This window comes from Semicossyphus pulcher, unplaced genomic scaffold, assembly GCF_022749685.1.
Source record: "Semicossyphus pulcher isolate SPU_LCO1_2020_fin unplaced genomic scaffold, fSemPul1.0.p SCAF_24, whole genome shotgun sequence".
In the NCBI taxonomy this organism is placed as follows: domain Eukaryota; kingdom Metazoa; phylum Chordata; class Actinopteri; order Labriformes; family Labridae; genus Semicossyphus; species Semicossyphus pulcher.
Window position 1 is genome coordinate 9,929,795 of NW_027211698.1, and position 123,918 is coordinate 10,053,712.

At 43.6% G+C, this 123,918-nt stretch overlaps 5 protein-coding genes across 5 annotated transcripts; 1 reads left to right on the forward strand and 4 right to left on the reverse strand.

Annotated features, from left to right (window-relative positions):
- Positions 1-1,232: 1,232 nt before the first annotated feature.
- On the reverse strand, positions 1,233-2,792 carry LOC138603701 (transcription elongation factor A N-terminal and central domain-containing protein). Its single transcript, XM_069675591.1, has 2 exons — positions 2,692-2,792; positions 1,233-2,493 (listed from the first exon to the last, which is right to left on the reverse strand). The coding sequence occupies exon 2, from the start codon at positions 2,486-2,488 to the stop codon at positions 1,571-1,573; it is 918 nt and encodes a 305-aa protein (XP_069531692.1). The 5' UTR covers positions 2,489-2,493; positions 2,692-2,792; the 3' UTR covers positions 1,233-1,570.
- Positions 2,793-37,551: 34,759 nt separating this feature from the next.
- LOC138603525 (thymosin beta-12) lies at positions 37,552-39,104 on the reverse strand. Its single transcript, XM_069675354.1, has 3 exons — positions 39,004-39,104; positions 37,769-37,881; positions 37,552-37,665 (listed from the first exon to the last, which is right to left on the reverse strand). Exons 2-3 carry the CDS (start codon positions 37,866-37,868, stop codon positions 37,637-37,639), a joined length of 129 nt encoding a protein of 42 aa, XP_069531455.1. The 5' UTR covers positions 37,869-37,881; positions 39,004-39,104; the 3' UTR covers positions 37,552-37,636.
- A 902-nt stretch (positions 39,105-40,006) lies between these two features.
- On the reverse strand, positions 40,007-48,194 carry LOC138603571 (ribose-phosphate pyrophosphokinase 2). The gene is made up of 7 exons (XM_069675422.1): positions 47,914-48,194; positions 44,110-44,293; positions 43,241-43,339; positions 42,776-42,900; positions 42,516-42,689; positions 42,172-42,331; positions 40,007-41,022 (listed from the first exon to the last, which is right to left on the reverse strand). The coding sequence occupies exons 1-7, from the start codon at positions 48,033-48,035 to the stop codon at positions 40,930-40,932; spliced, it is 957 nt and encodes a 318-aa protein (XP_069531523.1). The 5' UTR covers positions 48,036-48,194; the 3' UTR covers positions 40,007-40,929.
- Positions 48,195-49,344: 1,150 nt separating this feature from the next.
- Positions 49,345-89,567, reverse strand: LOC138603405 (histone deacetylase 4-like). The gene is made up of 25 exons (XM_069675162.1): positions 89,453-89,567; positions 80,621-80,922; positions 76,167-76,317; positions 73,270-73,393; positions 72,057-72,175; positions 66,126-66,254; positions 65,939-66,048; positions 65,312-65,446; positions 65,032-65,224; positions 63,686-63,909; positions 60,659-60,871; positions 59,400-59,598; positions 57,546-57,679; positions 57,354-57,456; positions 57,230-57,276; positions 57,005-57,112; positions 56,225-56,280; positions 55,919-56,006; positions 55,709-55,828; positions 55,414-55,511; positions 53,997-54,115; positions 53,740-53,873; positions 53,103-53,187; positions 52,844-52,988; positions 49,345-52,422 (listed from the first exon to the last, which is right to left on the reverse strand). The coding sequence occupies exons 1-25, from the start codon at positions 89,565-89,567 to the stop codon at positions 52,380-52,382; spliced, it is 3,294 nt and encodes a 1,097-aa protein (XP_069531263.1). The 3' UTR covers positions 49,345-52,379.
- A 26,196-nt stretch (positions 89,568-115,763) lies between these two features.
- On the forward strand, positions 115,764-119,680 carry aamp (angio-associated, migratory cell protein). Its single transcript, XM_069675412.1, has 11 exons — positions 115,764-116,063; positions 116,294-116,431; positions 116,521-116,640; positions 116,751-116,890; positions 117,177-117,321; positions 117,429-117,512; positions 117,986-118,101; positions 118,190-118,284; positions 118,688-118,778; positions 118,875-119,029; positions 119,106-119,680. The coding sequence occupies exons 1-11, from the start codon at positions 115,973-115,975 to the stop codon at positions 119,179-119,181; spliced, it is 1,251 nt and encodes a 416-aa protein (XP_069531513.1). The 5' UTR covers positions 115,764-115,972; the 3' UTR covers positions 119,182-119,680.
- Positions 119,681-123,918: the final 4,238 nt, after the last annotated feature.

Sequence of the window (123,918 nt, forward strand, 5' to 3'; positions counted from 1 at the left end):
TGGCTACAGAGCACTGATTTGACAGGGCCACCGTGACAGGGTGAAACACAACAGTCAGAAGATAAGGAGCATCTGAGAGGAGACACAACACAGAGGAAAGCCACAGATACCGAGCTGCAGCCACACTCCTGCTGTATCTGACTGACAAGATACTGCAGCTCCATATCTGACAAGCGTGAGAATCACATTAGCTATGGACATCACTGATTCATCCTTTTGGAAACAACTAAGCATGCTGCGAGAAACCATGAAACCTATGCATCGAAATGAAATAACTCCACGTTAAGCAGCTCTGTTAGCATCACAGTGAGTAATTTAAACAGATTTCTGAAACTTTTTGTCCTTCAAAGTCAAAGCCCCTAGATGTGTTGTCATGATGCCATGTAAATGAGTCAAAGTGCCACGTCAGCTGAGTGAAGCACGACGGGAACCCGGCGCCTGTGGCTGCTCAGGAGGCCAGATTACTGACTCACATGCTCGCCGTCTTCTAAAGTCACATGTCTGATGCACTGGAGCCAGATTGCTCAGGATGAATGGGATATTGTAGGAGGAGATGCGGGGGCATACAGTCTTCTTCTTTTGTATTTCTTACAATAAGTGCAACATTACACACCCTCTTCCTTAATAGAATAGAACCTTAGTGAGGTCAAAGGTCAAGGCCAAAGTGGTGTTACACTATTGCTCTAAGCAGAAAAGTAAAAGCAATCAAATGAGCTCCTGTAAGTATAGATGAAGTGGACAGGAAGTGACTCAGCAGGAGGAAGATGATGAGAGCTACTCCGTGAAAGTTGTGGTTTCATTCTCCAGAGATAATGGACAGTGACGCGGCCTTTTCAGCCTGTAGGAAACCACCGTTTGGGCCTTTAATTATGGATTTACGAGAGGTTGCGCTTTCAAATTCTGGGAATCATCCTGAAAATGTTTAAACTGTGCCAAGTGTGGGCACGGTCACTGTGAGAATGCTCCTGTTTCACTGCTGCACTCTGTGATACCTGTGGAGTAGATAAACATCATTTAGAGTTAAAAAAAAACTCACACTGGTGCTCTGTGCAGGCCCTCATACAGCCTCTGCCTGGAACGACTCAGTCAGCTCTGTCCCCTTTAAGAAACCCCGCCCCTACAAGCCCGCTTTCTTCTGATTGGCCAGCTCTCTGTGACATCACAAAGTGCAGTGTGTAGAAAAAACTGTGTGACACCTGGAGATTACTCCAACATACTTTTACCTACAGATTTGAAACTTCACCCACGTTGAGTCTGGACAGCCAACATTGTAACATTATATATATATGTCTTAAAATGTGAAATAGCATAATAAAAGAAGAGAAAACAGCTTCCCAGAATGCAATTTGATGTCTTGAAATATCTTTGTTTGTCCGACCAACAGACAAAAATGCAAAAACATATTCCTTAAATATCATAGAAAACACAACAAAACATCAAAAGTTCTCGTATGAGAAGCCAGAACCAGCAAATTTATGTAATTCATGCTTAATGATTTTACTGTAGAAGCAATATGAGGATGCTAAAACACACACTCAAAAATTGTCCTATTCAAATGGTAAATCTGGATCTAGAGGCAGACCCATCCACTGTGATACCACTGCTGCCCACATCCACTACAGGTCACAAAAGTCATTGCGTCATCATCGGGGCCGCCCTGCCTCACCCACGCAGGCAGGAACAGGGCCCCCCTGGACACCTGCGTCACCCTGCAGTCCGACCCCCCACATCTTTTACACCGTATCTTCTGCGTTGGCGTCCCTTCCACCCCCTGAGGAAGCTGCCTTGCGTTCACACCTTTGGACGAATACTCCTCTCTCAGCTGCCGGAGCTCAGCGCTCGCCATTTCCTCCGCAGACATCCGAGCGAAGGCCTCAGGCGAGAGTGAGCCGTTCAAAAGCCCCTGCGCTAAATGCCCGTTTTTAGGATTCCTCAAATTAGCCACCTTGCTCCTTACGCAGGCTTTGTATTTGATTTCGCTGGATTTGTGGAGCTCGTGGATGTTCTGCTCGATGTTTTCGGCTAATTCTGACGCCATGTTTTGATCAGGAAGTTCTGGAGAAAGGGCGGACAGAAGGAGCTGGACACATTTAGATCTAACAGACGAGGAAGAACATGATTGGGAGTTGAAAAAAGGAGTCAGGCGGCCATCTTTCCCCCCTAAGGATGGTTCTTCTTGCTTTGAAACTTCTCCATCCCCTGCCTCAGGATCCTTTCCTTCCTCTTTGCATTTCACACTTCTTCTATCATTTCCGTACTGTCTCTTCCACTTACCCAATAAACCCTTTGTTGTCTTTTTCACGCCACTATCACAGCAGCTTTTCAGGAGCCTGTAGAGAACTCTGACAATGTCCGTCGTCTCTAGTTGCTCTGCTGTGACGTGCAGTTTATCGAGGTCAGCGAGGAGGGTCAAGATGTTCCCATAACTTCTGTCTGCATTGGATTTCTCTATCTGCAGAGCAATGTGGACGATTTCTTTTGAATCCATGGTATCTAATGAAAAAAATATAATGTTATTAAACAGCAAAATAACACCTAACTACTCAATCTTTTCGAAAAATCGGTAAATTCAAGTAGCCTACAACTGCTTAAAAAACAAGGACGCAGCATCCTTTTCCCGATATGATACTAAACAAAATGCACAATCAACTATATTACAATTCTGATTTTAGTGTTTTTAAGTTGGTTTACCTGATACCCCTCATGTTTTGCAGCTCCAAGCAGCACTTGTCGTAGGCACGTCTACATGGGAGCAGCCATCTTGGATTTACCTTCAAAACAGCAAGTTGCCGGAAGTCACCGCTAGATGGTGCTGTTGCCTCGTAGACTCAAGCTCAATGTGTTGTGAAAGAGTTTTGAAGAGTTTGGCACAAGTTTATCTTAAAGAAACTAAATGTACTTGATGTGAAACACCTGTTTTTATTCGATTTTTCAAGGAATTGGGTTAAAAAACGTCCTGAATCCTATAATTGTCCTTGCAGTACTTTCTGTTACATTAAATCTATTACTGTACCAGAATAACAGGGCCCTACAATTGCGCTTTGATTCTGTGATTCACTGGAGGATTAGTTCTTTATGTAAGGATTTACTGTAGGTGTGTGCGTTTGATTTGCAGGTTTTTCCCAATGCAGAACCTGGTTGGATTTCTGTTTGTTTTATCAACTCTGTTCTGTGCAAACAAAGCCGGATTAACATCCGAGTCAAAGCACTGGAAAAGCCGCAGGCGTAGCCCACTATCCAAGGGATTAAAGTATCCAATAAATTGATGATTTTGGGAATTATCAGGGTTTAATCTGCGCTTTCCTTTTTTTAAAAGGTTGTGATACAGATGGAGGATTTGCATGACCTATTGATGTGTGAGGTTTGGTTTTGGCGTGCAGAAACAATTCAACAGCGGAAGGTATATGACAACAAGATGAGGCAAGCCTTTCAGCTGTTGTGTAATTGTATGTTATGAAGGAGGAAGATGAATGAGTGTTTAGGATGATTCAGGGTTGCGGAGCAAAGACAAGAAAGCTTTTTGTGCGTCAAAACCACTACAGTGGACTGGACTGGTTTTCAGGTACTGTAGTTGTTATTATGTCCTCAAAGCCAATGAGACAGTTTGATATAATAATACACGAGAGAGTGACGTGTGTGAATGAAAATAAAGTTCAACTTTGGGTGGTTGAAAAGTGAAGCATGTGGTCATTCAACATTATTTCAATGGGGTTATGTCACTGAATATGGGAGCAAAAACTGAGGGCAATTTAGGGACTGTATAGAAATGATCTTATCTACTATCTTTGGACTCTCCCTTTTGCTTACTTAACCCCCCAGCGCTGAATGACTCATAACTTCAAGGGAGCATGAAGAATGCTACGATGGTGTAACCTAATTTAAATCGCAATGTAGCCACAAATAAACTCAATAAAAGTGGGAAATGCACTTTTAGTCTAATCGTACGGATGATATATTGAAATTGTGAATATCTAAGAGGGCAAAATTCAAAGCTGAGATTAAATATACAATAAATCTGGTGTAGAGACTAAGATGGTAAAGTGTCGCTAAGAGGCTGAGTGGGCTCGTTACTGTGGTGCATCCGTACACACACAAAAACAATCTTAAATGTCCAGATGAGTTTAACTGTTTATTAAACTAAACTAACAAACCGAGTTTCAATACAAAAGGTAAAATGTGACATGACGGTCAACAGAAAATATCTGAGCCTCTTTGTCTGAATTTCTGCCACCAGGTAAATAAAGGTGAAACCACACCCAGGTGTCAATTACCGGAAGTGATTGAACCATAAAAGGAGTTCCACAAAACAAATAATCAACAGGCGGCTTTTTTGTAGTTGTTTTTCATTTAGAGGGACGCTTTCGCGTGCTGCTTTTGCGTAGCCGAGCGCCTCGCATTGAAAAAACCTCAACTCAAAGCAGAAAAGCGCCCAACGTCATTGCCGTTATTTCTCATGGTCCAATCGGATGAATGGAGAGGCGGGCCTTCTGTCAGTTTACAAAATAACGGTTGGGTTAATGACAGCTATGATTCGGTGGTTGCCTTAGCAACAAAAAAGGCAGAGCAGTGCGTTCTCTCTGATCGGGGGTTAGTGTGTCTCACCTAACCAAAAGATTTATTCATTATCATTTAAGTCAAATAAAAGCCCCAAATATATACTCCCCTGGGAAGCTTAAGCGATTAGTCAGATACAACCGTGATTGTTCACAAACTTACTGTTGATTAAATGTGCTCTCATCCATTTTGCAGACCCCGCCCTCCGGCCTTCACGTTTGCACACAGTCCCTGAGAAGAGATTTTAAAAAACAGGTAAATCATTCAGCCTATATAGGATTCATCACGTTTTTTAAACCATTCGGCCAGAAATCTGTAGAAACAGACAAGAGCTGGAGTCCAGTTTGGAACGGCTCCACTGCCTGTTAACAGCAAGATGGCTGCCTTTGTGCGCATAAATTAAACATAACTTCATTAGAATTTAAGTTCTTACAGGAAAAATACCTTTTAATTCAGTGAAGCGCATCTAAAAGCAGCCCCATAATTTAAAGTACACTCCCCTTCAAATTATATATCCTATTATTCACGCGCCAGTACCTCTGTGCCGTATGAATAGACGATCAGTGTGCCATTACGTAACCTCAGGTATGACATCACCCTCTTAGTCTCATATTAAAGATTTGCTTTTAAGATTCATGCAGCTGGGGCCAAGTCCTGCAGGGAAAATTGATACAGTGTCTCTTCGCGTAATAGCTTCTGGCTCTCACGTCTTCAACCGGCAGCTTTTAAAACCCCAAATGGAGGCCAGAGCTTCCAGGAGGCTTTCAGCAGCGTTAATGTTTAACTTTTCCTTCCAAGAGTGCTGCTTTAAGGAGTTGGATTGAGTTTTAGTTTGTGGGCTTTGATCTTTTTAGGTTGTGGAGTCTTACCAAAAAAGTGTGTGCTGCTTCTATGTGTGTGTATTGAGATGGGTGGGGTCCAGCTGGGCCTTTTGGTGTGTAAGACCAAAACAAAATCCTCTCTCAGAATCGACTCCACATTTTTCCCTGACTCTTCTGTCTCTAACCACACATGACTCGAATTCCAAAAAGCCCGCACAATAAGGCTCCTTAGGGATCTTATCAAGTCATTTCACTGCGGCCTGTCTGCACTTGAACGCTCCTTATCTCCGGGAATGGAATTTTACCAGCACACACCTTGCTGTGACGCCCACTCGTCAGGAGGTGGCGCTCTCTGCGCTGTGCTGACGCCCGCTGGAGCTGAGTGAGGAAGTGGAGTCCTGCTGTATCACATCCTGCTTTTGTTGTCTCCGCCTCTTTGTGCGGACCACGCCACACTTGACGGCGTGTACGCATGATCACACACACACACACACACACACACACACACACAACCCCGCCCTGAGCTTGAGAAATCCAGAGGAGGGAGGGAGTGTCTTGTTAAAGTGATCAGTTTCTTCATGGGCACACATTTATGACAACATGGTAAGTCCCTACAAGCCCCCCCGCCACCACCTGAAAACACCCCCAACACTCCAAGCAGTGTGTGTTGTGATGTGTGAATGTGTGTGTGTGAACATCAAGCAACACAAAGGAACAAAAGGTGTTCACAGAAATGGTGAAGTCATGAGATTTGGCTGATAAAAAAAATCACATTATGAAGGTCTTTGTGTCTCACTCTGGCTCTGTCAGTGAGATATTACTTAGGGACTGTCCACAAATTATTAAGAGGGGAGTAGTGGTTAGAAAAGAGGGAGGGTTATTTATTTCTTCTTCTTAGATGGGTGGGTCATCAGACTTTTTTTTTAGAAGAGGAGAAAGTGATAAAGACACTTTATTTATATTTGATCATTACTTTGAAGTAACATTTGTGCACAGCGAGTTAAAATATGTGGAACTAGTCGTACCCCTGAAATAGTTTTGTATTGTGTTCAAACAGATTAAGCATACTGTAACATATAATGCTACAATAAGTGGGCTAAGGATCCAAATGAAGTTAAGGATTTTGTTAGCCAGGCTAGCAGCCTTGTTTTCAGATGTTATGCTAAGCTAAGCTAATTGGCTTCTAGCTGTAGTTTCTTATTTACCATTTGGACTCATGTTCTTGGGTTCTCATTTATTACTGCAACTATTCCTCCAAACAAAAAAACCCAGACTTAAAAAAACAAACAAAAAACGTACATTATAATTTTACCACACCAGTAAATAGTTAAAACTGTGCTTTATTGTGTTAGTACCGATAAAGTAAACAACATATTCTGAATTCATTAGTAAGCTTAAGTCAAATCTAGACAAAGCAAGGCTAGCAGTTTCCCTTTGTTTTCAATCTAAATGCTAAGCTAAGCTAATTGGCTTCTGGTTGTAGCTTCATTCTTACATAGTTAGGTTCCCCCATTACTTACTACTGCAGAACTATTCCTCCAAACAAAACAAGACAACAACTTTCAAGCGTCACGCAATAAACAAAACCAAACAAAATCTAAAAAAAGAAAAATACACACATTTATAGTTTCACCATACCAGTTAATAGTTCAACATTACTTCTGTGTTAGTGTTAAGCAAACAACACATAATGTGTTCATTAGTGAGCTACAGTTTTAGTTTGTCAAATCTGGACAAAGCAAGGCTAACAGTGTCAGGCTTATGCTAAGCTAGGCTAATTAGCTTCCCCCTCAAGCTTGATATTTATCGCACAGAGGTGAGAGTGGTATCAATCTTCTCGTCTAAATCTCGGCAGAAAAAGCAAATAAGTGATTTTATACATTCCTTTTCTGCATTTCTTTTAACTTAATTGCTGTAAGCTAGTTAGTTTCTCTTTTAACACCCTAGAGATTCAGGATGTCAAAGCTGCTGCAAATACCACACGTGTGAGACTGGCAAAATCAACCTACATTTTGTGTCTAAGCCTAATGCACTTGACAGGGTGTGTGTGCTCGCAAGAGAGTTTGTGTGTGTCGGGGGGGTTGCCTGGCTGCTCCCTACCATCACACCCACCCATCATGACCTTGAGGGAGATCACAGATGACTGGATTGGACATTTTTTTTTCTTTGTGTTTCTTTTCTCATTGTGACTGCCACTGGGGCTCTTTCTGTTTTGACTGACACCCTGAAAGGTCTCTGGGTTTCTTATGTTTCTATTTTAAGTGTTATAAAGTAGACAAAGTGTCACAGTGTTTAGCTTGTACTTATGAACAGTCTCGCACCACCTCAGGGCAGGAAATGACTCCTCAGATATGCAGCCACGAAAAAAACAAGCAGCTGTTATATCTGCTCCGGTGGTTCTAATCATTGTCTTTTACTGATAAAACGCTTGTAAACAGCAGAAAATAAGGAAGCACAACTGATAACAGTTATTTGCTCTTCAGTACAGTGAAGGAATGAGTCAAATGCAGCATCATAAAAAGCTTGAATTCTTGTGGGGAATTTGTGATTTTTAAAACCGCCTCTGGTGATGTGATGCAACACTTCTTTTGGTAATAGCACAAAGGAAACATTATCGTCCAGTTGTAAGCTTGAAGTAATTAAGTTAAGTTCTTTATTTGAAGCCAGTTGAAGCAAAAGCAGTGACTTTAAACACAAAAAGAAAGTATGAGAATTGATTTTAATACACATGACTCCCTGCGGTTCGCAGTAATCCACATTGATTCCCCACATTTGTGTTCCCATGAAACCCCCTCTCCCCCCACGCTTACACACACCAACTGGACTCAAGCTCGGCCTTCCGGGAAATCCACCACCAAGCAGCCCCGCGGGGGTAACAAATAACCACATCCTCCCACGTTTGCGCACAGTTGCGCAGCATCTACAGTAATAGACGAACGTTTGTAATGTGATCACAGCCGAGAGGTGAGTGGAAAGTGTGCCCAAGTGTGAGTTTGGATCAGCTGTGTGAGAGCAACTGCAATAAAGTGGTAAGCAACAAGAGACGGAGTCCTTCCAAGTAAGGATTACTGAAAGGGAGTGCAAAATGGCCTCCCTAATAAAAGCAAGGATTTATGGGTAATTGGGCAATTGGTTTGTAGACTGTTTTAAAGCCTGGAGTTTACATTTAGGCCGTCGCCATCTTTTTTTTTGGATCCAGAAGTGACCATATTTGGACAAAAAGGTGGATACGCTCGTTACGTCTCTATCCTGGCTGACAGGCCGCAAAGGTAGTGACTTGTCAATCACAGGTAGCCATGCCCTCAAGCATATCCTGCTTTATTGTCTCTTTAATGGGACTATAATATACAAAATCCAAGAGACTATGTCGACTACAAATCAGCTGTCTCAATTCGGCGGCTGCATCCTTCGAAGGACGCAGTCTACCGAGGATGAGTCCTTCGTAGCCTGTGTAGACCGCTAAGGGCGAACTGAAATGAGACGATCCGGTCTACGGAGGATTTCCTGTTTGCATCACCACACGCCACTTCTGTCGCCCAGCAACAGATAGCTAGCTAGCTAACTAGCTAACATAACTTAATCTACTTTTATAAGGTTAATTTGATTCAAGGCCCCTTTTGTGTTATTTAACGTTTGCATCGCTCGCTATTCAATTGACTTGAAACACTTAAATGTTTACGATTAAACTGTATTCCTCAGCTGCTTAAAAGTCCGCCATCTTGTTCGCAATGAATCTCGGGATACGTTGGGCTTTGATAAACAAACAAAAGACGATATTGCCAATATGAAAGTCCAAACACAACAAATGACCAAATATGAGGCAAAATACACAATGTTGCTTGAACCAAAGTATAGATGCTAATGAAAACTAAAAGCGAGAAAACACTTGCTAATTCTTGAAAAATACTGCTCAACATAATGTAATTTCATAAAAAGTTAAAGGCTGAAATGTCTAAGAAATGCCAGTCACGATGTTATATACTGTATGTTTGTAACATAAGCTAACATTAGCTTCTGTAAGCTATTGGTTATACCAGAAGAGGAAGACAGTAGCAGTAAAACCGCTTTTAGTTCAGCATTCTGTGTGTTTTAGTTTCTGTCTAAGAGCAGGAATTACAAACTAGCTTAAATTGCTGCGGTGATGGTCCCTGCAACATACTTCTGCCTATAAAAATAAACATGTACAAACAAAACAATAATCAGTATAAAGTATCACAAACAATTATAGTCTTCTACTTTACTGTTCTAAATCAAATGCCTTCACCCGACCTGAGGTGAGATAAATCTTGTGTGCAGCTCATACAAAACCACACATAACTTCCCTCCCACCTCATAAATAGACACAACCCCCACACACACACAGTTAAATATCTACCTATATGGCGGGTTTAAACAGGTGTTATCAAGTACATGAAGATAAGAACTGAATGTGCTTTCGTCTGGGTGGGCGGCGCCCTGTGTGTGCTGATTGTAACAGAGAGCTTTAAACTAATGTGACCTGCTTTGTAATGAGTCATCTCTTCTCCAATTTAGATGAAAAATATCAAGTTTTTTGCATTAACTTTGGTGTAAAGTCCCACAGCCTGAGATAATGATTCATCGCATTTTCGTTTGCAGGTATTACGACAACAAACAGGACTCTTGTGAAAGTATTTTTTCAGAACAGGAAAGGACAGAAGCAGCATGTACCGTCCTTCTTACATTTTTAGCCTGCAATCGCCCCCTTCTCTCCCCCCTACTTCTCTGGTAATTTCCGTTGGGTGATTGAGTCTGAATTCCAGATATCCCACAGTTAAGATTCATGGGCCTGCGGTGTGTGTGAACAGGACACTTCTTAACCCCTTGCAACTTTCATTCTTTCTTTCCCTCGTCATTTTTCCTGCTCTTCACCTTCTTTTTCTCCCTTTCTCCTCCTCACGTCTTCCTCCTTTTAGAAAACACATTCCTCCCCTCCCTCCATTGTCCATTCCTCCTCTGGACTCTACTGGATGCACGGAGCCAAATTCGTTAGCCGAATGACTGAAACGCAGCATGAAAAAAAAGTGAGAAAAGTGTGGGATGAAGTGTGTTTTCAGACTGTGATCGGGCACAAGCCATGGAAATGCACACACACGCGTCTGCTGAATGCATGTGTTCGCTAACGCGCTCACACGCTCCCACAAATTCCTGCTCGGTCATGTGGCAAATATATTAACAGCCAACTGAGAGCAGGAGTGACCACCTCTTTCTCCTCCACTCTTTAGCTAATCAATAACACACATACACAAATGCACACTGTTTAGTTTGAACCATGAGATGAGCAAACGCTGCGAACAGAGTAGGTGTCAAAAAGGATGCATTAACACCTACAGGTGTTTGGTCTGGACAAAAATAAACACACTGAAAAATCTTTGCATTTTTGCATTAGCACGACCATTAGCTTGAAAGAGCTAACATGAGCAAAGGATTTCAAGTGATACTAAAAAAATACTGAAGTACAAATAACACACTCTTCCTCTTACAGATAACAGGTCAAACTCAAAAGCAATAAAACACACCCTTACTCATTTTATTACACTCAGGATTTTTGCTGCTACAGCCTGTCTCGGTCTGGCATGACCAGTAGCTAATGACAGCTTGAGCTAGCAAAGGTCACGGAGATGCTGTAGAAATGACATGTAACAGATAGCTTCAAAGTAGCTAACTCAGTGGCTGCTATTCAGCTAAAGATATATATCCTCCCTTAACGTCTCAAGAGTAGCGTAGTTTTAGCCACATTAGCGGTGTGGCTCTCTGCACAACTACTGGTGGGGTAACCATGACCAGTAGCTAGCAAAAGCTGTTTAGATGCTGCAGAAGTGTGGTTGCTACTGCTACATTAGCAGTGTGGCTGAACTACTACTGGCAGAGTTGCCATTGCCAACATTTAGGATGAAATATAAGGACTTTGAGGAGCCCTTAACACTTCTCGTAAAGCGGCCATCATGCTAAAACTCTATTTTGTAGAATATTTTGAGTCGTGATAAATTCCTGATGCTAATCGTCAAATGTTAGCATGCTAACCTTTTAAACGAAGATAGTAACCCTGGTAAACGTACCTGCTTAACATCAACATATTGACATTGTAATTGTGAGCATGTTAGCATGCAGATGTTTGCATTTAATTCAGAACAAGCTGTGCCTAACAGGCTAGTCACAGAGCTGCTAGCATAGCATGTTTTTGACTCAAGTCTTGTTCAATCAAAGCTAACTTTATCTTCATACCAGTGCCAGAAAATACTGTAGCGGAAAAAGTGCATCATCTTGTTGTATCAAAACAAGTTCAAGGAGTAATGGTTGCAGTGGAGGAGTCAAGCAAACCTCTTCAAACAAACTTGGTAGGAACACAAACCCTAAAATCAGGACTTGTTTAGATCTGGACATCACACACATTTGATGACTGGCTGTCTGCAGGCTGTTGCTCTCCTGCAGTTGTGTGACTTCTGCAAATAGTTAACCTCTGAACCGCCGAACATGTGGAATCTGTGATGTGGTATACAAACGCAGACGTGCTTTCAGCCTTGCTGCTCAGACTCTATTCAAGGATGAAGGCTGCTCCGACAATGAGTTTGGCATGATGAAACACACATGCACACACACTCTCGGTGGGGACATCTGAAGACCGAGAGCAGGTCATGCTCTCTCCATTCCCCTCGGCTTTGAACTGAAGTCCTTTGTTAGTGGGTTGATCTGAGGTAAACCACAACGCCGCGTCTCACTTCCTCGCTTTCAGCCGACTTGCAGCACTTTTTTCATTGAGAAAGGGGAACTTTAAAGTTGAAAACAAACACAATGTGCTTGTTCACAGCTCAGAGGAAGTAACGCATAACAGGAAACAGGGGAGCAGCCGTGGAGTCTGGCATCCAGGCTTGATAGCAGGTTTTGGAAAAGTTGCTCGGAGTACTGAGAGGTGTTGGGAATGTTATATAGACTCTAACTTGAAATGACACCTTTTAAATCTGCAGAAAAGTTTAGTATGAGGCTAAGAAGTTAACATTATCTTCAGTCCCGTCGTTAAAAAGCAGCTTATCAGTTGCCTAATGCATCAAAATATGAAGCCGAAGGTAGCATCATTCTGAACACTGTCCTGTAGCTTATTGTTTTGATTTAGCATTAAAGCTCCTGTGAGGAGTTTTTCGCTGGTCATGAAACAAACTGAAATGAATTCTGATGACTCTTTATGACCTACAAAAGCAAACCAGGCCATCACTGACAAGACTGATTATTTCCATATAGTTATTTTTAATGCCTGAAACTGCTGCTGGGGGGTAGGTGTCAGATGAAGTGGTTAACTGCACGCTGCCTTTGTTTACATTTTCCTTCCCACTTTAACCAGACGTTTACACGTGGCTCTCTTTGTCATGGGTTTAACTGTTGATTTTCATTTAACATTTAATTTAACTTTCATTTGTTTTATCATCTGAGCGTCAAATTTATTTTAGAAGTTGTATCTGTAGCCATCCATCTTTTCTTTGTTTGTTCAGCCATAGTAGATTACTGTTTACTCGCAGCACTTGCAGAGACCGGAAAAGCAGCCGCTTAGCTCCGCCTACCGTCTCTGGCAGACCAACCACTGCTGGGTGATGGAAAACGTGTCACTAACTGGGCTTGTGATTGTTTCTGGGGGCGCCAAAATCAACATAGATCGAAAGTTCCTTACAGGAGCTCGAAGGTCAGTTGACTTTATATGACGAACACTAAAGTCTGCTTAGGCTGGCAGTCGGGGGCGTTAGACAGACAAAGAAACCAACGACTGACAGCCTTTAGAACGGGATTCTCATGTGAAAGAAATATTACTTTTTGAGCACTTTTGGACTTATTTTTAAGTTATGTACGTTCATAGGTACATACATACATTAGTTTGGTACCTAAGTTAGGAAAGAAGCGTACATACTTAAGTTTGAATTTGCAGCCAAACCTGAATTTAAACGAGTATTTCTTGTATCTAAACATAAAGAAAGTTTTTCACAAGAACCAGGTGTGATTGTTTTAAGCCCTAAAATCAAAACTGCGAAACTTTGTCGAGGTCTATTATTTATCTTACTTATTTATTATAGCTAACTCTGCTGCTTTATTTTGAAGGTCTAACCAAACGATACCTGTTATAGCCACCTTAATCACGTGCAAATCTGACACTCTAGCGGTACCTTGATAGTCATATTTTGAAGCTTAGGGACACAGACCAATCTGCTTTATTTGAGTGAGAACTTTCACAATCAATACAAGCAGCAAAAAAATGGATTAAATTATGAATAATAAATCTTTCTGTGAGCATCGTTTTTTCTCATGCTTCCTTCTAAGCCTCAAAGCTACACTAATCTGTCGTTGAACCTCTTTAAAAGCCAACAGTTACATCAGCTGTTGAGCATTAGTAGATTACCATTTCAGGCCGTTTCTGTATCCAAACATACCAAAAGTAGTGCGGAGACTTTTGGGTTAATTGTGCGTTCTTTGATACCGACAGTCAGTGAAACAGAGCAGCTGCGGTGGAGAGGGGGAAATGTTTTCTCCACGCGGTGCAAAGGTTCACAAACTCGCCCTGGCTGCCTCGACGTGGTTACATAACAACGAACATGTGAAGGGAAAAAAAAGCAGAAAAAAAGAGGGGAAAGATAGGAGAGAGAGAGAGAGAGAGAGAGAGAGAGAGAGAGAGAGAAAAGAGGGGGGAGGAGGAGGGAGAGAAAGCAGATGATGTCATGCGTTTCATAGTACGAGAGGGGGATCAAGTCAGCAGGGTAAACACACACACTTCTTTTCTTTCTTCCTCTCGTTCTGTTAGCCAGAGCGAGATGCCGACACGCTGAATGCAGACCTCAGGTTTCAGCAGATGTGGCAGACTGGCCTTATTTGGCATCCAGGGAAAGAAAATGGGAAGGAAGGAGGCGGACAAAATTCCACATCGGGTTTTTATCAAGCCAAGACTGATGTGGAGTCAGCAGCAGCCTTTAAACTTTGGCTCTTACGAAGGCTGAATAACAATATCTGGAGGCTATCATGTCGGCCATTTTGAGGCCTGGAGTCTATCTTTTAAGTAAACAAAGAGTCAAATCACGTCTCTGATAGCTTGGTGCACACCTGAGTGATAACAAGAGGAGTAAGGGTTTCTTTGTCTGTCACTGATCCAGTGTGGCGACCTCAGAGCACAAACAGTTCATTTTGACAGATAAAGACACATTCACTCTGCTCACATCTGACAAAACAACCAACAGGAAGCCGAACAGACACCCCCTTGTCTGCGCTCCGCTCGCCATTTTCAGAAATAGCCGCCCCCGCTGTTATCAAGCCTGGGTCACACTTCCTGTCTTTCTGCTGTTTGAATCGGGGGGCAAGGGATTCTGGGTGGAACTGGGGGGCACCGCAGGCCCCGCCCACCTCTGCATAAAAAGCAGGAAGTCGGCGCATTCCCACTTCCTCCTCGGCCGGAGCGAATGCAGAAGTGGGGACGGTTTAGGTCGGAGAAAGGTCGCTCTCAGTTCTCTTTATGAACTTCTGCGTCGACAATACAAACATAAAAAAACAAACAGAAAACATGAATATAAAATAAATCTTCTGCAGCAGCAGCATCCGGGTTTTGCTGCCCGAGTATGACATCGTACTCGCTTGATTTATTCCCGCCCACCACCAAACGCTCAAAAAAAATGTGCTCTGTAGTTAAAATAGTCACCTACTGCCCTCTGAGCAGAATGCAATATAATAGTACACTTGCTTTAGTTGTACAGTAACAACATTGTGTGTTTGGTCTTGCTGCTTGTCCCTTGAGCTACACTGCAAAACAGCAGCACTGAAAGTGCCTGGATTAGTAATGCGCCTACACATTGTCAACAAACAGGGTGACACATAACTGTGAAAACAAACACACTTGGAGGTGTGCTTTCTCCCTTTTCTTTCTTCTTTTTTTAAGGTAAATAATGGAGCAATGCCTTTTCAAAAACACAAAAGCTTCTGGGCGACTTTTCATGCTTCTGTCCTCGCCTTAATAACCCGCCCCATCCCTCCCACATTCCTGCAACAATGGCTGCTCTCTGTACCAAAAACAGCCGTTCTTCAGCTCAGGGACGTGTGATGGAGTAGGAAAAAAAAAAACCCTCTTGATGTGGTAACATATTGTCCTTGTATTGAGAAGGTTATCTGGCTGGTTTCAGTGTAGCAGAGGAAGGGACGGCCCACATTCTTTTGAGCTGACCGCATGCGCTGAGACCATTTCACCTGCACTGGAAATGAAGCGTGAAACATCAAAAGCGAGCTGAGTTTGACGTGGATTACGTGCTGTAACACATTTTCTTTAATTACAAGCATTCTTAGGACCTAATAACATGAATATATGAAGATAATCTCACCTATAAAGTCATATTTTAAAAATGAGTAAAAAGTAAATGGAGTTCTGAATTGAGTGCATAAAATCTTTCTGCAGAGTTTCTGGTTGCTAGTTATCATTGCTTCGATTAACAGAGATAAGCGGCCACATTGGGGAAATTCCTGCACAAAAAAATGGGAACATTTGTGTCCAAATAAGGCAGCATGCTGGCACTTGGCACGAAGCGAAAAATGAGGTAAGAGCGGCAGATTTGAGCCGACGTGTGGACGTCCCACAAGGAAAAAAAGCTCATTTCTGACGCCCACGCTGTGAAAACAAGAAACAGACCTCTGACCCCAGGTGGAGTCTCAAAGCAGTGACACTTTAAACAGTGAAAAGGCGCTGATGGGTCGACACCTGCTGTGCTCAAACAGACAGCTTGTTTTCAGCTACAAAGATGCCCTCACATATTTCCTGACAGTTCCGCGAGGTCTCATACATATTCATTTTCTTCTTCTTACTTTACCTGCCACAGTCAATTCATCACCCGGCTATGTCTGCACACACACACACACGCACACACAATGAACAACAAAGGCCGCTAATGAGCAGGAATGCCCACAGATCAGTGAAACAGCACGACAGCTGTCGCAGCAGGGGGGTCCTCTTATTGGTCGGCTGTTGTCCGCGGCCAACGGTGCCCCCCAATCAGACAATGGCACGCCTGGCTTTTCCCGCCACGGGTGTGTTAATACTGTACAGTGAGAGACAGGAAAAAAAGAACAACAGGCAGAAAGACTTGTGGGTGGTGGTTTTGTGGCTGCGACAAGATAAAAACTTTCTCTCCCTGTAATTAAGCTAGCCAGAGCGCTAACCTTGCTGTTAAAGGCTGAAATTTGTGAAATGCATCAAGAGACTGTTAGGGAGCATTATCAATGGATGGCAGGAATGACAGTTGACTCCCTATCTCAAGATAAAATGCTGCACATTGTAGTTTTTCAAGGCTACTTCCTGCTGTGGTGCCATAAGGAACGTTTCCAAGAGCTAACATGGAGCTAGCTTGAATTAGCTGATGTCTTACATTAAGGTTTTTTAATTCTGAGGTCCTGCTGTAAATACATTGCAAAAAAAAATCCATCCTATCATCTATTTTTGGTCAAAAGTGAGTCTTAAGGGGGACCACAACCTCTAGTTCTGCTACAGTCCTTCTTGCTAGCATTTTTGCAAAAGAAAAAGAGGGAATATGAAACAGGAGACTAACCTCAGCTTAGGCTAGCATGGATAGCAACTTATATACCCTCCATTTATTTAATTGAAAGACAGGGAATCTGGTGGAACCGCTAAAAGCACAGTTATGGCTATTTGAGAGTCACTGTGTAGCTACCTGTGTTGTAGCTAGCTAGCGTCTCTGCGATGAGTCTCTAAAGTGTCATGCTTCCACCTTTTTATAAAAGCTACTGTTTTTCAGATGCAAATCACATTTAGTATAATCCTTGTGTTGTGTTTTCAGCCACCGAGAAAGATTAAATGTTTATGTAGTCTTTCAACTGGCACTTAACAGGCTTGCTAACGCTACCAGGAGCTACATGTGAGGGCTGCTTTTAGACGCTATTCTGCATTTTATATTTGTTCCAGGGGAAAACGGACAAGACAAGTTAAAGTCTTTCCTTTTTTGTTATGGTTTTGGCTGAAACAGATTTTTATATACAAGCAAACACAAGCATACATGCTCATTTTGAGCCCAAAGGGCAGGTTTGCTCCAGTATACTAGCTAATGCTAGCTAGCTAACATAAGCAAGAAAAGAACGAGCACAGGTACAAACAGATGAAGTGACAGGCTTAGCACAAGTCATTACAAACTCAAACTAATTGTACTTGTCAACAGTATATCATGCTAATTAAAAGAGCCGAATCCCACTTAGCTTTGGCTAACCGCCATGTTATTTCTCAACAGGATGAGACTATTCTTAAAGTCGGTCTAACATTTGAATTGACAGAGTTATGTGTAAACTTGCTACAGTAGGAACAGTGATTATATAACCCTTGAAATGTGCCACAACGGCATCATAGGTGCGCCCTGGTACTTAAACAAATAAGGTAGCACTATGCTACATCTATGACATAATGGAACTCGAGTACAACTTCTATGAAAATATAGGCAAATGGCTTTCAGAGGCAGGAAAATAAGCCACTGTCTCTCCGCCAAAAGCTTGTAAAAATATGCAAAGATGGATGCTGGAAAATTGGCTGCACTTTCATATTAAACCGTTTTACTGCCATAATGCGCTGCTGTATGTTAAATAGAAGTGTTACTTTCCATATAGTGCCCAAGCAACACAATTGTCATTCATAACATCCCAAACATCCAGAGATTTACACGTCACTCTCTAATTCACATGTGTGTGATGACATAAGTGGAGCAGAAGCGGGTACAGTAATTCCCATCTGCTGCAGCGGCTCAATCTAATGTCTGAGGAATGCACAACAGGAGACGTTGGATCGGGGAGGAGGAATGTTGGCAATTACGTCTGGTCTGGGTGGACTGAGAGTGTGTTTCAGAGTGTGGATGAGCAGGCTGAAAGAATGACGGACAAAGGAAGAGAAAATGGGACTCGAGGGACAACGGCGAACAGCATCCAGATCTATTCAGAGATAAATGATGGGAGTGTATGTATACAGTGTGTGTGTGTGTGTGTGTGTGTGTGCTCCTACACACAAACCACTCCTCCACAATTTGTCTGCCTTCACTGTGCCGCTAGATGGATGCAGGGATTACATAAGAGGAGGCCTGATTGGTGGCTGCTAAGCATGACAACTGAGCTGTTTGCACACATGCATCCCAGTGGATTATGGGTAATTTTGGAGAGTTGCATCAAAGGCAGACTGCCAATCTGTCTGTCTGACTGTTATCTCTGATATTAGAACTCATATTAGTACACCGGCGTGGCTGTGAAAGGCAAACAAAGGGAAAAAATAATGAGAGAACTCGTTATTTGTTCAGGAGATTTCAAAATAAAAGTCCCCTTGTGTTTAATGGCAAAATAACAAACAGAACAGTAAAGAAATGCAAGCAAAATAAGCGATGGATAGTTGGGAGCAGATGACATAATATTGCATAAGAGCATGGATGCTACAGTGCAATTATAAAAGACTAGCTTGATTTAAGGGCATATAGCGCTAAAGCTAGCATTAACTGTCTCACTCTCCTGGGTCCAGTTGTTGGACCCAGGAGAGTGCTAAGGCCCCCGTATGTTACTCTGTGATTCAAACATGTCCGTGAGTCGGGGGTACTGGATCACTGGGTGCTGAAATCAGGGCTAAAATCTGCAGGTCACGCCCATTTTTTACATTGCTGTCAATTTCTGACTTGTCAGGACCTGAAGAAGACAGAAGATAACAGAGCCTTGCACTGGATGATAGTGGCAAGCCTGTGCGTGTTTGTCCCCTATCTTACACTGAAAATACTACACACACACAGCCAGTGAAACACAAGCAGAGAGCAAGTCCAAACACTCTCCCCCTGGGTCTGAAGCAAATCAGCGGATCAGCTAGTTTGAGTCTCCGCCATCGATTTCTCGCGCCATCTGCTCTCTTTTGGCCCAGACGATCATTTCCATGACAACTCCGTGTTGATAAATGGAGTTGAGTCTTATTTAAGTCTGCAATCTGTTCATGCGGTGAAGTTGAATCTCAGCCGCTTTTCTCTTTGTATGTTTATTAAAAAGACTGCTGATATGGCCGGACTGAGATGAGCTGTAATCCTGGATCAACATTTTCATAACAGAGGGGAACTCTGGGAGAACATAAACACATATTCTCAACATGTCTTCCAGGAATGAAAAACAACTCATGGATTTGTAGAAGTTATATTAAGGGATTTTAAAGGAGTCAAAGGTATAAAAATAACCAAAATGTGACCTCAAGAAACGCCCCAGTTGTGATTCTGTTAACCAGATCGCGGTATCATTTCAGATTTGGACGAAGTTTACGCAGAGGTTTCGACAATCCAGAGGCCGAGAAAACAAAACACAACATCCCCACCGCTACTCCAGTTCCCATGAAAACAAGTCGCTCCCCCTTTGTCTGCTGGGAGATCCTCTTTCATGTGACCTTTTCTCTCTCGAGTTTTAATCACAAGTTTTCAGTTCCTCCAGGCTGCGTTCACTCCCACTCATGTAAGGCTGCTTTATTTACAAATCACAACCTGTCATCGAATTCAATAGTGCTTAAACCTGCAGAATGACAAGTTGTTAAAATGTCACAATAAAGGAATATGCAAGGTGTACCTCCAACAATGCAGAACACACTTAAACCAATCTGACAGGTTTGTGACGGATGCATCAGAACAACATTGATGAATTGCAGGGTGAAGTTTAAAGCCTGTTTTAAGAGTCAATAAGCAGATCTAATAGTGGGGCTTCAACACTTTAATGTGTCGTTAATTGCAGACTGTAAAGCAGAGGAGGAGATATACATGCTGTTGCTCCGGAAATTAACCTCCTATAAACTTCTTGATCGACTGTTGAGACTTGCAGAGACAGAACAAAAGTAAGGACAGCTTATAGCTACAGTTTAGAAGTTTTGTCTCCTCTACTTGCAGTTTAATGGTTTAACAACAAGGCATTTGCTTATTTAATATATTTCAATTTAAAGCCCAACAGTTGTTGCTGCCAGCTAACTATGTAGCTGTAAGACTGTTAGCTTAGCTAGCATAAGGACAGGAAACAGCAGAACGCACCTAGTCTCACTCTGTCTTAACAATTTCTGTATATTTCTGTATATATTAAAAACAAGAGTTGTAACATAGCTGGCTGTGTTGACTACTTTTGTATGGAGCCAGGTTAGCTGTTCCCCGTTTCCAGTCTTTATGCCAAGCTAACCTTCTCCAAGCTAGCTCAATTTTTAACAGAGAGTTGTTACGCTAAATATGAAGTTACAGCTTGGAGATGTAAGCCAACACTAAACAGAGGTTGGGAAAAAAAGGTAGCTAGCTTAGCTAAAGAAAAAAGTTAAATAAGCTAAATAACTGTTGACTACTTTTGGATGGAGCCAGGTTAGCTGTTCCCCCGTTTCCAGTCTTTATGCCAAGCTAACCTTCTCCAAGCTAGCTTAATTTTTAACAGACAGTTGTTAAATATTTGATGAGATGTTAGCCAGACATAGAATTACTAAACAGAGGATGTGACAAAGGTAGCTAGCTTATCTAAAGAAATAAGTTTAGCTAAATAATTACCATGGTATTGTTTGTGTTTTTGTTCACTTGGAAATATCCATTCTAGCTAGTTTCAGTAGCCTATTTAAGCTAACCTATAGGTAGCCATCTACTGGATAAAGCTTCTAAGCCACAAGGGTACTCAACAAGAAAAGGAATCAAACTTTGTGAAGGCTGAAAATTAAAATATAATGAATTAAGTCAAATCACAAACCTTTTAAACTACATACAAAAAACATTTTTGGCATTTGGGGAAATATGTTGATCCTGTAGAGAGTCTACCACTGATTTAATGTTAAGTCAATTTCAACTACAGTGATGTTGCATCTACTTTAGTAAAATTTCAGAAAAATCCCTGCAGCTCCTTTTAAATTGTACATGTTCTCTATCACTTCTTGTGTCCTTGCTGGGACTCCTGCCTGCCAGCTAAGCATTCATTTTGATGAGTGAGTGTCAGATAAATGCTTGAAATAGAGGTAAGTAATGTCCACTTGAGCTCTGACAACAGCAGGCAGCAGCAAGGTGGGATTGTAGGTCCCCAGGGTAGAGAAAACTCCATCTTTAAGACTGTCTATCTTGCTGTCTGTCGTGAGTTATATAAGATGCAGCCTGAGGACGCTGTGTGAGCCTGACAGGACCTACATGTGTATCTGAAGAATCTGGCAACTCTCTGCTCTGTCTGATCAGCATCTTGTCGGGGCGGATTAGTGTGTGTGAGTGTTTGTGTGTGTTTTCTTTGACAGTCTAGTGAGAGCTGGGGAAAGTCAATGGCAATTAAAACAAGTGCATATTCTTGATGTGTTTCGGTTAGCGGCTAACGTGCGCCAGGTATCACGTGACAGAAGTAAGCACAACAAAACAAAACAGCAATTCTGTACTTCAGTGAGACGTTTTGGTTAGCCTCAAAGCGAGGTTAAGCAGCCAATTGTATGCAAACATTTTCTTCTTAAGCTAACTGTTAAATCTTCTTAGCATCCTAAGCTCTTTCTGCTGTCAGGGACATGCCTAAACATGTCTCTTCTATTGAAAGTAATGAGAAAAAAAGTAAGCCGCTGTCGCGCAGAAAGCTTCCCGACATGCATCCTGACTGTAGCTAGAAGCACCAGTTGTCCTATTTATCGGCACCGAGCCCGGCCCTGCACTCCAACTAAACCGTTTCACCCCTTTGGCAATCACTTGCTTCTGCTGCCGAGCCCTGATATGACATAGATGTGCAAAAGAGAGAATCCATTTAGCAGGGCTGTTCCCGTCACTGTGCAAATTGATTAGCATCTAATGTCTTCAGGCTGTGTAGAGGGCGATATGTCTGGTGGATGAAGGAATGTAAGCGGCTGCCAGCTCCTTACATTAGCCTATTGTTTCCACATCAGATGCTGAGAGGCTGATAGAGACCGCATTGTTGGGAAACTTGTGGTTGACTCGACCACTATCTAATCTCATCACCCTGTTAGCCCGCTGGAATGTAAATGTGATGTTTAAATGGACGTATATCTCTTCTTCTGTTTAAAGACCAGCTGTTTTACCTTTTGGCTTCGCCCACTATAGCTCGAGGCTGTTTAAAACTGCTCATGTATTCGTCTCCAGTCACTGGGACAATGTCAACACACTTACCGAGCTGTTTGTCACTGTTCCGTTAGCAAGACTTCAAAGGCAGTGTACACTCTGGATTCACTTAGTCATTGTTTCCATGCTACGTTGAAATCATAAAACCACTTTGTTTGGTTAAAGTCTGACAATTTTAAGTGAACATAAAGGGTAAGAACTTAAAGTAGCATCTTACGTATGAAGACAAGTAGGACAATGCCTTCCCACACTGGATTACACAGATGGATCAAGATAAAGATTTAAAGTACAAGCGTCTGCACACGTACAGTACTGGAACAATGCAAGCCAAAGTCAGACACCTTTGGATCAGTATCCAAATCCAGAAGCCTTACTGGGCCAGAGCCGACACATCTTTAAGTGCCAGAATGCAGCTGAAATAAGCCTGAAAATGATGTGTGTAAAGCAACACTAGAGGTGCGTGATCTTCCAAGTACAGGTGAGGCGATCAAAAACAATCCAAGAAATCCAGCGTGAGCAGCACAGTAGATCCTGAAGGATTACTAGACAGCAAAACACAGCACAGGGGTTTGTAATAATGAGACTATCAAAGCACCATGAGAGTAACCGGCTAACGCAACACCTCGCTGTATTACATAACATTGCATTACATACTTTGTAATGAACATTTGTGGTGTCTTTGTGGTGTTGAGTTAACAGAGAGCCAAAGAGTCCAAAATGAAGGAAGCTATGTTAGCTTGTTAGCTTTGTTGGGCTTTTCCACTTTAACTTTAAAACTACTCTGTCGGACGGAAATATTTAAAGACAGTTATGACAAAGGACTCAATGTTACAAACGTTTGTGTTTTTTTTACCACACTGTGTAAACTTATGGTTCTGTTAGCGGCCAGGTTTGGCTAAGTGTCATTAGCAAGCACGCAAGCTAGCTTTTTGTCTTCTTCTATATCTATTCATTGATTGAAAATGTGTAAAGAAAAATAAAAACTAAAATGCCAGAGGTAAATAAAACAACTGTAGAAACTAGCTAACTTTAAGTAGCTTTCAAGCTAGTTAAACTAGCTTACAAGCAAGTTTACACTTACTGAGCCACCTAGCGGTTAGCTCCCTAGCAATAATCGTTCAATACAGCTGCAAGTAAGCCCTACATCACACTTCGAGCATTTTATTATGTTTTATAGAGAAGGCTGACTTTAACCTAAAGTAGCATATTACAACAAAAGGACGAGGGGACCACACCAGACTCAGAAACACTACAGGCAGTAGATGACACATATCACTCCTTATCAACTTCTCAACTGTTTGAAGCGGTATGAAACCCATCCAACTCTTTCAGCGACCGTGTTTCATAGCTCCTCCGGCTACGAGTGCGCTTGCGTTTGGGAGGATTTGTTATGGAAAGAGAGAGATCGAGGGTGGGCCTGTTTCTGGGAAGTAGCCCCGCTCTGACCTCTCAGTAAGCAGGGGGAGGGGCGGATGGAGAGGAGAGGAGGATTCTTCGGGATTGTGGCTGCCTCTCTCTTTCTCTCTTCGCCTCCTCCCAAACCATGTTTCTCTCTCAGTTTCTCATCTTAATCCTCGCCTATTTTGTCTCACACTTCTCACCCGCACTGAGGGCCAGACAATGTTCATAACAAGCTGCAGCGTGGAGAAATACTCCTTCTTAATCAAACAAAAACAAGAGGGGGGGTTGAGTTGGGATTCTGGCTTGTGAATATTTTTGGCTGAGGGAATATCGCACGTTTAATTTTACAAATCCTCGCCACGTTGTCCGCTTCATTCATCTTCTTTCTTCTCTTTATCGCAGCTATCACGCAACCATTACCTCTCATGTTCATAGATTTGTTTTTGTGGGATAGCTGACATTCCCTCCTCTCCCACGTCGGTTATTCCCGCCTACATCGGAATGCTAATCTCTTGTGCAACAGATGGGATGAAACCTCAGTTTTCCTCGTGCCAATCCAAACATTTACATTCGGATGAGAGCGATGTCAGAAGACGAGGGTTTCTCTCTTCTTGAACGCACACTGCTTCTATGATGGCTAATATCAGAAGGTGGAACAACGTTGCACAAATTGTTTGTGGTTTTTGCCTGAAGCTTCAATAGGTGTTGTTTTCAGTGGGATTTTTATGTGCATTTTTTTGGATCAAGTAGTTTTGGTTTGGGTTATATTGTCCAATATTTTGAATTCTCAAGTCTCAGACAGCTGGTTTGAAAATTTGCTGAAGGCCTCTGAACAAATTCCCATATTTGCACTGATGAGATACAGAACGTGGGCCAGGTTTTAGCACAAGAGATTAAAGACACGGTGAAGATCTAAATGGCGGCCTTGCTGCTGTCAAAATATTTTACTAACTTCAAAGGATAATCGGTCAGAATTGCGCCATGTTGGAACATTCCAAACAACAACACAAAGTGTGCCCAACGCGGCCCTCCAGTAAACACATGAGCGCTGACGCCATCATTGTTGTCTTGCCCGTCTTGGCGGCCTGCCTACGCTGTGGCGCGGGGACTTTTTTTTTAGGGGGCAAAACGGGGGCAAAGGGAACAATGGGGGCCTGGGTGGCGTTTTGGAGCTCGGCCCATGGTTGCCAGTTGCCAGAACAGGTCATGTGCCAGATCCGCGGACAAAGAGGGTGAGTCGGCGCTCATCTGGGCAGGAGTCCAGTCGAACTTGGATTTGGTCGTTGGAGGTGGGGGGCGAGAGAATGCAGGCACACGTCTGACTAAAGCCTTTATGTAAGGAGGGGGCCTCAACGGACAAAAAGACACAGGGACCGGCTGTTTCTCTTTGCAAAGACGGAGGGGCGCTCCGGCATCTGGGCTCCTATTCACCCAGCAACGGCTCAAATCCTTAGAGCGAGCGTTTTGGGGAGTCCCGGCAGCTTGCGGGAAGTCCTATTTTCTGATTTACAGTAAAAGCAGCACTTCATTAGCATGAAATATCAGCAAGTGTTCGCATCCTCATTAACCTCTCACTGGTTCTTCTTTTCAGTCGTGTGTGACCTCGTTCCTCTGATTTCTCAGGAACTATCAACCGCTATAAACAAACCTCCATAATTCATTAATCCCGACCTCAGAGCAACGCGCTTTCACCTTTGATACTCGGATGGAGGAAACTTGGCAGGAGGGAGAACGACTCGCGCGGGAAAAACAGGAAGAACAATCAGCTCCTTGGCTTCCTTGTGCAGCAGCAGGAGGCAAATGAGTCCGGCGTGTGGTGTTTTGGAGGCATTAAGCGCTGATTTCTTGACACTTCAAAAAATTAGAAAGCTTCTCTGATATCTTCTTGTGCTGCAAACGTTAACCACAACACCATTTATGTGGCGCTTCACGTCCACACAAAAATCTTTAATCTCCAGCGATAACAAGCGTTGATAAAAGTCGCAGACTTTAACATTTACGATTGCGATAACTCTGCACACTGTAAGTAAATGAGGTCTTGTTATCTTTATTGATAGGGTGTTGACCTAAATAGCTCACACACTATCAGTGAGTCACTGTCTGGTCAGTTTTTTCCTCATAAGTGCACCAATAATTGCGGCCTGTTACAGGTTAGTCATTGCTTTTTGCATCAATGAATCAATAAATAGCTGACCTGAAAAACGCACCGAATGTGCAACTCTCTTCCAGTAAGAATTAAAGCAGCAGGATGCACACTTTGCATACATTTTGACAGTATATTAGTTGCATATATTAGTGAACATAAGTCATGCAACTTCCTCCTTCCTGTCACTCAGAGAAAAACATTTTGTATTCCTAATTCTTGGTAACAAAACTCTTCTTTTGCAGTTTAAAATGTCAGGCTTACTCCACCAAAAGCAGCAAGCACAGTAATTACAGATACAGTTAGAGAGGAAGTAAAGTGCAGCCAGACTTCCCTCTTTTTTTTTAAGACACACAAAAAGCCTATTTCATTGAAAAACAAGGAGCTGGAAAAGCATGCTGGGACATTCAGGAGGCTGAGGAAGTCGAGCAGATCTTGGCGCAGATTGCAGGCTCATTCCACCACGTGGGATAAAAACCCACAGCGGATCCTGACGGAGACAAGCAGAGGAGAATTTATTTGCAATTTTGTGGGTTTAGGTTCAACTTTGACCTTTGGAAGGTTCAAACTGGACAAATCACTGTCGAGATTAGGTGCGGGTTTGGTTGCAATTTTTGCAAACTACTGGGATGATAACAAATCTTTTAGGCAGTTGATCCCTGTTACGAAATTGGATTCGCTTGCTGCCAACCACAGCGAGAGAGATCAAGAGATTTGAAGAGATTTAACAACTTTTTTGGGGCTTGAACACACGGCTTTCTGCTCTTCTTATCACAACACCAACATGCCTTCAAAAAAAATACATGTTAGGGGGTAAAAAAGACGCTGTTTTTTCCTCTTACAACTTCCTCTAAAGTGGAAACTACTTGTTCAAAGCCTTTGATGTCTTAAAAAGCCTTAAATACCTTTGGCCAGAAGGGGTCAATGGGTCATGTTCAACATGCCATAACATTTGTGTTCGGACACAATGAGAGTTCTCAATGAGAGCATTCACTTCGTTTAGACAAACATGTGCTGCAAAATTCCTGACATGCCTGGGAGGCTGTTTAATGAAGGTTTTGTTTCTGGGTTGACGTCCTTGAATTCGCTGCATGTTTGACAGCAAAGGCAGCAGCTGACCTCGAACTCAACAGCATATAGAGCAGGAGCTGTTCAAGTAAAGGAAACATCAAGCGTTTTAGCTTTGCTCTCATCTCTCCTCGTCGCTCTCTTCTAAGCTGTTTACACGCTTTACATTGTGGTAATGAGGAAGAATAAGGGCCTGTACCATGCCTCCAGCTGTGTCTGAGCTTATAAAGTGTAAAAATAATTTACAATAATGATCACACAGATTCAGATTCCTCTGTAAGTCAAAGGATTTGCTTCTACAAACAAACAGATTCCTTCATAAACATCCAACTTACACACGTAGCGGAGAGAAAATGAGCCGTGAGATCAATGACATCATTATATTTGTACGCACACACCCCCGGCACCCTGCGCTCACATGTAAAAGCTTTAATAAATCTCAGGATGAGGCGAAACTTTCCGCTAACGAGGGCTAAATCAGCCAATTCTTGCTTTTAAAAAATCTCTTGGCATTCACAAGAGAGTGTGTTTTGGGTCTGTGGGCATTAATGCAGGTGTGTGTACATGTGTGTTAGCTGTAGGCTATGCAGTAAAATCCCCTATTGCATTCGCAACACAGCAGAGCACAGCCTGGGTATTTATTTTCCATGCATGGTGGGCTGTTTATAATGCGTTCAGCTCAGACATGCTACATTTTAGCTCATCTTTGAACCCAAATATCCGTTGCCACGACTGCATGACTGAATACAGAGACAGTCTTGTTCTCGCTATTTCTTACGCTAGCTTTAAAGGCTATGACTGAACATTCAAAGAACTATGCTTATTTGCTTCTTGCTGAGAATGAGATGAGAAGATTGAACCATCTATTAAGGCTATGCCAAATATAAAGATATAGCAGAGGGATGGTTAGCTTAGCCTAGCATAAAAAATTGGAAGCAGGGGAAAATAGCTAGCTAGTACTTATGTACATTAAATTGTACTACAGGCACTTCTAAAGCTAAAATATTAAAACATTATCATTCATGGGTTTAATCTGTTAAAAATTAGGTGTTAAACAACAATTGCAAGTTAAGAGCCAGACTATTTCTTGGCTGGAGGACGTTAAATATGACACTAAAACTTGGAGACTGTTTGGTTAGTCTAAAGCTGACTTGCTTCTAAAGCTGAAATATTAACTAATTATCAATCATGGGTTTAACCTATTTATTGTTCCCAGACTATTTCTTGGATGGAGTCCCTCAAATATGAAACTAGGAGATGGTAAGCTTAGCCTAGCTTAAAAATGAGAAACAAGAGGAAGCAGCTAGCTGGTTATATAGATATATAGATAGCTGGTTCTATGTAAAAATATATATATATACTAACACATTATCACTCATGGGTTTAACCTGTACAAAAACAACAAGTGTAAAAATATACACGTCAAATATAAAACTATAAGACAGTTAGCCTATCCTAGCATGAAATGGGGCAAAACAGCTAGCCTAGTTCCTTCTAAACATCAACACATTATCCTTCGTGTTTCACATGTAAGGATCAAAGATTAAAAGATTTGGATTTGGATTTTTGGATTTTATGTCCAAGACGAATTCTTGGCTGGCTAGTTTGAATTAGTGCTACTATAACAACAAGTCTCAAAACTTGAAATAAACTTAGCTAGCTGTTTCTCACTGCTTAAAGTTTTTAGCTAAGTTAAGCTAACCGGCGACTAAATGTTTTGACCTTTTCATAAAACTCTTGACAAGAAAGTGAATAAGAATATTATCACAACTTAAAAGTTCTTGGCATTAGGCAGAGATAGTTACCCACTGAATATGACGCTACAGCTAGCAGACGGCTAGCTTAACCTAGCATACGCACGGGAAACTGTGAAAAAGAGCTAGCCTCTGGACAAGACTCTTTTTCTCAAATTTTCATTAATTAGTTAAGATAACATTAAAAATGAATCCACGTTAAGGATTGAAGGGGAAGATGTTATCTTGGTAGCGACAGATTAGCTTAACCACTGTTGTTTTGTGGGCTATTATCGTTAGCATACAGTAGTGTCATACCTTTGGTATTTGGGGCATCCTTTGACTCATCAGTAGGCCTATATTTTTTATGGATTCTTAGTAACCCAACAGCTAAATCCGAGGATCTAAGGATGTTGACAACAACAGAGACTAATAACCTGACTCTTTCGTGCTCCCGGCCTCTTGTACGAGAGCAGGACTCCAGCTTCCTTGTTGTCCTACCTTTCACTACAAGTGTGCTGCTCCGCTGTTGTTGACACAGCTTCGAGCTGACCTCGGCTGGCTGTGACTCACTGCCATGCCAGCGGGTGTTATCGCCACCGGACTGACCTCAGCAACAGGAAATAAAAAATAAACACCGTATCAAACCGCTCTGAGATATGAGGTTAAGTAGATTATGGGTGTGCACCTGAACTCCTGAGATTCAATCAGAGCTGTGAGTGCGTGTGATCCCTCTGATAAAATATACTTGATACGACTGAGTTTAATTCCCCGGAGCTCTCCGAGTATGTGAATGCACAACTCAACACATGATTCATTAAAGCTTATAGTGTGAATCTAAGATCCCAGAGAGGAGTTGCACAATGAAGCAACATTGTTTGAGCAACAAGTCTCTTATCATTAGATGATGTAACACCGTGAGGACGCTTTATTAAAGCCCTGAAGAGAGAATGAGACGAGAAGCAGCAGGCTGGACGATCCTGAACGCTACCTCGAGCAGTATGAGCAGTCATTAACCTACAGGGCCCCGAAACGAAGATAATGAGCTCATAGATGGCAAATAGCAGATTCTACATGCGTCTCTGTTATTCATGTTTTTAATAAAACCTCCCTTTAGGCCATAAAAGAGGAGAACAGCGATGTAGTGCTGGGTAATTACAAGACACACACAGGCACAGATAGATTAAACTCCAGCCTGATAAAACAGATGCAAGCTGAGCGATGTTTGAGACGCCATCCAGTCCTGGAAACAGCAACATGAGGCAAAATTAAAAGACAGTAACTTCTCTAATTTGTGCGACTTTGTGAAGCAAGGGCAGATCAGCATGAAAAGCTCTGCACTTTTCCAAAACTGACTCATCAATCAACTTTACTGCATCACGCTGGGTTGAAAAGGTGTCCTTGGGCTTTTCACCTGCAGAGCCGAAGCGTCAGGAACCTTATAGATAAGATGATAAATCAGTCTGATTCACAGGTACAGCAACCTGAGATGCTTAGAGGTTACGGCCAGCAACAAATCAATCCATACATCTTGTGTCTTTTAGTTTTTAAGCAAGACGTCTGGTTCTGGGTTCAAGTCAAAAGGCCAAAAAGTTCCCTCAACATATATACCTCCATAAAAAAGTGGCTCAGCCTCTCATCACCACGACTTTTTACCCCACGTTCAAGTGTACAAACAGCGAGAACCACTTTTTCCTAAAGCTAAAGTTGGAACTGAACGCAACGTTCAAAGAGGTTCGGGTTTAGCAGACTCTGGTCTTCAATCGAGGCCTTTTGCATACTTTCAAAGAAGCTCAGTGACCGTAGTTATGGGTTTGAATGTGGTTTAAATCAAGAGCTTCATCTAGATTTCCTGTCCACTAAGTGTTAAACAGCCTTGTCTGACTCCATACCGACTGAGAACATGCTGGAATTACCGCAGAAAATGCAGCACCCTATCCTCCATAATGCATAATGCTAACTAGGGGTGGGAATCACAGGGTAATGATACGCGATATGATACACGATTTGATAAGATATGATACGAGATACAAGATACACAAGACACGATACACGATTTGAGATATGATACGAGGTACGATGCGAGGTGCGATACGAGGTGCGATACGAGGTGCGATATGATACACGATACGATACACGATACGATACACGATACGATACAGGATACGATACACGCTAAAAGGTTCAATACGATACACGATATGCGATACGATACAAGGTATGATACAAGGTACAATACGATACACGGCACAATACACAATACGAGGTACGATACGATACGATACGATACGAGACACGATACACGATAGACGAGACATGATACAAGACGTGACACAGGGCATAAGATAATGATAATATCACGATGGCCAATTAATTTCCATTCACGTTACCTTCATTCATGTCATAAGCTCCACCGCGAGGAGTCATGAAGTAGTGACACAGTGAGTCACAATCGCAGAGAAATCCGTCCAGAGCTCCAAATATTTGTAAATTACAATACAGATATTTGCCACCAGCCTGATAATTGTATTGCACGAGTCAGGATGATGATACTTTGTTGTATTGATTGATTGATTGATTGATTTAGTCCCAGCCCTAATGCTAACAATGCTAATATGAGGTGTTATTGATTAGCTGTAAAAAAAATCCTCTTTAGCATTCCCCAAACCCTCTGGAAAGGTCAAAGGTCATGCTAAATTGGCAGACAAGGGCCTGGTAAGAAGTGTCTTTAAAATGTTGGGTAATTTTGTGTTTAATAAAACTCAAATAAGGACATGACATGACTAAGCTTGTTATTAACATGGGGGCAGTAATTAGGCAGCTCTCTCTCGGGACTGTGTGGGTAATTAACACTCATTATAAACATTAATCCAGCGAGTAACTCGACCTCGGAGACTCCCTAAGCGCCACAAATTTTACTTCATGAGGGAGAAATATCTTTACTGCTGCTTAGTTGCTTTTTTTTGACTCACAAATATTCTGTTTCAGCAAATTACAGCGCTGGGTTTTTACACCAAGACGGTCAAACTAAAGGAGGATGGGATGCAAAACCCAGATATGCAATTATATACCTATTTAAATTATATATAGAGTTTGTGGCCGGCTAATGTACAGGTTGCTCATTTGTAGTTTTTTCTGGTCTAAATCAGAATATTTAAGTTGTTTTGGTTCATCCAAAGCAGCTCGGGCCTCAATCTTTTATTTTGAAAGCCAACAAAGGGGACTCTGCAACAAAAAGTACTAACTCTGTGGTGTTTCATTAAAGAGAAACCTCTGCAGCCTCGTCTGACAGGAAGAAGCGTGTAGACGTAAAGAGTGGCCCAGATGTTCGCCCGCAGCGATGGGAGGGGGGCGTCTCGTCTGCAGCGAGGCAGCCGCAGCCCCTCCGCTCGGGGGAAATGTCAGCGCTGTCGCTCTGTTTAACCCTCAGGAGAGCAGCCGCTGAGAGCTTCTCTGTGTTTGCGCCTCACGGATGCACCAAGGTGACTGGAGCACGCACGCGAGAAGGATGTTGCATTCCCTGCAGGCCCACATGCACGCACGGCTACACGTTAGCTGCAGGAAACATCTGACACACTGTGACGCTCCAAGCTTCACTCTGCTGTCTATACAGCCGCATCGATTCTGTGCAAAGCTTTGGGTAATGCATTCACAAGCAATGGAGAACGTCAACACCATTTAGACTGCATTGATCGGGGAACCATCTGGGGCCGGACTAATAGAGCATGTCAGGAATAATCAACACAATGTATAGACGAGCAGCTCGGCCGGCTGCAGGAAAAGTCTATAATGCAGGGCCGCGCCTGCTTTACGCCACACTGATCCTTCATCTGTTTGTTTAATGGTGTCATTAGCAACTGTGCATGTCTGCTTATGTGTGTTTTCTCGCCTCTGTGTCTTTGTTCAGAAAAGTGCTAAAAAAAATAGAGTTCCTGCTTCCCTGCCAACTCCGGACGCAGAGCTGCACTTATCTGTAAACACGTTGCATAAAGAGGACGTGATGAAACATTAAATTATTTCTGTACATAATACTGTATGTAAGTGAGGACTGTCATAGAAAGATCAGCCAATGTAGCTAAAGCTCCCTTTAAAGACACAGGAGGACATTAAATAGAAAAAGGTTGCACACAATCATTTACAGGAGAAACAGAACACCAGAGATTGTCCACTGGTCTATTGTGGATGGCACTTGCCCTACGAGAATTGGATGTAAGGTCACAGTAAGCTTGACCTTTGACCTCTTAAATCTAATCAGTTAATTCTTGTGACAAATTCGTTTTGCCAACTCTGAAATATCGACATTCCAAGATTAAGACGTAAGATTGGACATACGAACAATCCAATAGCATAGTCTGAATCTAACGTTGTTTTAAAGCTGAAACTAGCCTAGCAATGCTAATGTGCTAGTTTTGCCTGCGATTTCTTTCGCAAAAAAATCTGCTCATAATTAATACTAGTAAGTGCAACCTTGTTAGCATTGTAAGAAAATCCCTGTGATAATTATAATGTAAGGTTTAGCTCTCTCTGCATGATGATGATGGCGTCTCTGACCGCCTTGAAAGCTGTATCAAATTACAATCTGAATCACTGACATCGTCTATGTACACGTGTCCCTCCAGGCGCATACCTCATGTGCTCGTCATCGCCATATGTCAGAAAGAAAGCAGCAGCGGCGAGTATCAGATGACCTCTAACGCAGCAGCGGAGGAGGGACAAATGTTACATATTTGTGGGGCGCAGCTAGCTTGAGCCTCCTTTGTGTTTTCTTATCGACAGCTGAGATAGCCAACACTCTACAAAGGCACCACAAGCAGTATAGAGAGATACGGTTTGGACAGGAAACCACAATAATGACACTAACAAGCATGTTTTTCCTGTATGTTTCCCCTCTGTGTTTGTCTCTCTCTGCAGCCAAACACACTGCGGATATATCTGAGCGTGTTGAAGCTAATGGTCAGCAGCTCCTGTGTTTGTCTCCCTAAGCGAGTGATGGAGAGATAATTGACTTAGCCGTCTCTCTCTGTGGAAAACCAACAGTACCTGAACATAACACTGATAACAAAGAGACACTGGGTGAGTGAGCTGTACTGATATGTAGCTGTTTGTTTCATTCCATCGTAACAAAAGAGCAGGTGACTGAAGAGTCTGCTGCCATGCTAGTAGCACTGTGAGGCTGTACTGAATGCTAACATGCTCACAGGGCCAGTGCTAACGTTTAGCAGGTGTCACTTTCACCATTTTCATAATTTAAGAGTTAAATGAAAGACTTGTAGCATATTTCATGGTCAACTTTAACAAAAACTTAAACTAAAAACCAATAACGTCAACAGTCTGTGTCCAAACAGCCAATGTAGCATGAGTTAGCCGAAATCTAGCTAGCAATGGAAGCAGTGACTGTCTATGGGAATGTGCTTGTGTTTAGCTCAGCCTCTGACTGACCTTTGGACTCACATAGTCTCTGGTTAATTCTATCAGTATTCTCCAGTCTTACTGTTTGTTTTTACAGTGAGTGTAAGGGCTGTTTCTTTAATCTAGCCGCCCCAGCAAGTCCATGTCTAAACTCACAGTCATTATGGCGCAACGGATAAGGTCAAGGGATCATCTTCTTGGTACCATGATTTCTTTGGAACATTTTTGGTAGATGTCAAAGTATCTCTCACAATAAGTGGAAATTTGACCTGCTGGGGGCGCTATATTAAAGATCAAGGGATCATCTAAGGCCCAACGCCATTTCCCCCACACAGCATTCTGGGAATTGTCCTTCTACCAATGTGTTTGGAGTCCGGATCTTCAGTTTTGATGAGGGCTAAGTGACCACTACACCTGTATCCTCAAACTAATCAAGAAACCCTAGCTCGTGGGTATGGACCAGTAAAGTGGTAGGGCCAAAAAGTGGGATTCGGCCATGGTCTTTATCATTTTGGCAAGATGGATATCTGTACCAAATTTCCTGTCAATCCATCCAATAGCTGTCTAAATATTTCATTAAAGAACCTTACTGTCAACGTCATGGTGGCGCTAAAGGAAAAAGTCAGGGGAATACCAAACTCTGTAGGATTTGCTATCTGGGAACAACGAATGGTTGTACCAAATTTCGTTCCAATCCATCACAGAGAGATATTTCAGTCTAGACCAAAATGGTGGACCTTCCGACTTTCGCAAGCATAGCTATAGACAGTGTTTGTAGCTAAACACAGCTAGTCACCTCTAGTCCATCAGGTAATACAAGAACAGGGACACAAAGCCTGCCAGTGGAGCTTAGACAATGACACATGTGCCTCCTGCAACCGCTAATCAATCCCTCAGTTAATCAACCAGTTTCAGAGACGTGCCTTTTGGCAGAGACAAATGGCTTCAGGTGACAGCTGGTCAAATATGTGTCAATACAGACAGAATCAGAATGTGCTGCATAATCTTTAGAGTATTCGAGTCACGCCAACAGGCAGACAGGTTTAATGTTGAGCGCCTGCAGAGGGAAACAGTCTCTAAGAGGATAACGAGCATCCAACCGCCCAGCACCAGGGAGTGACTCAGCAGCTGTCAGCATGGGATACCAGGCAGGGCTACCGGCGAATCTCAACAGGCTTCGGCGCTAACACATCTGACCCTCCACCCCTCCCTCCTGCCCCATCTGCTGCAGACTCCACCTTAAATCCCCCGTCACTTTCTCGGGGGAAGCTCTGTCACAGCATGCAGGGGGAGAAACGGGAGATGGGAGGTGTTAATCCCATGTGAGGGCGGACCTGCGAGGCTTTGGCCCGAGTCTCTCCGCGCGCTAGCCCATTGACCGCCACATCCACCCCTCCTCGTTGGTGCAGATTAATGCCTTATTAAGAGCAACTGACTTAGCAACAATCCACTTAGGCTAACTGTTAGAATTGCCGACTATTGCAAGGCCTGCGTTCAAGCTCGCCATCGGCCTCGGAAGAAATAGCCGAGTAACTCTCGATGAACCTTTTTCACACTTCCGAATGTTTTGTTTATGCGCTACAGGAAGCAATGCTACAAGATACAAGCTTATTACCGCAACAAATATGAATCACACCGGCTTAGAAATGTCGATTAACGTCTTAACATGCATCATCGCTTCATCCCCCAAAGCTTCTGTCACATCTCAATCAAATAAAACAGCTACGATCTCACGTAGCTCCTCTTTGCATGCTGTTCACAGGCAATGTTAGCAATGTCATGCTAATGACATTAAGGCTTTGTAGGCTGTGGCTAATTTAGGACAAAGGCAGTTTAGTAAGGAAGGGCTGAGTAAATCTCCTGCTGAGGCTACACCTTGTTCTCTGGGTCAGGGCACGCTGACCCATAAGCTCACCAGTGCATCAACCCAGGTAATAGACACATGACAATGTTGCTGTTGCTCCAATTTTAGTTTATATTTTTACTTTAAATGCTTTTTAAGAAGCGGGTACAGCTTGGGTTTTTCAAATCCTGTTTTAATAACCCTTAATTCCTTTAGTTTAGCTTAATAATTCCTGAAATGCTAACATTCCCCAGAAGGCCGTGTCTACTTCCTGGATTCTAGGACGATTTTCCTTCACGCCTTTCTGCAATAATCACCAGCTTGAAAGTTTTTTTGCTGACGGCAGAGAACAACTTCTTCAAGGAAAGACTTCCATGACAGGTGGTCTAACACTCCCAGTCTCTACACACACACACACACACAGGGATACACACTCCATCTCCTGTGTTAGTAAATCCCTGCCAGGCTTTCTGCGGAGATGTTTAAGCCTTTCAACAGTGCACAGCCTCATCCCTTAAGTAACACTGAAGGATTGTTTGGCATCTGAAGTGTGAAAGTGGGTTAGAGTAAGATGAGGAGGCTAATTTTAAGCTAGAATATTACATAAACTTTAGCCGATATAAAAGAGGTTAAATGACTTCTTAAGTGCAGGGATTGGGGGGAAATTTGCAGCAACGTTTCAGAGATGAGGTGTGGATGAAAAAAACAAAACTGCAGTCCAGTTTTTTAGTAACAAATCTTTTTTATTACAACATTTCACGGTTTTCCATTTCTGGTAATGGTTTGTGGCAGAGTTACATGACTGCTGGAACTCCAAAGAACTTTGATCTACGGTTGAAAGCAAACACATGGAATCAATTTCCGGTATATATATTTTTTTTCCTCATTTGAGACAATTCAGAGACAGATTGCGACACAAAACTTATCCCGAATCACTCCGACAAAATTAACCGTAAATAAGGTCCATTTGAAAATCTTCCACATCTAGATGGAATCCATTACACTTAATTTTTTTTTTAATCCTTGTGTGCATACAAAACAAAAAACATCGTGATAGACAAGAATCAATTTTTTGGGGCATTTACATTTTGGCCAGCGTACAAACAAAGTTGTGCATTTCCCGAAAATTAGAAGACGAAACAATAAAAACAACGAATAAAAAGCTTGACGCCTCAGCTTTGGCGCAAAAGCAGCCACACAGAAAGTGGGGTGTTGGTGGTGAGACGAGGATGAGCTTCCTGGGACGTGGGCCACGCCCCGTCCCTCAGGCCTCTCTCCGCTGCGTGTGGGTGATGCCAGGTGTTAGGGTGCACCTCCTGCAGCCCCCCCTCCTTCGCCTCAGACGAATCTTCCTCATCGTCACAGAAAGACGAGCGTGTAGGTGGTAAAAGGGGTCGTTAAGGGGGCGGGGCGGACAGCCCTGACGAAGGCTTCATCTGTCCACGGGCTGCGCAGCTCGGTTGTTGTCGTTTCATAATTTCGGTTACAAAGTTATACAGCTAAAAGAAGTGACTGAAAACAAGGCAATGCGGGAGGAGGAGGGGGTGTACAGTGCATGACGGGAGGGAGGGGCTTCACTACGACTCCGCCTTCTCCTGTTCGATGGCTGAGGAGGAAAAAAGAGGGAATAAAAGATTAGATTCTGACCCGGATAAAGACAAAATGTGCCAAACTTCACGATAAAAACTGAGCAGGACTTTGAGTCTTACTTTCTTTTGTCGGCAGGGGATTCTTCTCCTGCGTCTCGGTTTTCTTCAGCTTGGTTTTGTCGAACTTGGTGACCTCTGAGATGTCGGGTTTGTCACTCATTGTTGCAGGTGGTCTGTAAGATCAGGAAGTAAGCACACAGTTTAACAGAGTGCAGATAACAGACTGATAATTCAGCAAGAAACAGGCAGCAATGATTCAAATATCTTTAATGTATATTAATCATGCTGTTACAAAATCCACCCAAGCACGTGCTGCACCCTGACTTTCAATCAAAAAAAAAAGGGCGTTGCCTAAATCTCAGTGGCCGGACTACTTTTCCCTAAAATGTGCGTCCGCCTTCTTTTGTTCGCCTGCGGCTATGCCCAACGTGATTTGACTGCCTTCCATCCCGTTATCCAACACACAAACCCCCGGGGATGATGCACACACACACACATGCGCGCGCGCACGCACGCACACACACACACACACACAGGGGACGGGCTGCTCCAGACAATGAAGCCAGTCCACAACGCCTTCAAACCCGACATTTACATAACAATAGGAGTTCCCATGCTGGGCAGAGCGACAAAGATATGAAAAAGGAGGCAGACCGCGTGTAGATTTGTGTGCAAATATTATTAAAAAACAACATCAAAAGGATTAAAATTATTGTGATTTATTGGATTTGTTGTGTGCCTGAGTGTCCACGCAGGGGTTTTCCACATGGAAGCAGTGCAACATCCGCAAATTCACTTGTCACGTACTTCTCCTTCTCCCTCTTGGGGGTGCAATGTGAAGGAACCACCGCCCAGATTGGCACGTCTGCACATTCCCCTCGCTCTTAAAATCCAAGATCAACCGCAAGAATTAAAAAAAAAGACGCCCACAGGTAAAATAAAGCGCCGTGAACGCATCACCGTTTGATAACGGAACCAGGCGCGTGCAGCTTGAGCACAAACGGCAACAAAGGAAACAGGCTGATAAGCATGAATGTGTGCGGTTAAGACAAAGACATAACACACACACACACACGCCTTCTCTGCTGTCACACACATCCTGATATGAGAGGTAAAAACGCAAAAACAAGCTGCGTTCACGTAAAAGCAGAATTATCTAATCTTTTCTCCCTGTATATCTCTTTGACATAATTCCCCAGCGTGTAAATCTAACCCTCAGTCTAGAGCTGACAGTCTCTAATAGCTGCAGGCACTATTGCTGAAACAATAGAGATGAAATGTTGAACAGATCTTACCAGAGTTTCGTCTGATGGCTGGGTGTCTCTGGTCAGTGCGGTGCAGCAGTAGTGGCGCGTCTTTGCGCAAGCATTAGTTATAGTCAGAAATATGCTAATGACATCTGACATCACCAGCTCCCATCCTCCGAAGCCCCCTACTGGAGAGGCTCAGACCTCCATCCTCAGGCTGAAACTAAACACTGAAAAGCCTTGAAAGAAACCTCCTAACATCACAACCCAGAGGGAGCAAATAAATATTTAGATTTATCGTGTTTGTGTGCCGAATTTCACGCTCCGTCTCTTATTTTGAAAACGTGTTTAAGTCCGCATGGCATCCTAACAATTACATTTACAACGACGTCGCTGTTGTAGTTAAAACATGCATTACTTCAGCTAAATTTAATCAAAAAATGACTTAAAAATGTGACTTCAATAGCTCATTTCTCCTCATGACTTTTATCTACCTGCAGCTGCACATTCATGTAGAAATGGCGCCCTCTGGTGGCGCTTTTATATTCACTCTGTTAATGTTACAGCAGACGATAAATCAGTGTTTATATTTTTTCATGACCATTAAGTACGGTTGTAATAAAAATATGTGTCCAAATATTTTTAGCGTTTTGGATTTCTGATTAACAAAGGTTCATACTGTATACATTTAAATTATTTACGCCGCTATTATTAATTATACATTTCTTTGTTTTTGTACTCACGTCTGTATAACTGAATGAACAAAGGTTTACGCCACCTTGTGGGCATGACATGGAATGATAAGTTGGTCAAAATTGTTTAAAATGTTCACAGGTGTATGATGTCCTCCCTGGCGGGGGCCTGCTTGAAAAAAAACAACTATAATTGACTACGTCACTGTGATGTCATCACGTTTATCTCCGACTGCAAACTTTACCGGCTGTGTAGAAGAACTCGCGATTGAAAGGCGTTAGCACATCACAGGCAGGGAGACACTTGTGTTGAGGTTATTGAGTTGCATCATGGGAAATGTAGGAAGCACAGACGAGCATTTGTAAGCCATTGTCAAAGCTTTATTGTCAACGAAACAGCTTGAAGTGTTACATATAAAATAAAAAAAAATTAATCATGTTTTCATTGGAGCTAAAGTGACCCATCAGAGCTGCGAGGACAATTACCGACATGCTTCGTGACACGTCACTGTTGAATTGCTGAATGTTAACACTATAATCAAGCTTCAGGCTCAATTTGTTTTCATGACCTTTTGGAACATAACACCTCACATCAGACACTTTACATCAACAACGGACCTGTCGGGGAGTTAGTCATTGAATCATATAGAATTAAAGGTTGACAGCAGCTTCACGGGGGAGAAATGGCACTGCAGAGGCGGGGTTCAATTTGAATTTAAAGATACAGCTACGCATCAACTTTTACAATCTTTATAGCATTAGCAAGTTAAGGGTTAATACTTTTAGCAGCTGTTAAAGCGACACACTTCAGGGGAAAGGGTGCACATTTTCCACATTATTTATTAGGACTTTGTGAAGCATAAAAAGGCCAGATTATCTCTAATCACATGACATCGCGGAATGCTTCCTTTAAAGTGAGGTACAAATAATACAAAATGTTACAAAAAGGACCCTTTGGTTAAAGTGAAGGCCGTTACCTCGGGTGTGTAAGGTCGGCCGAACTGAAACAAGAGAAGAAAAGAGATACTCATAAATACAAACTTGGTCTCCAGACATGAAGTGATGTTTCGGTCCGTCTCCTTGGTGAAAAAATGTCAAAGACAGCGATCGTGTGGGCGCGACCTTTTTAAACAGTCACACGGGGGTTTTAGCCAAAAACCATCAGGGCCGGTGTTTGTCGAGCCTTTCTGGAGGATACGTGGCAGAGAAGTGCCAGACGAGCGGCTCGAAGAGCGGGAGAGGAGAGAGAGCGCCGGGGTGGGGGGGGTAGATCTCCTGTTTTCTACAAAGGTACGTGGCTGAAGAGGTAGGACACGGACTCGCCGTTGTGGGTTCTCCTGATCGCCTCCGCCAGGATCATGGAGATGTCGATGACCTGCAGGAAACGGGACAGACATGTGAGTAGTATTAATCTTTGTTCCTCCATATTATTAAATCTGCTGCCTTTCTGTGCACCTTCAGCCTTACATTTGTAAAATGTATTTTATATATATATATATATATATATATATATATTTATATTTCCGGGTTATGTGTTGTAGCTGGGGGGGGGGCTTTAATTAATGAAACACACAAGGCATGCGAGTGATGATGCTGTGTTACCGGCTACTCCGCCGCAGCTACGACCAGGCCGTAATCCAGGGCAACTGCCCGATCAAAGTACGTCCACTAAAAGTGCTTGTTTGCGCCACTGACAGGCTCAGATTGTCTGACAGCATTACAGAAATTATCCCTACAAAGATCGTCCTTTTTTTAAAAGAGTAAGATCATTTTTGTGTGACCAGAAACAGACGTCTCGCTCTGAAATCCCGCAGGTGGTGAGATGTTACTTGAACAGGACGGCGGAAGCGTGAGTTAGAGTTGGAGAGAGGATTTGTTTACGTAGAGGACTGCCGGACAGGAACATGTATTAAAAAGCTGTGGCTGAATATTTTCCTGATTTCGATTATGATGAAGATGAGGCATTTGAATTCGATGCAGACTTTCTTCACGTGCCTTAAATAAACTGGAGGAGGCGGCTAAGACCACAGGGACCGAACGGGCAAGTATCTATCGAGTAAGTAGACGATCTTTGTCGGGATCATTTCGGAAATGTTGTGGTAACAATCGGAGCCTGTCAGTGGCAAAAACAAGCGTATAGTGGACGTACTTTGATCCGCTGCGGTTGCCCTGGACCGTTTTTGTTCCTATGAATCATGACACACAAATTTACGCCTGTTAATCTTTCAAATACATCGAATAGTTTACCTCGTTTGCAAATTGCATAATTTGTATTTGACTCTGCTTTCATGGAGAATAAACGAGCAGATCCTGGTGTGTGGATTGTGTTCTTCAACCTGTGCTATGAGAGACGATCTTAAAGCTGCGACAATGGCAGATTATTAAAGAGCAGACGTGTGTGTAGGATGTGACTCTATTCAAATGCAGTGCAAAGGTACTACTACTTTGCCTTCTCGACCTCCAGCACCTTTACTCCGAGGCTGAAGTCTTTCCATGAGTATTAATGTGTGCGTGCCCTGTGTACCTGAATTTTGGGGCACGCCTTCATCTTCTCCTCCTGCGGGATGGTGTTTGTCACCACCACGGCCTCAAACGGGGCGCTGTTGATGCGGGAGATGGCCGGACCGGAGAAGATGCCGTGCGTGAGGATGGCGTAGACTTTTACCGCGCCGGCATCAATCAGCCTGAGAGGAGACATCAAAACGTACGTGCTTTAGAATTGATAAAAGCAGCTTATCAGTTTGATATATGCTGCACGTACACTGTGATCTGTGAACCCAATTTAACTCCAGATAACAGCTCTGCCTTTTGCCTCCACTACCCTGACTTCTTCTTCAAACTGTCTAAAAGGGTTTAAATCAAACTGACTTGTCTGCAGCGTGGCAGATGGTGCCGCAGGTGTCGGCCATGTCGTCCACCAGGATGGCGACCCGGTCCTTGACGTCCCCGACCAGCACCATGCGGTCCACCTCGTTGGCCTTCTTCCTCTCTTTGTGGATGAGGGCAAAGTCCACGTTCAGACGGTCTGCGATGGACGTCACGCTGGAGGGGGAAGACGGAGACACTGCATATTTAAAAACACACTTTTTTAAATTTATATTTTTAGTGCTGTTTAACTCTAATCTTACCGCTTTGCTCCGCCTGCATCCGGAGACACGATGATGCAGTTTTTCCACTCTGGAATGTTTTCTCTGATCCACTGCAGCACAGCGGGCTCTGCGTAAAGGTTGTCTACAGCGATGTCGAAAAAACCCTGAAAGAAAAGACACGATAGAAGTTTTTAATACATTTTAAAGCTAAAAAATAAGAACATATTTGTGTACATATTTCCATACATGCATCTCTTCTCTACTTTCTCATCGCTGTGGAGTCAGTTAGCAAAAACATTAGGGATTTGGAGACATCATGAGAGCGATAGAAGAAGAAATACTACATTAAAAACAACTATAAGCTAAAATATACTTTGTTGATCCGTGTGTTTCATCAACTGAGGCCTCGTGAAGCTACGCTAGGCTAAGCTAAAGTTCAAGCAGCTAAAGTAGAAACATGTCTCCTGCATCATAACACAAACTGTCGTTATGTCACACACTGACCTGGATCTGTGAGGCGTGCAGGTCCATGGTGATGATGTGGTCGGCTCCGGCCACGGACAACATGTTTGCCACCAGCTTGGCCGATATGGGTGCTCGACTCTGGGACAAGCATCAAGACAGAGTCGCTTGAGGTGAGTAGGTAAGAAAAAATATTCAAGAGAGAGTATTTTCCTTTTGTCTCTTTTTTTCCCAAATCTGTTGGAAAAAAACAACGACCCGTCTCCTCTCTGTTATTGTTAGTTCCATTCAAATCTTGGTTTTCCTGCTGCCGTATAAACAACATGTGGATGCGCACGTAACGAAGCTTTAGTGTGTTTACAAAACACTTAAGTACCTGGGCGTGACGGTGGAGCGTGCTCAGAGGAAATGAGGACTGAGTAAGAGGTGCTGGAGCTTTAAGAAGTGTCAGGACAACATTGATTATCCATGTTTAGTTTTAGTGCCATTTGTTGCACATTCTTTCATTAAAAGAACATTTACGATAACTTTAGAGTTGTGAAATCTTTACCTGAAAAACTGTCCGTGAAACCTTTTAGTGAACATGCGGCTGAGGTTAACTCAAAGTGTTTGCAGAGCATTGACGCACACATGTTGCACCCTTAAATTAGATATTGCCTCGATGGAATAACTGGCACTCTTACAGCCACATTAACGGAGGCAACGTGAGATAATGATTTACAAGGTAAGCAGGTTGCAAGAACCAGTTTGTCTCGACGGGTCAATTTCTGAATTTCAGAGACGGACAAAGAGCTTGATTTGCAAACCCGAGCAGGGCAGTAATACCTCCAATAACATCACTGCAGGTTTAATTCACATGTCAGCCTGCAGTGCTACAAAGCGTGCATCATTGTGTGTGTGTGTGTCTGTACCTTATCCTTCTTATCCTGCCGGGCGTACGGGAAGCAGGGGATGACGGCGGTGACGCGGGACGACGAGGCGATCTTGCAGGCGTTGATCATTATGAGCAGCTCCATGAGGTTGTCGTTAATTTCGCCGCAGCCGCTCTGCACGATGTACACGTCCTCGCCGCGCACGCTCTCGCCGATTTCCACACTGTCGGGGCGACAAGAAGGGGAACATGTTATTGAACACATATTGAATAAAGGGATACGGCTAGAGGTTTACCGATATTGGATTTTAGAGGCCGATACCAATACTGATATTGGAGGGGGAAATTCATTACTGATATGGTGGCCAATATTGTAATTTATTCAGCTGGAATGGAAACAGATCTCTTCTAGGTCGATTTTTAGTAAATCAGTAAGATTAGATCAGTAATAGGTCTATAACGGCCCATAATATCGGCACACTAATATATCTGTGATTGGCCTATATTAGTCCATAATATCGGCACACTGATATATCAGTAATAGGTCTATATCGGCCCATAATATCGGCACACTGATATATCTGTCATATGCCTATATCGGAACACTGATATCTGTGATTGGCCTACATCAGTCCATAATATCGGCACACTGATATATCAGTAATAGGTCTATATCGGCCCATAACATTGGCACACTGATATATCAGTAATAGGTCTATATCGGCCCATAACATTGGCACACTGATATATCTGGGATAGGCCTAAAGCGGAACACTGATATATCTGTGATTGGCCTATATCAGACCATAATATCGGCACACTGATATATCAGTAATAGGTGTATATCGGCCCATAACATTGGCACACTGATATATCAGTAATAGGTCTATATCGGCCCATAATATTGGCACACTGATATATCTGTGATAGGCCTATATCGGAACACGGATATATCTGTGATTGGCCTATATCGGCCCTTAATAACGGCACACTGATATATCTGTCAGTCTAAAAATGTCAAAGCTTTATTAACATGTCGACCACTTTATCGAAACTTTGCCCACCTCATGACAGCGATATTATCATTTTTTAAATAATCCTTCCTCCCAGATTAAATTGTCAGAAAGTTCATCATCATGCATCAATGAAACATTTATAAGCAGTGACTCAGCCTGGACCTTTATGAAGTCATCTATGAGAGAGCTGCGGTGAATTTTAAGTTACAAGTTCAGGCCTGAGTCCTGACAATCATCGGAGGATGTTAGGATAAAAGATTTAGGAGATAAAAACTGCCCTGCCAGGCACACACACACACACACACACACACACACACACACATGTACACACACACCGTTAACCTGCCAGTTACTGACGGCAAAGCAGGCAGCATGCGTGTGTGAAACATTCCTCAGTGGGACAGGACCAGGTCCCCCCGGCCTCAGTCATGTGATCAGCGGACATGTGCAGAAATAAAAGGGTGAGGGAGGGTCTGTCTGTGCAGTCACAAGGTTTTTATAAGAGAGGCCAGCACTCACACATGAGCCACAACACATCTGTAAAGGTGATGAAAAAGGCTGACGCTCCCATTGTTTAAACTTGTGTTACAATGTGCTTGTGAGGCTTTGAACAAATAATAAACAATACAACTCACCCTACAGAGTACAGGCTTGAAATGTCAGACATGACAACTAAAAATCACCTCAAAACAAACGGTACAACCAAGCTGCAACTAAAGGTACCAATTATTTTCAATAGATCTATAGACCAAACGACAAATACGAGCTGAATTTAGGGTCCTGTATTTCCATGATGCAGAAAACACGGTCAGAATTTCATAATGAAAACAGGATCAACTGTAAAAGGCAACTGCTTCACACTAAAGCAAAACAAGGAAGTGTCATATTTATCTGCATTTAATCATTTCTCCCCTTACGAACACAAAGACTCTTGCGATTTCATTCCTAGGAATCCACTCCCTCTGCAAGTCAACCAGCAAAGCCTGAGTCAGAGCTGTGAGAAGAGGATTATCAGCATAGCTTTATCACCTCACCGTCTGTGTGAGGATGGGAACATTATCTTTGTTTTGAACTTTGGGTTAACAAAACAGCTGGGTTCCCTAGAGAGAAACCACGGCATGGATAAAAGGTGGATTTTAGAGCCGTGAGTGGAGGGTCTTACAGGGGGGATAAAGGGGTCAAGACACCTTTACAAGCTGCTAATGTTTGGATGCACAACTGTTACAGTACAACACATGCAGTCTAGATGCTTTTATCCAGAGTGCATTGCAATACAGTGAGTGCTTCAAAGAGTGACCCCAGCAGGGAATTAAATCCAACTCTGGTGATGTTAATGCAGCGTTCACTGAACCTCAGGATCACAAAACACATTACTGGAGTGCATCGTGTGAATAAAATGCACTTAGATGACATGGTTAGAGAGCGGAATGATCACATCCTTAGCTACAAATGCATTTAAATACATGTTGAATTTAGAGCTACACCATCAACAGTGTTGTGATGAGTTCAGGTCAACGTAAGTCAAATAAACAGACCAGCATGAAACTAAGGGGTCATCCCGGAGAAGGGTTCAAACAGGCTGCACAACATATTCAACCTTGTTCAAGGCCGGGCAGCAAAACAGGCACTGAAAGTAAAAGTCCTCTGCGAGGCTTGGCTTAAAAGAGCACAAATTAAGAGCATGTGATTTAAGGACAAGACAGTTACCTCATTTCCCTTGTATAATAGGCACTAAGGGGAGCTAACTATAAATAATTTGTTCTTATTAAATTGAAACGTTGCTGCGAGTTATTCTCATTTTAATAACAATATTTGGCCATTAAATATCAGTGTCTAAGTGACAGCTGTGTATTTTGTAACGTACAGTTATGTCATATGCTTTAAGGGCAGTTAGCCACATGCTACCGTTTCTTGCTAGCCAGCTAATGTAAATGCATGTTAAAATGACAGCTAGTATTATCGCACAACCTCTTTCCAGAGGTTACCAAGTTGGTAACCTTGGTAACCTGGGACCAAGTTTTATTTCGGCAAAAAACTACACAACAGCGATACATATCCCACGGTGTCATCGTCATTTACACCAATGAATTTGGTAATGTTTAACCACATCCACAAGTTTCGTGGCTACGGCTAGCTAACAGCAGTGTACAGCAAGTTAGCTAAGGTGTCACGTCAAATTCCGTAAACCCGTAACATTATGTGCCTACGTCAAAACTGGCAGATTTGGAGCACAAACATTCAGTTTAACGGGGCAATAAAAGTAGTTGCTACCCCTGCATATATATCGGATTATTTCACATAATTTAGACCACTCGAATGGCTTTAGGGAACAATTTGAAAACCTCGTACAAAATTTGGCCTGATACTTTTTGCCTCCCTCCTCCGTTATCACCCATGACACGGGAAGCAGACGTAACGTTAGCTTAGTTAGCATGATACGCAGCAAGCAAAATACAACATTACGTAATTTCAGCACTACTCTTGTTCTGTCTCTGGGTTGTTTCAGCAGTTACATACACCAGGAACATATACTGCTTAAAACGTAACAAAAACAATTGAGGGCTGGCAGAGCTGTCCGATAAAGGACGCAGTGAGGTTAGCTTGATAGCCTGGCATGTTTACATGTGGCTAGCTAGTCACGTGTAGTGTTTCAGCGCTGCCCGCTGAATAGTAAACTATTGTTAGCTTCAAGCTAACATAACCCACATGGGATTCAGAGGCTGAGCAACATGAGCAGCTATACACTCTACCGACGAAAATGCACCTCTTGCTTTAAATGCCACAACATGCAAGAATAATAAGCGCCTACAGGTTATGAAAGTTTTTACCATGTCTCCTGGTTGCTGAATTTCTTCGTGATCACTTTCCCCAGCTCCAACCCCAGCCGATCAGCCACTTTTTGGGACAGGTCGTGGTGGGAGCTCCCGCTAAAAAGCACGATGTTAGGCATGTCCGAAAAAACGCGCTGCTGCTCAGGAACAGGAAAGAAAAAGAAAGATGAAGAAAACACGAAAGGTATCCCCACTTAAGGGTTGTGAAAATGGGAGATTTAGCGTGCTAATGTTGCAGCTTTAGCATTGCACTGGTGCGGCGGTGGGGACAGTGTGCAGAGAGGAAATATCAGGTCAGTGTGCGCGTGGTGGAAGGGAAGTGCCCTCCCCTCATTGGACGGAGTAGTAGTACACTGACACATGATGAACACTTATTGTGCTGCTGTATTGTTTACTAAACAATTTGAGGCCTATTTTTTAACATATTGTACCATTTTAAACGTATTAAATTATGCTTATTTTAGTTTACCTGATGATGCTGTGATGTTGTAATTGCTTACAATACATGACGTCACAACTTTCTCTTTTAAAACCTCTAAACTAAATATGTATTGTTTTGAATATTGAATATTGAACTATTTTTATTATAAACGTTACTTTTTAATCGGTCTATTTTTGCATTTAATCACTAATTTACGAGTTCCTCAATATTTTTTGTCATTATTATTCATACATTTCATGCTTTTATTTTCTTACACGTTTAATTCTTCTTCCTCCTCTCAGCAGGGCTCACATTTTGTCAGTACTTTTCAAGTCATTTTTAGCCAAATAATCTTCTAAAATACTGATATAATTTTGGGGGATTGTTTGGACAGTTTGTTGAACAAAACAGGCAATTTTATTATTTTACCTTTAGCTTTTGTGACTAGACTTTTTTTAGCATTTGGGGACATTTTAGCTATTTTTTTTCCATTAGAAGAAGTATGGAGGTCACCTGATAGCTGCTGCTCTGGACTTTGCCTGCACACTTGTGATATTGAATCTTGTAATTAGATTTTCCACTCAGCGACGAGTCAGCTGAGACCTGGTGACCCTGCGTACGTCTCCTCAAACCGGCGATCGGTCGTCTTCATTTCAGGCGTGATACTTTCTATCATCATTTATGTCATGTGCTGGGGAGGCTGATTCACTGTCCTTCAGTACTTTGGAGACTTCCTGTAAAAAATAAGGATCCACACTGTCTACTACAAGCAATGATAGTGATTATTTCCACTTGGATTGCACTGAAAGGGAATTTGTGTATTTGTTTTATTGAAGTGTGTTAGATAATCCTAAATTCTCACAGGGATTAAGAGGAGATAAGACACTTTAAATGTCAACAGAAATTCCTGAGTTTATCTGTTGAATTGATTCTGTCCAGACGGCCTGAAATACCTGAAATAGCACCCAAGAAAAGAAATAAAGGAACGACAGATTGTTGTATTTTTCAGAAATATATTTTATAGATGATGTCAGAGATGAAATGTCCAAAGCGTAGGTCCCAAAGAAAGATAACATTTTTCATCAATAGAGACAAACAACAAACAAAAAATAACTTTTTTTATCCATTTACATGTAAACCGAGAATTGCTCTTGAGCCACAGTGGTTATATATAGAGAGAACTGGCCGAGGTGGGAGTGACAATCAATCGACGATGCCCTTGTTTCCAAACTTTTCTCTCGCGTAACAGCGCCCGCTCACAAATCTGTGAAAGAGGAACATTCTTTGGGAGTCCTTTTTTTTTCTCTTTTTCTTAAAGGTGTGGATGTAGCAGAGGTTTGGCAGAGCGTGTTTCTCTTTAGTACAGTCCGTACATGGTGTAAGTGCCGTTAAAATCACTCGTTTGAAACAATAAGAACAATATCAAATGTTTCTCAGTGGAGTCGTTCGGACAAAGTCTCTTGTTTGCACACCAGAGAGGAAGGAAAAAAAAAAACGTCCTGCCTGGTGCTCTCGGGAGTCGCCGCCGTGGGAGGTTTCTGTGTTTTTTTTGTCTTAAAGTCCTCCAGTGTTCTTCTTCTATTGTGCAAATACATTTTTGTTACATAGACAAGCAGGCATGCTGACTCACAAACCATGCAAAGAGTTAAAGTTGGTGCGAGCAGACGGCGAAAAATAAAGAGTATTAAAGTTTCTACAAAAACAAAATCATATAAAAATAAGCCAAATTAATGAATAAAAAGTGGAATGTTTTGTTAGACATGAAAAACATGTTAAATAAAATGATATTAAAATAATCATGATAGGTGTTTTGAATTAAAAAAGCAGTTAACAGACGGGTAATTTGAGTGTCAGATCAGTTGATTGAAGCAGGAAGTGGAACATGATAGTGCAACACATGCTCAGAAAGAGGTTTTGAAGATATTAGCTGATGTTTTCCCGCCAAATCTGCAAAAAAAAATCCACCTTTTTTTTTCACCCCGCCAAAATAAAACTCAGCTAGCTACATGAAACTTCCTCTAAACCTCTTTTCGGATGCGTTGTCACCGTTTAAAGGTTAAGCGGTGAGGATATCAATTAGGCAACAAAGTGATTAAACGTTTTACTTTGAAAGTCAATTGCAGTGCCGTGTGATGACATCACTCGAGGGCAACGTGAAAACAGTGCAGTCGATGACGCGTTAAATATGCTGCTTTTTTTTTTAAAAGTCCATGGTAGTAATATCATACACCATACTGTTTGTCGCTCACAATATCATAGCTGTCATTAGTTAGAGTACATTTATAAATTTTCCATATACAAATCTCCTATAAACAGTACATGTTATAAATACACGATTGATGAAAATGCAGAAAAAGGCTGCGAGAGAGCCGTAGAAAGAAAGAAAGAAAGAAAGAAAAGGAGGCGTTGCTCCTTATTTGTTGATAAATACAAGAAAGAAAGTTCTGGAACAAGAGGTGACAATAGTACTAAGTGTGAATGGCAGCCCTATAACTATCCAGAAAACGGATAAAAACACGGAACAAAATCTATGGATGAAAAAGTTAGAAAAATAATCTTATACGATAAAAAATAAAAAGTGGACACGCTTACGAAACATGTTTTTTTTTCTCTTTTTGATATCGTAAATCGAACAACTCGGATGTGGAAATCAAACATGTAGATACAAACAGGCGATTACTGCCTCTCAAAATATATTCAATTCAATATACATGACTAGCTCACACTAGCAACCAAGGTAGCTGCCAACCGGCGATGTACGGGAGGCCGATCGGGACACAAACGCTCACTTGATCTGTGGAGGGTTAAATTAGTAAACATTGAACTGGGTACTGGGAGCCTCGTCTTAAAGGGCCAGTATGAGAAATGTCTGCCCGCTAAGTGGAGTGAAAGTACTACTGTAAATGCAAACTCATGCTTTGGCTTTTCTTGCTTGGCTTTCTCTTTTGGATAACGTTCAAAAAATCTTGCGGATAAACGTCTGGTCGTTCGGCTTAATTGCATGCTTCATGTGTTTACAAAGCATTGACTTCTGTTAAAGGGAAGCTACATCAAAGGCTTGTTTTTGAGAGTCTAATTTCCTTGTTTGCACCGTTTTTCTACTGAAGCTGGCAACTACCTTTACAAAGCGCTTCCTTGGGTTGTTTCTTTTTTTACAGAAAAATAGATCCATCCAAAAGTAAAGGAACTCTTCGAGAGAGGCTGTGAGAGACGTAAACGTCGTCTTCGTCACGTTCCAAGTAAACATGCTGAAAGATTGTTTGCTTAATTTTCCCACCCCAAAAGGAGCGGGAACTCTTCCTCCCTCGTTTGACTTAAGGCAATCTTTTCCTGAAACAATCCTGAAATCCAGCGGGGACCCTCCCTCACCAAGGCACTCCTCTCACTAGTCAACCTATTTTTTTCAACGTCAGGCTGAGTCCGGCGAGGCAACAGTCTCGTCTTCAAATCTTTGTAAAAGCCGACTCAAAGTCTCGGCTCGACCAAAGTCCACAGTGAACGCATCGTGTAAAATATTATCTCAGTTGCTGCGATGCCCTTTTGCTTCGCAGGGAGAAATAGTCGATAAAAGAGAAAGAAACTCCCGAGCTGGCGGCCGGGATCGTCTGCTGTCCCTGGTGTCCATACTGTACGTGGACAGAAGGCAGCTGTGTAAAGCACCGTATGTTCCTGCAGTGTAATCACACCTTTCTACAGCGAGACCTGCTCTCGCCCAAACACATCCACCTGCTGCCTTGGTCACATGGTTAGCCGCTGTGGGCTAACATGAGGGTGCGAAGACTGACAGAAAAAAATGAGTCTCTTAAAGTTTTTTTTTTCCCAATTCAGTCCTCTGTCTCCTGATTGGCTCCCTACTCTGAGGCTGAGCCCACCCCCTCTCCCTCGTTTTTTTTGGCCGAGGGGCCGCCAATCAAGGTGACTGACGTGGTGAGTGGGGTTAGGGGGACTAAATGAAGGGGTCAGTCGAAGACTCTTTGCAGCTCAAAGAGTTGTCTCCGGAGAGGTCAAAGGTTACGGTGTGACACCCTCGTGTTTCCCTCCGTTACAGCGGTTCCTCCTCCTCCATGGGCTCCTCCTCCTCGGGCCTGGAGGACGAAAAAAGACACAAAAACAGATGTTAAAACTCCTGCAAAGACAATGATTTGATAGTAGAATACCTGTCCTGTTTTAGCTGCATGGCAGACGTCAAAGATCCCTAAAATATTCATCTTTCATGAGGTTTAACAAGAGCCGAATTCTCCACAGAGGTTCCCTCACCTCCAAAATAAAAGACCCTGCGATTTAAACTGGTAAAATCAATGAATACAGCAGCTTCACGTTTAAAATGTGTGTTTTTCTAATGCTCTTTGGTGGCCAGGAGGGTCTACGAGAGCTGAGCTGCTGGTCACTTTAACTCACTAGCTAAAGTGAGCTAATGCTGTTAAATGATATAGATAAAAACGTTGGTAACAGGAAGTAGAAGTAGTTAGCTGAAATGTTGGAAATATGTAGTTCCTTTTCCTTTACCTCTGATCCATGGCGTTGGTGTTCGCCACAGAGAGAGAGGCCATGGCGCTGACGGCCTCCGCCTCCTCCGAGTCGCCTCGTTTGGCCTCCAGCAGGGACAGTCCCAGCCGCGGGGAGGAGCGGTGCACCGAGCGCCAGTACTTACCTGAGAGGAGGAGAGAAATAACAGAGTGAAGCAGAGGACACACATGAAATCAGCTTAACGTTGTGTCTCAGTGTGTCAGCGTGTTATCAGTGTTATGGGTTTGTGTGAACTCACTGTGAGTCTCGATAACTTTCTCCAGAGAGCGAACAGCGTTGGGGTTGGGCCTCTGCTCCAGGACGGCCTTGGGCAGTGGGTCCAGCTGCACGGGACAAAAACACACACGCAGAATGTAAACACGAGTATGGAACAGGCTGCGTTTCCGAGCACAAAGGGGTTGACCTGGAAAAACACGATGTGTTACATCAGCTCACTCCAAGGACAGTCCGGACTCTGTGCCCTGCTTTTACATGATTACAGACACAAAAAGTTACGCCCAAAAAGTGTTCAGATTGTTGTTATAAGTATAACAACACTTTGGATTCCTACAGAGATAACCCTTTAGCCTTAACAGCCTTGATATCGTTCTCTTGAAAGCCACCAGACTCCATTGACAAAATAAGGAATTTAAGCTTCTAGAACGAGGGAGTTGTTTGTCGGCCCCCGGCTCGATTGTTTACCCTAATGATAAACACACAAAAACATGTCGGGTTTGAAAAAAATTCTACTTAAATTGGTGGAAAAAATTGAACAAAATAAGTTAAAATAAAGGAGCAAACTTAATATGGGAGGCGTGCCAAGCTCTGTCCGTCCCCCGCTGTATCGTTAGGGACATTAATTCAGACCCCGCGTGCTGTCGGAGTGACCTCCTTACCTCCTGTCCGAGCAGAGCGGCCACGCAGGCCTCCGAGGCGTCGCAGATGGCGGTGAGGTCGTGACCCCCCTCCAGCGCCAGCACCACCCGGCCTCCAGCGAGGGTCAGCAGCTGCCTGGTCAGGTAGCCGAAACCTGAGACACAGAGGTGATTGAGTGTGAATGAATCTGCAGCAGAGACGATTTCCAGTCTTTGTCGGCGGCTGGCTAATGCCTCATGTTTGCGCGAGATAAGAGACAAACATCAGATAATCTCACATTTCGACGTCAAAGTGTAGCCGCCCAGAGGTGGAGGGTGTCCCTCCACGGCGTCGAAGCCAGACGAGACGAGCACGATGTCGGGGGCAAACTCGTTGGCGATGGGCATCACGACTGACCTGAGAGAGAGAGAGGGTGGAGTGTGAAGATTATGCACAACTACAGATAGTGGCCGGTTTAAATACAGAAGATACTCAGTTAATCACACTGCAGAACATTTTCTCCTTAGTCGACTTTGTTCTCATTTCTCAAGCAAAAATAAAATCTGCTGCTTTTATCTCTCTAAAGAGCTTATGGTTAAACTCCTTCAGTTTTCAAAGGTTGTTTTGAAAGACGTTTAGAGGCATCGTGTTGACCTGGAAGAAATCGTGATGGTCTCGCTAATGTTTTCAAATGATGAATCGTCTATAGAGAAAAAATGATTTAATTAATCGCTTGTTTTGCAGCTGAACTCATAATTAAAAAGTCGTCTGGCAGAAATTGAGACCATGAGTAAAAACACAGCAGCGCTGTCGGATAAAAACACCCACTGGAGTGTCTGAAAGTGCTGTGTCACAAAGCTGAGAACAGATCTGTTCAAGTTAGAACAGTTACTAAGTTATATAAAACGTCTAACTGGTGTATACACAGCAGTTTCTGCTGCAACACATTTCCTCTACATGTACTTTGCCCGCTTATAGATGCCGATTGTCTCTGTTCCCATTGCCAGTGAAGTATACTTCTTTCAGTCTCTTTTCTGCTGCGTCAGCGTCTGACGTCACAAACGCGTCCGAAACAGGGTTAGTAAACAGTGAAGATGTCACAATAGTTAGGGTCTTTATTGTATCCATTACTCATTCAGTCCGTTTATCGAACTCGGCTGATAAATTTGGAACGATGTTCGAGCGCTGCTCAGACGGAGACGGGCGGAATTTGTAGCTGAGGTGACAAGGAGCCGCAGAAGTTACAGACGGAGCAGAGCATCGCGCCGGAAAAGGGGGCGGAGATTAGCGTGTCGACACGGGTTTTGTGTTCCCATCAATACCGTTAGTGTTAGTGGGTTTTTTGACCAGTGGGAAAGCGTCTTTAGTGATGCATTTTCCATCACCCAGCAGTGGTTGGTCTGCCAGAGAGGGTAGGCGGAGCTAAGCGGCTGCTTTTCCGGCCTCTGTTGCGAGTAAACAGTAATCTACTAAAGCTGAACAAACAAAGAAAAGATGGATGACTACAGATACAATTTGATGCTCAGATGAAGGCGACCGTCAGTTACAACTGTGACAGAGGGAGCCAAACGTAGACGTCTGGTTATCCGGGACGTTCGCTCCCGCGATTGCCTTTTATCACCAAAAGGTGTCGCCAAATAAAACGAACTTCAAGATTATATCTTCAAGTAAAGCTAGTTTCTCTTCGTGTGGTTTGGTGATGCTGTATCTGGTACCTGAAGGCAGCCAGGTACTCTACGTCTCCCATGGGCGGGTCAAGGCCTCCGGTGAAGGCGACATTGACGTTGAACCCGACTCCAGGCCCGCTGCCCACCTGCAGAGAGAATCACACATGAGACGTACAGGACAAATAATCTGCCATTCAGGACACTTACAAAAATCTGAACTGCCCCTTTAAGACATGTGACATTGCTAGAAAAGTACTTCAAAGGAAAACTATCCATTTCCCACAATGCACTGGGTGTGTGTTGCTCAGGTCTGATGACTGTTGATAAGGTAACACGCGCTCACCTCGTCAGGTGCGCCGCTCCCAGGGAAGAAGTTGCCGTCGTCATAGCGATGAATGGACAAGTAAAGGACATTGGGGTCATCGTAGAAAGCCTGCTGGGTGCCGTTACCGTGGTGAACATCCTGAGAGTAGACAGTAAACACGCATAAGATCATCACAAGCCTTTTAAAAACGCTAAGCGATGTGATTAAGAGCCGGCCGGAGACACTGACCCAGTCCACGATGAGGATCTTGTTGACGTTGAGTCTCTGCTGCAGCAGTTTGGCTGCGATGGCCACAGAGTTGAAGTAGCAGAAGCCCCTGAAACAGCAGCAGCAGAGAGAGAGGGGGGTGAGGGGGGGTTGTTATGAAACAATTTCCTGCTCCATTTTCTGTTTTATATAACTTTTCTTAAACACATTTCAAGGATGCAGCAGTCTTGAAAAAGCTGTCAGCATAAAGGAGCTCACTACTTAACGCTGGTACTTGTGCACAGATAAAGAGACTTGGACTGAGTGTGGTGACGGCTGAGGCCTTACATGGGAGTGCTTTCCTCCGCGTGGTGTCCAGGAGGGCGGACCACGGCGAAACCGTTCTGCAGAGACAGACAGGAGCGACGGGAGTCTGTTAGCAACAGCGGCGCTAAAAACACTCTCATGAAGTTAGTAATACACTTAAACATAAAGGGGAGTCACAAGGGTGTTTAGAGATGGAGGTTCAGTTTAACATAAAATATGACTTTTAAGGTGCAGAGGACATTTTTGTGGACAGACAGAAGTAATCAAATCACAATAAATCCTCCAGGAATCAACTTTAAAACAGGCATACTTTACTGTCTCTACAAAGCCAGTGATAACTCCATAATGATGATGATAGAAAGTGTGTTCGTCTGCATGATGTTGATGGAAAGACAGAAAAGACATCCAGAGAGTGGAGAGTGACCGGACCAGTGCGAACATCGAAAACTATGACGACAAATGTTCGTTAACGACCTTTTTTACCACGACGAAGACAAGATGTCGCCGAGTTAAAAATAGATCGTGGGCATTCAAAATCCAATCCAGTCATAGATAACGGGTATCACAAAGGTGGTTGTAAACTTTCTCTGTCACCTGATGAAAAGTAAACTTTAGATGCTGTGTCCTCATCGTTCATTTACTCTATGGAGGATCTGCTAATATTTACAGTGCGGCTTTTAATTGACGAAAACTTGACTACAACGTTTTCAGTTGTCGTCGACTAAAACTATAACGAGCAAAAATGATTAAAATGTGAGACTAAATCTAAAATAGCCGGAGCAGACGAGTGTGATCAGTTACCTTCAGCTCTCCGGTAGCCACTTTGAAAACGAGCTCCACCACGGAGCCGACGGCGAGGCGAGCCGCGCTGGAGGAGTGGACCTCGTTCCAGATGGTGTCGCTGTCCACCTAGGAACACGCAGAGCACAACTCTCACATATATGTGCCAAAGAATTGAGAGAAAGGGAAGGCATCTAAGAGATTTAAAGCACTCTGAACTGTCGAAATGTGCAATAGCGAACTTACCCCCACCCCTCCGCACGGCAGCCGTACGAACATGGGAGTGATTGAACCTGCAGATCAGGAAATAGAAGTTAAATCAGAGACAGTAAGTATTACATTGTGAGTAATTGTGTGTGTGCGTGCTTACAATCGAGTTTCTGTCGGAGAGGGTTGGTTCCGTACAGCAGGACGTGGGCTTCAGAGTGAACCGTCTGCAGCTCTTCCAGAGTGGCCTTCCTCCCACGGATACACTACAAACACACACAGACACACACAGGTCTTACATGCAGCTTACACTGTGATGTTCGCTGCAGAGTCGTTTCCACTTCTCGTAACGTACCTCACACTGCGATCTGAGGCCGGTCTCCTGCAGCCGAGACCAGATGCTCTGGATCCGGCCGGCGTGCTCCGGGTGGCTGTTGGTGTTTCCACACATACACTGGTGCTTCTGCATGAGGGAGTCGTACACCAGGCCTGAGGAAACACACACACACACACACATTTCACACACTGTTTTATAATTGTTTTTTTCTGTCTAAAACTTTTCTATGCCCTGCGCGTGATACAGGAGGACACCTCCAGAGGGCACAGCAGAGTGCTCAGGCCGTATGCAACTACCGCATGTGCAGGATGTAAACAACAGACATGGCGACACTCGAGGAGGCCCCCACTCTGTTTCTCCAACATGTTCCTCCGTGCACGGACGTTAACGGTCCCGAGCTTGTTTACATTAGGTTTGTAGGTTTCCATGACAACTTCCAAAGCCTCCAGCTGTTTTGACAGGCATGTTTGTCGCTGTGCAGTGGCAATGACACGTCTTACAGATGTAGATAATTGCAGACTTCTTTTAACAGCTTGTCTTCAGAACTTTCAGCCATTGTTGTCCCTGCTGCTGTGTTGACCCTGTCACATCCCCTCTGCCTCTACACTGCCCCTACTGTTCACATCCATAGCTTTTAGGCTTCTTTGATGACAAAGGAGAAATCCTCTCCTGGAAAAAGCAGCTGTCAGTCAAAGCTGGTGTCCTCTGTAATCAATAGAAGCAATAATATTTGAAATTGGCACCACAGCTGTGGAGAAAGTTGTACAAACAGCTCGTGGTTTCGCCCATTCTACATTCCTACAACACCCAGCATGCATTGCGCCCCTCCCTCTGAAAGGAACGGCCCAGCGAGAGACGCTGGAGTGAAACACTCCAGTCAAGGACATTGATCGCTGCAGGCAACAGCTCGAGAAGACGACAAGAATATACCGGTGGATGGTCTAAAAAATCTTCATGTCTGCAGTCTACATTTCAAACCTGACGATTTTGAACGAGACATGACATCGGAGGCGGGCGACTAGATTGAGGAAGTGTAGTTTAGCGAGCTCCCTGGTCTCTACCAGATGACGTGTTTTATGTAGTCTGGCGGAGGTTTTCCAGGGCCCATTGGAGAAGCGGATAGCGTCCTCCAAAAGCTCCCCGTAATAGCATGATAGGACTGAGGCTGAAATTAGGCGAACTGGCCCTTTAAGAGACATATTTTACATGTTTCATAGGTGGTGTTTACGTAATTTTTGTTGCCTTAATATTGACATTTCCAGCTAAGTTATGGTGCACATTTTTATTAATATTATAAAACATACAGCAGCTTTGTTATCCTCTGCTCTCCGCTGAACCAGAGCTCCTTAAAAACTGTTAAAACTTTACAGCTTTATATTCTTATTCTAATGCAGCTTGGAACTGAGTGGGCGTAAAGTAGGCCAATCTGTTACAAAAATATCCTCAACTCAACTCTTCAGCAGCGTGAAGCGTCTTCATGCTGCTAACACTTGTTAGGAGCTTTAATCCTCTTTAAGACCAATTTCTTCTTTTATGGTTTTGTTTAAAGAGTCATGTCTGAGAGGGAGACAAAGTGGGTGAGAAAATGTTTTGGCAAGTTCGGTTAGATTATTTCTGCTACCAGATGGAGGCCGGAACTGTTACAGCATTCTCTGGCCAATTCACCTGCTTTTTCTCTCTTTCAGTCTCCTGTGTGTGAAGAAGGAAGCGAAAGCAAAGCCAAAACTTCTCAACCGAACGCTTGAGGCAGAGCAGGGGAAGGCTGCGACTGTGGACGTGAGTAACGCTGGCAGCGAGACAGCAATTTAAGCTGCCCTGCAAACAGATAACAGACATTTAAAAGCTTCAATGAAAGAGAGAGGAGGTGCCGACCTGTGGTGAAGCGAGGTTTGACGGGAGGATCGGAGGCCGGGACGCTGATGGGGAAAGAGGAGGCCGAGGCCGGAGACGACTGGGCCCGGGAGAGAGGGCGGTGTCCTGGGAAGGAGATCGACAGGCCGGCAGCTTCCATGGAGGCCTGGTAGTTTCTGAGCTGGTGAATCCGCTGCTGCTCCAACAACAGGGCCTGCTGCTCACACACAAATACACAATCAAAGAGTTGTCATTGTGAGTTTTAAGTAGAAGTGTAAACACACTCAGCTGGACCCAACAACAGCAAGATCGGGGAGGTTTTCTTCTCCAATTTGGCCCTCTGAAAATCAGGGGCGGGATCTGATCTGGGTCGATCGGTCGGTACCGATGTTCAGCTGAGATGATCTGGACATGTGCGGAGCTTTATATCGTGGATCTAACATTATGTCTAGTATTTAAAATCTGGGTGGGTTAGGTCGTTTTGTTTGCACCTGCTTCCCTTGAAATCCCGCGAGATCATACGAGGTCACGTGAGGATTTCGGTCTGATTTCGGGAACCAAAGGTGAAAGATTGCTTCAATACTTCCTGTATTGCAGCTGCAACTTGTGGCCAAAAGATGGCAGCCAAAACAAACCGTACAGCTTTGATTTTCTGTCAGCATTTAATCACAGATACAAAGATACAAAGCAACTACTTAAGAGCAAAAAATACAACTGAGGTGCTTTTATTTTGGAGGTTTTTCCTCTTAAAGGAGCAGTTCCCTCCTGGAAAAAGCCGCTGTCAGTCAAAGCTCTCTGTAATCAATAGAAGCAATAATATTTGAAATTGGCGCCATAGCTGTGGAGAAAGTTGTACAAACAGCTTGTGGTTTCGCCCGTTCTACATTCCTACAACACCCAGCGTGCATTGCGCCCCCCCTCTCTGAAAGGAACGGCCCAGCAAGAGACGCTGGAGTGAAATACTCCAGTCAAGGACATTGATCGCTGCAGGCAACGGCTCAGAGCGGTACAGAATCTGAAACACGACGAGAATATACCGGGGGATCGTCTAAAAAATCTTCAGGTCTGCAGTCGAGATTTCAAACCTGACGATTTTGAACGAGACATGACATCAGAGGCGGGCGTCCTAGATTGAGAAAGTGTAATGGCATTAGTTCCCCATAATGGCATGATAGGACTGAGGTTGAAAATCGGCCAACCGGCCCTTTAAGGACTTCCCTTGGTAACCTACAACATTAGTGAACAGTAGAGTTGGATCAATTCGTATCCTCATCCTCTACCTGTCTGAAGAGCAGCTCCTGCTCCCGCTCCCTGTGCTGCTGCAGCGCCTCCTCCTGCAGCTCCTGCGGGTCGGGCGGCTCCTGCTTGATGGTGACCCCCGGCGGCAGAGCCCCTCCTCCTCCGTCCTGGTGCTCCCTCAGCTCCTCCTCCGTCTCCTCTGGGTGACTCTGGTGCTGGCGACCCACAGGGGAATCGCTGGGCTTGGCCATCATCTGCGGGGGGAAGGGGAGGGGAAGGGAGGGGGAATTTATTTCACAATAAAACAGCAGGATGTGACAAATCCCCTCAGACGTGTGAGGCGGCATTCAGACAAATCAAATTCCTGGCAAATCGCTCCTTTCTCTCCAGCATTCTTCTTTTAACAAGCTTAATTTGGATTACTCAGTCAGATTGGTGTCTTGCTCGTTTCAAACCTATCCGCTCTAATTGAATGTGAGTGGCCGCTCTGCCGACTGTACTCCGGGGCGAAATGTGTCTCGTCGAAACAGAGACATTCCGCGCTCCCCGCCGCGCCGCTTTTCACCGAACCCACTCTGGGGGCCCTGCTGCTAAACCGAGCGTTGACTCAGTCGTCTGCTCGTTCACTCGCGCCGACGTGAACCCGCCTCGAAAAGCGGCGTCGGAGACCGTTCGTGAGTGATTAAGAGAAAAGGGAGAAGTGTTTGCAGGAAGTCTCAAGAGTGCTCCAGCTACAGGTGTGTCTCTAACTGTGTGTGTGTGTGTGTCCCAGAGCTGTGAGCTTGTGGGTCCCCTGGCACAGCGCTGACACAGCATTGACGTCAGAGCATTCAGCAGCTCCCCCCTCCTCCTCCTCCCCTCCACTGTTCTTGTCTTCTTTGCGTCCAAACAAACTCCTCTCCCCCCTCATTTTTCACCTCCCCTCCTCCCTCCTGCTCCACTTTCCCAGAAACCTCCTCTTTATCTTACTCTAATCAGTTTACTATATGACAAGCTGGGACAGTACAGTTCTTCCCCTGAAAAATGAGTGATTCATCGATTTTCTAAGTAGTTGCCTTTTCTCATTCAGCCGGTAGATTAATCTAAACTATCTTTTTTCCAAAGTCTTAAAGTCTTACATCATATTTTTTTCTTATCACAACAGCATAAGAATGATCTTCATGACCTCCATACAACTTTTTTAACTCTGTGTACAGATTCTGTTTCCCTTTGTACTACGCTTGTAGTCCGAGTAATATTGACCAATCACGAATCAGCAGGCTGCGGCGTATGCAGGAAAAAATGTCCAGTCTTATTAATCTCTACAAACAGACATCTGCATGCTAACAGCTAACAACCTGTTCTAGATCTAAAATTCAACTTGAGACAAATTCCTTCTGACGCTGTGTCACAAAAGCCGTTCAGATTTCCCGACTTCCCCCGAATGCATCAGAAACGATCAAGCCGACAAACGAGCATTTTAAAAGTAGTTTTCAGACCTGACAAAGCTTCATTCTGACTTTTTACTCATCTGCATCATGATGCTGAACTTTCAGCAAACTTAAGACCGGTTAATTAAAGTCAGTCACAAGGAAAACTGCTTCTTTTTTGGGTTCATACCGCAGCAGTGAGCCAGAGTGCAGCCTCTGTGAAACTTACGATTTACAGTGAAACTAACTTGGAGACTGTAGACGAACGTAAGCGTCACGGCAGCATCTACTGCACGATCTATACCGGCTGCACTACGGCAAAGATGAGTCTCAAAGTCAGCCAATGGTAGCTGCGATTCCTGGCCATAAATAGGGGTCTGTGCAGTCTGTCAGAAACAGCAGAAGAAGACAAACTACTTGTAGACTTGTGTCTTAATTGCGCGGTCGCTTCTCAAGTTGCTGACTGGACTGTAAACAATGCAGCACACGGAAAAAGGAAGTCCTGGCTGGAAGTTGTTTATCGCTAACCGCTAGCTAAACGGGACACGCCTGACATGTTCGCCGTTGTCCCCAGAGGCTACACCATCGTCAGACGATAGCCGATGGATTCCGAGATTGCCGTTCAGGTAAATAAACAACATTGTAGATTATGTTACCTTTGGAAATAGCCATGCCAACTGCCCCCGTTTCCAGTTTTAAGCTATGCTAAGCTAGCCAGCTCATGGCTATAGCTTCGTTTCCTCTTCTCTGATCTTAATCTGAGCAATAATTGAAATAGAGATACTCCAGAAAATGTTGAACTATTCCTTTAAATTGTTGAGCTATGGTATTGGATTGGACGGTAAACGTAAGACGCAAAGACTTTAAGATGAAGTTAGCAATGATTTGACTACATTTAACCGTATTTTGTTCTTAGTTTGACAGAAGAAAAGAACGTTTAAAGTGGATCTTTTCACTTTGGTCCTGCAGAAGCTGTCCTTGGCGTGCCGGAGGCTGTTATAGAGATGTTTGTGTGAAGAGCTGCCACTGGAGAGCACAGAGAGAACATATGGAGGGAGTGAGCGAGCGAGCGAGAGAGAGAGCGGAGCAGAGCCGGGGGGGAGGCGGAGGAGGAGGCGGAGGAGGAGGAGGAGGAGAGGAAATCCCTTGTTTCATCCACCCACCTCTCCTCCAGTCCTCTGCTCGAATAGGTAAAGTCATCCAGAGCGCTACAGCCGCTGCTGCTCGCTTCCTCCCTGACCATATAAGGCAGGAGGCTTCCGCTCTGTTGCCATGGCAGCGCACAGTTACCTCAGCCACAGTCACAGAGACTGGGATACAAACACACACACACACACACTCTGCTATACATGTTAACCCATACCTGCCTCCGCCTACTTACGAAACAGAAATACTACAGAAAGGAAGAAAATCAGGGAGTTCACACGCTCACACCTTATTGGCTGAAACCGCCCACACAAACAAAAACACTACAGCTCCTGTTGTGGCCCACGCTGGCTTGTAATCTTAAATAATTATCAGTGTATTTGAATGTGATGTCAGATCTGTGGCCCCTTTATCACCTGCCTTCATGTTACTAAATAACAACGGCCCTGTCAGATCACCCAGGACGCATCCTAATACCAGGTGTAACCAGGGCCAATAACATGAACGCCTCACCTTGTTGAGGTGGAGCTGCTGCTGCTGGAACTGCTGCTTGTGCTTCTCGAGGAACTGCTGGTGCTGCTGCTGCACCACCAGCTGCTGCAGGGCCAGGGCCTGGGCGTGGGCCTGGGCCGCGCTCCCCTGGGGCAGAGGGGCCGACTGGGTCCGTCCGAGGGGCCGGTGCTGCCGCTGCAGCTTGGCCATGGAGGCGGCCGGGGACATGGAGAGGCCGCTCACGCCTTGGAGAGAAAGAGAGGAAGAGTTTTAGACTCGGGGGCCGGCTGATGAGTCTCAAGTCTTCTGCTCGTCTCGGTTTTAACTGTGAAATATATCTGTGTAAAGTAGATCTTGAATCCAAACCTCAAGATGGTGCACTCTGCTTCTATGCGGCTATTTAGGAAAGCTACAGTGCTGAGTGTTTTGATCATAAACCTTTTGAAGTATTTAGACCGGATGCCATAATGATGCATGGCTTCTTCTTCTTCTTTTTATGGCGACTTTAAGGGATTGAAAATTAGAAGCAAAGACAAATGACTGTTGAGTTTGTGTCTGATCATCAACATGATGCGTTCGCATCTTAAAGAGATCATTTCCCGTCTCACTCTTTTTGGTGTTGGACCTAAGATTAGCCAGCAGATGTATTTGTGAACCAAATAAAAAACCGCCATCTGTGCTGCCATACTGCCGCCCTCCTATTGTGACGATACGAGCCGGGGAAAACGTGAGCAGCTTAGCCCATTTACAGCGAGCGAAGTAAGAAAAGCAGACCTGATCGGCGGCTGGGGAAATGATCTGAGACGCTCGATTGCTGTGAAAATATCAGAGAAAATGACTTGATTGCTTGAGTGTTTCTGTGAGAGCTTTGCTGATGGGTGGCTAACACATGGCAGAGGAGGACGAGGAGCTTATACGAAGCAGGAAAGAGGCATTAGATGGTTTGAAAACATGACGGCATCTGCTCCCGGCCTGTGTGTGGGCGCGCGCACGAGTCTTTGTCTGTGCGTTTTTTGTTGATGCACACGTACATGCGACTGTATGTGCGTCATTGCCCATTCACTGCTGATGACCCCGCTGAAAATAGCAGCGAAAATGGTAGTCAATGAATGAGCTGATGGGAAAGGGCGCACAATGCCACCATGTCACACTCTCATAGCGTATACTATATGAAAGGGGCTCATTAGTTTGAGCAAATGAATGGACGTCTGTCAGCGTGAGGGGGCACACAGGGGACACACATTGAGGGTTTTTTTAAGTGTTGCAAGAACCAAACTGAAGCGTTCTGCTGATCTGATTTTTTAACCACCACTTCCACCGTTAGAGCCGCCATGGGGGGTGATCTTTATTAAGGTAGCTGCTCTTACCTGTCACCAGGGGGCTCTGTGCCGGACTCTGCTCCATCAGCACCATGTGTTGAAGCAGCGGACTGTGTGCGCCGTGCCCGCCTGTTCCCGCCCCGGCCTCTGCAAGGTAGGGGGTCAAGTGTCCGCCGGAGAGGAAAGGAGGGCTGAGGGAGAGGGCCGGCTGCAGACCTCCATCCTGCTGCGCTGAGGTCACCTGGAGGGGGAAAGAAGAAGAGCTTGTGATAAATCTTAGTGCAGCCTGTTAGCAATTTAGCCATCTTAGCTGTGGTTTCCTCCTTACATTGGAAGCAGCAGTGGCCGTGGCAGTGGCGGGCAGCCCCAGGGTGATGTTGGGTAGGGATGGTGAAGTGTAGAGGGACAGCTGGTTAACGGAGCCCCGCTCAGCACCGCTGCACAGCCTCTGGGCCAGAGACGCCTGGGAAGCACATTTAAATGATTTATTCATGTTTGCATCAGGCGGAGGGACAAACTCGGCAGCAGTGGATGTCCACACATGGGGAGAGAGCTACTGGCGATATGAAATCATCACGGCGACAAGCCTCCTCCACACTGCCTGAGTGCTCCTAATGGCTGCCGCAAATAGCATCTTGCCAGCTCCTGGGCTCTCTTCCTCCTCTGCAGACCCTTCACGCCTCACTCAGAGGCTCTGTGGATGCTACAGGCTGCGAAGTTTAAAAGCTAATAAAGCTGCGGCAAAAAGCGGCATAATTTGTTTATAATTTAGCTTTAAGTAGATTATATACAAGTGCTGCGATGTGAAGGTTTGTGCCCATTATTTTAAGGTTAAGGCTTTGAACTGAGGCTCATGTTTTGCACCTTTAAGTAAAACAGGTTTAAAGTTAGGAGGTAATGAACTAAGAACCTACGTCACTTCCTGTATCTGTGCGTGTGTCTGAGCGCGTGTTACCTCCGTGTTGTTGGAGACGGACACAGTGATGCCGTTCTCGTTGGGGATGTTGTTGGAGCTGTTATTCGGGGAGCTCGGGCCTGAGCCTGGGGCGCTGCTACACGCCGAGTCTGAAACACACACGCGTAAAAGTAAAATACACGGAAGGAAAAACAGATGAAAGTAAAACTTTGTCTGTGTTCCTCACCTGCCATGTCCAGCGAGCGTTTCTTGGCCGTGGTGATGGGGCTGTCTCGGCGACGCAGCAGCGGGCTGCTCCTCCGCTCGCTCACCTTCTGCTTCAGCCTTGAGCGCAGCTTCAGGTTGGGCTCCGAGGCTGAGAGGAGGATGGAGAGAGATGATGTTTCATACAAGGTCGCAATGAAAAACTGCTGTAAGGGGAAGCTCATTTTTTCTACTCCGTGTTTTTATTGCCAACACCCCTCTCAAGCCTCCTCCATGTTAAACAGATAACACTTCAGAGCGCTGATCAATCTAGAAGCTAGGAGAGCCGACTGAGGTACAGTCTGACAGGCTCTCTCTTTAAACTCCACACATTGATCCGTGATGGAGCGCCGTCCGCACAGCTGCTCCGTTATGAAACCCGTTACGCGAGACATACACGTACATGCTGCCATTCATGTATTGTGCATGAGCTGCTTTCTGAACGGGCCAAATTCTGATCCATTTTTCCCAACAACATCGTGGCTAAAAAGCAATTAGCTCCAATTTGGGAGCCATGTCTGAATGCCTAAAAGGCCTTTTGGTCTTTTGTGTACACTGTGACCGACTTGTGAATGGAGACAGGGAGAAGGGAACGGCATGTCACCTTGGCTCCGACCACGGAGGCTAACGCTCTGTTTACTTTGCCCTGCCAATCAGCCGCGTCGGATAATTTCACTATTCATTATCCAATTTTTAATTATCAAAGGAGGCCTAAATCCTAATGTGGTGCGCCGCTAACCCTGATTATGACATAACCAGATTAATCTGCTACTAGGTTTCTTACTTTAAACACACGGTATAAATAAGCGAAAGCTACTTTACCTGGAACCAAATTTCACTGGAAAATCCTTTTAGGAAACATGAAAAATTAACATGATCCCATTCATGCTGTCAGTTAAAAATAAACAAGTGGAGAAGAGGGGAAGTGTGAAGTGTGAAGCTGCAGGAGCTCAAAGCGGGAGGGGAAGCCGAGGCCGCCAAACCAATTGACGTTGGAGACAATTAACTACAAACCAAGATTACGGATTCGCTGACCTGAAACTAATTTTTAGATCGCTGGAAACAATCAAGAGAAAAGTTTTATGCAACGTCCTACATAGCAGCAACAGCAGCGACTGTATCTTTTGTCAAGACTTTTTGTACAGTTTAAATATTAATATGCTTTAAAAATTGGTCGTTTTGGCAAAGATAGCATGTTGAAGTTGCAGGAGCTACACACCAGAAGTAAAAACAAACCGCAGTGATGGCACCTCACAGTTAGCCAAACTAGCTTAAAGTAAATTACAAACCTTTCCCATGTGTTTCCTACAATACCTCTCCAGCTATCAGCCCTAAATCCATGCTTGGTCCGCTCCGCTCCCCAAGCCAAGTGCGTACAGACTGAGCAACCGTCTACCCAAGTTTGTAATCCAGCATTAAAAAGGGTGTAGCTATAATCATGATAATTAACATGAAATAACAACTCTGGCTAAAAGCTAAGTAGCCTAGCTTAGATGCTGTTGTTTAGCTTATGACATTTATGAGGGTAACGTGAACGGAAATTAATTGGCTAAAGATGTTGTGCAAAAAATGTATAATTGCAGAATCGCTGAATCGTGATGTTATCGTGGGAAATGTTTCGAATCGTGAATTACAAAGCCCTTTAACTTGACTTGCTTTTGTATATATCAGATATTTAGGGCTTAAGTTTAAGTCATCATTGTTCAATCGCTGTCTGTCCATTCTGTTCAAAGAATAAAGGTGAAGCTATGTCCATAAATTTCTCGTTGGTTTATAAATGATTTTCATACATAAAATGACAAGAGACGCTGTAATCGAGTTAATTAAAAAAGGGGTTTAAAGAGGTTCATCTGTATATTTCTGGTTACAATCAAACCTTAAAGTGGTAATCTTGAAGATCTCAGTTACGTTGTCTTTGGCGACACCTGTGGCGATGAACGGTAATTGCAGGAGCACACTTCCCAGATATCCAGACAGTGTTGCGTGTGTGACGTCCACAGTTGACTCTTGATTTTCCTGGCTTTCCTTTTTAGACTGTTTGCTGTTACTGTTTGTTTATTTAAATGAAAATCTTCAAGATTATCACTTTAATATAATGATCGTAACCTTTGTATCAAAACAATAATAAAGAATAACCCAAAAACCTATGTTTTCTCTGTTCGTTAAGTGGACTAAAATGGTGGCTAGTGATATAAATTGTGCATCAGTTACACATCAAATAATTTCAATTTAGTTTGATTAACTAATTTTGGGAAAATTAAGTCTAAATTACTCGATTAATATGACAGCAGATTATAATTAGAAGTGATACCTCATGCTACACAAGTGTGAGCACATACTATCAAACTATCAATGCACAGATGAAGCATTGTCACCCTGTTAATGTGGGCCTCACCACAGACATGAAAGGCTGTGTATTCTGGTGACATCCTGTAATCAAACAGCCGCATGTTGCTTTGTTTTACCGGCCCGAGCTGCGCGCTCTGGTTTACAACAGACGCCATGCACTGCGCGGTAGCAGTCTGCGTATGTGCTATTGTATCCATGTTTTCAAGGGCGGGCTGCCCCAGTTACGGCTACAAACACCTCACATTTGCTCATCAGTGAAAAGACGAGACCAGCATGCCTTGCTTTGCCCCCTTAAAAGGGCACATTGAGTCAGAGAAACTTTCCCACCCCATCTACAGCTTTTTGACGCATTCATGTGTGTGTGAGAACTTGCTCCAGGGTTCACCAAACCCCTCTCGTCTATTTGTACACCACACTTTAGGTAATCACTTCTGTTATAAGGGGCATGTAGACAGGGGGAGCTGGGGATCAAACCTCCAACCTTCCGATTGAAAGACGACCGATGTATCAATACTCCTTTCCTTACGGTGGTTTTGACAGTCCTATGTTGGGTTAAGGTTGCGTGCCTACGCTGAAGGGATTCTTAGGAGTCAACGCAGTTATATTGTCAGGGAGATTTCTCCAGACAGGAGTGTGTGTCTACCCAATGCGAAAGTATCTCAGGACCTTGTTCACAAGAGAGTAAAATTGGGCACAAGATGGACGGAGGGAAGCAGAAATGTAGGCGGAAGGCAAACCAGTGGTCGATCAACGGGTAGGGGACGATCTTGAGCTTTAGGGAGTGGAAGAACAAATGAAAGTGCAGATAAAGTTGTCCAATTTCAGTATCTTCAGTTGACTGGCTGGCCCCGTCTTGGGTTAGAGGCTCGGCCATCCGGAGGCAGCTCAAAGTAGAGCCGTTGCTCCTTGTCAACCAAAGAAGGACGTAGTTTGGGCATCTGATTAGGATGCATCCTGGTCGCCTCCCTTTGGAGGTTTCTTGGACATGTCGCCCCGACACCCCGAAAAACCAAACTCTGGTGATCGGACTCCGCATATGCAGAACAGAAAGATAACAGATGAACTGATGGATGGTTGTAATTCTATCCCTCAGATACAAGCCTCACTGTTTACATCAGAACAAAACAATGCGACGTTCGGCTGCACTGTAACAGATACACTCGGTAGTCCTTTCTGACACAGTAGCTGCCCAGGGAGTGTTTACTGTACTACAACATCTCATATATTAACGATCATTTTTTATCTGCTGTCGCACTGCTTTAATTTTACTGTGGATAAGAGTATCAGCGGCACAGCACTTCTAAAATGTTTAAGGTTGAGATGGGAGGCGAACAAAAGAGCGCTGTTGCTTCCTTTGACGGTTGCTGGGAGCCCTGGGTGCCAGTCCTCTGCTTTATGGCCAGGCGGTGAAATAAAAGACCCTCTAACCTCCCCAGAGCGGGCATTACCATAAGTAAACCCCGCAAAGCACGTCATCGCTGTGGGCAAATATCAGGGTGGCGCTGGTTCTCTTCTCACCGGACAACCGAGCACAATCGTCAGACTTATAGGAATCAAGGGACGAAGTGGCGCTTCAGGGATGATCTTTTCCTTCCTACCTATGTCCCTGCTATTCTTGGTTTTTGGGAGTGTCTCATTGTCGTGCCACTTGCTGGATTTCACACCAACACTCCCTCTATCCTCTGCCTCAAACAAATAAAATGCCTCTTCTACTCTCCATCTTCCTGTTCCTTTTCTACTCCTCTCTTCCTCTTCTTCTCCTCACCCAGGGTGGAATGTGGCCGTGTGAGCCAGTGTCAACTGTGGTCTTTCTGCTGTTGCAAGCCAGCAGCCCGAAGGCTCAGAGTCAACAGGGCTGCAGCGCTGGCTGCAGCCTCCTGCCGCCGCGCTAAGTGAATAATTGCACTGTAAGACGACCGCTGCTTCACGGCTACACCACCGCACACACCGCGAACACTTTGCACACACGTGCAAAGCTGTACTCACACACACACCTGACAAAAAACACAGCTGGTTTTACTCTGTGGAGGCTTCAGTTCTTTGAGCAGGGAAGCCTGAAGATGTTAGATTGTAGCGTTTTAGCAACTCAAATGACTTCTCACAAGATTTGTCACTCTATGCAGTGGCACAGTTTCTATTTGAAGCTGGGTTCAAGGGCACTTTGTTTATAACCTTTATCTACAGAAAGCACCTTTACTTTCTAAAGATTATAACGTCCTTAAAAGATAAAAGGACATAAAGATAACTGCGAAAGCGAAAGCAAAACTAAATTCTAATCTATTTCTGTAGGCCACAGTTTGAAATGTTATAAAATGTAAAGTGTTTTAATTTCCCTGCGTGCTGTGTTTTGTAAAAGCCCAAGGCAGCCAATTAGCTTCTTGGAAACTACACCAAATAATTATAAATTAAATAGCTGGATACACAAATTTAGATGAAGGAAATTAATCTATTCTTAGTGAGACTCATTTGCTAAATGGGTAAAAATGTAACTCAAATGTTCTTTATCATCAGCAAAAACAATTCAAACATTTATGTAATCCTGTTAAATTGTGTTTTCATGAGCTGGTAAAGGAAGTGCAACAAATAATAAGTTAAATATCTGGACAAAAAAGACAGTGACGCTAAAAAACACGAAAAGATTCCAAGGAAGCAGATCAATTTGTTCAAAGCCCAAAGGTTTTATCAGCGTCCAAAATTTGGAAACCTAAAGACATGTTATTGAATAACAAACAGAGGAGAGGTCTGATGGGTTTACTGTGTGTATGCTATGCTTAATAGAGGAAAGAAATATCACAGTTGTGAATTACCCGACGCAGAGCTATCATGCAGATGGAAAACAATAAAGGACCGAGAATAGAGCCCTGGGGAACCCCAAAAGTAATTGTTGCATTACTAGAGTGAATAATCCCAAAAGACTCGCCCCGTGAATAGTATCTTTCAGAGCCAATTAGTTTTAATAGTTTATATGAAAGAAATTAAAGGCAGCACACAAGTAGGACTAAATACTACAACAGCAAACATCTAAGCTGTGATGAACGATACGGAGGAACTCAAGCAACCGAAAATCTGTAAGAGCCTTAGCAAAAGATGTAAAAACTGTTGGCCAACAAGAGCAACTTTGATAGAAATCTGTAATTATAAACACCACCAGGGTCAAGATGAAGTTTCTTAAGACTTTGCTGAACAATAAATAAACATTTAAAAGGATGAAGAACTCTTAAAAACCAATAAAATGTCAGCTTCTAAAATGGTAAAAAACCTCTTTCACTCCATTGAACTCTCACTCCATTGAACTCTTGAACCGCCTACGCTTCTACTCTCTCAAACACTCTCATGTGGGGGATGCTGGGAGACCCTGACAGCCTAATGTGGATGTGATTAATGGTGCAGAGCCCTGATGCCTGATCTAAATTATGCCAGACGTGAGTCTGCATAGCAGCTACTGGACGCCACAGTTGCTAGCCACTGTGTGTAATCCTCTCTAAACGTGAGCCTGCATATGAGTAAATAGACAGATCTGGGCTGCCAAAACTGATGTGTAAACATGCATGTGTGTGTAATGTACCAGTCTTTCGCAGTGGGAAGTCATCCCGGGGGTTGTAGACACCCAGCACAGGGTGGTTGTAGGCGGACACACCGGTCTGTGGAGGCGAGCTCTGGTCCAGAGAGCTGTGCTGGGTTTTGCTGTAGAAAGAAAAACACAAATACTCAGAGTGTTAAAGAAGCCGTCAAGATAACACGTTAAACAAGGCCAAACACTGAGCGGACATGTGACTCGAAGAGTAATCCCTCCAACGTAACTAACTTCATAGCTGTCAAAGATCTGTATGATTAACGCATCATGCAAATCCCTTGGCGAGGCTCGCAGACATGTGCTGCCATCTGCTCACTGCCTCCAGAATAAGGTGGTGTTTGTCGGCAAAGTTAAGCCGAGTTGGCCGCGGACCAAATGCATGTTCCTGACAAGCGGATGTACACACTCTGCTATCCAAAAAACTGAGGGGGCTGATGAGTCCAATGAGTGGAGAAAATTTAAATCAGGGAGAGAAAGGCGTAAAAAAAGTAGAGCCAGGCAGATATAGAGAGAGAAAAAGTTTATATTGCTTTAAGCTGTTGAAAGTCCTGTGGGTGTTTCTTATGTAACATTATTTATGTGGTTATGTATTTGGATGAAAAGGTGTCATTGCTTTTATTATGCCTAAGTAACCCAACATTGACGTGCAAGGTCCAATCATGTCTCTTCCACAAATTTGACTGCTGTGTTTATTCGCATTTTAAATTCCTCGCTTTGCATGACTGGAAACATGGTTATGCAAAGTGTACACGGTTACTCGCAGACAATGCGAGCATGTGACCGGCGATAACCACGTAGAACAAAGAGGAAGCCGCTAATGTACACACCTGCAAAAAAAGGGGCTCCAGAGATGCTACAATAAACGTTCAAGGCCGAGCCTGCGCTGTAAGAGCCCCTATCATCAGGTTCCAATATCCTGCTCTCACGTGCGTGCGTGTGCGTGTGTGTGTGTGTGTGTTTCCTGCTTTGTTTTATAACCCTGCTGGATCCATCGCTCAGTCTGGCTCATACAGTGTGGCAGGTGACGAAGAGGGGCTCGGTGACAGATTAGGACACAATCTAATACATTATTCATCTGCTGTCAGAGAGAGAATTACCATCCAGACTTATGAGGATCTGCAGGTTGCTTCTACTGTATTCCACTGTTTACACAGTCTTTTAAATCTAAGAGCAGCTGTTTCTTTTAATTCAAGTAGTAACTCACCGGTACCAGTATGGAGCGTCGTTTGGGAGGCCTCCTTGGTTGAGGCTGCGCTGGGCGAGCGCCTTCTTCTTGTTCAGGACAAACTCCTGGAGCCGCATCTTCACCTCGGTACTGGCCACAGCACCTGAGGAGTTAAAGATATTGAGACTAACAGCTGGCAGCGAAAGATGCAACAAATGTCCCCAAAAGAGACGAATGTGTCAGCGTGGCTTCAGTTTGTAATGCATGCCCCAGCAGTGGTTCGGTGAGTTTTAAGAGGTTTTTAAAGACTTGACAGAATGTCGGACTTGAACTGAAAACATTTAAGATTACATTTAAAACGTTCTAAACACACCAGGTTGCCCCAAAAGGCTTAATTATACTGTAATCTCCCAGTTAGACGACTAATTATGGAAATGGCTTGAGAGTAAAGCTCTTGTGTCGTACAAGCTTAGGAAGTACAGTACAAAATCAAGGGAAGTCCCGATCTGGAGCTTAAATTATAAGTCTAGTTAGATTGCGTGTATACAGAGGCCACAGGCCTCGCCCTTAGCCCTTTGCCGCGTCATCCCCACTCTCTCGTCCCTTGTTTCCATCCCTATCCACTGTCCTCCCTCTCTGAATAAAGGCACAAAAGGGCAAGCTGGGCTGCGACTACTAACCCGACGCATAACGTAAGTGAAGCATGAACGGGACAGAAGAGAGTTCAGAGGAAACACCACCTTTGACACAGACCGAAGGAAGTTTTTTGTTTAACCAGAAACAGCCGTTAGAGCGCTCTCTTCAAAGCCACCAGACTCCATTAACAAAAATATTTTACCTCGCAGGAGACGGGACGCGCTGGTCTAACGCTGCCTCGTTACACGTCGTAACACATGTTAGTTCGGAATTGAACAAACCTTTAAAACACAACACAGTAACACAAACAAATACCCCCGCAGGTTTTCAGACCCGCCTATAAATGCTGAATGTCTCATTTCCCATTGCCAGTGAAGTATACTCCTTCTGTCTCTTTTCTGCTGCGTCACCGTGTGACGTCACAAACATGCCCCGAAACAGGGTTAGTAAACAGTGAAGATGTTACGGTGGTTAGGTCTTTATTGTATCTACTACTCATTGAGTCTGACAAATTTGGAACAATGTTGGAGCGCTGCTCGGACGGAATTTGTAGCCGAGATGACGAGGAGTCGCAGAAGTTACCGACGGAGCACAGCATCGCGCCGGAAAGGGGGGCGGAGACTAGCTTGTCGACACGGGCTTCGTGTTCCTATCAATGCCGTTCGGAGCCGAGGCGATAATTACCCGGGTCTACTGCAGAGTCATTTGACCCGGGTGTGAATGCCGATTGTAACCTTTCACACGAAGCAAAAAAGTCGGGTGTTAGCGGGTTGTTTGACCAGTGGGAAAGCTGCTAAACTAACCGACCGAGGTTAGCAGTAGACCATCAGCAACTCCAATGTTCTGCGAGGGAAAATTGCTGTTTTTGTCAATGGAGTCTGGTGGCTTTGAAGAGAGCTGCTGTTTCTGGTTAAACAAAGCATCTTACTCTGTCGTCATTTTGACACCAAAACATGTGAACATCGCGCCCAGGTTTGAAAATAAGAAAGTATTTAATTTGCATAGGATGCACTTGTAAGGTAACCATGGCAACATGTGTTTATTATAAAAATCTGCAGGGTGGGAAAGTAACTAAGTAACTTTTACTTTAAGTACTTTTTACTTTTAATTGAGTAAAATTTAAGTCAAGTAACTTCTCCTTAAGTAGAATATTTCTGCACTCTTTACACCTCTGATATAAACGTATAATTTGCAGTCTGGACTGTTGGTCGTACAAAACAAGCTGTTAAAAGATTTAAAAGGTTTATAAAACTGGAATTGACATGTTTCATTGTTTTCTCACAGCAAGCAGCGGATTAATTTAAAAGGAAAGTTAACGACGAGCTGCAGTCAAACCCTTAACGAGTCTTAAAGTAATAATTAAAAGCCTTTTGAAATTGGAGTTTGAAACATGGGAGGAAAACGATTTAAAAAGCTGGAAAAAAAAACAAGCACAAACCACACTCACGCAGGTACACGTGAGAGCAAACACACTGAGCAACCCCGGATCTCCCACACACACACACTTGACTCGCACGGATGCAGCCCCGATCTGTAACCACTTTCCATACAGTGTGTAAACTGCTCTCAAGGACTCCTGTCCACTGGCTTTCAATGAACTGTTGAGAGACATCCAGCAGGCAGCGGGTAATAGCTTGGCTTAGTCCCCGCGCCAAGGCCACCGGCTAATACAGCTCGTTTACCGCCGTAAATACACAGGTTCTCCGAAGTAAAATGGAAACACACACACATATTTGCCTCAGCAGACACACACACACTGTGAATACTGATCTCAACGGTCCTTTTTAACCTTGGTGCGTTTTGAATGAAGAGTTCTTGCAAGGCAGTTCAGACCTACAAAACAGTCTGGGAAAATTTTATGTCATATTAAGAGGCGCAACCGGCCCAAAAACTTTTACTTATGCGACTCAAGTAACTGAGAAGTGACTGGATTACTGTGTTTTCCCACAAAGCCTCTGTTTGCTGTGACTACAACACATTAAATGAAGGCAGCTAACACAATTAGAGAGGAACTGGGTGGTATTTAAAAGCAACAAACGTTGACTTTTTGTGCGAGAAAAACTGAGTGCAGGATTCTGACGAGAGGTGTGAAACATTTCACATAATTTCTCAAGCAACCGCTGTTCCCATGTTTTCTATCCTCCAGTATTTGTGTGAATACATGCCGCATGGAAGGTGAGAGAAAACACGAAACTGTACAAACTGAATTCGGCGTCCGACGTGTTTCTACGATTTTATACTTTGTGAGTTCAACTGTTAGATTTGTGCTTTTCGAAGGACATCTTGCATCTGTAACTTACTCTCTTGCCCGCGCTCCTTGTTCTTCAGCAGCTGCAGCTTCTGCTCCCTCTGCTGCTTCTCCAGCTCCTGCTCCAGACGGTGGTTCTCCATCTTCCTCTGGTGCTCCAGCAGCTCCTGCTGATGCTTCAGCGCCAGGAGCTCTTGTTGCTGCTGTGGGACGAGACATCGAAATCATGTCAGCAAAAACGCATTTAAAGGGAGGGGTGTTATGCTAATTTCAAGCTTCATATTTCACTCTGTGATACCTGTGAAGTAGCTTAGCATAATTTACAGTTAAAAAAACTCACAGTGGTGCTCTGTGCAGGCCCTCACACAGCCTCTGCCTAAAACGACTCAGTCAGCTCTGTCTCTTTAAGAAACCCCGCTCCTACAAGCCCACTTTATTCTGATTGGCCAGCTGAGGTTGCCCTTTGTGATGTCACAAAGTGCAGCGTTTTGTTACCTCTGGACAGAGCATGGCTAGCGGTTTCCCCTGATTTCCAATTTTTATGTTAAGCTAAGCTATCAGCCGCCTCTTGTGAGCTGCCGTTGGTACATATAGTGTCGAGAAAAAAATGCTATTAGCTTCAAAAAGCTGTTATACTGTACGTTAAAGGAGGGATATTATGCTAATTTCATAACTTCATATTTCACTCTGTGATTCCCCGTGGAGTAGCTTAGCATAATTGACAGTTAAAATAACTTGACTTTGTCAGCTCTGTCGCTTTAAGAACCCCCCCCCCCACAAGCCTGCTTTCTTCTGATTGGCCAGCTCTCCGAAGCCTGCTGAGGCTGCAATTTGTGATGTCACAAAGTGCAGCGTGTAGAAAAAACAGTGTGAAACCTGACGTTCACAGCAGCCTGCAGAATGAATCGAGATTACTCCAACATACTTTTACCTACAGATTTAAAACTTCACCCACGTTTAGTCTGGACATCCAACATTGTAACATTATATATAAATATATATATAAATAAATGTGAAACAGCAAAATACCCCCTCTTTAATAGAAATCGCCTGTTGAAAATTACATGACTGACACTTTCAAACATCTCTTCACATCCCACTCTGGGTCTGCTTACGTTGCCATTTGAAAGCATCAATAAAGACAGCTGTTCAAAGCAATGAAATAAAACCTTTCGGCCACCAGCGTAAGCCTTTAAATAAACATAAACAATTTAACTCGGAATGAGGCTTCCGAAAGACATATAACGCAATCTGCTCACTTCCTCATCCCGCCACAAAGGAAAGCAGAGCATCTGTTAAATGTAGAAATGTGTCCTCCTCGGGCTTTTACGCTGAAGGAACAAACTACACTGTTTGTCCTGTAACAAAAAGTCAGAAATAAATCCCCCATTAAAGCCTGAATGTTCTCACAAACACACTGAAGTGTCCTTGAATGAGCCCCAGTGAGTCACTGCGGATAAAAGCATCAATTAAATGCTACAAATTCACACAGAAACCTTCGGAGAATCAACCTAAAGCTCTAAATGTAGGGTCCTAATTATGTCTTAATGTCTGTGTGTTTACTGTGAGGGCAAATCACATGTTTGAGACGAGTAAATGAGAGGCTGAAGGTGAGAGGAAGGTGAGGCGAGAAGCACAGCTGCTCTCTGGCCTGCTTCCATCCACGGATCCTCCATCTTTTTTTTTTTGCCTTTCAATCAACGTTGGGGGAAAGGGGATTGAGAGGGTGGGAAGGCTCAAAGTAACCACCCCGCCCACACACACACACACTAACACTAACACATAAAACCCCTTTGGCACCACAGACCAGAGATGCACACGCAGAATTCTGACTCTTAATGTGAAAAGCTTCAGGACAGCTCTCGCTTTCCTGTCGTCAACATGTAAGAACTGTGTGTTTGCAGACATTTAAGTGTGTGTTGCTGCTGTGCAAGCATGCGAGTGTGTGTTTGCTGACATTTGAGAGGATATGTATGTTTTAATGCCTGTTCGCCCTGTGCGTGTGTGTGTACACAGGAGCTGTGAATGGGGCTGATTGAGGACGGGCCTCCCTGCTCAGGCTGTGCGTCACAGGGCTCCACCTGAGTGGTCCTGCAGCCCCCCCACAGGCCAGACGGCCCTTCAGAAAGCATCATCACAGAACAACTCAGCAGAGGGGCGACTAACTCTGTGATGTGTCAGTGAATGGTTTAAAAAAAGATATAAACGAAAAGAGGGAAAATGGAAAAGCATGAATGGAGGAAAGAAGAAAGAGAAAAAAGAAGGTGGATGGTAGGAAGGTATGGGACGTTCAAAGATCTAAAGAGAGTGAAAGGAGGGTAGGAAGGAGAGGAAGAAAGAAAGTGTGGAATACAATGAGGGGACAGCAGGGAAGGATGGAGGCAGAAAGGAAGTGAGGAAGTAATGAAGGAAGAGAAACAAAAGGGAAGAAAGAAGACTGAAAGAGAGGAGGGAAGGCTAACAAGATGACGGTACGATGACAGGAAGAGGAAAACAAGAAGATAGGAAAAGAGGAAATTAAGGAGAGGAAAGTACAAGAGGGAAAGGAAGGAGGGAAAAAAGGAAGAGGAGAAAACAGAGGACGGTAAGAGAAAAGACAGGAAGTGATGGAGGAACAGAAGAATGAAGACAAGCAAGAATTGGGAAAGAGAGGAAGAAGGGAGAGGTGAATAAGAGGAGAGGAAGTGAGGAACAAAAAGAATATGGAAACAGGAAGTAAGGGAAGTAGAAACAGAGAGAAAAGAAGAGAAGAAAAAAGAGAGGGGGGAAATAGAAAGGTAGAAGGAAGGAAGGAAGGAAGAGAAATAGGACATTAAAAGATCTGAAGAGAGTGAATGAAGGGTAGGAGGGAAGTGAAGTATAACAAGATGATGGTATAAGAGTCTGAGGGGATGACAGGAAGAGAAGAAGGAAGAGGAGATGGAAGAGAGGAAAAAAGAAGACAGGAAAAGAGGAAATTAAGGAGAGGAAGTAAGAAAGGAAGAGGGGAAAACCGGAGAAAAAAAAAAAAAGAATAAGGCAAGAAAGATGACAGGAAGAGATGAAGGAAAAGAAGAATGAAGACAAGCAAGAATTGGGAAAGAGAGGGAGAAGAAGAGAGGTAAATGGGAGGAGAGGAAGTGAGGACAAAAGGAAGGAAAGGAAGTAGAAAGTAAGAAAGCAAAGGAAAATGGACGAAAGAAGACAGGAAATAAGGATTCAAAGAAAGAAGAGGAAAAAGTAATACCTAAGAGACCGTGAAGGCGGAGGAGAGAAGAAGAAAGTTAGGAGGAAAGGACTGAAGAAGGGAAGGAAGGAGAGATAAGACAGGAGGAGAGAGGACATGAAAAAAGAAGCGAGGAAAAACAAAACGAAAGAAAGAGCTCCTGCATGAATCAAGTTGCACGTGAGGAATTAAAATCATTACATTCAAACTAATGTAATCCTGCAGGCTGCCGTCTAATCTGCTGCCCCCACAATCCATTTTTAGACTTTTTATTCTAAATCCAGATAAAAAAAAAAAGTAGTTCAGCTGCATGTGCGCGCGTTACGATTCATTTTATAGCTTTAACACTCAAATAAAAACACAAACAGAATATTTTTATGCGACATTTCAGGCCCAGAGGAGCTGCGCGGTGCGTTCAGGGACCCTGATGTATTAAAGCTTCGGCGCGTGGGCGTGCTGATCTAGATTGTATTTCCAGGTCACTACAATATAAATGTGTAATCCCAGCTCAATCTGCTCGACATGTGAAGGAATCCCTGCTCAAATCAGCTCTTTGTTTGCGTCCTGCAGTATGTTTTATTAGACGCTGATATTGAAAGCGAGCCGATGCATGAGGGTCCGGTTATGTAACGCTACAGCAGCCTGTGAATCCGAGCGCATCCTTCCATCGCCGTTTCCCGTCCCTGAAGTTGAAGCAAATGAAAGCAGAGTGCCTCCTTGTTCTGCGCTGCCTCTTTACTCGCAGCAGAGTGCTTTAACGCTGACGGAGCTGCTGCCGAGTTTAGTCTGCTAATGAAGAACGGTGGCAGGCTAAATGAAGAGCTGCCTCCGCTTTGTTTTCTAAACTTTTATTAAATAGGTTTGGGCAACGAGCCGGCTGCTTCTAGTTTGGATTGTTGCCTGTTGGATTTGGACTTATGAAAACTTACTTTGTGCAGCTTTAATAGTGTTTGTTTGTTTACATCGCTGGCTGCTGCTGGTCTGCAGCGTTAATGATTTATGATGCTATTTTCCCTTCAAAATAAAAGCCAAATTTACTCAATTTGCTCAATCTTTGCGGAGGCTGGTGTGCTGCATGCACCGGAAAAAAGAAAGTGAAGAAAAGCTTAAAATTAAAGACATATATGAATATCAAACAAAGATTTGGCTCGCTTATCTAGACTTAAAAAAGTTAGCTGCACTTCCCCCGATTAAAAACTTACAAAAGTAAAAGCTCACAAAATAAAGTGGAATAAAAAGTACATGGAAACCCTGAAGTGTAGTAAATGAGTAAATAAACTTCAACAAAGTAAACCGTCTACCTTAATGTGCTCTTGGAGCTGGGCCTCATGCTGGCGCGACAGCTGCTCGTGCTGCCGCTGGAACTCGGCGATGAGGATCTGCCTCTGGATCTGCTGTTTCTGCTTCAGGGTCAGCAGCTCCTGCTGCAGCTGCTGCTCGCGCACCGACGACCCGACCACGCCCCCGCCGGACTGCTGCTGGCCGGTCGGGGAGAGCGACGACACCTGCTGCTGCTGCTGCTGGTGGTGGTGGTGGTCCACGCGCAGGTCCATGGGGATGGCGGCTGGAGGGAGACGCAGGGGGAGCGCCGAGTTGATGTCCACTGGAAGAGACGGACACGGACAGATTGAATCATGGGGGTAAAAGTGTAAAAGACTAACATGTACCTGTACGCCACACTGATCCCACACAGCACCTTGTTGTGTGCGCATAGTCGTACCAGTGTGAGGAGAGATACTGCGCAGCTGAATGGGATTAAATCAAAGCTCAGCAGAATGTTATTTAACGCGTCTACCTGCTCAAGGATGCAGAACAGATGCCGGTGACTAACAGCAGCGGTACGTGGCATCAGTGTCAGCCTCATTCTGAAGCATGAAAGGGCTTTGAAAGTGATTAAAGCTTTTGATTTGATGTCGTGTATATGCTGCATAATCATACTCTTCTATTCTAAAAAACTCAATGTGGGGTAAAGGAGTTATAAAGCAGCTGATAGATGCAGGAATTGGAAGTATTGAATTAGTTATTTAACAGCAGCCCCACACAAGAGGTTTGTTTTAATATATGTCAAAAGTAATCAATCCTTTAGCCAATTAAAGGAGCTTTTTGCAACCCTGACCTCTGACCTTTTAGTGACAGAATCCTCTAATAGGAAACAATTTAGCTGCTTTTTCTTCATCACAAAACTGCTGCACACACACGCAACCTAAAACCCCGACGAGCGACACTCGACAAAGCTCGCATTGACCCCGCTCGAGCTCTGCAGCCACCCACAAATCACCGCACAGGAAGCCTCCCCAATCACGCCGCTTCCTCCCCGTTAAATCTGAATAAACAGGAGTCGATTGGCCGATTATTTGCCTACATGTTTGCAGAGAGCGCGGCGAGAGCCAGAGATACTCGCCTGGAACTTGTGTGCTAATAAAGAGGCAAACACAGCGGCGCGGGTGCAGCTAATAGCCGGGGGGTTAGGGAAGCCAAACAAACGCACGTACAGGAAAGTCTCCAGGGCTGCAGCAGCTTCAAGTTAAACCAAGAGAGATTTGTCATGATTATGTTTAGGATGTCACACTTTCACTCAATCCGAGTGCGGGTAAATACACTTCACTTGTCAAAGAGCCACTCAGGCCCACTAGGACAGACACATCTCTGCTTATAGCTTTTCATTTGAACTCAGAATTTAGGAGTTTCCTGAAGAAGAGTGTTGGGCACACTCTCCTCAGATTTGATCTATGATACAACTTCCTCTAAGTCCAACACATTTCAAAATAAAGTCCTAAAACGTCCATAGAAGATCCCTGGATGAACGTAAGCGAGTAGGTAAGCACGGTGTATTTATAAAGCACTTTCCACAGACGTAACGAGCTTTAAAGAACATTTAACAACCTATCAAAATAAAAGCATATAAAATAAAGTGACAAACTGAGCAAAACACGCAAAATACTAGGGATGCATGATATTGGATTTTTTGCCCGATATTTTGCCGATATTTTCCAACCCTTTTTGCAGAGAACATACAGTCTCCTCTGTAGTGGAATTGATATCATGCCTACTCTTATTAGACATCTTGCACCTTTCTTCACACCACGACTCTGATCACTCACGTTTCTGCGCGCACCTGAATACAGCATCCCCCCCCGAAACACGGCAGTGAGGGAGACATGCCCGGACTTGTTTACTGCACCAACTATCAGTGATCGCTGACGGACTCTTTTTATCGCGTGTGCATCCATGAATATGTTAGTTAGTTTTTGCACTGATGTTTATGTGTCACTGATGTGTTTGATGTTGTTAAAATGACGGGAATGTGAGCTAACCGTTAGCTAGTTAAGAGTTGTGAAAGTAGTTTAACTTTTATTCATTGGCTCGAGTTTCTGTGACTTTTTAGACTTTATTTGTATATTGTTGAGAACTTTGCGTAGGCAGTGCGCGCGCACACTCGCGCCAAGTTAATGTCGTAGCATTACGTCGAGCTTTTTTAAGATATCATCGAGCATTTAGGCGGAATTAAAGCGTTTTATCGGCAGACAATATCAGTAGAAAAATCCATTATCTTCAGATACCGTTAACGTGCCGATAATATCATGCATCCCTAATGTCTTTTGGCGCTCTCCCTCAGATTTGATCCATGATACAACTTCCTCTAACACCAACATATTTCAAAATAAAGCCCTAAAACATCCATAGAAGATCCCTGGATGAACGGATGTAGACGTAAGCAAGTAAGTAAGTGTTCATGAAGAAGTTTTCACAGACATACGGAGCTTTAAAAGAACATTTAACAACCTTTCATAATAAAAGCATGAAAAAAATAATTGAGTAAAACATACAAAACACATAATTAAAAGTAGCAAAGAAGATTCTTTATAGCCACATGCTCTTCCTCTTTTGTGTTGTCGTGCAGCAGTCAGGTGACTTGTCATTAAAGCCATAGGAGATAGGAGAACAGAGCAACAACATGATCCTTAGGGAATGCCTTCATATGGGGATGGCAACAACATATGAGTCAGAACAGTAGTCGGCATAGTGTCATCTGCACAAGGCGCACTTATTTTTTTACTTTTCTGTCCATGCAAAACGTACATAACAAGGTGCACAATTTCAAATTAAAAGCCCTCTGTTTTGGCTCTTTTCTGCTCAGTTTTAAAGCGAACACAGTTACAGTTTGGCAGAAAATGAGGCCAGACAAGACGGAGACTTACTCCTACAGTCGTGAATCACTCCGTGCAGAAAGCATCGACACATGCAGTGATGTTCTAAACTTCTTATTTAAAGTGACATTTTGGTCTCGTAAAAAAAAAAGGGCTCCTTGCAGTTATGTCACGACTGTACCTGGATCTGTGTGAGTCACTGTGCAGATTCAGATCCTGACTCAACTTCTTCCTGACTATTAAGGAAGTCTTGGCTGGGGGCTGAAAGTAGCTGTGACTCCATATTAAGTCTGAAGGGTCAGTTTGAAGCGGACGTCAAAGGTAAACATGCACCGTGATTGGTTAAAAAAAAGGCTTTAATTATATCTTTTTTGGCCTTTTATCTTATCAACTTTTTGTTAGCTTTAAGTGCTACATTTTTTAGCATTTTTTAAGTACAGAAGACAGCTGATTATTTAGACATTAAAAGACACTTTTCCCTCCAATTTTACATAATGCAAATCCATAACTCACACACACACACACACTCCCCCCGGACAAAATGTTCCTTAACGGCCACTGAGTCCCGAACAGCCTCGCACACTTATCGATGGTGACGCACTCTAATGCACAAACGAGCCTCGTACGGTGTCCCCGTCGCACCGGCAGCGCTAATCACTCGCCGTGCAAACGAGGCACAGAAAGACGTACCCATCAGTGCTCTCCTGCTCTCCTGCAGCCTCCTCTCTCCGTCCTGATCACTGCACCTTCTCCTCCTCTCTTCCTCCTTCAGTGTAAGACAGAGGATGACAGCACGCTCCCTCTCCTCTCTCCTTCATCGGACTCCTCTTTGCTCCTCATCTCCGCTCCTGTTTAACCTGATGGGCGTCTCTCTCCTCCCTCCCTCTCGCTCTCTCTCTCTCTCTCTCCTCCCCTCCTCCCTCGTTCGCCCAGTGGTGACATCACAGGGCAGTCTCAGGCATGCAGGCTGTTTATTCTGCAGCCCTCTGCTTTTCCAGGAACCTACGTCACACACACATACACACACAGCCCTCTCTCCCTCTCTCCACTCACCCTCGCTCAACCTGCTTTCCTTGCTTCTAAAGGCCAAGGAAAACCCTCCACGCCGGTTGTAGTGCATTGAATATCTCTGCCTCCGTTCTCCCACTCACATGCAGCCTCACCCACTTTTCCTCCCCCCTCTACTTATAATAACCATCTCTCCCTCTTTCCCTCTCTCTCTCTCTCTGGTGCGGTTTTAATACCGTGTGCTCAAATTCCTGGCCTGGAATTTGCCTGCATTTCCCAAACAAATAAAAACCACAAAATGGTTTCAGGTGAAGCAGAGTAAGGACTTTCCCTGCAGGGAGGCGCCTCCGATATTTGAATAGTAAGGGTCATAATAAAATCAAGGACAAGTGTTCTTTTTTAACACAATTATGTCTCAATGCACACTCAACTGAGACTTTGCTACAGTCGTTTTGTATCCCAATATTATGTAGGACTCTTATTTTGAAATGTTTGTTACTCCCAAAATAACTTAATGTAATAGTATATGTTACAGTTGTTTGTATCCAAATATTGAACAGGACTCTTATTTTGAAATGTTTGTTGCTTGTTACTGCCAAAATAACGTAATGTAATAGTACATGCTACAGTTGATTGTAACCTAACATTGTATAGGACTCTTATTTTGAAATGTTTGTTGCTTGTTATTCCCATTATAATTACATTTAATAGTACATGCTACAGATGTTTGTAACCCAATATTGTATAGGACTCTTATTTTGAAAATTGTGTTGCTAATTCCGATAATATTGAAATTTAATAGTAAATGCTACAGTTGTTTGTATCCAACTACTGTATAGGACTCTTATTTTGAAAATTGTGTTGCTTGCTATTCCCATAATAACGAAATGTATTAGTAAAAGCTACAGTTGTTTGTATCCCAATATTGTATAGGACTCTTATTTTGAAAATGTTGTTGCTCATTACTCCCAAATGAATTGAATCTATTAGTATGTGCTACAGTTGTTGAATCCCAATATTGAATAGGACTCTTATTTTGAAAAAATGTGTTTCTTGTTGCTCCCAAGTGTAATAGTTTGTGCATGCTTGCACGTGCACATTCTCCTTTTTATACAACTGTTGTCTGCTGTCTTGACCTCTCCAGTCACCTCAATCTTATTCTATAATCTGCTCTCATGCTGTTGTAGACAAGGCAAAATAAAACAAACGTTTGGAGGAAATTAAGTAGAAATTCAAAGTGCAAAAACCTGCTCTAAAAGCTTAAAGCAGCAGCCTAACTAGCCAGAACCGTGCACAGTGCTGCACTGTGAGGTTGTGAGCACATTAAGGCCAATGAGAAGCCTATTAGACAGACTTGGCTGCCACTTGTCAAAGATAAACTCTGATATCAGCTCATCTTTGTATACAAGAAGTGACGTCAAACGCTCGGTTTACTGATGTGTGCCGATAGGAGACGATATGGGGGCACTCAAGACAAAAAACAAAACAAAGAGGCGTCTCGGGGGAGAGCGGAGGAGCTTCTAGGAATCTTACACAAGTTTAGCTCGATGGAGAACAAGGACTTCAGTTCAATTCCAGTTTGTCAGACTGAAGATCTGAAGCCTGAAGGGAAATGCTGCTGTTCTCTTCTCGCCTTTGAGCATTTTAAAGTTTCCTTAAGTTTGATATTTTTAAAGCATGAAAGGGGATCTCCTCGACATCTAGTGTGCAATTAAAACGTCTTTGTTCCCTCACCTCCTCTCCTTCCTCTGTCCCTACCTTTCTTCCCTCCATCTCCCCCCAACAAATCATCTGTTTACAACCCTTCGTCCGCACACTCCACAACTCCTCTGGCTCTTATTGCAGATCTATTTATACCAGACAATGCAGAGAGGAGGCCGGCGTCTCAGATTTAAGACTCGCTTTCTCTGCCTGCCCGTGCTCCACACTCGTTAGGCTTAATAGATGTCATACTGAGCCCGAGCAGAGCCGCCTCGGAGAAATGTGATCTCTCTTTTTAAAAGCGCGCAAAGAGATGACAAAGAAGAGGAGATATTCGGAGCAGGGGTTTCACAGCGAATTTAGCAGCAGGGTGAAGATGAGAGGCAACAAGTAGCACATCTGTTGATGGAGGAACATAGCTGCGGTTTGCTTCCTGATTGGTCTCTGAGGGTGGAGAGCATCAGCCTAAGTTGCTTTTGCTGCTCTGAATTAGGGCTCTGCCTCCATGAAAGCTCTAACTCTTAGAGCTTTTTCCTGCTAAAAGCTCACAGAGATTGTGATCTCGTGACCTCCTCGAAAAAGGCAGAACTCCGAGGGCGTGACGGAGGGACGTGTCGGAGAGCAGCGAGTCTTGTTCTGCAACGAGCAGGCCCCGACACGTCGCCGCCTCGGTGACGTCACGCACAAGTCTGCAGAGCTGAAGCTAAGGAGCGAGGAGACGTGTAGAGAGAGCCGAGACAAAACAGGTGAGAGTCAGAGGGGGACGACGTGTGAAGGTTGAGGTGCAGTACGTGCAGGGACGTGTTCGTGCCGTGTGTGTGTAGTGAGAGGACGTGGGACAAACCATGGTTCTGGTGTTGAAATCTTTGCAGACAGATAAAGAATTCAGATGCAAGATGACCCGGTCCAAACCTGATACCAGAGACAGATTACGACTCAAACTAACCGCTACTTTAAATCTGCTGTAGCCCTACATGCTGCTGCTGAAGAGGGAGAGCAGGACGTCCATGAATCAGAAGTTCAGTGATACGTTCCTCGCATCCTCCAGGCCACATGTCTGGTGTTCTTGGGCAAGATACCGACGCCAAATTGTAATGAAAGTGTGTAGGGGTGATAGATTATAAAGAGCTTTGTATTAAAGTGCATGAATGTTATGGTTCTCTGCCGGAAAACAGTGGATTGACCCCTCCGGGTGGGGAGAGAGCCTCTGCCTCACGTGGAGGAGTTTCTCCCCATCCTCTGGTCTTGTTCACGAGTGAGGGTAAAATGGATCGTGAGATTGACAGGCGGATCGGTGCAGCATCAGCAGTAATGCGGGCGTTGTACCGGACCGTCAAGGTGAAGAGGGAGCTGAGCTTGAAAGCAAAGCTTTCGTTTTACCAGTCAATAAACGTTACAACCCTCACCTGTGATCATGAGCTTTGGGTAGTGACCGAAAGAATGAGATCGCGGATACAAGCAGCCGAAAAGAGTTTCCTTCTCAGCCCTCAGCCTAAGGAGCTCGGAAATTTGGGGGGAGCTCGGAGTAGAGCCGCTACTCCTTCGCATCGAAAAGATTTAGCTGAGGTGGTTCGGGCATCTGATTAAGATGCCTCCTGGGCGCCTCCCTTTGGAGGTTTTCCGGGCACGTCCAACTGGGAGGAGACCCCGGGGCAGACCCAGAGCTTGCTGATGGGGTCATATATACCGTCTGGCCTGGGAACGCCTCGGAATTCCCCAGGAGGAACTGGAAAACGTTGCCGGGGAGAGGGACGCCTGGGTCACCTGTTGTTAAGGCAACCACCGAATCATTAGCCGTCATCAAACCGTTACTGTTCCCACTTATTTTGGCTAGCTAAAAAAATGGAGGGCACTTGCTCTGGCTGTTCCCAAGTACATTAAACACAGGGAAACGGAGATCCGTGTGGGAACATGAGACCCTAAGAAAGAGGAAGGATCAATCGAGCGGAAAAACGTGAAGCGCAAAAAGCTTCCCTCATTGAAAACAACTACCAAAAGATGCATGCTAAAACATGCTCTGTCTGATCGGGACCCAAGAAAGGTGTAAAAGAAGCAGCAACAACCAGAACTACTTTGTTTTCTTTGAGTCATGCAGCTCCCTGCAGGTGCCGCGACCTCTGCTTTGCATCCCAAAACAATAAGCAGGTTATGTGTTTGAATGCATCCACATGGATCTGATTCCACAAAGCATTCAGGGCTTTTTAAGCTGCAGATTTTGCGTTTAGCACTTTTCTATGAGGAAACTCTCCCAGGCTGTAGAAGAGGAAGTGCAGTATTAATGCTCTTAGACAGGTGCACTCTCCTCATCCTGCGATCCAAACAGTCCGGGTTCACGCTCAAAACGTGGAGGCTCCCGGCAGCTCTGTATCCAAGACAACAGATTTTGAGAATATGTGATGAAGTCGCTCCGGTGGATCTCAATATTTTATCAGCGGAGCCGGAGGCGCGCGGAGAATAACCCCGACAACAACACGAGAGCACATGTGAGGCTTTGGGAAGCTCTGGGACGAGAGGGAGATACGTCGGGTCAGAGAGGAGAAGAAGAAGAAATAAAGTTCTTTTAAAGCAACAGGCTGGCTGAGCTTCAAAATCCCACTTCAACTATTCTCCTTTTTTAAAGGGGAAAACTCAGCTCCATTTAGGCTCCCTCATTATGGAATTAGATAATGCATTATGCATATATTACATCAGACTCATTTCTCCTTCAGATTACCTCATCTCCATTTGTGCCCCTTTCATTACCCTACTCTCGCCTTCCTCTGTATCATAACGGCTCCTTCCCCGTCCTCACGCCTTTCACTTGTGAGGTGGAGAACGCCGTTGTAAACACACTTGCGGCATATTTTGTTTTGGGACCTTCAAACTGTCCCCGGAACTTGCAGCGAGAAACAAAACGCCAAGCTGCTTCTGTTGCCGTATATTTTTGGCAGCCATTTCTCTCGAGACGTCCGACAACAGTTTTACATAAGCTCACAAACAGAGCGCCTACGTTCAGGGGGGCTGCATCTCCATTCAACAAAATGGCACTGTGAGAGAACTGCACAAGTGTTAACGCACAGGAGCGAGCGTGGACTCTTTGGAAGGCGCAAAACTTGTACTAAAAAGGAGATGGGGTTGCACGTCTTTAAAGTGAGGGCACTTCAATAATGGTGGTCACCTATGCATGCAAAGTAACACAGGACGTAGTTAATAGTGAAATCACGTACATGCACACATGCACAGGCTTTGGTTGCACATGCACACACACTACAAACACATAAAGAGAGAGGGTCCAACCTGTTGGGATGTGGTTGAGCGCTGATGTCTTCAGCACCTCCAGCTGCTGCTCCTTCCCCAGGATCCCCTCTGTGGGAGAGAGAGCACACTCCGCTTCAAATATGGTCCGCAACATTGAGACGAGGCTTCCAGCGACAAACCAAAGCTGCTAATCGGGAAGGGGGGCGGTTAAGACCACAGTCCGAGCGGGCGAGCGGGGTTCAGGTCATCTGCGAGGCTGCGAGCCACCGCCACCTGAGCGGCTGCCTGCTCCATAACCGGCTAACGAGCGAGGTCCGAATCTGCAGGGACGTTTGGCGGAGGAGCTGCTCTAAAAATAAGCCTGAAATGTGGCGGAGAGCGGCGGAGCAGCCTTCATCGGCTTCCCGTGCGAGAGGAGGGATGTTGGGGCTCGACTGATACTGCCTGTGCTCAGCATAGCAAATGTGGCTGGCAGCAGCAGCAGCAGCAGCAGAGAGGGATGAAGAGGGGGGGATGGAGAGGGAGGGCGGGAGGGAGCGAGGTAAAAATAGCTCACCCTTTTGTGTATAACGGCACATGCGGAGCACGCACACACAGCGCACATACACATGCAGACACAAAGATACAGTGCTGCTGCCTCTCCTGTGTTTTTGTGTGTGCATGCATGCGTCCTCATGTGTGTGCAAGTGTGTAGGCTTTAATTATAGTGGCAACATGAAAAGGCTTTTGTAGCTGCCGAGCCCTGGGAAGACATGGCTATAAAAAGCAGAGCGACAGAGATGGAGGAGGAGGTGGAGGAGGAGTAGGACGCATCGGTAGGGGGAGAGGGGGAAGACAGAGGTAAGGAGGGGAGAGAGGAAAAACAAGGAAACAGCGCAAAAAAAAAAAAAGGGAGGGAAGGGATGGAATTGACATGCATCGCGCCTGCACACTCCTGACACACACTCAACATGTATGTATTTTTAGCCCTCATAAGCACCTGAGCCGTATATACACTCCGAGCACGCGGCTTCAAGACATCTGAAGCGCACAAACATGCAATTATTCCTGTGGAAGGGGAGATGAAAAGACATGTAAAATCCCTTTAGAGGGAAAAACAGGCGAGCTTCTCACTGTGCACCAGCTATTTCTGGAATTCTCTCCGGACCAGACTGGCGCACACACGCACACACACGCACTTAATTAGCAATGAATTTGACGATGCATCCGATTGTGTGTGTTCGTCTCGCACCACCTTGCAAAGAGCGGCTGCACCCACTTTTGCACCGAATCCTGTGAGGACTTGGGTGTGGATTGCTGTTTGGAGCTGTTCAAACGACACACATGGTGTTTATTTACCCAAAATCCCTCCCAGCGATGGCTGCCAAATATCGCCGCCTGATGTCTGATGATAAAACTGACAACCTGGAAACAGGTGTTAGTCAAATTCTGAACTTTCTTACATATCAGACTTTATGTAAAAGCTGAGGATATATAGCAAGAGCGGACAGGTGGTCACGTCCCTGCTCCTCCAAAACAAACGATGGCTGATATCTCTCGACGAGCTCATTCAAATCACACACACGCCGCCTTTGATTTTTGCAATGGAAATGAGTCGCATCTGTGACTGGTGACACCTGTGGCTCGCCGTAACTCGACGCCAGTTTTTTCACACACATCGCCGGCAGCTGCTTTACATCCAGAGCTTTAAGTGTGGCGGAATTAGAGAGATGGTTTGTGTGCGGTCGCTTTAGACAAAGCGTGTAAGCTTTCAGTCCTGACCGCGGCGGTTGACACCTGAGAAGCACGTGGAGGGAGCACAGGTGTGTACAAACACACATACACACACACAGAGACAACGAGGGAGGGCGACGTAATGAAGCAACAAACCACATACACAACCGCTGCACGCTCGCAGAGGAGAGGAGAAGCGCCCTATACCTTGGCAACAGGGTCCATCAATCTTGAATGTAGCCTAGTTACCCAGCAGCCCCCTCCCTCCTCCCGCTTTCCTCCCTCCTTCTCCTTCTTTCTCTCTCTTCTTGGTCCCACTGGGCAAGCATCGGGAGACGGGGGAGCTATAAATAGCCTCGGCTAGCCCCAGGCAGAGAGTCAGTCAACGCGAGCTAATGCAGCTAGCGCTGGTCGAAAACATGCCTGTTATGAGCGGCGCTGGAAGAGGGGAGGGACGCGCGAGCGCTGAGCTGAAGAAGTGATGGAGAGCTCTGCGCTGCAATGCTAAATGTGTGACAGGCGAGCTTGACCCCGGCTGCTTTCTGTGTGTTGACAGAGGCCTTTGTTGCGCAGGAGGAATGAGATGTCTGTCTGTGGCGTTCACAAAGAGAGACAGTGACAGAGAGAGGAAGAGAGGAAGGAAGGATGCTCCGGCCTCATTACATTCAGTGCACTTCCGTCCTGGCTGCTTCGTCCAGGGTGACTCCGGCGAGCAAGGTGAACCAGACAGGAACAATACGATTAATCAAACACGCCTCTCCTTGAAGAGCCTTTTCCTCTGGGTCGCACAATTTGCTTCCCGAGGGCAGCGGCTGACGTCACGGCCCGCTGATAAAAGAGAGCGGGTGACCCCTGCGTGAGCCGCCCGCCAGTTTGCGTCCCGTGAACGCTCGGAAACAAGCAGCTGACCCTCATTTCATGCTGGCGGAGTCGGAGAAAACACGGCACTAATGCAATTTAGCGGGGCATCTGAGCGTGTCTTTGTGCTTCTTGGTGAATGGCGTCATTTGATATAAAATCACAAATTAGTTGGGAATCGGTAATTAGACTGCGGGTGTCTGCTGCGGATCCAGAAGTCATGAGGTCGGTTAATCAATTTGAACGAACAAAAAGTGAAGCTGCAGGGATGCTGGGGCTCACAAAAACTCCAAGTGTTGCGCTAAATCTGCTGTTTAGATCTTTATCAGAAGCCATCACTAGGAGTGCTTACTTTATAACAGAAATAAACTAAAACAGACTTCCCACAAGTCGATTACTGTCCAGCAATCTGCTCTAGCGCTTCAAAACAAGAGCTAAATAAGATCCAGCTCACCCAAAACAGAGTCGCCCGCCAACGAGAGACAGTGTTGCAGAGATGCACGCAAGTCTGGCATGGGTAAGAGTGGATGAGAGACTTAAATGTAGCCTGGTGGAGCACACAAGACCGAGGACGACACCAGGCAGGCCTTTATGGGGCGCTTTACGAACCTTTACCTACATTCAATGGGGTAAATGGGGCTAGCATGTAAGCTTCGGTGACACAAGGAGGAAGAATAGTTTGAGAGTAACAACTAATGAGGATCCTATGTAGATTAAAGGGCCAGTACGCCGATTTTCAACCTCAGTCGTTATCATGCTATCATGGGGAGCTAACGGCATTATGGTAGAAACAAAATGCAATTTGGCTCTGTGCCTTTGGAGGACGCTATCCGCTTCTCTGATGGGCCCTGGAAAACCTCCGCCAGATCAGGGAGCTCGCTAAACGACACTTCCTCAATCTAGGACGCCCGCCTCCGATTTCACGTCTCGCTCAAAACCGTCAGGTTTGAAATGTAGACTGCAGACCTGAAGATTTTTTAGACGACCCGCCGGTACATTCTCGTCGTCGTGTAGTATTTCACTCCAGCGTCTCTCGCTGGGCCGTTCCTTTCAGAGGGAGGGGCGCAATGCACGCTGGGTGTTGTAGGAACAACTGTACAACTTTCTCCACAGCTATGGCGCCAATTTCAAATATTATTGCTTCTACCGATTACAGAGAACACCAGCTTTGACTGACAGCAGCTTTTTCCTTTGGTCCTGATGCAACTGCATTTTAATCTGCAGTAAAAATAGCTTTCTCCATGTAAAGTTTTGGTGTTCAACAACATCATTTTAAACACTGTCAAAACACTATATAGACATATGATGCAAGAAGTCACAAAAAGGTTATATTGAGTGACAAAAGCTTTTCGGCATCAGCGGCAGAAAACAGCATTTTTAACCACATGACTTGTCAAGAAGTGAAGGATGTTTCCTTAAGGCCCAGTGCATTCTGGGGTTTCCTGCATCCCCCTGCAAGTGACCCGTGCAGCAATAATCAGGTATAGAAAAAGGAATAGTTTGGGCTATTCGTGCAGATCTTATATTTGGTGATTCGTTCCTCGACAATGTTGCCACACAGTTGCGAGTGTGATGCAACTGTAAAGTCTGGGTAGCTGGGCCTGACAACAACAAACACCCACAATGTGTGAGATGACAGTTGTTCTGCAGTTAGTAACAGGTGCACTCTCTAACATTTGGTGTGTTTCTCTTGACTTTTTCAAGCAATCAAGGCCCGGCAACGCTCGCACTTTGATCCGCTTGCGTAACGCTAGCATTCCCTTGATGCCCAGGCCAGACATTCATGCTTTGTGTCGAGCCCTGTGGAGCGAAATGTCAAAAGGCACAGGGATAGGGCTCTGACGCCGGAGTGTAAACCGTAATTGCCGCTGACAGCTCATTGGCAGGACACAGTGTATCCCGTTTCTCAGCCGGGACGAGACAAAAGACACGGGGACAAAAGACGCGTCCCGTTCCTTTCATTAGCTCATGTTCCCTCTCTGCGGTCTCTGTCCTAATACCAATTAAAAACACAGCTTCTCTTATGCACCAAGACATCCACGGCACATAAAGGCCGTGATTAGGTGTTTGTTTTTGGAGGGGGGATGGGTGCGGCGGGACGAGATGGGTGCTGCGCTCCATTTCCAAAAGCACAAAGCCGAGCTTGTGCACGTAGGGGGTCGGCCGTTGCACAAGAGACCCCCTCTTGGGTTTGTTCTGGGACGGACTGTTAGTCATGTTCAGCCAAGTTGGTGGCACATGGGAGGACAGAACTGACGAACTGTCTGGCTGGCAGGAGCCTCATCTCTGTTCACTGGGTTCAGCGAAGGGAGGGGAGGGTGCGGCATTGTGGGAACACGCCGCTGAAGTGCATTTTGCAATCTGCCACAATTTCGTAATTTGCTTTTGTGGGGGTAGAAACGACATGTCAGCACAAGTGGACGGCAGACAAAAACGTGACAATGAGGCTTGAAATAACCCTCATGCTCGTATCACACTGACCGGCGCACAAAAGAGGCAGCGGTTGTGTCATGCATGCACTCGTCCCGGCGCTCCATTTTTAGCCGCACGACACACGGCGGCGGAGCCGCTCAGTCATGAAGAGGGGAATCAACACGGGAGACCAAAAATAATGATTGTTTGTTCGCCATGCATGCACGTGCGCATATCTTGTGTGTGTGCTGCTAAAAATAGACTCAGGGATAAGCCGGGCCCTCTTTATTGCAGTGAAAACTTTTAACCCCTTCACCCCTGGATTTAAGCAGCAGTGTGTTGTCTGATTGCGTGCATCTGGATAAGAGGATGACAGAGGGGTCAGTGGATGGGTGCAGAATTGAAAGCAGGATGAGAGGAGATAAATGTAAATTGAATGCATTAATCATCCTGTATATTAACATCTGAGTGGGAAGCCAGTGCACAGAGACTTCTACTTATTTTACTGTATTTAAAACTTATTGATTAGTAAACAGACATTTATCCTGGAAAATCGCAACCGTTTTGTGGCAGCGCTCCTGGACCAGTCAGGAGTTGTGTATCTTCCTAAATGACACCCCAATTTCCTCTTTTTTTCTGCCGAATCGAAGGGAAGGTGCTTCTTTTTCCATCCGCCCAATAACACAAGTCGGCAATCTTCCGCTCCCAAGTCTGTTCCTTAAATCTCTCTGCCACTGCCGCCCAGTTAATAGTATCTGGCAGGTGTAATAAAAAGCAGATCCATAATATAGAGTTATAGTCATCCAGAGATCGGTGAGTACTGTACAGCGGTGTTTATAAAAAGACAGGGGGGAGGCCCAAAGATGGTTCAGATGTGACCTGAAAAATGCAGCAAAAACCAGTAAAATAAACATGATTTGTTAAGTGAAAATGAGAGTTAAGAGCAGGGCAAGGACAGGCCGTAAACTGCCAGCAGCAGGGTGAGGGTGCAGGAGCCTCGTTTTATTAGAGCGTGCCCTAATAAACCTACAAGATTAGTTTTTGGCCATGATAACAGCAACCTTGAAAACATGAGTGAGAACCAGACAGAGAGGCTCACTCGAATTTTAAATCATCTCAGCAGGAGAGTCACTCCAAGAGGTCGTGACCGACCGGGTGCGACACCCCTGGGTCCTTTCTCCTCAAAGGTGACGACAGCAGAAACTGTATTTGTAAGTGCACACATCATGCTTGTGCCGTACAGTAAGGAACATCTGTCGTCCCAGAGCAGCGAAGGAAAAGCTCTTCACCGGGGTACACTCGTGTGTGTGTGTGTCACTACCTCGTCTGTAGTAATGTTTACGTCAGCAGCAGTCCCTCGCCGCTGCTGCCAAAACTCCCCGCTGACCAGATAGTGAAAGTGCACTCCTACTTGCACACACAAACACAAGCTGCAGCAGCTAGCAATTAGGATTCAGAAAAAAACAGATACTTAAAGGAGCAGTCCGACACGCACGTTTACATAGTACGCCGGCCCTTTAAGAGCTTAATAGTAAAGACATAATGTTACAATGTTGGACGTTCAGACTAAACGTGGGTGAAGTTTCAAATCTGTCTGTAAAAGTATGTTGGAGTAATCCCCAGGCTACTCAGCTCAGTCTGCAGGCTGCTGTGAACGCCAGGTTTCACATGGTTTTTCTACAAGCTGCACATTGTGACGTCACAGAGAGCTGGCCAATCAGAAGAAAGTGGGCTTGTAGGGGTGGGGTTTTCTTAAAAGGGACAAAGCTGACTGAGTCATTTCAGGCAGAGGCTGTATGAGGGCCTGCACAGAGCACCAGTGTGAGAAAAATTAGGATGTTTTTTTTACTGTAAATTATGCTAAGCTACTCCACAGGTATCACAGAGTGAAATATGAAGCTTGAAATTAGCATAATACCCCAACCCTTTAAAATGCTGGTATAATGGTTAAGCGTTCAACACAAGTCAATTGTATTAAAATGCTACTATTTGCTAATTAGCAGTGAACTTAAAGTACAGGGGAGGCTAATGTGAATTAGCTTTGCACATATTTGGTATTTATTTATTTCACTGCAGTTCAACAACAATTTGTAAGACATTTCACTAATAGTCAAAATATTTGAAGTCAAAGCAGCTAACGAATTCCTAGCTTAAAGTACCACTTGCTAGCTACCATTGCCGTTAGCTAGGAATATATGCCTTTTCCACGGTAGCATGAAACGTAGCATAATACCCCCCCTTTAATAATATAATCAAAATCCTAACGTAATATTAGCGCAAAAGTTCCTTAGCTTCCTGTTTTAAATATGTCAGTAAGAGGAATCATATAGCACTTTGCTCGCGGTTTCATTGGAACTTGCATTTAGAGTTAGTGGCTAGCTGGATAGCTAGCTCAAACTAAATTTATCTTCTAACTCCAAGCAGTTTCCTGAGGCTAAATAATAAACACAACACAACACTTGGGAAAAGTCACATCAAGTAAGAAAAGCTTTAAAAACACTGCTTTACTCCCAGCGTGATTTAAGGCATACGCTGATTAGGACACTAGCTTGTTTAAAGCTAGACTGACTCTGTATTTGTGTTTAGAAGCCAACAGAGGAAAGAAACTGCGAGAAATAATCCTGGAAACTGGCAGGTGAACAGACAGTACTGCTCAGACTCTTAAATCAATGACTTTCCCTTTAACCAGTGCCCATAAATATAACAGTGACTAATGCAAACACAACTTGACTAGTTCGTACACGACATAAATCTGCAAGACAAGTCTGCAGGCGCCTGAAGACTGAGAGACTTATCTAATCTTGGGAACCAGCCCAAACGCTACAATCTCCTGACCCTACTCATTAGTGTTTATTTGACTTTATTTTATTCCCCTCGCTGTTTTTGTTGTATTTCACGGCTGTATAAACCGAGGAAGTGTTGCGCTTGTAACCTAGATACAGCTGAGCCTTCGAGGAAGGGAGCACTGTGTCAAGTTCACCGGTTCAGAGCCATAAAAGGCGCTCACGCCCACACAGACCCTGCAAAATAAAGCAGTAAAAATCTAACCTGAGCGCTGTTATATCTGGCTGTAGACATGCTTTAGACAGTGTGCTTTGATTTTTGCATATTACAATGTAAATTCAACCCTCTCATTCACAAATAATCACATACTGTACCTAGCACTTACTTACCAACCACATACTGGCCTCTGTGTGTGTGTGTGTGGATGACTCATGTGCAGAAGCAGTTCTCGCTCCAGTTAAAACTCTGCAGACTTTCCTGGAAAGCCGGTTGCACTTTCTGACTAAGAAAAAAACAAACGCTTGCCAGCGAGTGGCATCACCTTCCCTCTTTAAAAAGACGCCGCAACACCTGAGGAGGCCGCCTGCTCTTTTTTAAACTTATGTTTTCATTTTGGCTAACAGCTTCTCCGGGCTGCATCACTTTCACTATGAGGCATCTGAGGTGAAGCCGGCTCCTGCCATGGTTTATAAGGGCGGTAAAAGAGCCGACGTGAGTGATGTGCATGGGACAGTGCTTCCGAGAAACGTGGGGAGATAACGACACAGGAAGTATAAATATTGATGTCCCTTTTCTTGATTTAACCTTTTAATTTCACCGTTTGTTCCTTTGTTTTTTTCCCGACTATTCAAAGTAAGGTAAGGCTATTTTTCTTCCTTTCCTTTACACATACAAACAGGTATTAAACTAAAGGAGAGGCAACATGAATTCAGCTCAGCCCGATTATAGATCGTCTATTATTTAAGCAGTCACAGACAACAAGACGCGATCGATCCGGGGAGTGAGCGTGATCGAACGGCATTGATGCAGGTTAATAAGACAGTGGTGAGGCCTGACCAAACAATGCATGGTGTGTGTTGCCTTTACGTGTCGATGGCGGAGAGTCACATGTTGCTCGGATCGCCCTTTGTTTTGATGCTCTTACTGCCTTCACTCTTGTGGTTTGTGTCCACCTCTTCTTCTCTGTGACAGAGGGCAGCCGAGATTGTCCCCAGGAACTGATAAGGGTTCTTGGCAAGTAACCACAACCACAGAGGGGCCCCAGAGAATCATGGGAAACATGCTTAAAGTGATGATGAGTGTGGACATTTGTGAGTTGTACAGGAAAATAAAAAATTTAAAGGATCAGTGGATCTCCGAACAAAAGCCGCTTTCCCACTGGTCAACACCGAGATTTTTTGCTTAGTGGGAAATGTTCAGGTCAAATGACTCTCCACGCTTCTCCGTCGGTAACTTCTGCGACTCCTCGTCATCCCAGCTACAAATTCTGCCCGTCTCCGTCCGAGCAGCACTCGAACATCGTCCCAAATTAGAAAGAATAAAGACCTAACCACCGTAACATCTTGACTGTTTACTAACCCCGTCTCCGGCGCGTTTGCGACTTCAGACGGTGACGCAGCAGAAAAGAGGCCGACAGAAGTATACTTCGCTGGCAATGGGAAAAGAGACAATCATCTTCCCGGGTCTGAAAAACCTGCGTCAATGCCCTAATTTCGGTGGGAAAAGGCTGAAAGACCACAATTCCTCCTGGGCGTGACATTTACAGAAACGTCCCCGCTCAACCAAACACAGTGGACATGTTAGCTTATCGCTAAGCACAAGTGTAAAACAAATGTCGCCGGCTAATGAGCCAAAGCTCTCTGCACACAGAGGAATCACTCCTAAGCAAACACTCTGATACGCCCGCAAAAAAGACTGCTGTGCAGACCTTATCAGCCTGACCCCCTCTTTTGTTCTGGGAAACATAAACCCCCCGACAAAGCGTTTTAAATTTCACTTTTCTAGGAAGAGATTTGCCGCAAATGATATTTAATCTACAAATCCTACTGCTGCTGTAATAAAGAAAATGAGTAAGTCCTGGATCAAAAAACGTGCGCGCTACTAAGCTCATTTACAGATTACAAAAATGGCACACAAGCAGGCAGGCACGCATGCAGCGAGCGCTCGCCGCGCACACACTCATGGCTGTGTTTAGAGGGCTGGTGCACGATGTGAAATAAGTGCAAAGCGAGCTCAGAAAACAAACAAAAAAAAGTTGGCAGCTTTGATCGCACTGCAAACACAAGAGCACAACAAAGCCGTGGATCTGAAAGTCTCATTGTTCACCCGCAGAACAAAGCCAATGTTGTTTAATTACACTTAATATGAAACACATTCAATTTAACAGAAGCAGAAAACATGACGCAACCTGGAGCCAAGGATCAATTTCCCTGCATCTGTTTCCCAACAAAAAAATAATCCAGCTCAAACATTTCAGCGGAAAAAGAAGCGACAGGAGAAGCCCGACATTCTCCACAAGGCCAATTTATCACATTTCACGTCTTTAGATGTCTCTTGGCTGCTTGTTTCTGTCTCTCTCTGCGCGCCGACATCCGTGTGTCTCCGAGCTGTCATTCAAACAAGAAGAAGCAGCACCTCAAATTGACGCCCACACTTGGCAGCACTCTGAGGACCGAGCACGTCTCCTCTGAAGGCTTTTCAGAGGAAAACGAGACGGAGAGAAACAGCCGCTGCAGGTAGGAATCGGCTCCCCTGGACTCAGAAAAAAGATCACGGCTATTTTTGTTGTGGCGAGAGGTGAGTTAGCGAGAATGGGCAGCACTGTTTGGGAGGTAAAACGGCTATAGGGTATTATGATGTGACAGGAGCTGGTTAGTTTATCTGCTGATCAGCTGGTGCAGCCCGTGGCCAGAAAGGAGTGAAGTTTCCTGCCTTGGCTGTGTTCAGATCTGGGCTGTGACTCAATATCTTCTTCCAACAGGATCACACTGAGAGAGAATTATAACAGGAGGTATCAGTTTGGATTTTTTGTTCTTTTAATAAAAGCAATTATTGACCCTTAATGAGACAAAATAGACAATAAGCCAAACTGCTCTTTGTGGCAGGACGGGGGTTTGATTTAAGATGCTGTTTAGTTGCATTATGGGAAATGTAGGATCAAGAGGTTTTGGGGATACACTACAGACTAAAAGTCTGGATGTCTTGTGATCTTCTGCTTCACTTCTTAACATCTGTGAATCCACAACAAATCAACGCACTGCCCCTTTAAGAGCTTTCTCAAACTATTTAAAGGAGCAGTTCACCCCTGGAAAAAGCTGCCGTCAGTCAAAGCTGGTGTTCTCTGAAATCCATAGAAGCAGTAATATTTGAAATCGGCGCCATAGCTGTGGAGAAAGTCGTACAAACAGCTTGCGGTTTCGCCCATTCTTACATTCCTACAACACCCAGCGTGCATTGCGCCCCTCCCTCTGAAAGGAACGGCCTTTCAGATTGAGATTGTACTTAATGCTTTCTTCCTCTTGATCACATTCAGGAGGTTTCAATGGGGCTCCGATCTGGATCGCAGTGTTGGGAATTACGGCTCTTTGAAGGGAGCCGGATCTTATGGCTCTGTTCCTCTCCGAGAGACGTTCATTCGAACGTCTCTCGGTGAGGAACAGAGCCATAAGATCCGAAGACACCTACATGCCTGCACTAATGTCCTGTGTCAACACACACGCATATTCAAAATTCTACACTTTTAAAATGTAAAAGGAAACAGCAGAATAATGTAGGATCAATTAATCGTCATTGATTCGCCAACAATTTATGATACAACTTTGTACGACTACAGGAATGTCAACAAAAAAACAACAAACTTACCGGAGGGGTTATGATGGTGCTCACCGTCAGCAGCTCGTGCTCTCATATAGCAAATTTGCAATTGAAAAAGCTGCCTGTGGTAAATCGCCTTAAAGGGGAGGGGATCTAGGGCAGGAAGCGAAATTTGGCACAACTATGAAAAGAACGGCTCTCACCTACAGCTCGGGTCCTGTCGTTCGCACCAAAGAGCCGTTCAAAAGAACCGGATCGTTCACGAACGTCACAACACTACTAGGTCAGGCTGGTCATGACATAAAGAGGGAGAGGCTGGAGCCTATCCCAGCTGTCATTGGGCGAGAGGCGGGGTTACACCCTGGACTGATCGCCAGTCAATCACAGGGCTGACACATAGAGACAGGCAACCTTTCACGCTCACACTCACACCTACAGGCAATTTAGAGTCACCTATTAGCATGTCTTTGGACTGTCGGAGGAAGCTGGAGTACTCGGAGGGAATCCACGCATGCACGAGGAGAACATGCACACAGAAAGGCCCACTACGTCCGAACCAGGATTCAAACTAGGAACCATCTAGCTGTGCTAACAGCGTTAACCACTGCACCACCGTGCAGACCGAGTCATAATCACATCGTGGCAAATTTTTGGGACACAATAAAACTTTATACAAAGAAAATATCTCTTTAAATTTGTCCGAAAAACAGCTTTGAAGCAAATAAAAAAGACAGATAAGTGGAAATTTCTTGTAAAATTTAGAGCGACATGATACAAAATTCTGCATAAAACTTCTACTTCTTGTTGACACTGTAATTATCTTCCGTATCAGACTTCCTGTTGTACTGTTAAGATCATCAATAAGTTAAATCTGGTGGCTAAAACAGGCTCAGAAACAGATTACTGAGTATTACTTCATGTTATCGATCACCGTCCACATCATTTGTTTGAGTCAGCCTTATTTATAGAGGAGACGGATGAACGTGTGCAGGAATTAGACTGGACGGTCTAATGATAACTGCTGAGCCGCTGTAATCCCAGGTTGATCTAACAATATAATGCGCTTGGAGAGGGAAAGTGAGCCCACACCGTGGTGTCTCCTCCGGAACAGCATACACATGTGCACCAGAGCACCTGCTTTACAGTGTGCGGTGAGTTCAAATGCGCGATGGAGATGTCGGTGGTCGGTGGTTACCTCGCTGTGGTATTTTTAGCGCGCGCGCACTCACAGGTGTGCAAAGTAAACACGGTCGACACAGGAAGCTAACCTTTTCATCTGCCAGCTGCTTTTCGAATAATTTATCAGGGCGCTAAAACACAAACCGAAGCCTCTAAAGTGAGCGTGATTAGGTGTCAAAGAGGGAAGTAGGCTCTTAATGAGGCCGAGTTATGGACTTTTTCTCTCGCTCTCTGGAGCTCATTCATATTGCATCAAGCCAATTAGCAGTCATAAGACGAGATTAAAATGTTTTACTGCCTTTTAGCGAGCTGCTATCTGTCTGTGTGCAAAATCAACTGTTACCAATCGTCAATACGGCAGATGTAGAATGATTTCTCTTATAAAGCTCTTATTATACTACACAGACAGTTCCTATGATTCCCCGAGCGTTTCAGCACCAGTGAAGGATCTGTTTATTTCCAATGCTTAATAAATTCACTCTTTTTTCTACAGAGTTCGACTAAAAAGCAGTTCAGTTAAATGTACAAGAAAGTAACACAAACAAATGTACAAGACGCATAATAGCAGCAGCGTAGATCTTACCTTGGTGGCTGTGTGATGTCATGGCTGACAGCTCGGTCCGGTGAGGGTCCGGCTCACTGTGTCAATCGCAGAACGGATGTGTGTTTTGTACAAGTGCCGATGTGATTAACAGGCCAAACTGTGGCTGTCTTGAACCATGTATGTGTGTTTCAATGTGTGCGTGTGTGTGAGGACGGTCCCTCACGGCTGGAAACAGGAAGCAGACGTGCAGCTGCAGCAGCCAATCCCCATCAGGCTTTTGATTCGGCTGCTCGGATCAGAGCACTCGCTGGCCATCCAGCTCCGGTACCAACCTGTAAGAGAGGATACAAAGGAACATGTTACATCTTTTCCTTTATCAATCTGATCAGCGACTTATATGTTATTGTTTCAGCAGTGTCTGTTTTATGCAATTCACCATATTCACACCCCGGCTATATTGATCTGACGCCACACTAAGAGCTTAAAGGCTGTTTTAAAGACAGACAGTTGTACAACAGCTTGCGAATCATACATACAGGGTGAATCTGAATCCTCAATTGATCTGCAACTGAAAAGACCATTTATAGTAAAAACCACGAGGGACATTGAGACATATTTCAAGGTGAAACAACATATTTTATAACCCATCAGACACAGACAGCGTTAATGTTCACGTTCAACCAATTCCCAGCTCGTTAAAGCTCCTGTGAGGAGTTTTTCTCTGGTTATGAAACAGACTGAGATTAATTCTGATGACTCTATATGAGCTACAAAAGCAAACCAGACCATCAGCGACAAGATTGATTATTTCTCTATAGTTATTTTTATGCCTGAAAACAACTGGCGGGGGGGTAGGTGTCAGACAAAGCGATTAACTGCACGCTGCCTTTGTTTACATTTCGCAGGTGTCGCCAGAATCAACACAAACCAAAAGTTCCTCACAGTAGCTTTAAGATTAGCTTTTTACCTAGCTAAAATTGCCTTTAGTTAGCTAAACATGACCCCTAGCTAGCTAACATCACCGTTAGCTTGCCAAAAATTACGACAAACATTACAGCTAACAAGGAATTGTCGCCTTTCATATTGCATCAAGTAACTTTAATGAACCATAATGTAAGCTAGGAAGTGATTGAATGCTAACGTTAGCTGTTGTACAAAAGTAGCGAATGAGTTATCAAGTACATCATTTATAACTTAAAATCACTGAAAGCATCAAATTGACATTTGTCAGATTCACAATGATTATACAATTTGCAACCGACAACGCAGATGTACAACGTAACGTCAGAGGAGAATGGCTAACGTTAGCATTCGCTCACTTCCTAGCTTACATTATGGCTTCTTAAAGTAACATGATGCAATAGGAAAGACAGACATTTCTAGAGAACTGTAATGTAAGCTAACTTACTTGGCTGAACGATGGTGTTAACTAGCCAATGTTAGCTGGGAATTGGTTGAATGCTAACACTAACTGTTGCTGTCTGTATCTAATGGGTTATGAAATATGTTGTTTCACCTTGAGAAATGTCTAAATGTCCCTCCTGATTTTAACTATAAATTGTTTTTCAGTTGCTGATCAATATGGTGAACGAGTCCAGATTATTTTTGTTGCATTTTGCAATAAGCTGAGGGATGGGAATTAATATTGTGATATTTGCATTCCTATAAATATCTCGCACACATAAAGCTCATTTTCCAGTTATTCACAGTATTGATCTTCCAGCGGCAACTGTTGACTGAAGTCTTGGATTACACTTACAATACAGAGCTGATATGGCTCGGTCGATGTATAATTGCTAAAAGATCTCTGACGGCTTTATGTTCATCGACGCAATTATACTTAAACCACAAACAATCGAGTGAGGATTAGCAGGATAATAAAACAAAGGTTTGAGCGATTAATCCTTTTTATCTTCAATTACTTTCATCTTGATTGACGAATCAATCAAAGAAAGCCTCATTAAGATTAAACAAGTTTTAGAGCGCAAGACAGCCATTAGCAACATGTTAGATTAGTTAGACATCTAATAGGTAATTTGGGCCTGTTGAGTGTTTTAGTTGCAACACCTGTATTTGGCAGTATGCTGAAATGCTACAAGAGCAATCAGACTTTTTGTGAGAGTAGATATGCATCCTAGAGAATACGTTTTTTGTAGTAAAATTTAGCTGCAATGCAGATCCAAGAGCAACATAGAATACTCAATAGAAGCTCAAGTTTGACCTCGTGCTTACACTGCAAGAAGCTGAAAACCAATCAGGCAATAAATTGCTTGTCCGGGGCATAGTTTCTTCTTGACTGGAGGAACGACAAGATTTAGAAACAATACGGAACGCGTATGTCGTACTACTGAGGAGCAGTGAGGGTAGAGTCATGCACTAGGACAGAAACCTTTGTCTTCTTTACTTAATTTGGGGTTAAATGATCCTTCCTTTCATCTTTTCATTCCTTTCATTTTTCTGGAAATAGACGATTGCTCTTTTCTTTGTTTTCAGAGAGTAGCCTGAATTCCTTGAGCCTGGAGCAGGAGTGTCAGATGTAATCACAGCTCGAGCCTGAAGCATCAAGTCGACTTTACCACCACAGATAGAAGGGGTAAAACTGCCCGAGGGCGAGGTGGGCGGGGGGCAGCAGCGGTGCAGGAGGCATGGGGGTAGCGAGCATGTTCACGCCCTTGTGTGTGTGTTGGCAGAGGTCTCAGAGGTCCTCTGAAGCAGGATGGATGCATGTGTGTGTGTGTGTGTGCAATTAAGGGGGGTGGGTCTCAAGACGAGAGGGCCAGACAGTGCAGCCGCAGGACAAATTGCCCCCCAAAAAAGTCGGTCACTGCACAGTGCACGCACACTTGCGCTTTGTGATGAAAAAGCAAAGCAAGGAGGGGTAAAGGAGGAGGAGGAGGGAGGGGGGTGAGCCGTGGACGTGTGTGTCATGGGGAGTAGCTGACACTCCAGGGGGGCTTCATGCAACACCATTCTCCCAGGGCATCTCATCTCGGGAGGGGTATTCATGTTAGTGTGTGTGTGTCCTCGGCCATTGTCCCTAAAAAGAGCTTGCTTTATGCAGGGTGACAGATCTGGGGAGACAAGCCCTGAAGCCCAAACTGGGGGAATAATAAACACACAGACCTGGATAATGTTATTGTAAGGTTTTAGTGGAGAATTACTCCAAAATAAGCAAAAATAAATAAACGTATTTCTCCCACAAATCACCAATAAGCTTTCAACTTGCATTAATTGTGCTGCTATTAGCTTTAGCTGCTATAAATGCCTGTCATAAAAAGGTGGCAGTTAGCTAAACCCTGCACTACTGTCCAAACTCAAACTACCTCACATACCTAACGAAAAAATTCACACAATTCGTGACTCACACTTCCGCTACAAACCATTTAGCTCGCTTAAGGACACTTTAAACCAGCCGTAATGTGCTGCTTTGATGTTGCTTTAACAGCTCCAACAACCCGTACGCCCCCATTCACAAAAAAAAGATTGACGCATGCAGAGAATTACCACCGCCCATCCCGAACCATTCACACACACTCAAACACACACTCACGCAGGCCTGTACCTTCATATTACGCATTATTCTTCCAAATAACACGACTATATAGCGACAGAGTCGTGTTTGCAGTGTTTATATTGCATTAAAGCCTAAGGCTCGGCCGTGCACTAAAAATAGCACAGCAACAATCGGCATAATAAACATCGCCTGTCCATTCCCCCCTCCCTGCTTATTGCCTACACACTTCCCGCCCGCTACAGTGCAAAAACCGTGTGGAAATTTAAAGCTAAATGGTTTTAAGATGTGAAAGCATTCCTACCAGATGTAGATACGTCTTAGGCTCAAAAGCAGCCGTGAAAATATAACCGGGAAGCTAAAACCGAAGCGAAGCGGAGCTCAAACTTCAGCCGGACATTGTTTTGATGAATCCTGTCTGTGCATCGCATCCCTGCCTGAATATCAACATCAAAGCGGCGCAGCTCGGCTACACATTCATCCCGCGAGCACACAAACGCACCAACAGCTCACCTACACGCGCCAGGAGGAAGCCAGTAGTCCCAACATGTGTCCCGCCGGGCTATTATTCCTCTCCCATGTTAGACTCTAGGGTTTTTCTCAACAGAAGGGAGGGGGGAACGAAGAAATTCATCTCCTGACAGATTCCGCCATACTGGATTTTTGTTAGAGCCACAGTCAGCGTCACATGGAGCGCCCCTTACTTTTACCAGGGGCGGGCTTAGCCTGATCAAAATGTGTTCATCTACTATACTACTATGGAAGCCCGTTTCCGCCACTTGGATAAAAAAAAGTCCTCTAAGTCATTATATGTAGATAGTAAGTCAAAATATTGAGATAGTCAACTTACTGAGATAATAAGTCAATATATTGAGATAATAGGTCAAAATATTGAGAGAAGTTAATATATTGAGATAATATATCAATATATTTAGATAAATTAATATATTAATACTAATTTCAAATATTGAGATAAGTCAAAATATTGAAATACTAAGTCAATATATTGAGATAATAAGTGAAAGTATTGAAATACTAAGTCAAAGTATTGAGATACTAAGTCATTATTTGAGATAAGTGAAAATATTATTATTATATTGAGAAAGTATCTCAATATAATGATTTACAGGGCCTTTTTTTTTTTTTAGCAAAGTGGTGAAAACGGGCTTCCATAAAACTAAACAGTGCGATAGGTGTGCAGATATACTGTATGTGTAGTGTTTTGGAAGGAAGGCTGTGATTATGGTCATTAATAAGGAAAAAGTCTCTGGGCGTGTAGAAGCACTCAGACTGTTTATTTAAGTAAAAGTAGCAGAAACTAAAAAATGTAAAAATACTCATAAAGTCCCAAAATGAGTGTAAAAGCATTATCATAAATATATACTTGAAGTAAAAGTACTTATGATGCAGAATGGACTACTTATTTGTATTATTTTGTTGTAATTTTTGATGCAATAATTTCTACCAAATTTTAAAGTTGCAGCTGGTGACGTTGGAGCTACTTTAAGTACTTTATAGTAGCTGGGAAACTTCTGTATTTCCCCCCTGGGGATAAATTACACCTTATTTTCACCTATATCTGTAGATCATATTTAGAACTAATATATATGTAACACGTGAAGCACTTGAGAGTACTGCACGGTTCAATACTCCAGCATGCAGTTTCTTGGTTTCCTAATGTAGTCATTACTTACTTTCTAATAACTTTATCCTATTTTATGATGTTTTCCACTGGCTGTAACTGCTGTGTTATATTCATATAGGAGCCTGTATGTCTGTGGTACACAATAATGAGTTTTTAATAACATTTTCCTGCTCCAAGGAATGTTTATTGACCTCATTACAATTCAGAATACTGTTATGGTCTCTTGGACGTTGTTTCTGTTCCACTCTGTGGCGGCTTTGTGAGGCCTTTATATTAATTTGTTTAATCTAAATACGCTTACATTATTTATACTATTGTGTGTTAATTATGAGTTTATTATAACTATACCAACCAATAGTCTTTTTATCCATAATAAAATCCCTATATTATACTCACACTAATAATGTCTCTGTTACTTAGAGGATAGTAACAGTAACCTAGAAATATTTAATGCAACTTTTTATGGATTTTGATCATTATAGCTTTAATATTCTTCATAGGTGTCTCAATGCTTTATTTCTAATAGGTTTCATGATGCTAGGGTGTTTTAATTACATTGCTAGAATGTTGCTGAACGAGTCCAGCAGATTTATAAAAAGTCTGTTTACCTAAAGTTTTATTTTAGTCGTCATAAATACTGTTGAGTTCTGCTTGGGCTTTTTCTTAGTAATCCTGCAAAACAACATTTCATATTGTGGTAAAACAGCATTTGCGTTGTAATGATAGAAAGCCATTTGCTATCTGAGATCTACGGCGCCATTACCAACCTCCCTTCCATTATTCAACACTTTCCATAAGCAGTAGTGGCAAAATGAAACAAACGTTTTTATCCAATTCTTGCTCATTGCAACATGAAACGCCTTCCCCACTGCCTCCTCTGATCCAATATGCTTTTATTTCCATTACTTTATATTGGATTTTGCGCCTCAGCAGCCGCCCACAGGCGAAGCTGCGACACCACCGGCTGGTTTGGCCGACTTGATTACTGTAATATGCTAACCAGTTTCTGTATAAGCTACATCTGCAGGCAATGGCAGGGTTATTATTCACCAAGTGCAGGTAGACGACACAGTACTGCTAGAAGCTACGTCTGCACTTATTGGTTCGTCTCATAGCCCTAAGGCTTCTTTGAGTGCTTAGGGAAGTTTGCAGAGACATTTTGGAAGGATTAGATTATACTGTCTTAATGGACCTGACCATCTAACTTTATCACTGCTAAGATTTGAGCTGGGGTACCATTCAGAAAAAAAGGAAAGTTGCATTTTAATTTTAACAATTCATAACAATTTTAACTACATTATTTAAAGCTATTGACTATACTATCAACTGTACATATTGACCCATTTTATCCACAGCTTGACACTAAATCAATGATGTTCACATATCTTGCAGCTCTGTAGCGATACTATAAATCTTATTCTCCTGTTTTGTTTGACTATAATCACCTTTTTAATTATTCCTTTAAATCATATTTAAATGTGTCTTTTTATATTACCTTGAGGTCCTTTTATAGTTGCTATGTGTCTTATTTTATGTGAAGCACTTTTACTGTTTACTATTAGTTCTCATTTTAACCCATTTTTATTTAGCTAGCTATTTGAAACTTCATGCATTAGGCTGGAGTTAGCTTACTATTTCAATCGTTTTTACCATAATTTGCAAGCTATTTTACTGTTTTTAAGTACTTTTACCTCATAAAACCTTATGAAAATGACCTTTATATTTTAACAAAATTCATTATTTTTAACCGTTTATTCATTATGTTTAGCTCGCTAACTGCAGAAATTAAATGGTTTACTTTTGACTAGCATTAGCTTTTCATACAACCGTTAGCTAGTTCAGTCCACTGTTGAAAGTTCATTGTTTGCTTGCTGACAGGTTTTAAAGCTAGAGAAGTAAAAGTAAGTTAGCCCTGTTGGGACGGAAAGCACTTTTTATCAGACACCATGAATAAAACATGTGTTGACGCACTTTTTATTCGTCTTTCCATGTGTTTCTATGGTTCAACAACCATAAACCTGTCTGTGCGCAACACCTGTGAGAAATTAGCACTTCACTTAAATGCCCTGCTGTGGCTGTTCACAGCGCCCTTTAGTGATTAACAAACAGCAAATAATGGCTCCAACAACATTATTGAAACTTCTAAAGTATTCACATAGTTCATAGGCATTTCTTCTGTAAGAAGGCAAACAGCATCTTTCCACCTACCTTTTTCCGGAAGGAGTCCAGCAGCCATTCCTCATCTGTCTCAAGGGCACTCGAGCAGTGCAGGTACTTAAACTTGCTAAAGCCCTGACCTTCCCTCACCATCGCCACTTTTATTACTGTCAAGAGTCCCTTTTTTATTATTTCTAACTTGGTCCCAGCTTTGAGCTGAATTTATTAATCGAGGTCGCTCCTCTTTTGGAGTACAGGGGAGGCCCGTTGGGAGAGCCGTCTCCATAGCAACAGAGGATTATAATTTGTGTGGAAGAGCTCCGGAGCGCCGGTTACGTAAGGCGGTCGGTCTTGGAGGCATCTCTGATGTTGTGCTTGAGTAAGCTCTTTAGTCCTAAACCCTGTATGACTGCAGACCTCCTTACTATGTTGTAGCCTTTGAACACAAACATAAGACAGGGGCTCCCTTCATAATCCTTCTGTTTGATGCTTGGAAAAAACAGCATATTCATTTTCATTCATGTTGAGTACAGTTTACAGTCTGTGTTTGCATGAACATGTAGCCCTGGAAAACTTTAGTTTAAAAGTTATGCCTTTGAAAATCAAACCTGTCTCTGAAATACTAAAACAATAACTGCAACAAAATGTATACATGATTAAAAGACTAGATAAATATATAATATGAGTCCATGCTAGTAGCAATATGAAAGAACTTAGCTACAAACGCTTTAGGGTTAACCTTAAGATAAATGCTAGCAGTATGCTAACAACATCTCAGTAAATATGCTAAAATGTTGATTAGAAATGTTTCCCATGTTCACATGTTAGTTTAGAATGTTACCATTGCTTGCTTAGTGCTAATAGCGTGATATTGAGTAGTGTTTACTATGTTCACCATATTAGTTAGTTTGTGAGCATGCTAACAAGGTGTTTGGCCATAAACTTTGCCACAACATTGCTTGAAACTTAGTGCTAATTGCATGCTTCTATGCTGACATGTAGTGGTATTTATCATATTCACAATATTAGTTTAGTGTGTTAGCATGCTAATAAATATAGCTGAGACGTATCGAAATATCAATAGGCCTATTTGTTGGGTTGTATAGCCACAATGTTCACCAAAATTTTGCGTTTAGCTAAATGCTAATACTAGTCTTTACTAATGTGCCCGACAGCGCTAAAACAGACAAAAGGCTACAAAAGATGTAGTTATATCACGATTTAAAATAACTGTGATTCTTTAGAGATACATTAAATAACATTGTCATCATCATATTCAGAAAGAGCTATCAGTCATTGTGGCACAAACTCGACACAATAGCAAAACGTTTCTACATATTCTGTCAGGAAGCTCAATTTGGTTTTGGACATCTGCACCTGCATTGTTTGTCTATGGGCTTTTGCTGACGCAGACGTGCATAAAACACTCAAATGTGTGTATACGTGGGAGTGTGTGTGAGTGTATGTGTACAGAGCAGTGATGTCAAAGCAGGGATTAGATTGGCTTATATTGCCCAGAGCAGCACATTTGCAATTCAGTGAACATCACACTCGGGTTGCCAAATCGCTGATTATGTTAGTTTAACTATTTTGCATCCACAGGAAAAAACATCACCTCTTTCTATTTCAGTTTCCAGTTTTGGTGGCTATAATTCCTCTTATTTGTAGCATGATGCCTTCAAAAGCATCTCTGCCAAAGTACCTTACATGGCTTCAGCTAAAAACACAGATCCTGAGTAATGATGTTCCAAAAATACTCCATGTTTTTGGCCAGCGGCTGGAAAAGGAGCAGCAGTGCAATCAGGCTGCAAAGTCAACAGGCGAGCGTGTACGGCCTGCGCAAACTACCGCTCTGCTACCACAGCGGACACATCACACGCGGGCTGTGGACCAGACCTCTTGCAGTGAACACACAACTGGCTGTTAGTGGTTTGAGAAGGGAAGCCGTCATCTCACCCAACACGGTCCCACATGAGTCAGACGCAGTGTGCAGACAAAGCAGTCAGACCTCAGCGTCATGAAGAAGCTTTGCTGCGCCAGCTAGAAAGAAAACTGAACTGAGCATGTGTGAGGCCGTACAACAAAAACCTCCAACATTCATCAATTGTTTTATGCAAATTAAGCCCTTTTCTTGTGTGTTATGTTGCTTATATTTAAAAATGAGACTATAAATGTTTCCAGGATGCCTTGAAAGTGGAGCGTTTAAGAGCGAAACGCAGCCATAAAGAGTTCTTGTTAAAAAGAAGCAGAGTCAAGGCTTCTTACAGTCGAGCCAGTTAGTCTAAAACTTTCCATCAAAGCCTCACCGAGCTGCATGGAGTAATTACCTCTCACACAGCAACAGCTCCCAGGCCTTATTAATGATACTGTCGGTGTGTATCTAAAGGTGCATGTAACGCACACACACACGCACAAAGTACACGAATATGCCTCCACATCTTGGGCAGACAGTGTGTGTGCCTATAAAGTAACAGCACCCCAGAGTGTCCTGTTTTTCAGACATAAACCAGCTTGCCGAAGTGATAAACCGGGAAATGTCGTTATGACGAGTCGCTCCTGGTCTCTGCTGTCCCGATGATGGAAGAGAGAAGCCCACCCAAAGTGCTGTTCCAGTATGTCTGAGTAAAAATAGGCTGATTGAAAAAGAAGGTGACAAAACCAAACAGGAAAGCACTCAGGCTAAGAAAACTTCCACAAGCGCTGAAAAATCCTCCAGCCTGCTGCTACATCCAAAGGCATCATTTTTATCACTTTAAAATTAAGTTATAAATTATTTCTTGACCCTCAAAACACACATTCATACAATTGACTGAAATTTAGCTGATGTTTGGTACTGAAAAAAGTTCTGAAATGATACAAGCTCTACTTAGCCGAAGCATTCCTTTAGCTAAATGCTAATGTCAGCATGCTAACATGCCCTCAATGACTTGGAAGTTTAGCAGGTATTTTGTTTAGCATGTTAACCTCTATTTTAGCACAGTGGTTTTCATATTGAGGTTTGAAAAGCCCTGTGGTCCTTAACAGGGTTAGAGGGGGTCCCTATTTGCTAACTTACTTACAACAATTCCTTCATTTTATGACTATTTTTACTTTTTCCATAAACCTTGTGTTTTTAAATATCTCAATACAAAAATCCTATGAAATGGGGGACCCTGGGAAAAAATGGTATCATAAGGGGTTCTGTCATGTTATTCATGACTATTTAAGGGTTTTTTAAGTTAAAAAAAGCTTGAAATCAACTGTTTTAGTGTGTTAGCATGCTAACGTTTGATGATTAGCGCTACAAAGTACAAAGCTAAAACCTTTCACTCACTTTCATCTTTATATCTCTTTCTACAGTATTCAGAAGTAAATAATTAATAAAGTGGAAAGGTTAAGGGGTTATAATTCATACTGAGGGGGGTCATGTTCCCAATTTTGTGCGATAACATCACACAATTGTTGAAATGTTCAGTCTGGAACATGGTAGTGCTAGGTGCTAGCATGGCTAACAACAAGGTTTTGCTATACAAATTACAGATTTTCACTCTTTAGACCATTTAATTTCCGCATTTTATGAAATATTGTGTTTATTTTTAGATCTTCAAGGCCTTCATAGTTTATTTAACGAACACCACAGGGAAATGCCAACAACCCAAGGTCCCGGGGTACTATGGTTGTAGAATTTGTGCAATATAACAGAAATACTCCAATCAGAATCTGCTCATCAAAAAATGTCTGTAACCAAAATCATATGGAAAATCTGTTGGTATTGTCGTAAGATATCCTGATCAGAAAAAAAGCAAAACCAAATATCTAAAAGAGGGGACATAACTTCTTTAAGCCTGTGACTGATGTGTTATTGGACCTCCTGGTTGCTCAGGGGACTGAATCACATGTTTTCTGAGGCCAAACCAGCTCCTGAACCCTGATGCACATATGGTATTTCCTGTTACTCATGTCCAGACCAGAGAGTGGAGTTACAGTCTGAGCTCCTGAGGATTAAACCTGTAAATCCCCCCAGAGTCATGTTGTTTTTATTTGATGTAACTAGTCAAGTTTAACTTTTACTTTGTAGACATTTTTCTGATTTTTATTTATGAACCACGCAGACTTAAGTAGATGCTTAGCCGAAAAGAATTCAGGGTTTTAATGGAGACCAAGTGAGTGTCCCATGATAGTCGGATTCCAGTTTCAAAGGCTTTTTCACAGAAAAACAGTGCCATGTTTTGGTAGGAAAATTAGTTAATTAAATTATGAAGAAAAATGTCAGCTCTTGGATCAGTCTTTATACTATCCTTCAAATTAAAGTGCCTCCATCTGCTGTAAAAATGTCCTAAAGCTTGATTGATATTCCCAAATAGTCCAACAAAGTTAGAGGCTTTTATGTAATGTAAACAGAAGCTGAATTAAGTCCTTTACTGTCACAAATTCTGCAGAAACAGATTGATGAAATAAATTAACCAGCGTCGTAAATTATGTCATTTAACTTTCCAGCGTCAAAGTTCAACAACCTCTTCCAGCGTTCCTCAGAACCGAGCGGAGACTTTATAAATCTCGCGCGCGAACTAACGTACACCCTGATGTTTCCACATCTCACCACATCATGAGACGCTTGTATTTTTCCGGGGAAGGCTTGAAAATGGAGGGCCCGGTCAGCCAGTAAAACTTATTTGGGCATGCAGTCCCTGAATCCTGCCAGCTGCGTCTAACAGGAGACATAAAACCCCAAAAACCTGAAGTAGACAAACTGTGTTAAGTGTTCATAAAATATCTGAGATTAAGGAGAGGAGAGCTGCTGCTCTGCTTCTTATGTTGTTCCTGTGGTTTTTGCTGTCTCATATCCCTAAATGTGAGCTTAGAAAGAGAAGTTTGTCATCTTATTCTGCACGGGGAGGTCAAAGGTCATGCTCTGTGGCGGGGAAAAATGTGCTAAAATACACTGAACTGAACTTGCTTGCTAATATAGTTTCATTTCTCCTCTTTGATACTATTTTGAATTAAAAATCCCACAATGCATTGCTCAACCTTCCCTTAAGTAATAACAGTCGTGTAAATTACAGTTTTGTGACACTACACCTGTTCAGCAGTGCAGTGGATGATGATGATTCATAAGTGTCTGAGCTTTCAGTTTACTACTCACTACAGAGAGGGCCGCTGGGTTTTAGACAAAGAGGAGAAAAAAGGGGAATGATTTCTGTTCCCTAAACGCAGCATAATCACATTGTAAGAATGGGAGAACTTATGGCAAAAGGGAAAGCTACATCTTATTACAATCAACAAACACAAGTCAAGTAAGCCTAAATAAATAACTCTTTATTGCAATTTGCATACCTATATATAGATAGAATTGTTTTTGTTTGCAAAAATCTGCAAAAACCCCCAACAACAACAAATAAGAATAACTGCTGTATGTAGAAGCAATAGTTCATTTGGTATATGTATTAGCCTATTATGTTATCATGCTAGGCTTTAAGAAGCAGTTGGTTGAAAGATTTATAGACACTTAGCAAGTGATTAGTGTTAATGTTAATGAGGATAAATTATACTTTTATAAAACATCTTATAAATCATCTCCAGTCCTTGAAACATATCCAAACTGGCCATACAGTATTTTCTGAGCAGTGTTTTCGTGTATTTATTCGATACAACAGCGCCATCTTGTGTACACGGCGGTGAACAACGCGGGAGGTGTGACTACGTCATCAGCATGCGTCCGTCTCTCCAGTCTCCAGCCACTGCTGCATGTGAGAAAAACATGGGGAGGCAGTTAGTTTGACATTTAACTACTGTTTATCAAATTTACATAACACTTAATGCGGGTTTTCAGAGCAGAATTGTAAGTTATAACCTCGTTATAACTCTGTAAGTAGCTAAAACTCAGGTAGCTTAAAGCAAGGTAAGCTAGCTTTACTCGTACGGTTACTTTTTGGTTGTTTTATTAGCTTTTAGCCTGCTAACGGCATGGATAACACGGGGGATAATACGATCGAGCTCCACGGAGATGAAGAAATTGTTGAAGTCATCGACCTGGACGAGTCTGAGCCTGGTCCAGGTGGGTAGAAAACTGCTGACAACTCTTGAGCCACTTTGGGAAACGACGACCTTTGACCTCCCATGTGACAATCAGACTAAATATTTATTTTTCGTAGCTGGTATTTGAGATTTACTGCATTAAAACGTAACTGACACTTCCAATCTGGCAGAAGCACGTGTTTTTTTAAGCTAGAGTGCGAAAGTAATCACTTTACTTCTAATTTAACTTTATTTCTTTGCTGTTTTCAGATGATCTGGCTGATGACTTGGAGGATGTTGACTTTGAGGACGCTGGAAACGCAGATGATGAAGGCTGGGAGACAGAGGATGAGATGGAAGCTGAGGTAGAGCAGGATGACAGCGAGTTCACCTTCTCCAAACACACTGGTAACATCTTACTTTGCCTTAATACTCTTATTATCAGGCACATTGTCTGTTTTTAACCTTAATATGGCTCTTCTGCTTCTGTTGTCCAGGCTCGGTGTTTTGCGTGAGTTTGGATCCTGCGACAAACAGCATGGCTGTGACAGGAGGAGAGGATGACAAGGCCTACGTTTGGAGGTTGAGCGATGGAGAGGTTCTGTTGGAGTGCACAGGTGAGACTGAGGACATGGTTTTTTAACCTTTTGTTTAAACTTAAAGTCAGTTTACTTTGCCAGTGGAGATATATATACAAATATCCGATCTTGTCCTTTTGTCTCCACAGGTCACAAAGACTCGGTGACGTGTGCCGTGTTCAGCCACGACTCCTCCCTGGTGGCTACTGGTGACATGAGCGGCATGATTAAAGTGTGGAAAGTCGAAACCAAAGCGGAGATCTGGTCCTTCGAAGTGGGAGATCTGGAGGTAAGATTGTGTGTGCAAATGCTCGAACTCTGAGCGTGTGTTTGTCTGTCTGTTTAGCTTGTGCATCTGCGAGCACTTGTGGAAGTCTTTAAATGAGGAATTTATGAGGTAATAAGAGAGGATGACCGCTCAGGCTGGGAATTTGTGGTCAGAAGTGCTGAGTTTCCCTTCAGCAAAGCACACAAACCGTGATAATCATAAGATCTGCTCATTGGCGACATGAGGGAAATAATCTGTGTGTGAAGTAGCTGTTAATTGGTGGTCGTCTGCCCCGCTTCCTCCTCAGTGGTTGGAGTGGCATCCCTGCGCTCCGGTGCTGCTGGCGGGAACGGACGACGGCAACGTGTGGATGTGGAAGATCCCGTCGGGAGACTGTAAAACCTTCCAGAGCTCTGCGTGTCAGGCCACCAGCGGGAAAGTCCTCCCTGATGGTGAGAGACTGGAAAGCAAAACATTTCCTGTTTAGATACTCTTGATAAAATTGCTCCAAATCCAAAGTGTTTGTCAATTTTGGCTTTTTTTGTCCATGTTTTTCCAGGTAAACGTGCTGTGGTTGGTTACGAGGATGGGACAGTACGTGTTTGGGATTTGAAGCAGGGAAACGCCGTCCACGTCATCAAAGGTAAGTTTACCTTTCAGCATATATTCCTTGTTGTCTTATAATATGTGTGGCAATAAAATGCCTACTAGATAACCTACTAGAAAGACCACACTAGAGAGAAACACTTTAAGGAGGTTTTTATTTTCAAAATAAGAGCATGATAGAGGAAGAGACACACTTTTGGCTTTTATTTTGACAGAGTCGAATTGGTCCTTCTTTTAAAAGGCTGATTTAATTTAAGGTTCATCCTCCAGATTAGACTTTAAAGGAATTTTATAGTTTTTCCAACATAGAAACAGAAAATCACAATAAATAAAAGCCCTTAAGTGAAGCTATAAAACCATCAGACTTTAATCCAGAGTTACAGCCCAATAAATTCAGCAATAAAATCGATGTAAACAAACGACATGAGGCTGTTTTTGGTTGTTTTAAGAAGCTACCTTGATGAGCTACACAAAGACAAAAATACCATTTGGTTTCGTCTTGTTCAACAGGTCAGGACGGACACCAGGGGGCGCTGACCTGCCTCGCCTGCAACAAGGACGGCTCTCTGGTGCTCACAGGTTCAGTGGACGGGTGTGCGAAGCTCATCAACACCGCCACAGGCAAGGTGGGAGTCCGAACGCCGTAATGCAAGATGGAGAAGACGCGTGCAGAAGTTATTTTGTACGACTAATTTGTTCTGTGTGTGTTTTAAGGTGGTGGGATCGTTCTCTGTCGAAGGAGGGAAAGCCAAAGGATCAAAAGACGATGAAGAATCCAACTCTGTCGAGTCTGTGGGATTCTGCAACATGTGAGTTTTAAAGCAGTGTAATTCTACTTTTGATTTTCCTCTCTTTCTTTTTCAGACTGTTTGCTTCATCTGAGCGTCGAGTTTGTTTCTTTTTCTTTGGATTTTCACTTATTGTTGAAGTTGTATCTGTAGTCGTCCATCTTTTCTTTGTTTGTTCAGCCATAGTAGATTACTGTTTACTCGCAACACTTGCAGAGAGCAGAAAAGCAGCCGCTTAGCTCCGCCTACCCTCTCTGGCAGACCAACCACTGCTGGCTGATGGAAAACGCGTCACTAACTGGGCGCCGCTTGTGATTTTTCCCGCGAATGTCGCCACAGACAGCCAGTCCATAATAATGCAAATGCAAAGGCTTTCATCAGTGGGCCACAGGCTAAACGTTCCCTCTCTTTCGTCCTCCACCAGCCTGCCTCTCATCGCCGTGGCGTACCTGGACGGGACTCTGGCCGTGTACGACCTCGCCACGCAGGTCCTGAGACACAGATATCAACATGAGGTAACAGGGAGGAGAAAGATGGAGAGTGTGTGTGTGTGTTCACTTTAGTTCCCCATACACTCCGCTATAGAGCAAACCCATTCCTTTTTTCTCCAGGCCGGCATCGTTCACCTGCAGTGGGAGGACTCTTCCTCTGTGGTGTCCACCTGCTGCTTAGACGGAGCTCTGCGCCTATGGGACGCCCGCTCCGGCAACATGGTGTCCGAGTACCACGGCCACACGGCGGAGATCCTCGACTTCACCATCAACAGGTAATTCTGCTGCGATGCCTCATCTTTCCTCGCACACTGGACTGTTCTTATTAAGCCATGTCCGTGTCTCCTTCAGGGAAGCGTCTCTGGCGGTAACGGCTTCAGGAGACAACAAGGCGAAAGTGTTCTGCCTTCAAAGACCGGATCGATAAAGACGACAAGTAGTAAAGAAACAGGAAGAAGAGGAGAGGACGTAACTCATGGACTTTTTGTTCTCTAATCCGAGAGAACATGTTCCCCTTCTCCTCAGGATTTTAAAAAGACATGTTATGCCGCCATCTTTTACTGTATCTCCCGCTTGTAGCAGAGTTTTTGATTGAGTCCTTCAAACAAGCCGTTACTCACGACTTCCTTCTAAGTGTGCTCTTGTTCAGGAATCCGAGACACTAAACAGAGAGAAACTCAAAGTGTGATGAATTTCCTTCTTCTTTGCCTTTGACATCCCCTTTAATGTTGTGGCCAAAATGTTTGAGAGATAAAACAAAAGACCGAAAACAGAGGACATTTCTTAAGTCTGGGTTATAACCTAATGTGTGTGTGAGTGTGTGAGTGTGTGGTCTTCCATCCCTCAGATCGTTCAGTCAGGACTTGACTCCAAATTATCTGTTGTACGCTCAAGTGTAAATACAAAATAATAAATAATATACTTTCTTCTGGATGACCATGGTAATTCAATTTAAGAGGATGTGTCACTAATGTCCAACTCGGACTCTTAAAACACTTCAACCTCATCTGCATCACAGAAAACTGTGTTTACACTTGCATCTATTTCTGTTTGAGTTTAGACAAGATGGAGGACAAACTTGCCGTGGGTCATTTCGACATGAGAAAACAAAACAACCTGACGCGAACGTGGGCTTCCTTCTTATTTAGACTATCTTTGATTCAGGTTTAACTCAGATCTGTTTTATCAGATAAGAGCAAAGATGAGTCAGTCTGGAGATGACAGGGCTGTTAAGGAAACCATGATTTAGATGTGATTAAAGGTGGAAAATTGTAAATGCGAAGGAGTGCAATTTCCCGACAAGACCGTCCTACGGCGGCCTACCCAGGCTATGAATTGCTTATCCTCCATAGACCGCCTCCTTTGAAGGCTGCGGTATTGAAGGTATTGATTATGTACTGTATTGAAGGTACCAAAGTATGGAGTCCCAAAACTGACAAAGCCAAAAAATAAGTTTAACATTGTTATAAAGAAAACTTAGGTACACGTAAGGAGATACATAAAAGTAAAAAAAAAGTGTTTATTTAAAAAAAAAATCTGATAAAATTTTAGTACCTGTCAGTTTCCTTACATGGAAACAAAAGGCAGTACATTATCAAGAATTATACAACAGTTAGTTCTGACCGAGTAACCTGATTGGACAAGAGGCATTCCATGAGTGCTGATATAGAGTATAACATCACTCCGCCTCATTCAGGTGTTCTTTAACTGTTAATTAACACTACAACAGACCGTGTATGGTTACATTGATCAGGTTGGTACCTCTGAACCACACAGCAGACTCTCATCTCACTGGTCGACGATAAATTAAAACAGCTGATCTGTGGTAACCTGTCGACACAGAGTGCAGGAGGATGTTTGCGTTGCTTGGCAACAAAAGTCCAGTTTCAGTTAAGTTGTGGAACTAGTTGAGTTGGTGGAGCAAAGAATAATCTGTTGCTGATTGTTACTGTTTGTCACTTGTATAAAAAAAAACTGTTGCTATGACCTACGACCGAATCATAGAATTGATGATATTCAATACATCGGTCCCTCTCGTGTGATATTGCTTAATCACTTTATAACCATTAGCAAGATTCCCTCATTCATATAGACCTACCCTACATGTATCTATATAAGTATTCTGTATTTGACAAAATACCATTTTTTAAGACGACTAAACAGACTTTTATTTTGAAATAATAGTAAATAAATGCCTGCTTTGTAACTATGTGTCATGGTTCTTTTCTGATGGCATTTCATCAAAACTATCTGGAAAACTGAGACGGTTTCTTGTCATCATTTCAAATTACCGGTAGTGTTTTTAAGTCGTGATTTCACGTGTTTTCCGCCTTGATTGAAGTAAAATCACGTGGGGAAAACACAAAATCCTCCTTAGTTCTCACACAAAAAACATCAGGAAGCACCTGAACGCACCAGCCACTTTGATGCTTGTTGCTGTGTCGATACTTTAAATACAGGCCAAGTTTCCGGTTAATGAATGTGAGTGTCTGAGCTTGTTAAAAGTAAAAGTCTCAACATAAAGGCACTTAATGGTCACCTCAGCAGTGACTCATTTCAATGTATATATTTTACTGCCTGGTGCGTAATCTCACATGTAAGTGGATATGACATCACACAGAAAGGAGTGCTTTGATTGGTTACCCCGACCCTGATGAAGACCAGGCTCGGTCAAAGTGGTTTAACTGAAAGGAAACTCGGCTAATATATTGCTTCCGAATGCTTCTGTTGTCTGTATTCCTTAAACGTTGTCCTTGTCCTGCTGTTTTTCTCCCCTTAGCGTGCTATGACCTAAAAAAAGACAACCGCCAATCGTCCATCCTGTGCACAAGTGCTTCTTCCTTGTACCTGGATCCTCAGCTCACGCAGTCATTGTTCGTGTCTTGGTGTCCACATGAGTACATGCGTAGCTGACACACACAGGAAGGCAGTAAAACACTTGCATGTACAAGCATGTTTGTGTACTTCTTGAAGGCACTGCTGAAACAGTGTTTCATGAGGATCTTTGCATACAGCTAAGCGACCATGGGAAAATAATACCCGTCCAGTGGGAGCAGAATGTTTCCCTCATCTATCCCAGCCTCAAAGGTCAGCCTGTGTGGAGACAAAAGCGATGCATTAAATTGCAGCTCATATTCTCTGACGGCTGCTGTGCTGATAAAAGATGCTGAACAAATCGGTTAAGCGGAGATAGGCAGGTGCTGGTGCCAAGGTAAACATGTCTGTAGGAAGATGAGGCAAGTGAGTAAAATACATCTGTACATACATCTAAAAACTTCTTCACTCGTAGCATTTGCAAATAAATTTAGGATATCTTTCGAGGTTAAAATAGTCTCAATTAAGGCTGTGTCTGAAGTGTCTGACCAGTCCAAATCAAATAGTTGGACAGGCTTACTACCAGCCTTTGCCAGCCCAATATTAAGAGCATTTGATTCATTGATTGTTGTCAGGATGTAAAGATATTTTCAACAAATATAACAAAAACACTTCTTGAATAAATGACCTACCCAAGCTTTAAAATAAAGTGCTAGGGGAATACTGTACAGCTAGCTTGCAGTTTAGTTAGCGCACCTAGCTAAAACCGATGCAGTTGTAATGTTATTTTTACTTTCAACTATTTAAGTTTAATATTTTAGTTTTAGCTAGGTGTACACTCATAAAAAGGCTACTATGTTTCTTGCTTTCTGGGAATTAAAAAAGAAAACCCAGAAAACTCCCACCTGGAAACTTCCAGAACTGGAGCACAGAAGTGCTGTCACACATTTTAGCTAATGTAAGCTAGCTTGACTAAAAAGCTTTGACCTCCTTTTTAGAGTGTACTTTAAGTTCATCATATCACATTTAATTTTTCCACTGTGTATAAACTATCAAAGATTTGTGATTAACTGTTGTCTCGGGCCCAGCGTTCCAGGAAAGCAGAGATTCTCCGTCTTCTCCTTTGTAACGTGTAGATGTTGCTGTTTCGTGTCCAGCTTGTCCTCCCTGTGTAGTGTCTTCCCAGACGCTCCCAGGCTCAGGAACGTTTCTGTTTACAACCATTATCTGACTGGAGCTCGTCCATCTCGACCGGCACCAGGTCTGCTCCGAACTATCAGTGAAGGAGTCTTCCGTGTTTGGCCAACAAGCAGGTCACCACCGGTCTTCCATCCAACATATTGTTTAAATATGAGACGTGTGTGACAGCTGTTATGTATTCTAATGTACACAGTGTTGTATATGTTTAGGTCACTCATGGGCCAAAGAAAATGGGCAAATACATCTTAGTATTTGTTTAAGCCTACTTAGAGTGTCGGATACACTGACAGTTTTACATTTATTACTCAAATTTAACACCAGAATAACTAAGTAAATTAATTCTGTCATGCGATTTCAAATTGTTTTACACAGTAGGGAGCTCTAATCTATAGGAGAAAGCTTTGAAAGTCTCTAAGATGCCCCCCAAAAACCCCAGAAACAGTAGTTTAGCTTTCATTGTGTTAATAAAAGCTAATTTCTGTGATTTTGTATGTATGTTGTCTTAACAAAGAATAGTTACAAAACAAAAATGCTCATTTACTCTCTTGCTAACAAAGTTAGCTTACCGCTAGTAGCCTCACGCTAGCACAGTAACTCCTTGTAAAGCCACAAGTTTTTACATTTCTGATGGATTTCAGTGGTTTAACAAGACAAACAATGTGTTAATAATTTTCACTTACTAACTGTTAACCTGCGCTTCATTTTGTAATGTAAGCTAACTGCCTCCTGGCTCAAGCTAGCTAGCACAGATATGACAAGTAACATCTCAATTTGAGCAGTAACTAAGATTTTTTTCTTCTTATAATATCAAAAAAATTATATTAGGTGTTGTCTTTCGGCCTTAAGGTGCTTAAGCTTTGTTGATAATGTTATAATTTTCTGTTGTTTATGAACCACTATCAATGACAGAGGCAACCATGCTTCAAAACTGTGAGATTCTCTCGTGGCTTGCAAATGTGTCACAAATGAAACAAAATATAAACAATTGGACGTTTTTCAGATTTAATATTCTCTTCCTGTCCTTTTCTAACCGAGTTGTTACTTATAGATCATAAATAACTCTAATACATGTTGCAGAAGCTGCCTTTAGGCGTCTGGGGGCCATGATGGAAGATGTGAAACCGGACCACATGCCAGGCCTGGCGATGTT

Coding starts and splice junctions, on each gene's coding strand:
- LOC138603701 (XM_069675591.1), bottom strand. CDS start 2,488: ATGGATTCAAAAGAAATCGTCCACATTGCTCTGCAGATAGAGAAATCC.
- LOC138603525 (XM_069675354.1), bottom strand. CDS start 37,868: ATGAGTGACAAACCCGACATCTCAGAGGTCACCAAGTTCGACAAAACC. Junction 37,666..37,768: donor TCCCCTGCCGACAAAAGAAA/GTAAGACTCAAA, acceptor TTTCCTCCTCAG/CCATCGAACAGGAGAAGGCG.
- LOC138603571 (XM_069675422.1), bottom strand. CDS start 48,035: ATGCCTAACATCGTGCTTTTTAGCGGGAGCTCCCACCACGACCTGTCC. Junction 44,294..47,913: donor TTCAGCAACCAGGAGACATG/GTAAAAACTTTC, acceptor TCGCCCCGACAG/TGTGGAAATCGGCGAGAGCG. Junction 42,690..42,775: donor GATGCAGGCGGAGCAAAGCG/GTAAGATTAGAG, acceptor TTCCCCCTCCAG/CGTGACGTCCATCGCAGACC.
- LOC138603405 (XM_069675162.1), bottom strand. CDS start 89,567: ATGTTGCGGACCATATTTGAAGCGGAGTGTGCTCTCTCTCCCACAGAG. Junction 54,116..55,413: donor GAGTACCTGGCTGCCTTCAG/GTACCAGATACA, acceptor TCTCTCTCTCAG/GTCAGTCGTGATGCCCATCG. Junction 52,989..53,102: donor GAAAGTTATCGAGACTCACA/GTGAGTTCACAC, acceptor TCCTCCTCTCAG/GTAAGTACTGGCGCTCGGTG.
- aamp (XM_069675412.1), top strand. CDS start 115,973: ATGGATAACACGGGGGATAATACGATCGAGCTCCACGGAGATGAAGAA. Junction 116,432..116,520: donor CACCTTCTCCAAACACACTG/GTAACATCTTAC, acceptor TCTGTTGTCCAG/GCTCGGTGTTTTGCGTGAGT. Junction 118,779..118,874: donor GACACAGATATCAACATGAG/GTAACAGGGAGG, acceptor TTTTTTCTCCAG/GCCGGCATCGTTCACCTGCA.